Here is a 121,562-nt window from a genome sequence, read left to right as displayed (position 1 = left end):
TAAAGGGCCACTGAGACTAGGTTTGTGGTGCTGGGAAGAAATTAATACACGCAGTTGCTAATGTGGAGCTGCTCTAGGGCACGGGAGAGAAGAGAGAGAGCAACATAATGAGACCAGGAGCAGAGGTGCCCCTTCTGCCCATGTTGTTGAAACTGCCTGGGCTCTGGGCCTCCCCTGGGAAGACCAGGAATGGACAAACCCAGTCTGACCTTTGAAACAGACACTCCAGGTTGTTCTCCAGCAGTGGGGCAACCCATGGAGAACAGAGCTTTGTAACATGCAATGCCAGTCCTGAATTTGGGTAAGCGGTAGCAGAAAGCAAACCAGCTACTCAGCAACCACAGCCAACACTTCACCTAAATGTTCTCTCAGCACTTCTCTTTAATGTTTACTCTGCTTTCTAGACTGGCACTTGAAGCAGCACAGATCTCCTGATATACTGCACGTTGATTAGGCTGGAAAGACATATCAAGAAAATATTGTCAGCATGCTTCTCACACCACAGAGACTGATCAGCTCTTATCTGTGCTCCTGAAGAACTGCACTGAACAACAAGTTTTCCTGTTGAACTCTGCCAAGTTCCTTAGCTTTGTGAGTACAGCTGAGGTCCTGTCTTGTCCCAGCAATCCCTCTGGGGCATAATCTTCCACATAATGAATCTTCTGTAAGTATTCCGTACGGATTCCTTATATACTTTCAGTATATTGAATTTTGTCTTGGACTGTGTGTGTCTGTAGGAAGTTGAGTCTGGAAGATGGTGCTGCACATTGTATTAGTGTGTCCAGACACTGCTGCTGTGTTTGTCTTTGTTTCTGTAATGTTTTGGATGAAAGGACTCAGCCCTAATTGCTTACAGGATTTTATTTAATCTTTGGGTCTGGAAACAGCTTCAGGCTCCCCTTTAAGGTCTCAGCTGTTAGGAAAGACCAATGATGCTCAGCTAATATAGAGGATGGGACAGAGTATTAGCAATTCTTGGGCCAAATCCACAGGGACTTAGTACAGAAAGGCCAACAGCTCTTTCAGGAGGTAGGCAGCCACCTTCTCAAGTTTGTTAAAGTCCCTCTGACTTAAATGTCTAGCATTTGGCCCTGTCCACCCTCCCTAACTTAGTATCATCCACAAATCTGCCAAGGGTGTGTTCTGTCTTCTCATCCAGCCTGTTACTGAAAAAAAATGAATATCAATCCTAGTACTAAGCCCTGGGGCACTCTTCTCTTTACTGAGTGCCATCCAGATGTTAATTTGCTAATTGCAGCCCTTTGAGCCCTATGATGCAGCCAATTTTCAAATCACCCAGCAGCCTGCTGATCCTGCCCATACTTTCCCAGCTCCCAAATGAGAATGCTGTGGGAGATAGTTTCAAGAACCTAAAAATGCAGGTGCATTGCACCCAGCACTCTCCTCTTGTCCACATAGAGTCTCTCTGATCTGTAGTTCTGTGATAACTACCAGCACCTAGACATGAGATATTTTTTGTTGATCCCTCATCCATCATCAAGAAAGAGTCAGCTGTATCTGTTTTATTCCTGAGAGTTGCTCAATCTGACTGAGCCTTGGACACCCCAAAATCTTCCCAAGTGACATATCACTCTACTGTATATTATAAAACTTTTCCTAATGTCTAACTTGCTGTAGTGAAGGGCATTACTTCTTATCTTTACCACTATGGATACTGAGGAGAAATTACTCCCTTCCCCTTTGTTTCTTAAATATTTGAGAAACGACCTATTTTTTTCAACCTTCTCTTTAAGTCAGACAACTCCAACTGTGTGTGCTTTTCCATTATTTATTATTGATTCCACAAATACTGTTGCTCTCCTTTGTGTATTATTATTTTATAGATCTTACTACTTGAAGTTCAGTACTAAAAACTAGGCATAAAACTCCAAGTGAGACTATAACAGTCCTGATTAGAGCATAAGATCTCCATCTGTATTGCAGGTTGGACTGTTACCAGTGTCCCCTCCTTCATATCCAGTAACATAATATTGATTCATTGTCAACCTAGAACTATAACTGGAAGATCCAGATCTACTGAAGTGCCACATAGTCAACTATTACTGTCCTGTATTTCTAAAACTCATATAGTTCTTTTTTAGTGAAGTACCTTCCACTTTTTGAAAGACAATATCTCCAATTTATAAGGAATTTATAATGTATTTTTCAATTCATAACTTGTCCTACATCATTTTGGTATTTCTTAGCTTGTTGTCACCCATAACACTTATAGATGCAGCCTGTGTTATGTAATTCAGATCACTAATAAAATTATGCCAGACCTGCGACTGACCCGTGCAGAACTCTGTGTGACACACCAGTATAATCTGATAGTTGACAAACACAGACATTCAAATATAACTTTATACCCTGTATGTGTGTGTGTTGTGCTAGACCAAGTTGCCTGGATTAGTAGTTTCATTTCTAATATTTTTCTATACTTGTGAGAATTTCTAAAATGAAATGAAATGGAGGGAAAATCTGCAGCACATCATCCAGCTACAGTAAAACATACTATCCATTAATGAGAATCTTTCTAGTTTTAATGTTGGAATAAGCCAGTTAAGCATGATTTAAATTTCTTCACCTATGTCTTAAAAAATTTGTTTGTTTTGAGTACTGTAAATACATGTTTTTGTTCATACCTGATTTTAATTCAACTGGGTTGGTAATTAGAACAGTTCGATATCAATAAAGCATTCTTCTTTCAGCATGCACTGAGTCCATAAACGAAAGCAATGCATAAATCTGTACCACCGAACATCTTATCTTGTGTTTAGCTCTCACTCAACTCATGATCTTTAGATATCTTAGGAGTAACAGTGGCTACATACGTTGGATGCAGAGCTGGGTCTACTGAGTATTATCTTTTTTCACATGAGTTTTCAGCATCCTGCTTCCTGTCACTCCATGTGAAGGGCTGGAACTCCCTTTGGTTGCTTAGGAAATAGCATCTAAGGACATGTGCATCCTGAGTGCCACGGAAGGGATAGGACTTGCAGTTCCTATATGGATGGCCTAGCTTCAATTTCAATCTCTGACTGAATTAGTATTTGCAGTCTGATTCATAAAAAAGACAAAGCATTTGACTGTTCGTTAATACATCTGGGAAAACAGACAGCAGTCAGACATAGGTTCATATACCATATTACAATTTTTTCCAGATATTTAGCAAGAGTTAAAGATAAGATTAAATTTCCCCTCTTGCTTGTTGGTACCTGGTATTTCTTTGTCTTTCTGTATTTACCATCTGCCTCTTTTTCTTCAACTGAAAACAAAAAAAAGTTTATATTCTACATAACCCAGCAGAACAAAATCCTACTCGTAATTAGGATTCCTACATGGTGTAGTAGCAGCAGCAGTAGTAGCAGCAGCAGCAATAGTTCAGTCCTAGGGGTGGATGGAGAAACATAAAAACACTTGTACAAAAGTCCATTTTCCAAATGGGTTCAGAGGCCAGAAGGGATAATTCGATGCTTTGGGCTGTCATGTTCCAGACAGACATGGAAAATTTGAGGCTCTGTCCTGAAATGATACAGCCCTGCATTCTTGATGGTTAGCAAATGATATTGCCCTCCTGGTTAACAAAAGATTGTTGTACACAAGGGAGTCACCTCTCCATAGACTGGGGTGTGGCTGTTTTTTCTTTAACCTAATCATAGGCAAGAATGCATCAGACCTTGATTAGACACCCTGGTCACCTTTTTGTTCTCAGTTATTTGCTTCCATGTACCAATCTTTTGATCATTTCCAGTACAAACTTTTTTTTTTTTCCGAGTAGCACTTTTGCTAATGCTCCTAAAAGCCTTACCAAGTCCTACAGCCATTATTGACATGATCATCAGGCCAGTTCAGAGTAGCTCAAACTGGTCTTAACAAGCCTTGAAACTAAGGACTGTGTGAGAGGTAACAGTCTTTTTTGAAACTGCCCTTATTTAACCATTAAGTAAAAAAAAAAAAAAAAAGAAGAAGAAGAAGTGGCAGGAGTACCATTCAGTGTTAGTCTGTGCACGAGTTTCACAGATTAATGTGGCAAAGTGCTGGTTGCAAAATAATATTGAGATCCCCTCTGCTCAATCCTGGTGAGACCACATCTGGAGTGCTGCGTCCAGTCATGGGCTCCCCAGTACAAGAGAGACATGGACATACTGGAAGGAGTCCACCAGAGAGCCATGAAGATGGGTAAGGGACTGGAGCATCTGACATACAAGGAGAGGCAGAGAAAGCTGGGACTGTTTAGCTTGGAGCAGAGGAGACTTGGGGGGGTCTTATCAATGTGTATAATAAATGATTAATGGAGGGGGTGAGGGGGGGTAAAGAAGATAGAGCTAGATCTTTCCCTATAGGGCCCAGTGACAGGACAAGAAGCAATGGGCACAAACTGAAACGTGAAATTAAACTTAAATATAAGAAAAAACTTTTTTACTGTAAGGTTGGTCAAACACCAGAACAGATTGCCCACAGAGTTTGTTGCCTCTCCATCCTTGGAGACATTCAAAGCCCAACTGGTCACAGGCCTGAGAAACCTGCTATAGCCAGTCCTGCTTTGAGCAGAGGGTTAGACTCGATGATCTCCAGATGGGCCTTCAGTTCACAGAGATTCTGTGATTCTTAATCACTGAAATTTAAAAAAATCACTGCTCTTCTCATCACTGTGTTCTTGATGTCACTGGCAGCAATCCTGGTTGGCTGAACCTGGGAAAATATGAAAAATTTCAGCTCTCAACTTTGACTGGCAAGATTGGCAAGAATGAGAAGCCTTTTTTGTCCTGTTTTGAACGTAGCAGTTACCAGAATTGTTCCTAAGCTCAGGATTGAAATACAATGCTGTGGCAGTGTACATGTGTTGAAGAAAGGCATCAGTGGCTACCCACCCACTTCATACCTGCAAAAGTACATTCTTATATCTGCTTTTCCACAGATGGACCACATGGTGTAACTGCCTTGGTGTTTGGGTTGCACCATTAGAGCATTCCAACATTTTTCTTGCATATCTTCAAAACTGTATTTCTTGGCTTTGAGCAAACTGAAACTGCTTTTTCTCAAGCTTCTAAACTTTCATGTCTCTTTAGGCACTAGGCTGGATGGCAAGATATCTCTTCTAAACAAAGGCAGGCCGCGATGCCCTCACGCTGAACCATGAAACTTGCTGGTACATTTCTGTCATATCAGTTGAAGCATATAGTCTAAAAGGTTACCGATCTCTTTGTCATTTATAACCCCATGACATCTTGTCTCTTCCTTAGAATATAATGTATTCCTTAGAATATATATAATAGAATATAATTCTTTGCAGTTGCTAAATCAACTTTGTCAATACAGTTGCAGCATGCCAGACTGCCAATGTCTTTGGATCCCATTGTGCTTTTTTTTTCTCCCATTGATATTATTTTTACTATTATTACTAAGAGTGGTCACCTGAATGTCAGTAAAATCATCCTTTGTCATAAAGAAAGGCTGCTTCAGTGTAGAATCCATAATTTCTCTGAGCCTTCACCATGCTAGCAACAGTAAATGTCATTAAATGAGTGTAGGTTTTCAATTCAATTTGGTTAATCAGCTTTTTTGGATTGTTCTCATCCTGCAGTCTGTCTCACTGGCTTCTAGCTGTTTCTCCTCAATGTGAAGCCTCTGTCCTGATAAGAAGAAAAACAAATATTTTTCTTTATTATACATTTTTTAAAATTACTTCTTATGTTACAGGTCAAGAATTTTATTTTGAAGACCCTTGCATAGGAACTGAGTCTGCACTGGCATCTTGTAGGACTATGTATAACCTTCATTAGCACCCATATTGCCGGGCAAAGAAGTGATTCAGGACATCTTGTGTGATTCCACATGGAGCATTTTGGGGAAGTAAGGCCATACACTTTGAGGAGACATAAGAGAATGATTTGAGGTGCTAAGAAAGAGATAAGTAAATGGAGTTTGCAGTGGGACAGGACACTTAGAAGGCAAAACCAGGAGAATTTTCAATCTTTGCTGTTTGATTGAAAATTAGCATAGAATGAGTCACATTTAAATACCTGTCTCTTCACAGGGAGACTGCAAACCAAACTGACTATCAGCTTACTCTTAAAAAATGTGTTTCAGGCAACACTGTTGGGTGATTAGAATGTTTCTCTATCAGGCTGCAAACATGTTTGCTATTATTTATTCTGTTCTTGACTTGCTAAGTTAAGTTGTGGGATGATTTCTTTGCCTTGTCTTTTTCTCTTACTGGTAAAACAACCAGGGCAATATCATTGTTGTTTGTAAAGTACATTGTGATTGATCTCTCTGAAAAATGAGCATTAGTATTTTGGTCCAGTGTTACATTTAGCAGCTATTTCCAGAAATTTAAACTTGAAAACTGTTAAGAGGTGCTGACAAGCTTTGTTTTATCTGATTAATGAGAGCATGTCAATTCTGGGTCTGAGGGAGGAATATACCCATAACATAGCCATACTTTCTCATCTCATCTGATATTTCTAAAGGCCCTCTCATTAATAATAATAATAATAATAATAATAATAATAATAATAATTGTCTGTTGCTAATCTTTCTTGTATCTGAAACAGTGGTAAGACTAGGGAAATTCTCATCACATAGAAGTCGGACAGTAATAATTGGCTCTGGGCAGATTAGGGCAGGTTTAATAGTTAGAAAATAGGGATGATAAAATATCCTGATTCTTAATGTTGGAAGCGAACTGCCAAATCTTTAAGTGTGCTTCATAAGGGCAACCAAAAATAGCCAGCATGTGGAGCAGAGAACTATTTAAAGACACGAAGATGAAGGATAGAACTAAAAGTCCTAACTTCTGCTCTTCAAACATCTTCTGGAAAGATACCTGAGGTCCTTGAGATCACTGCTTTCCTTTCAAAACATTGAGACGATCTTTCTCCTTCAAAAATTGTCACAGAGTAGGGATAGCACTTCCTATGTGCTGTGTAGTTCAAGTGACAGCAACTCCTTCAGCTCCTCCCAGGTAGGACATGATCTACCACCTCTTTCTGTATCCTGTGTCATCCTCCAAACTACAGCCTAATTATGGGGGAAAGGAAGTAAATCTCTTCTCTTGGTGCGCTGAGAACAGATTTATAAAGAGAAGGCTTGAAGAGAATTTTGTTCAAAAGTGTAGACATGGCAGATGAAGCTGTTGCTCGAGAAGAGGGCCTGTCGCTGGGTTTGCAGCAGTAGTCTTGCATCATAAGTTACCATCCCCCCCCAGCTGCTTCCAGTTTCCTGACCAGTTGTAATAAACCAAATTTGCAAAGATCTAACACTGAGTTGTCAAAGCTATGGATTAAGGCATGTAAAGTGTCCTTCAGTCCTTATTCCTGGAAGAATGTATGTTACATTAAACAGACCCGGATACGTGACAACTCTTCCCAGATCTGTCTCTTATATCATATATGGTCTGGTTCTGCTTTATAACCATTTCAGTACAGTAAATCTGGAATATAAGCATAATACCCTCATCTTGCTACCAGCACCATTTTTTTTAACTGCTCAGATATATAGTCTTACCTTTCATTTGGGTTTTCAAATTCAGCACTCAAACTCGTTTGCTACTTTGGATTTGCTTTTTTTCTTTTCTTTTTCTTTTTTTTAAATGTGGGAACTACATCAAGTTCACACAAGAAGCACAGAAGATTCCATGGACCTTCAGCATGCTTTTCAGTCTGACTTTCACTGTGATGTACTAAAGAGTCTAAATTTTCCCTTTCTCTGGTTTTCCCTTCCTCTCTCCCCTTCAATTTATTTATTAGCTTGCATGCATGAAAACACGATAGAATAAAAACATAACTACATATGAATCTCAGAAGGTGAGAGCTGATTGGTTTTATCCTTGTTGTTTTAATATATCTTATTTCAATCAAGACTGTTTATTATTAAAAATAACTTCATTGTGTCTTCAATATTTAATAAATTAAGCTCAATGCAAGGGCCTTTTGTAAAATGTTACTTCACGTCTAGTATCTCAAATTCATATATGCGAGATGAGACACTTTTCTGCTGAAACAGCCCATGGAGTTTTTGCATTACAAGTGTTCACAAAGTACAGGGACAGTGGCAGAATACAAAATTTGGGCTTAATTTGCTTTTTCAATCAAGGAACAAATTTCTGGCTGCTTTCTAGAAGCTAGTGGAGGCCTTTGTGTTCTGATTAAATCCAAAATCATCATAAACAATTTGTAACTGTTCTTAAAAAAAAGAATTCATTTTCTGTTGTCACTTTATGAGACTTCATAATTAAGTAGGATTATGGTAATTAAAGATGATTCTGAAATATGAATGTTGTCTAAAAATGATTTCAATATTCTGAGGTTTTGGATGTACACCTAAACTGAGGGGTGCTTTTCTTTCCTTTAAAGAAGAGAATGGCATGTTTTATGAAGCGTATATATAAAATAGACTGTGTCTAAATATAGGTAAATAACATTTAGTCTGGAGCATTTCTATTCAGAAAAGACAGATTTCTTTATTACTGAATTTATCTGGGTAGAAGTAAGATACCAGCTGACTCCATTAATGTTTAAAAAGTATATGATATACAGTTGTGTATCTATATCTGTGTGACTTTTTTTTCTCTGCAAATCTGCTTCTGACTTGCTACCAGTCCTAAATATATATATATATATGCACTATTTTAACCGATCAAGCATTAAAATAGCAGTTTATCTGGCATTGATATGTATTATCTAGGCATTGACAGCTACTTCTTATAAACATAAACTATTCCAAAAAAAATCAAAATATTGCTTTTCACTTACAGAACAGCACCAAAAATGCAGAGTCGTGACAACTCCCAGATACATTTCAACAGTATATATATTCCTCTGAAGGTCTCTTACTTTCCCAAAACATGAAATTCAGTGGAAATACTGTATCCTTAATAGTTAAAGATATGGTTAAGGGAGCCGATTCTTTATCCATATTCAAAGCTCAGCCATGAAATTGTGTTACTTACTTCTCTTTGAAATCAATTTACGGCAAAAATAATGAAGCTGCCTCCTAAGTTTCTATTCTTATCTAGAGAAAACCCCTTAAAGAATGACATTTCGTTACGGGGGACATTTTTTAACCAAGGGCTGGATTTTAATTTAGAAGGAAAAACAAAAGTTAGCCGTTCCCGGGCTCTCTCTAGCTTCAGGACGCGTGGTTAAACACATCTTTTTTCACTCATCTTAGATCCCTGCACGGGGAAACTCCCCCAGATGAAACTCCACGGTCCTGTCTTCACTGCCCTAAGAAACTGGGGTGATTTCGTGGCAAATATTTTACAAAAAGTAGGAATTTATAACTCCGAAGAAACACAAACTGAGAGGACGAAAAGCTCTTCCTGGCTAACAGTTAGGCGGGCTCTGCAAAGCACCAATCACAGATCAGCGCTTCGCTATAAATTCAGGCATCGGGGTTACTGTAGCCCAATTACTTTCTTTTGATTAGGAAGAAGTCTCTGCCGCGATGTCGGAGACCGCTCCCGTCGCCGCGCCCGCTGTCGCGGCTCCCGGGGCCAAAGCCGCCGCCAAGAAGCCGAAGAAGGCGGCGGGCGGCTCCAAAGCCCGCAAGCCCTCGGGCCCCAGCGTCACCGAGCTGATCACCAAGGCCGTGTCCGCCTCCAAGGAGCGCAAGGGGCTCTCCCTGGCCGCGCTCAAGAAGGCGCTGGCGGCCGGCGGCTACGACGTGGAGAAGAACAACAGCCGCATCAAGCTGGGGCTCAAGAGCCTCGTCAACAAGGGCACCCTGGTGCAGACCAAGGGCACCGGCGCCTCCGGCTCTTTTCGGCTGAACAAGAAGCCCGGAGAAACGAAGGAAAAAGCGCCGAAGAAGCGGGCAGCGGCGGCCAAGCCCAAGAAGCCGGCGGCCAAGAAGCCCGCGAGCGCCGCCAAGAAGCCCAAGAAGGCGGCGGCGGTGAAGAAGAGCCCCAAGAAGGCAAAGAAGCCGGCGGCCGCCGCGGCCAAGAAAGCGGCCAAGAGCCCCAAGAAGGCTGCCAAGGCTGCGAAGCCCAAAAAAGCGGCGAAGAGCCCAGCTAAGGCGAAAAAGATTGCGCCCAAGCCTGCCAAGCCCAAGGCGACGAAACCCAAAGCGGCCAAGGCGAAGAAGGCGGCGCCCAAAAAGTAAAGTGTTGAAGTGGAAGTACTTAAACCAAACGGCTCTTTTAAGAGCCACCCACGATTGTCCGAAAAAGGGCTGATGCGCTCGGTCACCGAACTCCGCGCCAGTAGCGGAGCTGACCACACACCACTACCCGTGTGGGACACTGGTCTGTGCAGTGGACGGGACGCTGAACTTCCGGCCGTCGTTACATTCAGACTTGGAAAAATAAAGTTTACATTGCCTGGGAAATTGCTTTCTCTTTCTGAGCACCGCAAGAGGGTGCATTTGTTAAAGGGACTGTCGGGGCGGGGGGGGGCGGGGGGGGGGAAGGGGCGGGCTGTGAAGCGCTGGGGCGCACAGGTTTGTTGTGGTGCTTTAACTAGTGCGGTTCCTAAGATCCTGTGTGCGATTGCCACACCTTTCAGTCCCCGTAGCTGCAAACTCCCAGCACGGCTCCGTCGCGTCCTTGGCGATGACCTTTCCGCTCGGCAGCGTTGTCATGGGACCGCTGGGCAGTTCCTAATTTCTGCGTGACTTCACAGATTCGCTGTTAGAGGAGCGGGGCGGCAGGCGGGTGGAGCTATCAGTAGTGCTCTTCCTCACCTTGCCGTCTTGCTTATACGGAAGTGCCAGCGGCAGGAGGTCTTTCGGTCCGCGTTCAGGACGCGCCGGGGCGGGATGCTGTGCGCCCGCGCTCTCGGCGTCCGCCCGCAGCCGGCGGCGGAGCTGCGCGGGGCGCTCGGGGCCACCGGGGCCGGGCTTTCGGCCGGGTCTGATTGGCTGATGGGGGAGACCGGAGCTGCTTATTGGGTGATTGAGAAATTTCGAAAATCCCGCGCTACCCGCCGGGACACGGGGTGCTGCCAGAGCCGGCTGCGGCGCTCTCGGGACCACGTCCCCGAGCCGGTTCGTCCTCCCAGAGCGTCTGCCCCGCGTTAGCGGTGTTGTCGCTACTTCTAGCGTTCTGCGCCGGGTCACGCAATCTATCAGGCTGACTCCTATCCTCTCGTACGGAAGGAAAAAGACTTTCAAGCCTGGAGCATCCCGAGATCACCAAGCAAAGCATTATCACAGTCCACAGTCCTTTACATTCCTCTCCCTTTTTTTCTTTTTTTTTTTTTCGGGGTGGGGGGAGTGAAGAAGTGCTTTTGAGAGCTAGGGGAATTTCTTCCCACTGATTGATTTAGCAGTAATTACTGCTTAGTTCACTCGGCTATTCCGAATGAAGTTTAAAAGTAGCATTCATGTTTATTGTAAGACATCAAGGAGTATTCGACAGTCAAAAGCCAGAAAATTATTTCATAGACACATTTGAGGTTGCGTTATTTCAGCTTTTTGAGACTCTAATCAGCACAAATTCTGAAGGACTGTGATCACAAACAGCACGTTTAAAAATAACAATGTTATCGGTAAGTGTGTTCACGCTTTGAAATGACCCGTATATACGCGACACGTGTCAAAGCTCTTTTAAGGAGTATGTGGGTGGCTCTTAAAAGAGCCTTTGGGTTAGAACTGGCGGTCCGGGACGCTCTACTTGGAGCTGGTGTACTTGGTGACAGCTTTGGTGCCCTCGGAGACGGCGTGCTTGGCCAGCTCGCCGGGCAGCAGCAGCCGCACGGCGGTCTGGATCTCCCGCGACGTGATGGTGGAGCGCTTGTTGTAGTGCGCCAGGCGCGACGCCTCGCCGGCGATGCGCTCGAAGATGTCGTTGACGAAGGAGTTCATGATGCCCATGGCCTTGGACGAGATGCCCGTGTCGGGGTGCACCTGCTTCAGCACCTTGTACACGTAGATCGAGTAGCTCTCCTTGCGGCTCTTCTTGCGCTTCTTGTCGCCCTTCTTCTGCGTCTTGGTCACCGCCTTCTTGGAGCCCTTCTTGGGCGCGGGCGCTGACTTGGCAGGCTCAGGCATTTTAACACCGCTTTTTCTAACACCGATCAACGAGAACAGCGCCTAAAATGGCCGCGCTGTCCTTTATTTATAGGGCCGTTATGCAGATACCCGGGCTCCAGACTGTACACTGTGGTTGGACATTATTGCGGGGAGGCGTGCCATTGCCTACGATTGGTCCAAATAAGATCCGCCTTCTCATTGGCTTAGCTAACAATGATCGCTTTTAGCCAATCGTTAAGAGCCAATCCCGCCTAGGGAAGGGATAAAAGAGGAAGGTTCTTTGCGTCATTACAATTCTCTCAGTTGGTTTCTTGCAGCGGTGGTCGCGTTTTCGCAGCAGAGCTGGGATGTCGGGCCGCGGGAAACAGGGAGGCAAAGTGAGAGCTAAGGCTAAGTCTCGCTCGTCGCGGGCCGGGCTGCAGTTCCCCGTGGGCCGCGTGCACCGGCTGCTTCGGAAAGGAAACTACGCCGAGCGAGTAGGAGCTGGAGCGCCTGTCTATATGGCGGCCGTGCTGGAGTACCTGACGGCCGAGATCCTGGAGCTGGCGGGCAACGCGGCGCGCGACAACAAGAAGACGCGCATCATCCCGCGCCACCTGCAGCTGGCCATCCGCAACGACGAGGAGCTCAACAAGCTGCTGGGCAAGGTGACCATCGCGCAGGGCGGCGTGCTGCCCAACATCCAGGCGGTGCTGCTGCCTAAGAAGACCGAGAGTCACAAGGCGAAAAGCAAGTAAACTTGGCTTGTTAGACTGCTCAGATTTTTCGAAGCATAACATATAACCCAAAGGCTCTTTTCAGAGCCACCCACACGATCGAAAAAGAGTTGAGTTGCTTTCTTGGCGAAAGTGGTTTGATAGTGATAGTAAGTTTTTGTGCATGTTGTGTTTACTTTTGAGAAGGAGGTAAGTCAGTGTTTGGTAACAATGTTTTCTTGTGAGAACAAAAAGAATGTTTCACTATGAGAACAGTCAGGTATTTCCACCTCATTTTTCTTTTTTTACAGAAAGAACGTTGTAAATGCTTCTACAATAATTTAATGGTTCTTTTGTGCCTCTTGTGTAAGAGGATTGCTGAGCTACTCCTTGTTCTCGTTTCATCTGTTTTCATGATTTTACTTTAAAGGGTATTTCAGGAATTATCATGTTAAACACAGAGGGTTAACTAAAAATTAAATCTGAAAAGCTGTATATGGTATGGAAGGAAATATAAGGAGAATGCCCAATCACACCACGTTACTACATTTAAAAATAAAGAAATCTGTCTTTGTAGGCCTGTGTGTTTTTCTTTAAAAGATATAAAACCCTCCTGTGACTGTGTTTTGTGTTTATTTAGAATTGGAACTATGAATTTTTAAGGGGAAATAGGTTATATTTATCTAGATCTTCAACTAGTCAGACTGGCACTGTAAAGCACCAGTACCTTCCAATTCCAGATAAACTAGTAGCACTGATACATTCTTACTTTAAGTAGGGTTTTCAAATATGCCAGTCTTTTGAGCTGAATGATCCTGCCCAACTATTCTTATATGTTTAGATCAGTTAATAGTGTGCAATATTATTTGAATTAATCTCCTCTGTTGGCACAAGCATCACCCAAATGCACAGTGTTAAAGCCCTTTAGAGTCACTACTGTGGATTGTGACAAAGACTGTCCAGCTGATGCCTTCTGTTAGGTTGTTCTCAGGAGCTTTGTCTAATGGCAGGGGCTGCAGCACACCACAATGGGGCCTGCAGCCCCTATGTGTGCAATACTTCTACTCTGCCTGTGCCCTGGGGAAAATGAGGTGTGCTTTGGGCCTGGACCTTCCCCCTGGCTGCAGCAGAGAGGCTTTTTAGGTAAGTCTCCCTCACACCTGAAGGAGGACATGAGGGATCAAGTGAGAAGAGACATAGCCTGATATGCTGACAGCACCTATGTCCAATGGTTTTCCTTGGAAGTGGATACGCTTAGCACAGTGCTGCTGCCACAGTGCTGCTTCTTTGTTCCTCATCCGCAGCAGCAACTTCTTATCTCCTGGCACTTGTATTTCCTGTTGAACTGTGACAACACAAAAGTTGTATTTTAACATGTACATCAGTTTTACCTCAAGTATTGAGAACAGATCTCCCCACGTATGTGCATGTGAGGAAGCCGGTCTCTGGATCAAAGCACTGGAATCCTGAGGAAGTACAGAGCCTCTGTATCCAGGAGTAGGATTTCGACTTCAACAAGCTCATATATATTGCAAGCAGAGATAGTCAGCACTGCCAGAAAAGTCCCTGTGTTTCTTTGAGTGCAGAGTACATCCAGCACATCACTCAGAATTCTTCCGTCCAGCTTGTAATTCATGATTTTCTCCATGATCTCTTTCCAAGAACTTCTTATTTTATTCACTCTTATCTCTGCTTGCTTCAGTAACTTGAGTTTCACACTCTCTGGTAATTTTGCTATTTATTAGTATTCCTTGTATTCATTCATAGCTATTAGTGATTTTATCACCCTGTGGTGACATGACAGTGATGTTGCCTCTAAACTTAATGTAAATAAGTTCTGTATCAGACAATTGTAAGGCAGGATAGGCTGAGTGGTGATAAAGCTGGCAAATTTTCAGTTATGAAGACTGGTGTCTTTCAGGCTAGGTATACAAGGTGAAGGAATGTAGTAAAGGTGACTTTCAATAGATGAATGTTTCTTTCTTTTGTAAAAAAACAGATAATAGTAAAGAGGAGATCCATATCATATAGTGCCTTAGTTGGCTGTATCACTTGATTCCAATATCCTTTCCCTTTTTCAAGAATGTGCAATATATATAAAAAAATAAAAATCCATGTTTAGGGACAACTCAGTAATGTCAATCTATATATCAAAAGTCTTAGAACAACATAGATAAAATATAAGATTAAAAATGTTTGCATCCCTTTTCGACCTTTACTTTACCTGCAATATTAGGAATAATGCATTATATAAAATAACCTTACATGCCTTCTAATTTGCAAATTTTTAATATTATCCTTGTCATAGGAGATACAGATTTAGATTTAAATTGTCCTGTAAGCTTTCAATAAAATTAGCACAACTTTGCAGAAGTATGTGATATTAATAGGCAGATGTGCTGATATTTTCTTAATAGTGATATATTGTCATGTGTAGTTGTGCTGAAGATGTTGCTTTAAAATGCAAGTAAAATGGAAATAAAAGTGGGCCATAGTCCTGACTGAAGCACACTGAGAAAGCTACAGATTTAAGAAAAGAAGGAAAAAAAAAAAAAAGAAAGAAAAGAGGGAGAACACAGAGATTTGCAAAGGTTTCCTTTCTCATTTTATTCCTAGTAGTACAATGTGTCCAAACTCACCAAAAATGTAATTCCTGTAATCGGGGGGGGGGGGGGGGGTCCTGAACTTGGATCCAGTACTTACTGTCCCCAGGCTGTAGTAAAAGCAACTTCATTAGAAATTATATCGAGCAGCAAAGTTTTCTTTCTGCTTAAAGTGTTTGTGCCTAAAAAACCTGCTGCATGAGAGAACTGACAATGTCAGTAAGAAAAACTGTTGGGACCTGTTTCCCTGGCCACTTGTGGCAGCGTGCATGCAAGACAGCAATCCAGGAAGTATGATGTCCAAGTATTTCAAAGGTGCTCCACACTTTGGGGAAGGGAGTTTGCAATAGTTAATCTGCGAGCTACTGGTCTCAGCCCCTGCATCACTTAGAAGTTCTGCCGAACTGCCTTCAGAAATGATTTTCAGAGTCTTCCAGTGGTTATGTTACTAGAGGAAAGGTTACACGAGAATACTCTTCTTGCATTTAGAGCTATCAATAATTAATGATTCTCATGGATTAAAATGTTTCCTGTAATTGCTTTAAGATTCTTGACAATGCAGAAGGTTGCTTAAAGTCGTCTAACACTCCACTGCTTCAGGAGGCTTGTCTGGACACTGAAATCCAGGTTTGGAGAAGAAAGCATGTTTCTAAGAGTGGAGCCAAATGATAATGTTAGATAGCAGACTGGAAGGTCTCCTTGTACCATACATTGCAGTCGGGGGGGGGGGGGGGGAGGGGGGGACAGAATTAGTTCATTGAGTTCAGTCACAGAGTGAACGTAATCTAAACTAAATGTACTCTTGCCAGCCCAAGTCATAGGTATTTCTCCACTAAGTGGCAATACTTTCACTTAAATTTGTTTAAAATAACAGTTTGAACTAAAATGGAATTCACAGGCCTAATTATAATTACAGTCATGCAAAAGATACTCATTCTGGACAAGTGTAGAATAATACATGAAAACACCAGTTACATTTTCCCCTGAATTTGGGGAATATATGCTACCAAGGAATGTAATGGACATTTGGCTCAACTTTTGTAGATTAAATTCAGGAATTAAGTCACGTAAATACACAAATAAGTGTAATATATGTATGTATGTGTGTATTTTCAATATATTTGTACATATATGTGTCTCTGTGTGTGTATGTATAAAACAAAACTCCAAAACAGAATCTAGCCTTTATTATAGAAAAGTAAGCTGAAATTCTGTTAGGAATTACATTTAAGTAAACCAGCGACTTGTTAAAAGAACTGAAAAATCTCATATATGAAACATATGAAAATAAAAGGCAGAAGAAAGAAAAAAATATAAAAAATGGTGGAAGACTTTTAGTGAGGAAAATATTACAGCAAAGTATATAAAAATAAGAAAATTAAATTTGCAAAATGCAGGTTTTAGAGAATGGGTAGGATAGATTCAGATTTAAAAGTCGAACCGAATATTTTAAAAGTTGGGTATGTTTAAATTGCATAAAATATCAATATTATAAGAAACATGAAGTTTAATAGTTATACCTTTATTTTGAGTGTCAAATAGATGAAAAAATCTTGATGAATTTACAAGAACAATTTGCTAACTCTTTTTATTTACTTATTCATCCATTTTATAAGTACAATCCAGCATACTGTAAAAAGAATGTATTCTGGGTTCATTAGCAAAAACGTGAAAAAAACAGCGAAGTTTTTAGATTGTTCTTTTGAAATAAAATTACATGCGTGCTATTCATTTTTGGGTGACATCCAAACATTTTTTCCTGGTGAAGTCCGTAATGTTTCCTCCTGCCTGCTGGAGTCACTTACACAGTAGTGAGGGCGTTTCTATCTCAGAGGCCGTAATACGGTGACAAGGACGAAGCGGCAGGCGGCTGCCGAAGCCGAGACCGGCGCCCGCGATGCAGCGCTGTCCCGCACCGGGCCCGGCCGGCGACAGGTCTCCGGGCTGCTCTGAGCCTCCCCCGGCGCCCGCTCGCTCCGACCTGCGGGTCGCTCCGCGCGGACGCGATGGCGCTGGGGGCAGAGGACGCCGTCGTCCCGGGGGCGGGGGAAGGTGCGGGGGCGCAGTGTCCGCACGGACGAAGAAAGCGCGGGTCGTCCGCGGCTGCACGGAACAAAGGGCGAGACTGAGGCGGGGGAGGGAACGGTCCCGACGGGGGGGGCGGGACGGGGCGGGGATCGGCGAGGGCGGGCGACGCAGAGCGAGACACCGCATTGGCCGGATTTTGCCGCAGACCCCCGGCTCGGGCGGGGAGGGCCGGGCCGGGGGGCGCCGCAGCCTGAAAGAGGGGCCGGAAGCGCGGCCCTGCGCTCTCGGCCCCGGCACGGAGCGAGAGCTGATACCGGCAACAGCCCCGCGCGGGGGGCAGCGCCGAGATGGGAAAATCGCCAGAGACCCGCAGGCGGGCGGAGGGCTTTGGCGGCGCGCAGGGGGCCCGAGCGCGGGAAACCGCGTGGCAGCGGCGGCGGCACGCCGCAGGAGAGTCCGGCGCCGCTGCCGAGCGGCAGAGGCGGAGGGGGAGCCGGCGCCCGCCGCGGCGGCCTCCTCGCGGGAAGCCCTCACCCAGGCACGCAGGGGCCGCCCCGGGGCGGCGAGCGGAGGGAAGGGGCGGAGACTGAGTCCGAGCGACCGCCTCCCGCCGCCCGACTGCCCTCCTGCCCGCCGCAGTCCCCAACCAGGTCGGCTCCCATCCGCCTTATACCGCCGCCCGCCGCTGCTCTCACCACACTCGTCTCCGGCAGTGCAGGCGGCAGTATGTCTGGCAGAGGCAAGGGCGGGAAGGGGCTCGGCAAGGGGGGCGCCAAGCGGCACCGCAAAGTGCTGCGCGACAACATCCAGGGCATCACCAAGCCGGCCATCCGGCGCCTGGCCCGGCGCGGCGGCGTGAAGCGCATCTCGGGGCTCATCTACGAGGAGACGCGCGGCGTGCTGAAGGTGTTCCTGGAGAACGTGATCCGCGACGCCGTCACCTACACGGAGCACGCCAAGCGCAAGACAGTCACGGCCATGGACGTGGTGTACGCTCTGAAGCGCCAGGGACGCACCCTCTACGGTTTCGGCGGTTAAGCTACTCTCGAGAACGGTCGCGCTGCTGCAACACCAAGGCTCTTTTCAGAGCCACCCACAAACCTCACAATAAGAGCTGTTTGTTACTAATTTACTGTTTATGAATGGGTTTATTTTAGTAATTTCGAAGTGTCGCATGCAGTTTTCCTATTCGGTTTCCCAATTACACAAGTGTTACAGTGTCTTGGTTTAAACTTTGTAAAGACAAGCACACTTTAACATACGACTCCATAGCATATACTGTACCATTAACCCGAATGTTTTAAAGAATTTCATGAATGATGAAAATCAGGTACGTCTTTATTTTGTATTTACATAAACCTCCTCACTAATGTAATCAGCGTCGCCCTCACCGTAGCTACAAAGCAAGATTGAGTAGTTGCAGCGCCGAAGCTGTGACGGTGTAGGACGGAAGTGCCTGCCATTACGTTTGTGTTTTTTACTCCAATAGAAATAGGACATTTACAATCCTCTCATTTGCATAACGTCCTTATAAATAGGGGGGGCAGCGGCCATTTTCGAGGTTGTTGAGGTTCTGTAAAGGTCTTCGAAAGAAAATTTTGAAGATGCCTGAGCCGGCGAAATCTGCACCAGCACCGAAGAAGGGCTCGAAGAAAGCCGTCACCAAGACGCAGAAGAAGGGTGATAAAAAGCGAAAGAGAACGAGGAAAGAAAGCTACTCGATCTACGTGTACAAGGTGCTGAAGCAGGTGCACCCCGACACCGGGATCTCATCTAAGGCCATGAGCATCATGAATTCCTTCGTCAACGACATCTTCGAGCGCATCGCCGGCGAGGCGTCGCGCCTGGCGCACTACAACAAGCGCTCCACCATCACGTCGCGGGAGATCCAGACCGCCGTGCGGCTGCTGCTGCCCGGCGAGCTGGCCAAGCACGCCGTCTCCGAGGGCACCAAGGCCGTCACCAAGTACACCAGCTCCAAGTAAAAAGGTTTTAGTCTGCAACCCAAACGGCTCTTTTAAGAGCCCCCCACCTTTTCTGTAAAAGAGCTGGGATTGCAATTAAAAACATTTCGAGATTTTTTAGTTTATTCCTAAACTAAATAAAAGCATGCTTAAATAACATACTACGACACCAAACAAGAAAATACTTGATTTTTTTGAGCAATAAACAGCTCTCGTTATGAGGTTTGTGTGTGGCTCTAAAAAGAGCCTTAGTATTGAGCTATTTAGGTTTGAAAAGCGAAAGTTCTCAGCCGCCGAAGCCGTAGAGGGTGCGTCCCTGGCGCTTCAGAGCGTACACCACGTCCATGGCCGTGACTGTCTTGCGCTTGGCATGCTCCGTGTAGGTGACGGCGTCGCGGATCACGTTCTCCAGGAACACCTTCAGCACGCCACGCGTCTCCTCGTAGATGAGCCCCGAGATGCGCTTCACGCCGCCGCGCCGAGCCAGGCGCCGGATGGCCGGCTTGGTGATGCCCTGGATGTTGTCGCGCAACACTTTGCGGTGCCGCTTGGCGCCCCCCTTGCCGAGCCCCTTCCCGCCCTTGCCTCTGCCAGACATGCTGCCGCCTGCACTGCCAGAGACGAGTGTGGCGAGAGCAGCGGCGGGCGGCGGTATAAGGCGGATGGGAGCCGACCTGGTTGGGGACTGCGGCGGGCAGGAGGGCAGTCGGGCGGCGGGAGGCGGTCGCTCGGACTCAGTCTCCGCCCCTTCCCTCCGCTCGCCGCCCCGGGGCGGCCCCTGCGTGCCTGGGTGAGGGCTTCCCGCGAGGAGGCCGCCGCGGCGGGCGCCGGCTCCCCCTCCGCCTCTGCCGCTCGGCGGTGGCGCCGGACTCTCCTGCGGCGTGCCGCCGCCGCCCGCCTGCGGGTCTCTGGCGATTTTCCTGTCTCGGCGCTGCCCCCCGCGCGGGGCTGTTGCCGGTATCAGCCAGCTCTCGCTCCGTGCCGGGGCCGCGCTTCCGGCCCCTCGTTCAGGCTGCTGCGCCCCCCGGCCCGGCCCGGCCCGGCCCGGCCCTCCCCGCCCGAGACGGGGGTCTGCGGCAAAATCCGGCCAATGCGGTGTCTCGCTCGGCGTCGCCCGCCCCCGCCGATCCCCGCCCCGGCGCTCCACGGCCCCCCGCCCCCGGTTTATACATCGGGCCTTCCCATCGTTGGTTTTTATTTTTATTATGATTGTTGGCACGTATAGCGGCCTTTCTCGCGTGTATTTAAATAATCTCTGTCGTCTTTGTCTCGTCCGAACTCCATCTTTTTTCCTGTCTATGAGCCCTAAATTTTGCTAGAAAAAAGGCAGAAGGGAAATGCTCATAGCTGATGGAAAATAATTCTTTTTCGTTAAAAATGCACCGTAATTGTTGCTCCATGTTAGCAAGAACGTGATCAGCTTTGTCCCGCGCACATACACTCACAAACACGTACATATAATCTATCTTACATTTACCTATCAAGCATGTTTTTGACCACTGAGAGGAAAGCTAACCATCTAAAATTTTTTTTCCGAGAGAGGATATTATACTGTGAGAAAACACTGGAAACAGAGACGTCACATCCTGGGAATGTTTCCTACTGGGGAAGCAAGACCCATTTGTACCCAATATCTTAAAATGTAATGGAAAGCAAAGAATATTGAAATGTTTTCACACTCATCTTCAGGTTACCTCTTTGCTGAACATGTACCAATTAAAATAGGAGTGCTCTTAATACCTTTACAGGTTAGCAATAGAGGCTATTATTCTAATTATACTAATTCCCTGTCTTCAGGCAGGGAGCTACTCAACCTAGTAAGTTTTTCTTCTCAACAAAAATAATATTCAGATAATTTACACTAACATTAAACACAATTTCACACATGCAGAAAAGTGCTTTGGAGGTGTTTGGCATTTTACTTTTCTTAACATAACAGACATTTGCAGATTTCTACTGAGTATGGCAAATGGAAATCAGAGGCTTGTTTCCATTTAACACAGGGACATTGAACTAAATAGATATCAACTTTTACAACAAGAACTTTGCATTATTTTTTTGGTTCATTTTTCACCTTTCCCAAATTAGGTTTTGTATTTTGAGAACTCATATAATTATAAAGGACCTTCAGCTTCATCCTTTTGTGTAACTACTTGGAATGCAGCAAAAAGTGCTTCTTAGTGGCAAAAACATCATCTTTTCTATATTTTATTCAGAATAGTTCCCACATTTTTAAGGTAATATGTTTATATAGTTCTTTCCTATTCCTCTCCTCCTCTCCCCCCCGCCCCCAAAAAAGGTGAACTAGGGACACATTCCCAAAAGTAATTGCTGTCCCTTTGAAAGGAAAAGTATCTATATATGCTACTTTTCTAAAAACATAGACATAAGGCATGAATTTTTTTAAGTCTCAGTTGTTGTCTTTTGGTTCTTTATCCATTTCTATTCTCACTAAATACCAGCCCTGTTCAAAAAATCTTAACCTTCTTTTTCTGAAATTGGGATGTGTCCTTGGGGTAAAGGTACCAAGCAATCTGTTTTATCATTCAGGTTACTGCCTGACTGATAACTGTGACTGCAGCCTCTAGGAAAGGATCATGGCCCATGTGATTTTATTTTCTTGATGTAAGGCCCTGCTGGCTTTGCTCTTTAGCCATCTTATTAGCAACATCAGCAGTCAGATTTTATTTCATTCCTACATTTGAATTAATGAATCCTTTACCATTAAGTGAGAGAGACATCAGCACCTTGGCATCAGCCTCCAGTCAGAGGTAAAACATTGGTTAAGCCTCTGGTACTTACAAAGCAAAAACAACAACAACAACAACAACAACCCAAAAGCATAACCAGAACGTTTTATGGAGGCATCCATATGCATGATGGATGTATGAAACCAGTATGGGAATGTGTGTGCAGGAGGAAAGGGGATGTGGGAATGCAGGGGCTCCCCCTCTGCAGCAGCCAAGAGCCCAGAGGAGCCTCAGGGCACTCAGAAGCACAAGTGACTTGTGCCTTCAGTGGGGGTGCTGCCTGTGCTGTGTTGCGAAGAAGTGCAGTTTTGCATAGGTATTGGGACATTGTGGTGAATTACAGAGTTTTACCCTGTACTTTCAGCCAAGAAGCCTATAATGAGTAACCCATAAATGTTATTTCTGATGTGTTAAAGAAAAGAAAAAAGAAAAAAAAAACTCTTATGGATACAAAGTGTTGTAATCAGAATTGTTCTAGTGTTTAAAATACAGTGTATCCTGAAATAACTCTAACGTGTTTTTCAGTTCCGATCATTCCAGAGCCATCCAATTTGATAAATTTCATAGGGGTAAGAACTTTCCATTTTGCCTAAGTCTAAACCTCCCAGAAGTTATAGAAAGCTGAAAATTTTATCTATACTATGTACACACACACACACACACACACACACACACACACACACACACACAAAAGTATTTATAAAACAATTGCTGTTCAGTCCTCATAGCAAGTATCCAGTATTGGCTATACCACGTTCAATTTCTGTGCAGACTGTGCTTGCACTGCAGCAGGGTGAACTCGCAGCTTGCACATCACTGCTTGGATGATGAGTGAAGCAGCAAGAACTGGCCTGACAATGCTGCTCACCCTGTTACCACTTTCAGCACTGGCTGTAGAGATGGAGAGACATGTTTTATCTGGGGAAGTTTTTGTACTACATTATCCTAAACTGAGATTATCAAAGTAGCAAGACGGTGACCTCCTACTCATTTTCATGGGAATTTGTGTAGTCACCTCTCTCAGACCTTTGAAAAGATCATTCCCTGGAACTGGAAAAGTACAAATCCATTTAAATAAGAGAGAGTGCGTGTGTGTGTGTATGCACGCGTGTGCACAAAAATGATTCTTAAAAACAAAAATTAATCTGTTTTGTGACTCTGCTCAGGAGACCTGGTGGGAAGGCCAGCTCTGGCAGGACTAAAGGAAACAAGGTCCCATTTTAGCCATGAGCAGCTGCCTTTTTTTGGAAAAATATTTTTTAAAACATCTGACAATTATATAACCAACCTGAACTGTAGCCAGCACGGTTCTTTCTTTGGGAGTCCTTTAATGTCAGTGCAAGAGTGATTTTAATATTCAGTTGGTTGACTTCAGCAAAGTATATGGCAATTCTCAAACAAATGTCCTTTATCAGTGCACTGTACAGAGTAGATCTGACCTGGTTCTCATGGACTGTCACAAGTCCTCTGCTATCCTCCTATGAGCCAGAAAGGCCAGGAATATTCTCTTGCAGTTCACTTGGGTAAAGTTTAGAGTTCAGCTCACTGAAAGGCTAGCATTGTTTCTGAAACACACTGAAAAACTTGCACTTGATTTTTGGCACTTCCTGAAAGCCTGACTTACAAAAGTCATCCTTCCTTATTTTCAGGATGATTTTATATCATGCATTAAATTCTGCATCTACATGTACATCGCAACACGTGCATATCATGCTAACATCTGTGGGGAATATCTTAGATTTTCAGGTTTTGCTTAAATCTGAGCACCTACTGAGAATGATCATTGGAATATCCTTCCGGAATATCCTTCTTAGTGGCCTCACAGATTGAAGTTATTATAGTCCAGCATTTCATGTGGTTTTGGTAGTCCATCCTGATGGATCAGTGTTACGTGCTTGATAATATGGAAAAAAAAGGGGTGCAGAGAGCAGGTGGATCCATTGCACTAACAGCTCATAACTGTACCTTGAATATTCATGATATGGGGAAGGAGTGTAAAGAAGTGTTGGGAAGTTTTCAGAGATATATAGTGATGGAACAGGATAAAGGGTAGAGAGAGCTGTGAAAAAGGATATGCAACAGATTTGAGCAACATACTGAAAATTTTGACTCTATTTAATCTCCACAGGTGCACCAGTGTTTTTGGAACAGGAGACTTAACACAGCATAGGAATGATTTGTAAACATGGAATGGGTCAAGCCTGGTGACACATTGTCTTTACAGCCTTCCCAGCTCTGTGCTAGAAACTTGTCCCAGTTCTTGGGGGTACAACAGCCCACAAGAAAGGGAGCCTGTTCTGAAACTGAAGCTATTTGCCTGGTTTCTGGATGGTCCAGATTGCTCTCTCCATGATTAAGCTAACCGGATGTTAAGGAGAAAAAAAAAAAGAAGAGAGAAGAGAGAGGAGGAGGAGGAGGAGGAGGAAAAAAAACTCACCTGATGTGCTCTGAAGGTTTGCAATGGTACTACAAAAGCTGTTCACTTGCAAATTGTCACCATCAGGGATTTAATTAAAGTGATAGCTGCCTTTCAGAAACTGGAGCTTTTCAAAATGCATTAGCTATTAATGATACATATAGATGTCTTAATTTGGAATCTATAAAATCATAAATTCTGTTCCTTCATTCTGCACAATGTGATGGGTTGCAGGCGGCAGCTCCTGAATAACCACGCAGAAATCATCAGTAGAAAGCAGTTGTAGCAACTGGTGTTGCAACACTGTAGCAAATGATATAGCAAAGCTCTATGCAAAAACATATCAGGAGGGGAAGGCAATTTTGTTTCAAAGCAAAGTGATTGTGCTCTAAAACACACACACACACGAAAAACAAGATACGTCCAAGTGAGCTGGCTAGGACTACTTGCAGCAACATGCAGGACAAGGAATGATAGCTATGAGCCCTGATCAGGTCTCCGGGGGGGAGGGGAGGCGTTATTTTGACTATGATGTGCTGGTCTGTGAATGTGCCTCTTGCAGGGGTTAGAAGCTAAAAGTAATTTCAATCTTTTGTCTCTCCACCTTGGCACACTTCTGTGACCATTAGCATTTACTCCCTTGCTTTTGTCTCCTTAGACAATTGTTTTATTGCTTCAGGACTGCTCTTGATCTTCCCATCATCTTCCCTCAATTGCTTCAGCTTATAGTCTGGCCTTCATTTATGCTGCACTTTGTTTTCCCGAGCTGAATATCCAGAGAAGCTGCATATAATAAGTAGTCAAGATTCAAGCACATCTAGGTACAATCAACACCTGCTATGCTTATAGCCATTCTTCTGCCTTCCTTTCTGGTGCTTGTGCTCACATATTGCCTTCCACACCCTTCCCGATACCTGTCAAAAATCTCTACGTATTTTGCAGAGTTCTGAGAATATGTGATTAGTCACATATGTGGACAAACTGAGAGCTTTCTTCCATCCCAGTAATTCAATTATTGTTTGATGAGTGCTCACTGCATTAGTGAAGGCCACCACTCTTTCCTGCCAGAGTTTAAGGCTTCAGAGGTTCACAGCTACAGAATGGTTGTGTGTTCATTGAAAGGATCCTTTGGAGCAATGCCACACACCGTGGTTCAGTTTTGTCATGTCTGATATTCCGAAAATGAGAGCGGAGAATTTTGGCACAGACTGGAACCTGGATTTCTGCCAATATATGGTCCTATGAGGAATAAATATCCCAGGACAACAGGGATTGGAGAAGCTAAAAATGTTTTATCTCCTGACTCCCATCATTCAAAGAGAGGATTTGAATGAGTACTGCTTGCCAGCATACATAGTAGTTTGTGGTAAATATTGTAATACATTGCCCTAAATATTTAAAAGGCATGGAGCTGCTTGTTGGGCTCAACTTTAGGACTTCTAAGGTAATTCAGTTTCTGCACTCTATGGAGCAAATTAATTTTACAGTGAAAAAAACCCTGTTATCTCAAAGCCAAGGTATCAAACTGAGCTCACAGTTGTCTGCTGCTAGCTGCTGCTATGAAATCACATTGCATTGGTTTATATAGCATGTTCCTTGAGCAAGTTGCCTTCCTATTAGTCATGAGTGATAGCTTTGCTGAGACTACAGCTTTGCATTTCACTACAGGTTCATAGCAACTAGCCACTACCATAAGATGAGACCAGAGCAAGTGTTCATATTGCTGTGATAAGAGTTACATTTCTGAGGAGTTTAAAGCTACAGCTACAGTCCATACAATGCTCATAACCTACCAAAAGAGATAACATGATTTTAAAGTGGGAGAGAACAGGAAAGAAAGCAGCAAGGCCATACTGCCCAGGCTGGCAGGGAAGCTGAGATTGGCCGTTTGTAGGCACCAGCCTCAGACTTCACTGATGTGGTTACTGCCCACTGTAAACAACAGATGAGCAATTCTGTGAGGCAGTTAGGAAAAGGGATTTGCAAATGAAAAGACTGTGATAGGAAGTTTAAGATTTATCTTCATCTACTGGTTGCTTGGAAACTTCCGTAACACCTTACAATAGCTAATTCAGATTAAGAACTCGCTCTTTTTTCATACAGATAAAAGTATTCCAGATAAGTATTAAATGTCTTAAGTAGAGCTGATTTTGACTTCTGTTAGAGAAAAAGGTGCCTTGACCAAACATTATGAGTTACTAAACCTGCAGTGCATTGTATATATCCTCACTTTCATCAGAAGCTTACGAAATTGTGTAAGAATTTCACCAGGATCTCAGTGATCATATGCTATTTTATCTATTGGACTGTCAGGAAGTCCATTCTTACAAGGAGTGATTTGAGGCAGATCTTACCAAGCACTAGATCACGCACAGAAGATGGAAAAATAGCAAGGAACAATCTCACCAAGCAGTTAAAAGTCACCTGCAAAAGCACCTTACATGATTACTGACAGTCAAGTAGGGCAGAGTGCTGGCAGTTTGTGAGGCAGTCCTTGGCTAGTGGGCGTGCTGCTCTTGCATGCAGCCAGCTTTTACCTGTCGGGATTCACCAGGTCAAACTCCCTTCTGCAAAAAAAGCACAGAAATGCTCCTGAACTCTAGCTGGTGCCAGAGGAACTTTTACTTTTCCTCTCCCTTTGAATTAGGAAATCTTTCAGAACATCTGTGTGTCTTAATACTGAAAAACCGTAGAGTCAAACAAACTGTCTTGGCAAATTCAGTTTAACTTTTCACTTGCCTTTAATGCTCTCCTTCTGGAAGGTATAGTATTTTAAGGCTTGCCTGATATTCAGATTTTCTGTGAATTCATATACCATGTGCAAGCAGGTCTAGAAATTCCTACAGCAGTTTCTATATTGTCAGTAACAATGTAATTGAGCAAGGAATTAAATATTCTTGATGTCAGCTTTTATTTGTGCTTTATGAAAGCAGCCTCTGTACTTTTTTTCCTATCTATATGTGATTTGGAATTTTTGTTGTTGCTGTTTCATATTGAAATGATTCCATGCTGTTTACAAACTGAAAGGGTTCCAGCGAGGGTTTAATCACCTTTTGGTGATAGAGCAGCACCCCTTATATAAGCCAGAGTCAGTCTATTCCAACCTGCAGTCCCCCATTCTCACTGCTACAGCTGTCTGCAATTGTTACAGACTTTCTAAACCCACACAAAGTTTTTCCCTAATGGCTAACTTTATTCTCTGGAACACGCTTTCATGGATTACTAGTCATCTTTTACCTTACTGTATATTCCAAAGAACTTCTTCAGGTTCAGGGAATTACTGAGCAGGGTTCATATGAGCATGCTTCCTCCAAAAAGCCTTGCAGGCCTACTCCCTTCTCAAATACAGTTGATAGAGCATTAGTGCTTATTATCATTGAAACATGCAACTTTAGGAGTCAGAGCAATCCTATATTTATTAAGAGAGTCCAAGCTCTTCAAAATAAAACAACAGAACTTAAGAGAAATTAATACTCTCCCTGACACATTCCTCATATATGATTTCTTCCATAGTCATGAAAACAAGCAACATTTCTGTCCAAACCCCTATGGAAAAGTAACCATTCTAATTGTTTGCCAAGATACGACATTAAATATCCACTATATGTAGATACTAAAAACTGACAGTTTAGTTGATTTACACTTATCATTAAATTTATCCTAAACTTGTTACTAGAACAGATAGGTTTAAATAGCAGGTACGAATACATCCCTCTGCATCACACACAGAGTAACAGAAAACACATTTAGTTTACATAATCATTTCTGCAACTACATTGTGTTCACAACCATACCAATAATCATTTCTGTAACCATACTATTGCAAAAAAAACAAAGTGTATTTTGAAAAACACAAACGTTTTATCAAGGAGCAAAAGCAGCAGCAGGGGGAGGGGGAATCTACATTGACTTAATTCCCAAAGGGTTATTCTGCTACCATTTTCCCCTCCCTGTTAACCCTCTGAGGTTAAGTAATAGAAAATGGCTGAAAGTGAGAAAAAAACAAGCGAAAGAAAATGGTGTGTCATGGAAGCTGATTGGTCAGATTTTGCTGCAGAGTCCATATTCCTGAAACAGAAATGAACACTCCAAGATGAAACGTATCAGCGATTAACAGAAAAGGAATAATCTTACAGACACTGAAAGATATTTATTTCCTCTGAGTCATCCTCCGTGGCACCTTATTGATGAGTTTAAATGAAAGCCACATTCAATTCAATCCAACGCTTTCTTAAAGTCACAGCTCTTTATTTCAAGCAATACAAAGCCAAGATTTACGATTTACTGTTGTAATGGAACAAACAGCCGAAATTACATAAAGTTAATCGTGTTAAAAACATCTGAAACATGTTGGAAAGTCAGTGGTCACTTAAAAACTACATTTTTGAGGCACTAACTACAGGCTCGTTGAGCAGGAGGGCAAGGGGTTTTGCGACTGCATAATAGAACCTATAGGCAGGGAGAAGTCCTGCTTTCCAGATATGTTCGCAGCAATCATTGAATATGAAGGGGAGGTGGCAGAGTTTTGAATAAGAATTTTGTCCTCGATATCAGTTTTTAACACCCCCCCACCCCCCAATATTTCTAGGGAAAATATTTTTACTATGCCGAGTTCAGTAAATATGGCCGAGAGGGTACATACAGATGAAGAAAAATGATCCAAACAGACGTCTCTGAACATACAGACAGGATACGCACAGCCATCAAGGATCCCACGACTGTTCCCCACAGAAGCAGAAAGCACACCTCTTTGGAAATGGAGGTCGCAGAGACACCCTTTCCCCCCCCCTCCCACCACCACCCCGGAAAACGTTAGGCTTCTCCCGGGGATAAGCCAAAAGCCCTTGAGAAGGGCCGATGTCCAGGAGACGTCGCTCACGGCAGGGACACTCACACCGCCAGAGACAAAACACTGAGAAGGCTACCGAGTGCCTGCTCAGAGGGGCGGGAACGGACTTTTTGCTGCTTCAGAAATAAAAAGGAAGGAGTTGGACTACAATACCACAATAAAGACTTCAAATAACTGCAGTTCATACTCCCTCTAAAAAAGGAGTTCTAACCAATTATACTAAAGGATTCTGTGAAGTCCGTTTACACATTAAGTGCTTTACTGTAACTGCTTTTAAGAAATACAGCATAACTACGTAAGAGATAAAACCAACCTTTTTAAAGTTTCATTATCTCCAGCACTGAATAAAGGCTTGGAGGACGACTTTTTCCCAAACAGCGCTGAAGACCGTAGCGCATCGAAGGCCTACAAACAGGAACTTTCAATCCAAAAACTCGTGCACTGAGAATCAGTACAAGAACTAAGCAGCAATTACCTTGTTCAGTTTGCTCCATATCCTGCTCAACCTTGTCGAAATGAGGTTTACGCATCTAGCCTCACCTTGATCAAATTTGGTAGCACACAAAAGGAGAAAAAAAAAGGAAGCACAGCCAAACGCCTCCTTCCCCACACAGGGTAAGACTCGCAGCTCTTTCTCATGCCAATGTGGTGGCTCTTAAAAGAGCCTTTGGGTTTTCGATAGTCTGACAAAGATCGGGTTGCTAGGAGCTTAAGCGCGCTCGCCGCGGATGCGCCGGGCGAGCTGGATGTCCTTGGGCATGATGGTGACGCGCTTGGCATGGATGGCGCACAGGTTGGTGTCCTCGAAGAGCCCCACCAGGTAGGCCTCGCTCGCCTCCTGCAGCGCCATGACGGCCGAGCTCTGGAAGCGCAGGTCCGTCTTGAAGTCCTGCGCGATCTCGCGCACCAGGCGCTGGAAGGGCAGCTTGCGGATCAGCAGCTCCGTCGACTTCTGGTAGCGCCGGATCTCGCGCAGCGCCACCGTGCCGGGCCGGTAGCGGTGCGGCTTCTTCACGCCGCCCGTGGCCGGCGCGCTCTTGCGGGCCGCCTTGGTGGCCAGCTGCTTGCGCGGCGCCTTCCCGCCCGTCGACTTCCGCGCCGTCTGCTTCGTACGCGCCATCCTCCCAGCCGCACCTCCCTACCACTGAGCCACAAGTATCTGTAAAGTATAGGGTGGAGGAGCCCGCTATTTATAGACACCAGCGTCCTGTGATTGGCTACTGAGGAGACGAGAATTCTATTGGGCAATTTAAAGGGTTTGAGAAGCCCGCGCTCCGGCGGGAGGCGGGTGGGTGGCAACGGTCATTTCCCGCCCCCCCATTCCCCCACTCCCCCGCCCCCCCGTCACGGTCCGCTTCCCGCTCCGGGCTCCGGTCACCCGTGGGTCTGCCCCAAGGAACGAGGCCGGCGGCGGCAGCAATCTCTGCCACAGTGGTCACCGTCCCACGGGCGGGGAGCTCTTCTCAGCTCCCGGAACTGATAAGCCCTTTGGCAATATCCTTTTTCGGAAGCGGAAGAAAAAAAACCCTTCATTTTGCATCCTCCTCTACTTGAGGTTCAAAATAGCTCTGCCTCTCATTCAAATTTTTACTCCCTAAGCCTTTTCTTTCCCCTTCTGTTCTTTCACTTATTATCTGTCACTTCCCAGACATGATTAACCTTCTTACTCTCCTGCGCATATTCTCCATTAAAAAAAGGACGGCAAAGATACGAACATCACACTCATGTCAAACCCATGAGGCAAGCCAAATGATGAAAAAGGAGATGATTTTGTATTTTCTTTTTAACCCGGCATGGTGTGATATATATCATGAAACATTATATTCTAAAGGTCACAGACAGCATAATCCAGATGGATCTCTCTGAGTAAACAAGCAAAACTGGCTTTCGGCCAGGACGTTCAAAAAGGACAGCTAATATTTAAAGGGGACGAGAACATTGTATCGGAAAAGAAGTGTGAGTCAAATTAAAAGAGGATCATTGACATGTGCAATGAGTACTCACCTAGGGTTTATAAATGACAATCAAAATCCTACCTGGTATTTCTAAAGCTTCCAAACACAAAAATGTTTTTGTACCATTACTCACTACGAACTACTCTTGAAACTAAAATAAGGAGCATAGCTATAACAAACTACACTCGAGAAACGCTGAAGATACCCCTTTGATGTAGTATTAAGGCACCAGCACCACTCACCCAACTCAACCAGTGTGAACGACTCTTTTACTGAAAACGTGGGTGGCTCTTAAAAGAGCCTTTGGGTTAGACGATCTTCCAAACAAGAAATTTACTTGGAGCTGGTGTACTTGGTGACGGCCTTGGTGCCCTCGGAGACGGCGTGCTTGGCCAGCTCGCCGGGCAGCAGCAGCCGCACGGCGGTCTGGATCTCCCGCGACGTGATGGTGGAGCGCTTGTTGTAGTGCGCCAGGCGCGACGCCTCGCCGGCGATGCGCTCGAAGATGTCGTTGACGAAGGAGTTCATGATGCCCATGGCCTTGGACGAGATGCCCGTGTCGGGGTGCACCTGCTTCAGCACCTTGTACACGTAGATCGAGTAGCTTTCCTTCCTCGTCTTTCTACGTTTCTTGTCACCTTTCTTCTGAGTCTTGGTAACAGCTTTCTTAGAGCCTTTCTTCGGGGCAGGAGCTGATTTGGCTGGTTCCGGCATTTTACTGGTCCGCCGCTCCCTCGGTACCGCAGGAACAACGTAAATACAATAGCAGCGTCCCCCATATTTATAGGGGCGGTATGCAAATGAGATGGCTCGCAGTTGTACTCTCCTATTGGTCAGATTCGATTCCTGATGTCACAAACACCCAGACGTCAATTGGTCGTTATAGCATCGGCCATTTCATTGGCTAATATCACAATCGCAGCCTCAGCCAATCATAAGTCCTGCTGGACCCCACAAGGAAGCGATAAAAAGGCAGGGTGGAGGTTTTCGGTGCATTTTGTTCTGTTCGCAGTTTTGTTTTCTTTTGCGTGCGTTCCGCTTTTTCGTTTTTCTTTTTTTGTTTGCTTTTTGAGAAGCGGAGAGCATGTCAGGCCGCGGGAAGCAGGGCGGGAAGGCGCGGGCCAAGGCCAAGTCTCGCTCGTCGCGGGCCGGGCTGCAGTTCCCCGTGGGCCGCGTGCACCGGCTGCTGCGCAAAGGCAACTACGCGGAGCGGGTGGGCGCCGGCGCGCCGGTGTACCTGGCGGCCGTGCTGGAGTACCTGACGGCCGAGATCCTGGAGCTGGCGGGCAACGCGGCGCGCGACAACAAGAAGACGCGCATCATCCCGCGCCACCTGCAGCTGGCCATCCGCAACGACGAGGAGCTCAACAAGCTGCTGGGCAAGGTGACCATCGCGCAGGGCGGCGTGCTGCCCAACATCCAGGCAGTGCTGCTGCCCAAGAAGACCGACAGCCACAAGGCTAAAGCCAAGTGAAACTGATTCAACAAACAACCCAAAGGCTCTTTTCAGAGCCACCCACACCTTTCCAAAAGGAGCAGGAACACTTGAGTCTATGAATGCTAGGATTATTTACTGCTTCCTCGAAAACACAATGTTACCGTGATTCTATGTAACTGGAAACTTTTAGATGTACATATATATATTTAACTTAAACTGTGTTCTCCTGCTGTTTATATATCTTTTTTTTTCCTAAAAAGTTAAGATACCATACATGCCCCAGTGTGACTTAAGCTGAAAACAAATAAAAAAGCTCACTTAAAAGAACAATAAAGTATGGCTGAGAGAGCTGGTATCAATCAGCGCTGCTTTTTCTAAGGGCAGTTGGTGGAAAGGACGTGGTAAGGGCAGCCTGGGGATAGTGCTCCCGAGCTCTGGTTTCCATGGGGGAAAGGAGCGTTTTTCCCGGCCGAGGGGGGCTGTTGCGCGGGGGGAGGGGGGAGGAGGGAGGAGAGGGGAGTCCGGGGGTGCCGTGAGGGCACAGGGGGGCGTGGTCAACGGGGGCCAATCCGCGGGGAGCGCGCTGGTTTCAAATCCAGCGCAGGGATGCGGCGAGATTTCCCCGGTGCCGCAGCCACCGCCCGTGTTTAGGGGTGGAAAAGGGGACAAAACTTTTTGTACAAAGCAGCAGGAAGGATTTCCTGCGCCCCGAAGTGATGTTTTTTCTTTTCCTTTTTTTGCCATCGTCCAGGGCTACAGGCTCTCTTAGGCCTGCGGTGACATAAATCTCTCGTTGTGATGTCATAATGTAACTAAGCGCAGGACTGTAACTCGGACAGCGTCGACTATTCCGAGTAAGTGATGTCAGGGGGAATAAGTGGGAACAGAGAATCACGCGGTCCGGCAAAATAGGTTGAGACATACTTTCACACACAGAAACTACAAAAGTCACACAAAAGTATGGCAGGGAATAATCGTCTATCGGTCTGGGTTTTAACAGATGTTCCAGCTCTTTCTCTTTCATTCTGACAGCATGGGTGGCTCTTAAAAGAGCCGTTGGGTGTATCTGCAAGGGAAGTTTCTTTTCCTTTTTCAGTATCATTTACTTCTTTTTGGGCGCCACCTTCTTCGCCTTGGCTGCTTTGGGTTTTGTCGCCTTGGGCTTGGCGGGCTTGGCAGGCTTGGGCGCAATCTTTTTCGCCTTAGCTGGGCTCTTCGCCGCTTTTTTGGGCTTCGCAGCCTTGGCAGCCTTCTTGGGGCTCTTGGCCGCTTTCTTGGCCGCGGCGGCCGCCGGCTTCTTTGCCTTCTTGGGGCTCCTCTTCACCGCCGCCGCCTTCTTGGGCTTCTTGGCGGCGCTCGCGGGCTTCTTGGCCGCCGGCTTCTTGGGCTTGGCCGCCGCTGCCCGCTTCTTCGGCGCTTTTTCCTTCGTTTCTCCGGGCTTCTTGTTCAGCCGAAAAGAGCCGGAGGCGCCGGTGCCCTTGGTCTGCACCAGGGTGCCCTTGTTGACGAGGCTCTTGAGCCCCAGCTTGATGCGGCTGTTGTTCTTCTCCACGTCGTAGCCGCCGGCCGCCAGCGCCTTCTTGAGCGCGGCCAGGGAGAGCCCCTTGCGCTCCTTGGAGGCGGACACGGCCTTGGTGATCAGCTCGGTGACGCTGGGGCCCGAGGGCTTGCGGGCTTTGGAGCCGCCCGCCGCCTTCTTCGGCTTCTTGGCGGCGGCCTTGGCCGGGGCCGGGGCCGCAGGAGCTGCTGCAGCGGTGGGAGCGGTCTCCGACATGGTCGCAGACGCGTTTCAAAATTGGAGGTGGGGAAGTGTTTGAAAAAAATTATGAACAGAAGTCAGTGAGAGGTCGATATTTATAGGGAGGAGCCTCTTCGCGATTGGTGCCTGTGGGAGCCCGCCCCCTCGGAAGGGAGCGAGGACGGCTCTCCCCTCTATATTTCTGCGTAACTGATTTTTTATAGTTTTTGCACCGTATCACACAACTCATGTCTTCTTTTGTGAGGCAAATCAAGGGGAAGCAGGATGTTTTCATTCATCAGTGTTTTATGTGGAAGAAAGCACAATACTGGATGAAGGGGAGCCAGAAATGCCCCAGTCCGGAATCTGAATGAGCCTCCCGCCGAGAGGTGGGAGGAGCGGGTCTTTTTGTCATTTAAAACTGTATCTGGATAATCGAGCCTAGGAAAATAGCTCTGTCTTGTTCTTTACAGTTTCCTCTCTCAGGAGGAAGAGGAGTGAGTCCTTTTATGGCAATGCGTTAATTAACAATTCACTTCAAAGAGACAGAGGTGACACAAGACTGCCCGACAGAAGGGTCTCTTGCAAACAGGATGAAAATCGCGAGGTTGTTTTCAAAGGGCTCTTCTTACACTATTCGCATTTTTGTTTCGGAAGTGGTAAAGGACTATCTTCTTCCTCTTAACAGCCCACACTTTTTCAAAGAAATAGCTTTAGCTACTGACTACTTACTGTACAAAGTTGGACTTTGAAACCGTGTTCACTGTAAGACTTAATCAGTAGCCGTGCTGAAGCACGTAGTCAAAGCTACGAACAGCTTGAGAACTATTTGCAAAACAATAAGCTTTTTTGTTTGCTTATTGGTTTGTTTTCAGAAAGCTCAGCTTCGTTTATACGGTATATTCAACAGCGCAACCTTGAATTCGTAGATATTTAACGTTGGCGGAGTAAAATGTATTGAGCGGCTCTGAAGCAGATCTTAATTTTTTGAAGCTCCTGATTGGACTGTTGGAAAACCCCGCGCCTGGAAACTGTTGCCTCCGGGTCTCAGTTTTGGCCTCCCGAGTTTCATTTTGCCCCTCAGAATTCGTTGCGGGGGAGATGTATGTGTGCGGGGGGGGGGGGGGGGGGGGAAAGCATGACTCACTTTTCAGAACCGATCCTCACACTGAAGTATCAGAGAAGATCCCTTCTCTTTTCTACCTCTCTTGGAAACAAGGAAAGCCATTTTTCCCTGCTAATGTTCCAAACATCATCCCAGAACAGAAGTATTCCAGCATTTTATTTTCAAATGAAATATGAGTAGATTAACATCTAGTCTAAAGTAGAATTTTCACTGCTGTCGCCTTCACTGGAAACAAATTACACCCACTCACGGTAATTCAGCCACCTGAGAATCGTTTTGTTTTCTGCCTCTCCAGACATGTCTCTCGCTTGAGACAGTGCATATAAAGAGCCTGGTTTCCTTTCATAGCACTGATTAATGTTCCATTTTCTATGCCACCAAGAGCATATTCATGCCTTTTTTTTTCTTTTTGCATTTATTTCAGGAAAAACAAAAACAAAAACTGTGAATGCCAAAACCTCTTATTCTTCAACTGAAACATAACTGGAATATTTTACTACTATTGCTAGAGATCTTTCTCTTACTTGTTTGTCCTGACTAGCTGTCTGCATTTGGTGCAGAAAGATAACATATTCTATTTTATGTTACTATACTTGTTATAAATGAACACACTACCTGTCTGTGAAACATAGTTATATAAAACTCCTATATATTTTAAATCAGGAGAGAGAAATGGATCATAATAGCTATTAATTTATTTGACACTAATAAAGACACTAATAAAATGTCTTCTCTAAAAAACAAGTATTTTTATTTCAGTTCACATGAAGAATTTCTGATTAGCCCAGATCTCACTCTATAATATGTTCCAATAACTCAGTCAACCTAATTTTTCAAATGTATTTCTACATAAAGGGGGAAAGCTTTAGATTTAGGAACAGTCTATCCCAAGTATTGGTAGTCATGAAAAAACATTTAGTGTCATAGATGTCCATGCAAAATGCATGCCTCTGCTTTAAATCACTGGCTGCAGCATACATGCTGCAAACTCGTTTTTAGCCTGGTTAATGGAGGCTGCAGCATTCCAGATGGTATTTCTTAGAATGGTGTTATTCAACTTGTATTTAGTTCATGGACCACTGTTCTTCCATAAGACATTAGAAGATAATATGCAAGATGATATCCAAAAAGAGATCATGCACACTTACACAAGCATTCTCAAGTCTGCAAGCAAACAAGTAAGTTAAGTAATAACTGAACTTTCAGATTTTGGTCAACTTTGTCATATTGACTACACTGTATGAAAAGTCCTCAAAAATTATTTTCCCTCAAAACAACTCACTCTTATTTTTATCTTGAAAAAGACTATGCTTGATTGCTGTTTAACAGAACTTGAACTCAGACAGCACAAAAATGTTTTCCAGACTCTCTAGGCACTAAGCAGTCTTCCAGAGTCCTAGAGGAAAGTCTGTGTTTACTTTTTTTATGGCCTTTTACAAGAAGTTGCCTTAGGCTACAACAGTTATTAAACAGGTAGGCAAGTTACGTTTGCCTAGGCTGACAAAAATGAATGGAATTAATTGCCTGTTGCAGAGAGTATATCCATGAACTTATGGTCTGTTCTACATAAAACTTCTTTGAATACCCATGTGGCAAAGTGCAGATAAAGGTTAAATATATGGTTGGTTTTGTTTTTTCACAGAAAACCCTAAAACACTTAAACTTAATTATTTAGTTCCTCTAACACTTTTCCACAACCATCCACAGCAAACCACAAAGCAATCAAGTAGAAATATGTCTTATAAATCTGGTACAATGTAGGGAAACCTTTTGAATATATCACTCGTACAGTCCTTTTCATACTCCCTTGAAAACAGTCCTGTTTAGATGTCAAAGGAGGAAAAAAAAGTCGTTGCCATTAAGGTTTCTTTTTCTCTTAGATGCATAGTATAGGATCAATTTAGACATCGGTAACATGAAATAAACTCACAAGGTTCCTTCCATTCACAATAATTTCAGAGACACCGGTGCTTACATTCAGGAAACGGAAATTCAGCTTGAAGCCTGAAAGCTAATTATATTATAGCTGCAGAAATGCAGCAGAAACCTACATTTGCAGGTGGCAAAAGATGCTCTGTGTATCTTTAATACTTAACAAAATAACGTACTGCTATAAAACACAGCTATTCCTTGTGCATCGTTCCCTATCCTTCGCTTCTTCTGAGGGTCTCGCTACTATTGCTGTTTTGCGGCTGACTGTCGGGGCAAGTGACCGGGTTTGGGGGCGCCGCCTCGCAAAGCCGTCCCCCCCGGGGCATCGGGTCCCGCAGCCGCCCCCCGCGCCGCGCCGCCGGCTCTGCACCCATCTCTCGCCAATCCCGCCCCGGGAAGGAGCCTTCTCCCCCTCCCTTCTGCTCTCCCTCCATCTCTCTTCCTCCTCCAGTTACTTCCTCCTCCTTCCCCCCCTCCCTCCCGCCGCGAGTCGTTTCTGTGCTGTTTATCTTCAAAAAGGGAGGTCAGTCTGCTGAATGACAACGCAATGAGCACAACGAGCACCCCGGTAGCACAGCAGAAGGCCGTTGTTAAAAACACCCTGTGCTCTAGTGGTTCCTGAATTAACCGTTGGTTTTATGTTTACTTCTGTTTTCTTTTTCTTTCTTTCTTTTTTTTTTTGTTATTTATCCTGTGGCTGCTGTCCAGGATAAACAACCAAAGAGCAGGCAGGGTTATTCGATTGCTTTATTGTAAAAAATGATTTTGATTCTGCAGGCTTGATGGCTGAGGGAGAAGACATTGGACAACCTGCTTGATAAACTGCTTCCACAAGGAGCCCATCGTCATTAAAACATTTTCATCCTGTTCCTTTAGCCCCACAAAACTTGATGCACCCCTGTATTGTGCAGAAACAATCATACCATACTAACTAGGCTGACACAGACAAACCTTTCCTTCTCTAGATGGCAGTTCTATATATCACCTCCTTAGGAATCTGAGTACAAAATCTCTGCACTCTGTGTGCATGAATGATATTGCTCTTCACATATGGGTAGGAGTCTCAAATGGAAACCAAGACCTCCCCTCTTCCTACCAACACTGAAGCTTTGTCCTGCCATACAACTTCATCTGTTGCATCCTCAATTAATTTGGAGCCCACCAGCCTGCCTCTAAAATTACCTTTGGTTTTGTGAGAAAACCATAGGCATACCTGTACAAACCAGGACCTAAAGTAATTTGGAATGCTTGAAAAATTTATTAAACAAATTAATTGTTTTTTTGTTTTGTTTGTTTATTTTCTTACTTGTTTTTGAGCTTAGGACAGAAACAAAGTTGTGATCTTCAGCAAGTGCATGTAATTGAATGATAGTTAATACTGGCAGTGACCAGTTTAGAAAGATTTTTTAAGAGACGAAAGTATTTAGCACTAATGTTATGAAGTGTTCACAATTATGCAAGCAACTGCATTCTCCAGAACTTATTTCTGTAGAGGACAGTGAGGTAGCTGGATCCATGCTCATCTTTTCACTCATCACCTTCATCTCTTCTCTTTTGTTTGGAAAGAATAAAAAATAAAAGGCCTGTAAAGATAAGGACTCCTTTTAGTGAAGGAAATCTCCAATGTTTAGGCAGCTCTTCAGGCCTCAGTAACCCTTGGGCTCATAACTAATACTAGAAATTAGGTTTGACCTCATTAAACTTGAGAGATTTAGCCATTGTCTATTCAAGATAGATATGGAAGGACACCTTCACCTCCTCCCCCCAAGATGGCAGCAGTTAATTACCTCATGCCTCTAACTGTTCTGCTGTCCCCCACTGCATATATTTGACAGGCTCCAAGAGCATCCTGTGTCACACTCCTGGCCATGGCACAGAGATGCCATAGGTGTAGCTGTGTCCTCTTCACAGCTTGGCCTGACCTGTCCCTCACAGTAGCTTGGGATAGAAATGTGCCTCACTCAGCACTCCCATGATGCTGCAGAGAACTGTCCTTGGAAATCTGGCAGGGGGAAGCAGCAAGCCACAGGAGCTACAAAGGCACTTCCACTCCTTCTCCTGGAGGGAGGGTGAATAGGGTGGATAACATCCAAAGGTATAGGGAAGCTAGTCCTTTGTAATCTTTTCCTTACTACCACATTGCAAAAGACATTCACAGCTAATCCCCTTCCCACTATCCCACTCAGTCTATTCATGGATGCTCAGCATGCCCATGACCCTCCTCCCAGACTGCAGTGCTGTTTTGGAAGCCACAACTGTTTCCAGAAAGAGCTGAAGGCCTAATCAAAACTGATCTTTGCTGTTCCAGTCCAGAGGGGCTTTCTGGTGTCCTTATGGAGACCGTAAGGACATTTAGAGAGTTCAGAGGATGTTTTGCAAGGTCTGACTTCTCTCAGTGATGTGAGTAAACTTGCAGTTGACTTCGACCCTGCATGTGGTAAGAGCATAGATAAACCACACACCAGCCTCCTGACCCAGAAGCAAGGGAACATACAACATGTCCTGCTGTGGCACCTAAATACTGCAAATATCTGTGCCCTGCTTGCAAAGAAAAGCCCAGTATCCCCATGGAGTCAGAGACTGAGTGTACAGAAGACACAAGCATCACAAGACTGCCAAGATGTCCAGAAATTCCCCTTGGTCTCCATGACAACAATGTGCTTGATATAGTTATAGACTATATGAAGAATAAGAATGTAAGAATGTGGCCAACAGCTCACCCACAGCTCAGGACACCAGGAGGTGTTACTCTGAAATGGCATGATTAGGAACAGAAATAAGGCTTTCCTGTGTGAAGCCTTGTACGGATGATAACGGTGGAAACCCTGACACATCTACTAATATGTTACCAATATCTGTGTGACACAGACAAAAAGACAATATGGTGCTTCCTAGATGTGCCTGAAGGCAAGGAAGCAGAGGTCTCTGGGATAATCTTCCTTCAGAGAGCTTTGACCCACATCTGCAGTGGGGATATTTGGCCCAAAGGACCAGAATAAATAGAGTCTGAGGTAACTCCCCCTTCAACGCTGTGTGTAACAGAGATGTGAGGAGCCTCGACACCAACTGCTTCAGTTTTCTGTACACTTCTATTGAGCTGACAATTGCAAACATAGATGTAGCCTGGACTATTTCTAAGACTGGGACTAAGGAGGTATATAAGAACATAGTAAACCTATGGCGACACATTCACAGAATATCTCCTAAACTCTCATAGCCTGTGCCTTCATGACTTCCTGAGACAAACAGCAGTGTCTCTTTCATTTAATAATCTTCACCAATTTTTTCTTTTTCTTCTAGTCTAATTACTCTTCAAATCCATTTAACATTTAGTATCTAAAACATTTTGCCTCAAGGAGTACTCTGCACTACCCACACATTATGTAAAGACCTCATCAGTTTGGTACCCACATTCTACAATGCAATTTTATACCTTTAATCATCTTTTCCACTCTCCTCTGAAGTTTCTTATACTACAACTTTTTTGATTTAGAGACCAGGACTAAGCACAGTACTCAAGGTGCAGCTGTTTCACTGATGCTACAGTAGTACAAAGATACAGTGTTCTTTGTTTTGTTCTCCATTCTGCTTATAGTGATTCCTGACATTCAAATTATTTTCATTTAAATGCTACTGAACCTTGAGCAAATGTTTTATTTAGTTTTGTATTTATTATTTTCAGAACTGGGAGGATTTTTTATTAGGACCAACCTGAAGGTTGCAATAAAGGTGGAAGAAGGCAATGAGAAAGGTCCGAAGACAGGATCAGGGACAGGGCTGCAGGACAGTCAATGAAACTGGAAACTGGAAATTGGGGGGGGGAAGGGAGGTGAATAAATCAGGAGGCTGACGTAGATTTTCAACTACCGTCATCCAGAGAACCTAAAGCTTGGAGAGGCCAAGCTGTCTATACCATAGAGGTCATGGCAACGACACTACTACTACAGGGTAGGTAGCCAGAGAGTTCATATGACACCAGAAGGCTCACGGTGGGGTGTCTGCACTGCTGGCTGGTGTGGGCAGAGTGGGAAGGGCCATGGTTTGATTTGCCAGCATCCATCATGATTTTAGGACTCCACGTCCACACGTCCCTATGGTCACTGAAGTTCACATCACTTGCTGGTTCTAGGTGTTTAGTGTGTGTTCATAAACTACTAACCACCAGAGGCTTGTAGCCTCGTGAGAGCATCTCTAAAGCTTGTTAAGGTGGGGAGGATTTCAACAGAAAATTTCTTATCAGATGTGTGCATGTGTTTGTGTGTAGGCATGCGTGTATAACACACTGGAGATGTCAAAGGTCAATATCATACAGAACAACATCAATACAGTATTCATTCTCAAGATAATACCAACAAAATGAGACTATTTAACTACTATACATTGGAAAACAGAAAAAAAAAAAGAGAGAAAAGAAAAAGGTCGTTACCTTGTAAAGGCCTTGTAACTTTCTCAAGTGCCTTTTTTTTCTTTTTTTTTCTGGCTTTCCATCTGAGCTACCCCTTGCCCATGTCTGTGAGTGTGGAGATAGCCAGCAAGGCCTACTGAGGGTTGTTGAATAAACATGTCAATGATTGGAAAGGTAACAGGCATAAGCATGAGTAAAAAGAACAAAATATATAGAGAGAAACTGGTTACCTCTTGGAACAAGTTGTTACATGTTCTGACTTGTTACATGTTCCCTGTGCTGTTGCACACCTACCTCCTGGTTACATGTTTCCTCCACCACAACCTGGTGTTACTGCGGGCAGCTATTAAGGCCAAAGAGCAGAGGAGAATTTTAGGGATGTTTATGGAGCTGTCAGAGCTGGTCCCTGCCACCCCCGAGGCAGGAGCTGTTCCCACCTCAGCTGCGTGGAGGCTCCAGCTGGCACCTGCTGCTGGGTTTCGGTCCTGCCTCCATATGGAGCAAAGCGGCTTTGAACTGATATGGAAGGTTAGGCTCGTCGGCCATCGTAACAGGGTCTGGCCCTAGGTTCCTGATGAGAAGTTCAGAGCCAAATCAGAGTGAAATTAAATAAATAAATCTTAATGATGCATGTGCAGTAATTACAGCTCGAGCTGGGTGGGTCCCTCTGAAGAGGGATCCCAAACAAAGAAATCCCTGGGCAATTATACCCTGACAGTCTAAGTTCCCCCACGTGACGGTTTGGACCAATCGTAATATTTGGGTCTGGGGTCTTACTGTTCTTCATTGGGTCCCGCCGTTGTCTGTAGGCAGGCTGCTTTTTCCTTATCTTTACTGTGGTGGCTTCTGCGGATGGATGTACCTTCCTTGTAATCTTCCTTACCTTTCCAGCTTGAGCTGCCTCTGGGGCCCTTTCTTACTGAACTAGGTGAAAGTTGCTCATGTTATCTGAGCGCAGTCTAAGGCTTCAGCAAATTAAGCTACTCATGCTAAGCAAGTTTTGTAGTGCTGTGGTTAACTCCACAGTTTCAGTTCAATATTCTTTAACAGATGCAACAGTGGCGGCCTCCAGTATGAGACCACAAGCAGAGACCCAAGACAAGTTCAAACCTTGGTGAAACCCTTGGAAACCCTGCGGTGCGTGACACAAACTGACCCGCAGGGGAGCAGCTGGTTCTGGTGCCAGGTCCATCAGGTCAGTCCAGCTGAGCAACAGCAGGGACTGGGGCTGTGCTGACAAACTCAAGAGTCTGGCAACAAATCAGGGACACACTGAGCAGCCAAGTGCAAAAAGCACAATTCTCCTTTATATCGAGGGGAAGCCTCCAGTCGTGCCTATAGGCCCATTTCCAGTCTCCCAGTGGACTGCCTGTGGCCAGGGGAAGGTTGCTGGCCTCAGCAGAGATTGACACCTGGCATTCTCCAGATGAGTGGGAGGCACAGAGCATGGATTTTGCTTGTGTTTTTGCTGTTACCATTATTTTTGTTGGTTTCTTTTCGTTGTTTTTTGTTTTGCATGAAGCATGGAGTTAGACCTCTTTTGTAGTATCATCATCACATTTAGCATCACTCTGGGCATGTCTGTGTTCACCCAGACTTCTACATTTCATATGAGCATGTCCTGGGAGCATTTACATTTTCCTGGAAAGGTGATGCAGTTTCATTCCTTTCCTTCATAAATTTCCCACTGCAGTAATATAACACATTTCTCTCAAGCCACTGCTTTAGGCAGTCAAGCAAACATGTATCTCTAAATTGCAACATTTCTATCACCATCCTTTCATCTGATTTATAAAAGTAAAAGAAAAAAAAGAGAGGAGAGAGACTTTCTAAGTTGATATTAATTGAAAACAGAGCAGTTCTGTCCTAACATCATTTATCAAGTATATCTAAATGTGTGCATGTTGACTCTTACAGCATTTAAAATGTTAACGTAAATGAAAATGTTAATGATTCTTTTTGCTGTACTTCAATCTTCTTATCCTGTATAAATCTTACCTCTCACCTCCTCTAGTGTTTTAGCTGGATTATAAAACCACAATAACAGTATGGACTGTTATGGATCTAAAATAGGGATCCTAGTGGAATTCAGAGGTAAATGTGCCCTTAAATACATCTGTCACAAAATCTTACACATATGAAACCTGAAGAACTCTGCTAGAGTACATGACAGACAAGCACAAAAACACTTCAACTATTAAGGAAGAAATTTCAAGAACAAATACTCCAACGACATTTAATCCCTCTCCTATTCCCATTTTAAAAAACCTATTCCAGCAGCTCCTGGAGAGTATATTTCTGCTTTCATCTTCTAGCTATCACTTGGTACAGACACTCCTGAAAAAGTTCTTAAAAGTCTGAATTTGCTTTTCAATCTATCTGAGATCATTCCCATTTAATGCCATACTTGACACTTTGTAAGAAGCTATCTCTTCTGTAATAGATGGAGTATATTTCTTGACTTAATTAAAAAAAAAAAATCAACACATTTGGAGTAAGTTTCTCTGTAGGGATGCTTGTACAAGATAAAATAAATTGGGTACTTTTGATTAATAAATTACTTTTTTAATCCAGTGTGATATCAACTGTAGTCATGGTAACTGTACATAATCAGTCTGAAATTGCTGCTTTTCTGACTTTGTTTTTATAAATTATAGTCCCTAGGAGTACATAATCCTTCTAAATGTGTGCAGTGGATCCACATGCACATCCTGCTGAACAGATCAGGGCAGTTGTTTGCTTGTTCATTTTTAAGTAGAAGCAAATGGCTCCCTTATAGGAATGAAATTTTGCTCATGGATCTGAAAGGGCAAACCCAGTCCACAGCTCAGACAGCTATCAACAGCCTCTGACTGAAGGGATGGGATGAGGCAGGTTGTGAGCACGCCATGGGCATGCAGCACATGCTCCACAGAGTGCTGCAGACTTTGGACAACCTAACCCCTAGGGGCCTTTGCCAAAAAGTGCAGGTGAGACCAGGTGAGAGTAGCTGTTGTGCAGACTGGAGCATTGCACAATGCCTAGAGATATGGGATGTTCTCATCTTTGTATGAGCATCCTATTCACTAGAAAGCAAAAAAAAAAAAAAAAAAATCAGGTGAATTAACCCCTTCATAAATTTGCCATATTTTGTGTTCCTGTCAGAAGTGTCAAAATCCTTTCTAAACATATGGGATCTTTATTCCCCTGCTTCTTTCAGCATCCAGCTGGTCAAACTATTTCCTTGTAGCTCTGTTCCTACTTTCCAGGCACTCCAGCATCACATCCTAGTGAGAAGCAGAGCTGGTAATGGATCAGTTGAGGATAAAATATGGATCAAAGGCATGGTTTAATGTCGGGGTGCTTGGGACAGCAGACCTTGAGGCATTTGAGGGCACATTGCTTGTGTGAGAAGAATAAAAATGAGAGGGGTTTGAACAGTAGGTAGAGTTCAGATCAATCAGAGACATGAGAGGACACCAAAAGGTTATTGCAACACTGGGGTCTGATGCAAAGTGAGGCATGGACCCTTCCCCAGTCTTTCTTCTCTGTGGCTGTGTGCTGGCACACCTACTAAGAGATCAACAGCTCCTTTAGATAACAACTAAACAAGTTCCCTCAAAATCCCCCCAAACTCCCCCAGATCTCTGAAGGAAAAACAAGTTTTGAAATGTACAGTTGAAGAGCATGATATTTCAACAGCCTTCTCCTCTAAGGCATGCCTTTGGGGAAGGTCAGGGGTATGAACAAGAAAAATGAGAAGAGAGGTCAGAGATTCAAAGCTGATGCAGAAGAGCAAAAGAGCGCTACAACTTGCTATGACATACCTGGAGTGGGAAGACGAGTAGAGCTGCACGCTCTCTCTCTCTCTCTCTCTCTCTCCTGCCCTCTCCCAACCTCTTCATTCTCTCTAGGGTCCCCTGGTTGCTACCCACATCAAGGGAGACATCTCAAGGCTCTACCATCTAATGCTGTGTGATCAGAGAAAAACAAAACTCTTCACCCTCCCCATACTGTCTTGAGTTATGGGAAAAGCTGCACTGTAAAAATGATTAATAGGTAGTTCATGGATATGCCCTTGTTGGTTCTGGGAGTAAAGTAATCAATGTGAATGGGCCACCAGGAGTGAAGAGTGAACAGTGGGCCACAAAACATGAGCAAATCAAGATGTCGCTTCAGAAAAGAAAGCTTCACTCCAGAATTCAGTAAATGAGAATTGCTCTACATGCTCTTCTGCTTTACCAGAAAGTGGAAGTGTCTGAACCTGCAAATACATGCCAGGATGTATGTTTCTCCTTTTGGTTTCATTTTATCTTCCTTGAGGAGTTCTGTAAAAGCTCAATAACATACAGATAATTTCACACCTACAGCTGCTCACAAAGCATTTAGAAAGATACCATGCACATGCAATATACTGAAATAAAAAACAGCAAAATTAACCTTTCTCTAGTTTGGTACAAAAAAGGTAAACATGGATAAATGTAACTTGACATTAACAATCAAGAAATGTAGGACCATTTTCCTCAAATCATCCAAGCACAACAACATAATATAGCAATCTGTTCCACGTACTAGTATATTGCTGTCATGTCTACAAAGATTCTGTGTAAAAACACTCATAGTAAGAATTTAGGCTTTCTAACACGTCTTTTATCCTTTTTGAAGTTAAGATACTGCTTAGGGCAGGGACAATTTATGCTGTTAGCTGTTTTGGCTCCTCAGCTGGGTTGTCACACTTCTAAAAAGTCACAGACACAAGACAAGGAAAAAAAGTTTATGCTTTTTTTTTTTAATTCAGGAAAGATTAATATTCAGAGGATCAAGAAAATATCATGCAAAACTACACAAAGTTGACGCTTCATGAAAAAAAGTGTTTAAGCACCTAGTGTATGCCACAAAAAGGAGAGTCAGCAAACTAACAAGAAGTGAAAAAAAGGTGCTAAAATAGAAATCTTTTAGCAAAGTGCTAATCCACATTTAAACACACTAGGCAGGGGAGATGAACATGGCAGCTTGCAAGGTGGAAATTCCTACTGACCACCTATGTGAAATACCTACAAGAATATAACACCTGAACCATTTGAAGTCCTTGGGAGAAAAGAAAGCAAAACTATAGAAAAGATCTACAAAAATGTTACATGATTAAAAAAGGTACCAGATGACAAGGAAGGAGTATTTCTTTTAGCAGTCTTGAACAGAAGTCGTCATTTGAATCTAGCCAAATATAAGGGAAATAGGTACTTACCAGTGTCAGCAAAAATTTCCATGATATTTAATACTGGGGGATCAGCTCTTGATCTAGAGAAATAACGGGCAAGGAACAATACATTTTAAAAGTATGCAGAAGTCTTATAGAGATTTCTATTATAATATATTCATGTTTTAACCAATAAATAGAGGAGGAAAAAATACAGAATATGAATCCTTTCTTTTTTTCCTTCTGTTTTCAAAGCTTTTTACTCCATTAATCATTTCAAAGTAATTATGGATTAGAGTAAATATAATAACCTGTATAACTTCAAGGACATCATAGAACTCATGAACAAAAAAATTAGGGGATGTTTGAATAACTGATTCAAACTTGGTGTAACAAAAGGGACATAATTATTGTTGCTCCCCACAATACTCTTACGCTAGAACGTAAGAGTGTCAGAAGAACTGAGAAGCCAAGTGTTGGTTAATCTATGCTTCAGATAATTAGTTTATGTAGAGAACATTACAGTTACCTTTATTCATAAGAACATTTTACCATATCTTGCATATTTGATTTATTCAGCTTCTATTTAGTGCCAATAAAAGAGGGTATTTGGTTCTTACGAGAAGAATAACTGGTCTGTTAACTACTACTCTGCAAAGCCACCACAATCCTTATGCAAACATAGGAGCTTCATCTGTGCCCACAGCTCCTTGAAGGCTGATATGAAAAGGTAAATGTGTCTTAGCTATTGCTGTGGCCCTAAACCCAGTGTTATTAATAAGGACTGACACGAACACTACAAAGTAAGAAAGCTACATACCAAACAAGTTTTGTGAAGCCAGTGAACTAATACATGCTGAATTAAATAATGTAGGTATTTGAAGGATAAAGATGGGGGGTGGGAAAAATATTTCAGTGAAAAAGCACATAAAAAGGAGCAAGAACTTAACAAAAATATGATAATTCAAAGGGAGAGGGTAGTGAAATTAGTATGTAAAACTCCTTAGGGTTAGAAGCACTAGTATGGACCCGTTAGGAAAAGGGGAAAAAAATGGGAGACTGAAAGGGGGGAGGGGGATTAAAACAAAACGACAAATACAAGTATAAGCAAACATGAAAAACAAAAGCTGTATGTTGCATGCAAACATAACGAACCAGCCTTGACAGAAAAAAAAGGCTTGGAAAGAAGGAGATGGTGAATTGCATCCGTTTGGACTGGCATATACGTCGAGCAAACGAATCCTGTAAGAACAAAGGGGGAAAAAACTCATAAACATTAATGATAAACTAAAACGCGTAAGATGCATGGGGGAACGGGGGCAGGGAGGGAAAGCAACGTGCTTGTGCACGCAGGGGACGTTGGCGCTTGGCAATGGCAGCGCCCCGGGAGACGCTTTGCGGCCCCGTGGGTGACAGCCCCACCACGCCGTGGGGCCAGCGGGCAGCTCCGGCAGGAAGCCAACGACCGGGGCTGAAACGGCCTAGGTAGGATCCCGGTACGCCCGCGGGCGGCTCCTACAAAATCATGAGTAGGAGCGCAACACCCCGAGAAGATAACGTGGAAGAACTGAGGCACCACCGCCGCGCCCCGCCCCCCGCCTTTGTTGGAGCGACGCGAAATGGCGGCGGCGGCGGGGCGGCTCCGAGGGGGGCGGGGCAGCGGCGCTCCCGGCCTCGCGCCCCATTGGGCGGAAAAAAAAATTTGAAAAAGTTGAAATTGGAAGAAAGAATGTGGACATTTTTGAGATGTAATGAATATTGGAAGAATTTAAGTAGAAAGCAAGATATTCCTGTTAATAAAAATAAAATATGTATTTAAGATTGAATTGAGAATTTATCAGGAATCAGATACTCAATCTGTTTTCTTGTTAATTGCAGAAACAGAAATGTAATTGTTTAAAAGACTATAATGATTTAACAATATTAAGAATTCTGACATATTAAGGTTTTTTTCTGATATGATAGAAGAATAAATGCTCTTTGGTGGAGTGTTACTCTGTATGTTTAGACAAAGGTGTCTTTATGAGTACTTTTTTAATTAAAATGTCTTGTGGCTCATTACACAGTTACAATTATACATTCATTCATTAGTAAAGGAGAGCATGATGTTATGACTGGATAACTTGGCATCACATAACTAAAGCTAAAATGTTGCTTATATTCTTTTGCAGTCCTTAAGGGACATTCAGAGTTTATAGACTCACTTGGTTTCAGAGGAGACAGATTTCATGGGCAGAAGAATCCTATCTGGTGTATGTAATTGTAGTTTAAAATGAGTAAGACTGCTAAAATCACAACAAAACCGAGTGCTCAAGGAGATAATATGAATAAGGATAGTATGAGAGATCCTGGTGCAAAGAATAAAAAATATCGCTTATCTCATCAGACTGTTCTTGCTTTTGTGGGGGTTTTTTTGTTTTTCTTTTTTTCTTAGCTGAACACATAGGCACAGTGCTATAAAAACAAGGACTTCCAGCCTACTGTCCAAAATACTGCTGTCTGAAGGAAGGCTGAGGACAGGGTGGGACCTTTCATCTTCCCTGTAAGGCTTGTTGGTGCATGTCCCTGCTGCACACAGCACCTAAGCTGGGGAGACACAGAAGCAGCTATCAGTGTTGGGGACAGCAGCTTCTTGCTGCTTCCCCGATGCTCAGGCTCTCCGCTTTAATGCCCCCCCTTCCTCCTCCCGCCAGTGTCAGGGAACAGGGTGGGTGTTCACCTATCTCAGTCTGCCCTGCCTCCTCTGCGGCTGCCACTGACCTCTGGACCAGCTAGGACAGAGCCAGAGAAGGCAGGCAGGAGCTGCATCTGCCTTTTGAAGAGGCCTAGGGGCATAGTTCTCCCTTCCTCAGCAAGGCAAGAGGAGAAGCTAGGGTGCTCCATCTTCTAAGCATTAAACAGTCCTTGCATTTGTTGTGATCCTTACAGCTTCCTTTTGGCATAAACTTTACCTGGAAAAGTGGTCCATGGAGAAACCCCTCCTTGGCAATGGCAGTTCTTCTCACAAACCTCTATGAAAGTCTGGGACTTGACATGCCACTCTGGACAGTGTGGCCTGGGCTCCTAGATTTTGCCTCAATAGCAGAAAGAGGCCGTTGCTCATGTTATACAACTCTGAAAGAGAAAAGGTAGAATGACATGGGACAATCTCAGCAATGTTAAAATCCACAGGTCCTGGTCTAGGAGTAAATTTGGGGACAGAAAACAGAGGCAGATCTTTTGGTTTTATTTTTGTGTGTTTTTTTTTTTTTAAGCAAACCAGCTTCTTCAGACGAACACTATCTATTAATCCCTTAGAGTCTGTTGGTTAGTTCCAGACAAAAGTGACAGGCGATGTAGTTCTGAGACACTCACTTCCAACAGGTTTTGTGAAGATCAGATAAGGAGTAAGAACAAATCTGGGTTAGACCCTTTCCTGAGTAAAAGGGACTGATACGACCTGAACAGCTACTGCTTGGTTTTAGCCTGTCAACTGAAGAATCAGCACATAACTGTAGGCCAGTTAATTCTGATGTACTTCTTAAAGAAACAGTTAGGGAAGAACTGGAGAGGGCTGAAAGCAAAATAATGGGGGCAGGAGGGAGTTGGGAGAAGATCAGTAGATGTCTATAAAGGAAACTGAAGTTCTTGAAAAGAAGGGAAGGTGAAACTTTAGAAGCAATGGTGGAGAAGCTGAGATTATTGCATTGTTGGCATGGTCAGGCTATAGGGACATAGAAATCAGGTTTTTATTAAGTCTCTTGATAATCTAAAAAAAATGTTCATGAAAGGAAGTGGATGGGAACTTCTTAAGGTCATCCATCCCACTTTAAAAACAATGGAGATGCCAGTAACGGACCAAGGCCTTGGAGTGTCCAATAGACATAAACCCTTCTAGTTAGGAAACCTGAGCCTGAAGGCAGAGAACAGAGAAAAGGCTTCAATAGCAGCTCCAGTGCAACTCAGGACTCTCAGAACTTGACTCCATCACCAGCCCACATCGCACTGCTAAACGTATCGAACTGTGGGGCACTGTCTTTTCCCTGATGGTGTTTCCTGCAGGAGAATACCTTGTCTTACAGGCTAGCAGCTTCCATCCTTTCAGTTAATTTCTTCAGCTGGAAGTGTCTAGAAAGCAATGAAAAGACACTTTTCCATGATAAATGTGAATCTGATGTTAGTGTTTTGACACTATGGCTCCTGGGTGGGATCTGCACAGATTTTTCAGGAATATACCCTTTCTAATGCTGAAATCCAAAGTCAGAAATATAATTCTTCTCTGTCAGTGCTTGTTGCCCAGACTGGCTTCAGGAAAAATGGAATTCACAAACCGTATCTTACCTCTTATCCCACACTCTGCGGCCTCTTCAGCCAGGACTTACGACTTATCTTATGAGGAAAAGCAAACAATCTGTGTATCAGCTTTGGCTTGCTGAGTACACTGCTGATTCCAAAGGCTCTAGGGAGAAAAAAAAGTCATCCAAAGCAAACAAACAGAGGAGGAAAAAAGACTTTTAAAACCAGTAGAATGGATGTGAGGTGATTTATCTTGGTTTCTGAACTTCATTTCATTTTAGTCGAGTGTACTGCACTATATGGAAAACAGGGAAAAGAACGAAGGAGAAGTCCCAGGGGAAAGTCCTACAACAACTAAACCATCAACAGGACATGTTTAGCAGAGGGTGTTAGCATTATTCCAAATATACTAATGCTGAATCACAGCTGTCTACATGGATGTGATTATTTTGGCAAATTATTTTCTAAGTGTGTGATGTAGCTTAGAATCAAGTCTGAGGAATCTCCTTTGAGGGCTATTGGTAGCTGTTGGGAGATCTTTTAGATGCTGAGAACGAAACATTAAACCTAACTGTGTTATATGCTATATACATAGCCATCAGAAGTAAAAGTATTCTATCTTTATATTTTAAATTCTTGAGTGTCACTATCATCTGAAGACTTTCTAATAACTTAAGTATTCTATAAATACATGGGCCAGATCATTTCAGCAATATGAAATCATTGCACTGGAAAAGCTATGAATTGGAAAAAAAAGGATAAAGGGAGTGGGGGGAGTTTTCTGAAATGGATGACTTTTGATGACTTGAGATTTCTAAAGACAGTGAAGAAAAGACAAATCATTACACTGATGTGCTCTTTCCTGTGACAGTGGCTGTATAAATGCAGCTAATAGAAACAAAAAAATGTGTTCCGAAAGCATAACCATAAGCAGAAATAATAGGAAGACTATGAGCTTTTATGTATCAACAAAATGTATGTCAGGTACAAGCATATACCTGAAAACGAACATGTACATGCCACATTGCTAAAGCATTTAAAGCAATCTGGAAAAATATTTTGCATGCATTCATTGTATTGACAGGCAAAGCAATTTCTTCACAGGAACCTCACTCCAATCAACAAAGAAAGGTTATTTCATGTTTCAGGTTCACAGCAACGTGGCTGAAGCGAAGAAGTTAAAACAGAAAGAAACCACACGAACGAAAAAAAACCACGAAAGAAAGAATCAACTAATCACGCTAAAAGCTTCTTTTACAAAAACGTGAATGAGCCAAAGCGCCGCCGGCCCCCGCCCCGAGCCTTTGTTGGAGCGACGCGAAATGGCGGCGGCGGGGCAGGGCGGCTCCGAGGGGGGCGGGGCAGCGGCGCTCCCGGCCTCGCGCCTCCATTGGGCGGATTTTGCTGCAGACTCGCGGACGGCGCCCGCCGGGGCCCGGCTCCCCCCGCCGAGAGGGAGCCGCCGCCCGCGCATTTCCTGCAGCGGCGCCCGCGCCGGGCCCGGCATCCTGCCGCGCCGCGCCGCCCCCCCACTTCCCTCTTGGCGGCGCCCGCGCGCGAACGTCCCCGTCCCCAGGGAGCGGGCGGAGAGGGAGGGGAAGCGGGCGGGGAGAAGAACCCGCCCTTGGCCTGCCCCGCAGTCCCCAATCAGGTCGGACCGGCGGCAATATAGGACGGGCGCGGAGACCGCTTCCCGCCACACGCAGCTTGGGTCGGGAGCGGCGCGAGGATGTCTGGTAGAGGCAAGGGCGGGAAGGGGCTCGGCAAGGGGGGCGCCAAGCGGCACCGCAAGGTGCTGCGCGACAACATCCAGGGCATTACCAAGCCTGCCATCCGGCGCCTGGCTCGGCGCGGCGGCGTGAAGCGCATCTCGGGGCTCATCTACGAGGAGACGCGCGGCGTGCTGAAGGTGTTCCTGGAGAACGTGATCCGCGACGCCGTCACCTACACGGAGCACGCCAAGCGCAAGACGGTCACGGCCATGGACGTGGTGTACGCCCTCAAGCGCCAGGGACGCACCCTCTACGGCTTCGGCGGTTAAGCTACTCTCGAGAACGGTCGCGCTGCTGCAACACAAAGGCTCTTTTCAGAGCCACCCAAGCACTCGAGAGAAAGGGCCTAATCACTGTTTATGTTAACGATGTTTAATATTATTGCCAGTTGCACTTTCTCGGAAAACGGGGGCGGGGAGGACGGGCAGTTGCTTGGCGCTTAACCTCGTTTACGTCTCCCCCGTGCACCTTTAAGGCAAAAGTTGCTAGGACAGGAGAAATGCACCGACAGCCCTCCGAAAAGAGGGAGACGGGGGCAGCGTTTCAGTCATACAGCTCCTCAAAGGGGGCTCGGCAGGAAAGCGTCTCTGCAGCGAAACCTGGCAGGCGGGGGGGGGGGGAAGGGCCCTGCCCGCTGCCCCCTCCCCGCGGGTCGTCTTTTAAACGGGAGCGAAAGGGACAGGCAGGCGCAAAAAGAGGCACTCGCGCATAAGCGACAGGCAAAGCGGGGTAGTGCGAGAGCCACGTCCCAGCGCCCCGCCAGCCACTGGCTCGGGAGCAGCGGGCTCACGCGGGCAGCCCCTAAAATGGCGGGACCTTTTCCTCCCGCGCGCTGCTCCGTGAGCGGGGACAGGGAGGGAGGGAGAAGAGAAACGGCTCGAGACACTTGTAGCACCCCAGGTACTGCGGGGGGGGGGGGGGGGGGGGAGAGAACAAGCTGCCAGCCCCGGGCCAGCACGCCCTCTCCCCTCCTCCTGCTGCAAGGGGCCTTGCGGGCCAGACCCCGCCCTCGACTCCGCTCCCCGCCACTTCGAGCCCTAACCCGAGCGGCCCGGGCTCGCCGGGGCTGAAGGCGGGCAGGAAGCGGGGGGAGGACGCAGGGAAGCCAGCGCTAGCTGCCGCTGCTGCGCCTCGCCTGCCGCGCCGCCAGCTCACATTCCCGGCAGCGCCGAAGCCCGCGCCCGGCACGAACCACCAGCCTGCCCCAAGAGCGGCGAGAACAGCTCTCCTCCGTGCCAATGTGGTGGCTCTTAAAAGAGCCTTTGGGTTTGGCGGTCGCGAAGAAGCGCCGGCTCCGGCAGGAGCCTCAGGCGCGCTCGCCGCGGATGCGCCGGGCGAGCTGGATGTCCTTGGGCATGATGGTGACGCGCTTGGCATGGATGGCGCACAGGTTGGTGTCCTCGAAGAGCCCCACCAGGTAGGCCTCGCTCGCCTCCTGCAGCGCCATGACGGCCGAGCTCTGGAAGCGCAGGTCCGTCTTGAAGTCCTGCGCGATCTCGCGCACCAGGCGCTGGAAGGGCAGCTTGCGGATCAGCAGCTCCGTCGACTTCTGGTAGCGCCGGATCTCGCGCAGCGCCACCGTGCCGGGCCGGTAGCGGTGCGGCTTCTTCACGCCGCCCGTGGCCGGCGCGCTCTTGCGGGCCGCCTTGGTGGCCAGCTGCTTGCGCGGCGCCTTCCCGCCTGTCGACTTCCGCGCCGTCTGTTTCGTACGCGCCATTCTTCTCCCTACACTTCTCTGAGCAAGCGAAAAAAAATCCTGGGCTACTGCGGCCCCTATTTATAGTACGCGGCTCCCTCCCCCCCATTGGCCGATGGGGAAGGACGAATCTCATTGGCGGATTCGAAACAATCTCCGCCCCCCGCATTAGCCCCAGACACCCCGCTGCCCCCTCCGCCCCAGCAGGACGTTGCAGCCTTTCCTCTCCGCTCTTATTTTAAGGGGGGCGGGGGGAGAGGAGAATGGAACGCTTATCTTTTCAGTATTTCGTTCTCCTTTTTTTCGTGAGTGAATTGAACTATTGATATATGGTTAGATCATCCACATCACTGAATATTTGTACGCAATGGTTTCAGCTGTTCTTTACTGTCTGAAATAGGAAGTAGCGTAGAGTGTTGGGCAGATATAAAAAAAGAAGTGTTCAGTTCTTTAAAAAATAACTTTTTGTTTCTTTACCAACAGGAAAGAAAGAGGCACTGCATTAGTAAGCACTTCAGTTCTTGTACGTTAACACTTCAAACACGTTTATTTTTCTCCTTGCTCACCTGGATACGAGCTACAATAGCTTTATTTTAATTTCAGTTTTATAGAATACTTTAGAAAAAAGTTTTGCTTTCCTCAAAACATACTTCCTACTATTTTGGAGGAGAGCCGTTGTGCGAAAAATAAACAATTACACCGAGAGCACAGTCTAACTACATGAGGAATAATTATATTATCATTTAATTATGTAAAGGCGTGCTCTAAGAAAAAAATCGATGAAATGACCCCCCCCCCCCAAAAAAAAAAAGAAACTAAAGAAACCGAGTCAGAGCGCTTTGGGTTAACGCGGGCGTTTCAAATTGGTCCAATGAGATCGGCGCTTTCGATGAACCAATCGAGAAGGAGAGCACGGATATAAATGGGAGTCAGCAGCAAGCACTCGTTTCATTTTTTATTGTTCGGCTTTTGGTTGTGAGAGAACAGGAAACTTGAGGATGGCGCGTACGAAGCAGACAGCGCGGAAGTCGACAGGCGGGAAGGCGCCGCGCAAGCAGCTGGCTACCAAGGCGGCCCGCAAGAGCGCGCCGGCCACGGGCGGCGTGAAGAAGCCGCACCGCTACCGGCCCGGCACGGTGGCGCTGCGCGAGATCCGGCGCTACCAGAAGTCGACGGAGCTGCTGATCCGCAAGCTGCCCTTCCAGCGCCTGGTGCGCGAGATCGCGCAGGACTTCAAGACGGACCTGCGCTTCCAGAGCTCGGCCGTCATGGCGCTGCAGGAGGCGAGCGAGGCCTACCTGGTGGGGCTCTTCGAGGACACCAACCTGTGCGCCATCCATGCCAAGCGCGTCACCATCATGCCCAAGGACATCCAGCTCGCCCGGCGCATCCGCGGCGAGCGCGCCTGAGGCTCCTGCCGGAGCCGGCGCTTCTTCGCGACCGCCAAACCCAAAGGCTCTTTTAAGAGCCACCACATTGGCACGGAGGAGAGCTGTTCTCGCCGCTCTTGGGGCAGGCTGGTGGTTCGTGCCGGGCGCGGGCTTCGGCGCTGCCGGGAATGTGAGCTGGCGGCGCGGCAGGCGAGGCGCAGCAGCGGCAGCTAGCGCTGGCTTCCCTGCGTCCTCCCCCCGCTTCCTGCCCGCCTTCAGCCCCGGCGAGCCCGGGCCGCTCGGGTTAGGGCTCGAAGTGGCGGGGAGCGGAGTCGAGGGCGGGGTCTGGCCCGCAAGGCCCCTTGCAGCAGGAGGAGGGGAGAGGGCGTGCTGGCCCGGGGCTGGCAGCTTGTTCTCTCCCCCCCCCCCCCCCCCCCGCAGTACCTGGGGTGCTACAAGTGTCTCGAGCCGTTTCTCTTCTCCCTCCCTCCCTGTCCCCGCTCACGGAGCAGCGCGCGGGAGGAAAAGGTCCCGCCATTTTAGGGGCTGCCCGCGTGAGCCCGCTGCTCCCGAGCCAGTGGCTGGCGGGGCGCTGGGACGTGGCTCTCGCACTACCCCGCTTTGCCTGTCGCTTATGCGCGAGTGCCTCTTTTTGCGCCTGCCTGTCCCTTTCGCTCCCGTTTAAAAGACGACCCGCGGGGAGGGGGCAGCGGGCAGGGCCCTTCCCCCCCCCCCCGCCTGCCAGGTTTCGCTGCAGAGACGCTTTCCTGCCGAGCCCCCTTTGAGGAGCTGTATGACTGAAACGCTGCCCCCGTCTCCCTCTTTTCGGAGGGCTGTCGGTGCATTTCTCCTGTCCTAGCAACTTTTGCCTTAAAGGTGCACGGGGGAGACGTAAACGAGGTTAAGCGCCAAGCAACTGCCCGTCCTCCCCGCCCCCGTTTTCCGAGAAAGTGCAACTGGCAATAATATTAAACATCGTTAACATAAACAGTGATTAGGCCCTTTCTCTCGAGTGCTTGGGTGGCTCTGAAAAGAGCCTTTGTGTTGCAGCAGCGCGACCGTTCTCGAGAGTAGCTTAACCGCCGAAGCCGTAGAGGGTGCGTCCCTGGCGCTTGAGGGCGTACACCACGTCCATGGCCGTGACCGTCTTGCGCTTGGCGTGCTCCGTGTAGGTGACGGCGTCGCGGATCACGTTCTCCAGGAACACCTTCAGCACGCCGCGCGTCTCCTCGTAGATGAGCCCCGAGATGCGCTTCACGCCGCCGCGCCGAGCCAGGCGCCGGATGGCAGGCTTGGTAATGCCCTGGATGTTGTCGCGCAGCACCTTGCGGTGCCGCTTGGCGCCCCCCTTGCCGAGCCCCTTCCCGCCCTTGCCTCTACCAGACATCCTCGCGCCGCTCCCGACCCAAGCTGCGTGTGGCGGGAAGCGGTCTCCGCGCCCGTCCTATATTGCCGCCGGTCCGACCTGATTGGGGACTGCGGGGCAGGCCAAGGGCGGGTTCTTCTCCCCGCCCGCTTCCCCTCCCTCTCCGCCCGCTCCCTGGGGACGGGGACGTTCGCGCGCGGGCGCCGCCAAGAGGGAAGTGGGGGGGCGGCGCGGCGCGGCAGGATGCCGGGCCCGGCGCGGGCGCCGCTGCAGGAAATGCGCGGGCGGCGGCTCCCTCTCGGCGGGGGGAGCCGGGCCCCGGCGGGCGCCGTCCGCGAGTCTGCAGCAAAATCCGCCCAATGGAGGCGCGAGGCCGGGAGCGCCGCTGCCCCGCCCCCCTCGGAGCCGCCCTGCCCCGCCGCCGCCATTTCGCGTCGCTCCAACAAAGGCTCGGGGCGGGGGCCGGCGGCGCTTTGGCTCATTCACGTTTTTGTAAAAGAAGCTTTTAGCGTGATTAGTTGATTCTTTCTTTCGTGGTTTTTTTTCGTTCGTGTGGTTTCTTTCTGTTTTAACTTCTTCGCTTCAGCCACGTTGCTGTGAACCTGAAACATGAAATAACCTTTCTTTGTTGATTGGAGTGAGGTTCCTGTGAAGAAATTGCTTTGCCTGTCAATACAATGAATGCATGCAAAATATTTTTCCAGATTGCTTTAAATGCTTTAGCAATGTGGCATGTACATGTTCGTTTTCAGGTATATGCTTGTACCTGACATACATTTTGTTGATACATAAAAGCTCATAGTCTTCCTATTATTTCTGCTTATGGTTATGCTTTCGGAACACATTTTTTTGTTTCTATTAGCTGCATTTATACAGCCACTGTCACAGGAAAGAGCACATCAGTGTAATGATTTGTCTTTTCTTCACTGTCTTTAGAAATCTCAAGTCATCAAAAGTCATCCATTTCAGAAAACTCCCCCCACTCCCTTTATCCTTTTTTTTCCAATTCATAGCTTTTCCAGTGCAATGATTTCATATTGCTGAAATGATCTGGCCCATGTATTTATAGAATACTTAAGTTATTAGAAAGTCTTCAGATGATAGTGACACTCAAGAATTTAAAATATAAAGATAGAATACTTTTACTTCTGATGGCTATGTATATAGCATATAACACAGTTAGGTTTAATGTTTCGTTCTCAGCATCTAAAAGATCTCCCAACAGCTACCAATAGCCCTCAAAGGAGATTCCTCAGACTTGATTCTAAGCTACATCACACACTTAGAAAATAATTTGCCAAAATAATCACATCCATGTAGACAGCTGTGATTCAGCATTAGTATATTTGGAATAATGCTAACACCCTCTGCTAAACATGTCCTGTTGATGGTTTAGTTGTTGTAGGACTTTCCCCTGGGACTTCTCCTTCGTTCTTTTCCCTGTTTTCCATATAGTGCAGTACACTCGACTAAAATGAAATGAAGTTCAGAAACCAAGATAAATCACCTCACATCCATTCTACTGGTTTTAAAAGTCTTTTTTCCTCCTCTGTTTGTTTGCTTTGGATGACTTTTTTTTCTCCCTAGAGCCTTTGGAATCAGCAGTGTACTCAGCAAGCCAAAGCTGATACACAGATTGTTTGCTTTTCCTCATAAGATAAGTCGTAAGTCCTGGCTGAAGAGGCCGCAGAGTGTGGGATAAGAGGTAAGATACGGTTTGTGAATTCCATTTTTCCTGAAGCCAGTCTGGGCAACAAGCACTGACAGAGAAGAATTATATTTCTGACTTTGGATTTCAGCATTAGAAAGGGTATATTCCTGAAAAATCTGTGCAGATCCCACCCAGGAGCCATAGTGTCAAAACACTAACATCAGATTCACATTTATCATGGAAAAGTGTCTTTTCATTGCTTTCTAGACACTTCCAGCTGAAGAAATTAACTGAAAGGATGGAAGCTGCTAGCCTGTAAGACAAGGTATTCTCCTGCAGGAAACACCATCAGGGAAAAGACAGTGCCCCACAGTTCGATACGTTTAGCAGTGCGATGTGGGCTGGTGATGGAGTCAAGTTCTGAGAGTCCTGAGTTGCACTGGAGCTGCTATTGAAGCCTTTTCTCTGTTCTCTGCCTTCAGGCTCAGGTTTCCTAACTAGAAGGGTTTATGTCTATTGGACACTCCAAGGCCTTGGTCCGTTACTGGCATCTCCATTGTTTTTAAAGTGGGATGGATGACCTTAAGAAGTTCCCATCCACTTCCTTTCATGAACATTTTTTTTAGATTATCAAGAGACTTAATAAAAACCTGATTTCTATGTCCCTATAGCCTGACCATGCCAACAATGCAATAATCTCAGCTTCTCCACCATTGCTTCTAAAGTTTCACCTTCCCTTCTTTTCAAGAACTTCAGTTTCCTTTATAGACATCTACTGATCTTCTCCCAACTCCCTCCTGCCCCCATTATTTTGCTTTCAGCCCTCTCCAGTTCTTCCCTAACTGTTTCTTTAAGAAGTACATCAGAATTAACTGGCCTACAGTTATGTGCTGATTCTTCAGTTGACAGGCTAAAACCAAGCAGTAGCTGTTCAGGTCGTATCAGTCCCTTTTACTCAGGAAAGGGTCTAACCCAGATTTGTTCTTACTCCTTATCTGATCTTCACAAAACCTGTTGGAAGTGAGTGTCTCAGAACTACATCGCCTGTCACTTTTGTCTGGAACTAACCAACAGACTCTAAGGGATTAATAGATAGTGTTCGTCTGAAGAAGCTGGTTTGCTTAAAAAAAAAAAACACACAAAAATAAAACCAAAAGATCTGCCTCTGTTTTCTGTCCCCAAATTTACTCCTAGACCAGGACCTGTGGATTTTAACATTGCTGAGATTGTCCCATGTCATTCTACCTTTTCTCTTTCAGAGTTGTATAACATGAGCAACGGCCTCTTTCTGCTATTGAGGCAAAATCTAGGAGCCCAGGCCACACTGTCCAGAGTGGCATGTCAAGTCCCAGACTTTCATAGAGGTTTGTGAGAAGAACTGCCATTGCCAAGGAGGGGTTTCTCCATGGACCACTTTTCCAGGTAAAGTTTATGCCAAAAGGAAGCTGTAAGGATCACAACAAATGCAAGGACTGTTTAATGCTTAGAAGATGGAGCACCCTAGCTTCTCCTCTTGCCTTGCTGAGGAAGGGAGAACTATGCCCCTAGGCCTCTTCAAAAGGCAGATGCAGCTCCTGCCTGCCTTCTCTGGCTCTGTCCTAGCTGGTCCAGAGGTCAGTGGCAGCCGCAGAGGAGGCAGGGCAGACTGAGATAGGTGAACACCCACCCTGTTCCCTGACACTGGCGGGAGGAGGAAGGGGGGGCATTAAAGCGGAGAGCCTGAGCATCGGGGAAGCAGCAAGAAGCTGCTGTCCCCAACACTGATAGCTGCTTCTGTGTCTCCCCAGCTTAGGTGCTGTGTGCAGCAGGGACATGCACCAACAAGCCTTACAGGGAAGATGAAAGGTCCCACCCTGTCCTCAGCCTTCCTTCAGACAGCAGTATTTTGGACAGTAGGCTGGAAGTCCTTGTTTTTATAGCACTGTGCCTATGTGTTCAGCTAAGAAAAAAAGAAAAACAAAAAAACCCCCACAAAAGCAAGAACAGTCTGATGAGATAAGCGATATTTTTTATTCTTTGCACCAGGATCTCTCATACTATCCTTATTCATATTATCTCCTTGAGCACTCGGTTTTGTTGTGATTTTAGCAGTCTTACTCATTTTAAACTACAATTACATACACCAGATAGGATTCTTCTGCCCATGAAATCTGTCTCCTCTGAAACCAAGTGAGTCTATAAACTCTGAATGTCCCTTAAGGACTGCAAAAGAATATAAGCAACATTTTAGCTTTAGTTATGTGATGCCAAGTTATCCAGTCATAACATCATGCTCTCCTTTACTAATGAATGAATGTATAATTGTAACTGTGTAATGAGCCACAAGACATTTTAATTAAAAAAGTACTCATAAAGACACCTTTGTCTAAACATACAGAGTAACACTCCACCAAAGAGCATTTATTCTTCTATCATATCAGAAAAAAACCTTAATATGTCAGAATTCTTAATATTGTTAAATCATTATAGTCTTTTAAACAATTACATTTCTGTTTCTGCAATTAACAAGAAAACAGATTGAGTATCTGATTCCTGATAAATTCTCAATTCAATCTTAAATACATATTTTATTTTTATTAACAGGAATATCTTGCTTTCTACTTAAATTCTTCCAATATTCATTACATCTCAAAAATGTCCACATTCTTTCTTCCAATTTCAACTTTTTCAAATTTTTTTTTCTTTCAATTCAACTTTCATCTCATTTAACATTCTGAAAGACAAACCATGTACATGTGGGCCAGAAAAATTTATTTCAAACACTATTAACAATGATTAGTATCCCTAATTCTGAGTACTAACTAACTAACTTTTCGGGTTATATTTTTTTCTCTTCTACATTTAAATCATGACTGCTATAAATGTAGACTATTATATAAAGTATACAAATATATATATATATATATTTAATAGAAGAAGAAAAAAAACTTGCAATTTTCTCCAGCTGTGTTTGGAGAAAATGACGATAATCACGCTGTATATGTACACATTTATCTCTACAGCTAGCTAGACGGCCTCACGCCCAGACGGGCAGACTTGCCGGCCAGGCACCCTCAGACCAGTTACAGAACCCCCCCCCCCCCCCCCCCCCCCGACAATCTCCGCCACCGAACCTTAAGCGATTGAAAGAGTTCGTTTTGATTGGCTGGCACGATTGTAATAGCTAGCCAATAGTACATTGGAATTGGCAATGGACCAATCGCAAAGAGCGTCGTACAAGCAGTGACGTCACCGGCGTCCTTATCCAGTAGGAACGCAGATAGCGGAGGCTGCAGATTTGCATAAGGCCCCTATAAATAGGGGAGTAATCGCATTAGCAGGCACTCCGGTGTTCCAGTGGAATCAACGGTTTCTCGACATGCCTGAGCCAGCCAAGTCGGCGCCCGCGCCCAAGAAGGGCTCCAAGAAGGCGGTGACCAAGACGCAGAAGAAGGGCGACAAGAAGCGCAAGAAGAGCCGCAAGGAGAGCTACTCGATCTACGTGTACAAGGTGCTGAAGCAGGTGCACCCCGACACGGGCATCTCGTCCAAGGCCATGGGCATCATGAACTCCTTCGTCAACGACATCTTCGAGCGCATCGCCGGCGAGGCGTCGCGCCTGGCGCACTACAACAAGCGCTCCACCATCACGTCGCGGGAGATCCAGACCGCCGTGCGGCTGCTGCTGCCCGGCGAGCTGGCCAAGCACGCCGTCTCCGAGGGCACCAAAGCTGTCACCAAGTACACCAGCTCCAAGTAGAGCGTCCCGGACCGCCAGTTTTAACCCAAAGGCTCTTTTAAGAGCCACCTATTTTGTCAAGTGGAAGGGCTGTGTTACTTTGTTGTTCGTGAAAGGTATGTAAATAATCTTTCTGTTTGCAAACAACTAGAATGTAAGTACTCAGTTATTTCAGTACTTAAAATGTAGCTGTGTAAAAGTTTGGAGAGCTTTGAATTCTGAACTGGATAAAAAGTAGCAATTTATGCTAGGCATTGTGAGCTACATTTAGCTATTATGTTATCGATTCTGGGCTTGAATACGGCTAAGAAAATAAAAGTAACGTTTTTATTCTCGTGTTTGCCAGTTCTGTTTCGAAATTTGCAAGTCTCTCGGGGAAAGGTAGGCAGTCATTTTTTATCTAGAAATTGATGACCAATTTACTTCCTATGGTTTTCTGTGCACTACAAATATTCTCCTAGGAAAAAAAAATCGTAGTTTTTGTCCTAAATAAATATTTAGAAAGCAGCATCTTTATATCAACTGCTTTCCGACTTGAAACGCCAGCGCATGAAGTCTGTAGGTGCTGGTTCTCTTTTCTTAGTATGTACCCGGCGTGAACCTAGGGGCCATCTGTACGTGGGGAGGGGGATATGAGAGTTTCCTGGCTTCAGTATGAAAAGAGAAATTCTGTCTGAGGAAGCTGTGCTGCCGGACAACGTTTTTCCTCTGGCTAAAGGCAAGGGTGGGTGACTGCACTCCGCTCCCCCCGCACACCCCGCTAGAGCGGAAGGCGCTTGCTCCGCGCGCAGAGGAAGGGAACAGGCACGGCCGGGGTGGGGGGGCAGGGGGCGGGGTTGCCGTCATGCGTGGGCGGGGCTGGGCGGCCGGAGCAGACCAATGCGGGCTCAGCGCGGGATTTTTAAACTCCCCGGGTGTCTCGGAGACGGGGAGCTTGCTGCGCTGTGGGGCTCAGGCCGGTCCTCTCCGCCGCGCCGCCCCTCCCTGGCAGATGCCGTGACACGCCGCACACGGAAGGGACTGCCGAGAAATAAAAGCGGGGAAGGGGCGGAGGAAACGCCGCTGTCACAGGCTCCCGATTTACATGCAGTAAACAAACACTTTCTGGAAATCCTCATCTTGCAAGCAACCTGTACCAAAAGCGCCTGAACTCCTAGAGTATTTTCCTTTTTCGCGTACCCCCTCTATAGTATTGTATTTTATTTTGCACCTAGAGTGTTTCAGCTCTTTTTGAGAGTAAGTGGGTGGCTCTTAAAAGAGCCTTTGGGTTTATTTAAATGAGTAGACTCTATAATTTCTTCTAAGCCGCTTTACTTCTTTTTGGGCGCCGCCTTCTTCGCCTTGGCCGTTTTGGGTTTGGCTGCCTTAGGCTTGGCTGCCTTGGGCTTCACTGCCTTCGCCTTGGCCGGGCTCTTCGCTGCTTTTTTGGGGCGACCAGCCTTGGCAGCCTTCTTGGGGCTCTTGGCCGCTTTCTTGGCCGCGGCGGCCGCCGGCTTCTTTGCCTTCTTGGGGCTCTTCTTCACCGCCGCCGCCTTCTTGGGCTTCTTGGCGGCGCTCGCGGGCTTCTTGGCCGCCGGCTTCTTGGGCTTGGCTGCCGGCTTCTTCTTGGTTGCCTTCTCTTTGGTCTCACCCGGCTTCTTGTTCAATTTAAAAGAGCCGGAGGCGCCGGTGCCCTTGGTCTGCACCAGGGTGCCCTTGTTGACGAGGCTCTTGAGCCCCAGCTTGATGCGGCTGTTGTTCTTCTCCACGTCGTAGCCGCCGGCCGCCAGCGCCTTCTTGAGCGCGGCCAGGGAGAGCCCCTTGCGCTCCTTGGAGGCGGACACGGCCTTGGTGATCAGCTCGGTGACGCTGGGGCCCGAGGGCTTGCGGGCTTTGGAGCCGCCCGCCGCCTTCTTCGGCTTCTTGGCGGTGGCTTTGGCCCCGGGAGCCGCGACAGCGGGCGCGGCAACAGGCGCGGTCTCCGACATAGCGGCGGGCGTCGTCCACGAATCAGGGGAAATCACTGGGCCTGGAGCAAGTCAGTGGCCTCGTATTTATAGAGACGAGCCGCGCGGTGATTGGTGCGTTGCAGAGCCCGCCCCGCTGCACGGCAGAAAGGTCTCTTCTCCCCGCTCATTTTGTGTTTCTTAGGAGTCAAAAAAGCGTGTTTTTTCCGGAATTCCTGCCACCGATTCACCCCAATCGGCAGCGGCGTGAAAAGGGAAGACTGTTTTTCCGCTCGGCAAAGTTTCCCTTCGAAGAGGCAAACGGTGAGTTAAAAAAGAGTCGATAAACCCTGAGTCCTGGACCTGGATAGACCTCGGGAGACAGAAACTTTTGTTTTTCCTTCTAAATAAAATCTGCGACGTGCACAACTAAATTTCCAAACTAATTAATTATTATTCTTTAAAGGGTCTTCTCTAAATCTGAACTGAAAACCAGGAATTTGAATCGATATTTTAATCGCAAAGTGATTTCAAAGAGAAGGAAGTAACACAGGCTCATCTTGAGCACTGAATATGGATTAGAAATTAGCTTCTTTGTCCAAAATCCTTTACCCTTTTAAAAATAATTAAAGTAAACTAAATTAGTGTATCATGTAACAGGGCAGGAAGCATATTAAAGACCTGTGAGGGACTGTTTTCCTCCCAGAAGGAGATGACTTTTTAAAGTGGACCAGTTAGCACTATGTGGCTCTGTGTACACAATACAGACGTGTTTACCTATTGCTGTTACAGAAGCATTAATTATCTTAATATATTAGGTCACATCGGAATTTCACACAGTTTTCACTACAGATTATAATCAGTACCCTAACACTTGGTATTCAGCAGTGTTTTTATTTTGATCCAGTTCAATTAGTGAAAATCTGAGTCATCCTTATCTAAGGAGACACTGCTGCAAATGATTTTCCATGCATCTACACCATAAAACATTACCAACTCATCATTTACATTTCTCATTTTAAAGCAGAATGCTAAATATTACATTCATGCTGTACAGTGATTGATTCCTGCATTGGCAGTAAGATTGAAATTAGCACATTTAACTCTGAAGTATCTATTATTCTAAAATGACTGGCTGCTAGGAAGAGAGGGAAAGCCTTCCCATACACTCTGTGAAGACCACATTTAAACAATTTAAAAATGAATGCAGCTGATTTCTCATAGCATAGACAACTAAAAAAGTCATTCTCTGATATTTTATTATTGTCTATGACTCTTCTTTTTTACAAAGGCCGACTGAAAGTTGCTCTTTTCCTCTCGCTATTGTGTTAGTAGTGCTACAATTTCACGTTCATTCTCAAGAGCTATTAAAATGTGCTTATTGTCCTATAACCACTGATCTTCATGCCTATTTTAGCATCTTTACTATGTTCAGTGCCATACAGAGCATTGAATCAAAACTGGCAACAGTCCTTTTTACCTTAAACTGCCTGTCAAGTCGTTACAAATTATTCTCAAATTTATGCAAACTCCAGAGAGAGAATGGGTATGATAGCTCAAAGCAATGAGTAAACTGTATTAATAGTTCTGAATGCCTATTGTTAACAGAAAATGACAAAGTCCATAACTTGGAATTTGTTTAGAGGTGGGCAGGGTTGTTTTGAATGTCATTAATGATTCAAATTGCCATAGGACTAAGTTGAAGGAGGAAAGGATTGCTGGATGCATGTTTTTTTTTTCCTTGCACCAATATTCAACGTTGTGTCTTTCTCATTCCTACCAGAACAAAGCAACTCCTTTGACACAGAATTTGTTTTGTTTTGTTAGTGCATATTCTCCAAAGGTTAACATGTATAATTTCCAGTCTGTTTGAAATTCGATTCTTTTAATGTTTCACTTTTATTGTGTTGCCTACAAGCCAAACACTTAAAACACCTAACTTCTGACAGCATAAACTTGGGGAAAAAAAAACAGAACACACACAAAACAACTTTTTCATTAAGTTCTACAGCCCCTTTTATGACAGAGTGGGTGGCTCTAAAAAGAGCCTTTGAGTTACTCGAGGTGGAAACGCTCCTCTGGTTTGTTTTATTTACTCTTAGCTTTGTGGCTCTCGGTCTTCTTGGGCAGCAGCACTGCCTGGATGTTGGGCAGCACGCCGCCCTGCGCGATGGTCACCTTGCCCAGCAGCTTGTTGAGCTCCTCGTCGTTGCGGATGGCCAGCTGCAGGTGGCGCGGGATGATGCGCGTCTTCTTGTTGTCGCGCGCCGCGTTGCCCGCCAGCTCCAGGATCTCGGCCGTCAGGTACTCCAGCACGGCCGCCAGGTACACCGGCGCGCCGGCGCCCACCCGCTCCGCGTAGTTGCCTTTGCGCAGCAGCCGGTGCACGCGGCCCACGGGGAACTGCAGCCCGGCCCGCGACGAGCGAGACTTGGCCTTGGCCCGCGCCTTCCCGCCCTGCTTCCCGCGGCCTGACATAGTGCCCGACGCTCTCCTACAGCCACCACTGCTTCAGCCAACGTGAAATCAGCGTCACACCGCCCCCTACCCGGCCCCTTTTATAGCTTCCCTGCGCAGCCCGGCGTGCTCTCCGATTGGCTGTTCCGCGCCTTGGCTCGGCGCGTCCAATGGCGCTGCGGATCCAAATCCATCCAATGGGGGAGCAGGCGGCTGCCCCGCCTCTCGTGCTGCCCCCGCCCTCCGGCCGCGCGCGCAGGGGGGCGGGCGGCAATGCTCACGCCCTCCGCCGGGGTTGGGGGGACGGGACGGGTGCGGTGCAACCCCTCCCCCCCGCCCCGTTCGGCTCCGCTCGTGACAGCGCCCCGCCCTCCCCGGCTGAGAAACCCAGCAGACGCCACGGCGCGGCGCCATCTTGGTGAAGGGAGGGTCACGGCCGGCAGGAAGCGAATGGGAGCGCGCGGCCGCCCCGAAGTGACAGAGGGGTCTTCTGCCCAAGCCAGCTCCCTCGTTCTGGAAATTGTCCTGCCGTCCACCTGTATCTAGCGCTTCAAAAATTCTAGGGGAATATGAGGAAGATATTCTACTAGATGTGTACGATACCAGACATGAACATGTCACAGACTTAGCTTATCTTGTTCCAGAAACACACCACTGAAACAGTGCTCTAGTCAAGCTATTACGTTATTTTTGAGGCTATTCGGCAAAGCATGAGAAGTACAGGCTGCGATGCTTTTGCTTCACCAAGATCGAGGATGTCTGTCTGTTACAGGCTGTTACTGTTCCATGGACACAGATTCTTGTTCATTCTTCCTTCCCCTTTGTTCTAAGTTGCGTGGGTTCTGTGTTCCCTGACATCTCTCTTTCTTTAATCTATTTCCAGCAAGGACAGATGTTATCCTTTTCTAAGCCAATGAAGGAATCCATGCTCTGGAATTAGCCACAGCCTTCTGCTGCCTTTTGTGCTGCCTTTTCCTCCTGCTTTCCCCACGGCTTGGGCTTCGGCTCTCACAGTTAACTGCACAGGGCAGCACACCTCGCACGTCCGAGTGCGCTTGCGGCCTGCAGGGTTGCTTTTTGTGTTCCCATCCTCGTTCCTTGATGCTGTTGCAGTCTAACTTGCGGTTCCTGTAATGTTTCTCAGCTCCTGTGATATGGGTATCATAAAATCATTTCGAAGTGAGCAATGTGGGTGCCAGAATCTGCTGCTTACCAAGGATACCAGCATTGCCATATAACAGAGAAAGGCAAAAACACCTGTTCCCACCAGGCCAATTCATAGTAGGTGTGTTCCCCCCCACCTCCCCAAAAAGACTTTTCAACTAAATTCTTCTTTCCAAGAGGTTACAATAATAGGAATTTTGATCTAAACTGTTCAGAATATTTCAGCAAGAGGATCATGAACAAAGCAAAAGAAAAAGACCTTTGCAGCACACACACTAATTACTGACACAAGTCGTTTATTTCTGGGCAAACAAGATCAGCTCGCTGTTCTGAAAAATCTAATAACCTTTAGGAAGCACCTTTCATCAACAGCAGCATTCAATGGATTATACCAAATTAACCTCAGGAGTCCTCTTTATTTCCATCTTTGTCCAGTCATTAATACCTCAGGCAAGCCCCATTGCTTCTCCGTGCCTCAGCCCCCCCCAGCCTGCTTCCCACCACAGTCATTACCTCTACTGTAAATAGCACCCAGAGCCACAGATGAAAGATGCTACCACAAAATCCAGGTAGTATTAGAGAAAAGAATCCCAAAGCACTGTATGAGCACACCACAAAAACGAGATACAATCAACTAATAAAGTGGCACAGCTGTAACCATAAGATATATATTCCTTCATGCAGCTGACAAAGTGCATGTGTGAAACCAAGCAAGCTTTTCCTAAGTAAACCATGCTAGGTTTATGTTGCTAGTTGTCCAGGGCTAAGAGAAGATGGTGTAACAGGAATATGTCCATGACCAGCGCAATCATGATATAAATATATAATTTCCAAAGGCTGTGTTGAAATACAGACAAAAGCTGTTTTTAAATACCACATGCTTTCTATTTTTTTTTATATTTCTACTTAAATACCAGAAATTTATTCCATTCTTCCTCAATAAATAAACAGTAAGAAATATATATGTATTTCACACACTTTCTTATTAAATCCTTTTCTGCCTGGTCTCAGAATTCTGAGTCACAGAGCAGTACAAATACAAAGGAGCATTTCCTGTATTCTCTTGACAGAAATACAAGCACAAAACCTTACATAATTCAGCAAACGTTGAGCCGAAGCAAAGCTCGTTCACCTGTTCTTGGTGAAGGGCTCCAGTCACCCAGAGTCATTACCAGAGCCCCAAAATCTACATGTGGATAAATGGAAACATTCATCTAGATGATCCAAGTAACGTCAGTTTAGATATCAAATTGTTTTACAAACATTTCTGACTGCTTTGACTGATGCTGGAGAAGAAAAGGTTGTCAGCAATCCAGAAAGATCACCTGGATTTGACATTCCTGCCGTGGCCCATCATTTATGGGGCTGGTGAAGAAATAGTTTATTACATGAGTGAATGGACTGAAGCAAGGGCAACCATAGATCTACTGCTCTGATAAAAACAGGAGTTTCCTGCTTTGTGCTCTTCACACTTAGAAATGTATTAAAAACAAGGAAGGGAAAAAAATCCCCCATTTATTTTAGCTAAAGAAAAAAAACAGACCAAGTCAGTAGGATGAAACCTCAGTCTCACATGCAGCCAGTTTTTACACATGTGCTCTCAGCTAGTCATACAACTCCCAAACTCACATTTTTTCCCTGAAAACAAGAACACAACTGCTCCTGGGACAGGAGAGCGAGAAGCCTCCTGTATGAGGCTGGTCCCTACAAGACACAGGAGGCATCCTAGCCCTCGAGTCTTCCCCTGTCTCAAAGAGGATAGGAACAGGCAACCACTTACTCCTGTCCCAGACAGGAGAAGAGATGCCTTACCTAGAGGAGGATATGGCAAATGGCACATAAAAGATTAAAAAAAAAAAAAAAAATCAGACCAAAGCAGAAGAATGAATGGAATGAATCCAGTGATTCCTGCAGATTATTAATATAATCACATGGTGGCTAGTGAGCTTTTATTGACTTTGGATGACGGAGAAAGAGGTCCTTTTCTTGCAGTACAATTCCTATTCTCCTCAACCTATTTCCTGGAAGGGAGGGTCAATAATCCTATTAAGCCCAAGGTCAAAGGTATCATGAAATAAAATTATGCCCTCCCTCCCCCAAATCATCATTTTCACATTTCACTTATTAACGAAGAAAAAAATATAAGTATCTTTACAATAAACAAAGAAGAGAATATCCCCCTAAATATCACTTCAAAAAAACCTACACAACTGCAATTGGATTCTAAATCAGGAGGAGAACCATTGTACAAACTTATGTTTGTATCCAGAATTCTGTAAAACAGAATCAAAAGTTTTGAAGTGTAACTAAGTCTGGGTAACTAATAATTTTGGTTGTCACCTTAAAAGGGACTTAACCTTAAAACACCGAACATTTAGCTAAGTCTGATGCTTGTATCTCAAATGATGCCTATAGTTGGCTATCTAGTAGTCTGGCAGCCTAAGACTAGCAGAAACTCTCTTAATCAAAACAAAACAAAAAAGCCACTACACAGTCTGGATATATTCATCTAGAAATTGATACATGCTTAGAGGACTCACTTTCAAGCCATTAAGCCACTCACTACAAGCACTTTAATGAAGACAACTAAATTTTCTCAATCTCAACACTTAGATTAAACCATAGTTTTAATGCAAGACATATTTAACCTACAAAACCCTGCAGGATAAAGACTCCTATATAAATATGCAATTTAGTATTAATTTGGTGCTTAAATACAGTGTTTCAGACGAAACTTAAGTGTTTTGAAAATACAATTCGCTCTGAAGAAACAATTTGGGGAAGACTTATTGCCAACACAATTAATCCCACAGGTCTTGAAGCTGATTTGTCTACATTATCCCAAGAGGTTTTATTCTTATTTGAAACAGACCAAAAAGATTTGTTTCTTGCATGTGGTAAGGGTTATTGGAATGTATTTGACTGAAGCATAATGAATGAAGTTAAAAGGCGTATTTCAGCCAAGAGAGAGAATGCTTTTTTAAGCTAGAAAACAAAGAAGACCCTAGAAAAAGAAAAAACCCTGCAGTTTAAGAGCACTAACTTCACAGAATTTGCATCTACTGATTTTTATAACAAAAAACTTGTAACATTTGTGAAATCATTTGTCAAGATCTTAGAATTAAAGTTGTTTACCAATTTTTATGTAAGACAAGTTTAGTCTGTCCGAGATGCATCTAGTGGATATCTAAGGTTTGATATAAAGTAAACCTTTCAATAAGAGTATACTAAAAAAATTAAAAAAAAATGTTTTGTAATTAGGAGGGGTATTTCAGGACTTAAAATTTCTACCATCCACCAGCAAAGACTGAAAGGGACATACAGGAACTGTTGAAACAAGGATATAAAAGACTTTAATAAAAGGATAATAGAGATATATATTCTTAATAATTTACAACATAGCTATTGCTCTTCCTTTGTGAGGGTCAGAATGCCTGCATCTTCCTCAAGGTCTATGAAGAGTTTCCTCCCTTTCCATCCATATGCTAGATTTATACAGATCACAAGGAAACTGGTATTTTGATACACTGAACATTTATTGTCTTTCACAAGACAAAATGAAATTTCCCCTGTCGGTTAAAAGCCATCAAGATGACTGTAGAGGGGACAGGGTGCAAAATTCCAGTGTACAGTATACGCAACAAATTACCTCCCTGACTACCCTGGAAGAAAAAATGATTGATCAATCTCACTGCAACTAAAAAAGCGACAGGATTATAAAATATTTACAGAAAAAAACAGTACAGAAAATAAAAACTTGACAACCATGTGTGTGTATGAAATCCTGCTAACATTTTTCTAGCTCCTTAAAAGTTTGCTCCACTACCCTCACCAGAGCATTCATGAAGTGAAAGGTTTCCAGGCAGAGCATTATCATACCCCCTCAGAGTACCATTACCTCCCACCAAGGAAGGCAGAGGGCTTGAGGAAAGCAGCATCACCTTCTTGACTGCAATTTCCTTCCACTAAGTGGACATTCTAGCTCTGAAATGAGGTCCTGTCACCCCTCATCTGCCGTGGTCTCTATTCAGAGCATACTGGCAAGATAACCTGTGGGTAGGGAACTAGTCCCTGTCATGCAAGCCCTCTCACTGCTTGCAGGAGGGCCTTTTGTTCTCCTCCCTCTGCGGGAGCCTGATCTGTGTTCAAAGAGCAGGAAAGCTGACTAGGACTATGACAGGTCACAGGAGACCTTCCATTTCCTTCATGAAGGCTTCATACACATCATCCTTTGTCTGTACAGAGATAGGGGCAGATGATCCAGCCTTAGGGGCTGCTTTGGTTAATGGGAGAGTAGGCTCATCATCTGGTTTTCTCTGGGAGGCAGCCGAAGCCCCTTTATTCTCCCGGCGCACTCGCAAGGCAGTGGGCACAAAGCGAGTGATCTCTGCCTTGGGGTTAGTGATCTGCGGCTTGGCACTAATAGTGGCTGTAGCTTTCTTCTCAATGGTGGCTGCACTGGTGTCATCCGCCTTGGGACGCTGAATCAAGCTGGGTGGGGCACTCAGCACCCCAGGATTTGGAATGGGAGCTGGTGGGAAAAGCCCAGGTGGGGCAGGTCCTAATGGAGGCACCAAAGGTGGCCGTAACATGCCTGGGCGAGGAGGAGGGATACCTGCAAGAGGAAAAGAAAGTATGAGCTGGCTCCACACTGTGAGCCTGACAACCTTTGACAGAAAAGTGCACAGGCTCAAAAGGTAAAGAAACATCAACAAGATGCAACTGCGCCAGCGTCAGAGACTATTTTCAATCCTGCACCAACCACTGGCTCCCAAAAGGAAGAAAGAAGAAAAAGCTGAGGAAAGAAAAGTGCTCCTCAGACTTTGAAAGAGGTAGAACAATATGCAGGAACCTGTAGATTTCAAATTACCCTGTTCTAAGCTGAAAATAAAGTTTCTCAGTCAGCCACTTGGCTGAAATATCAGAACCATCAGACATGTATGACCAGGCAGCATAAACTCCCCCATCATCATTGCACTCTGGTATTATTCAGAAATACAGTCCAGAAAAATTGTAAACTCTGAATCCCTCCCCCATTTTTTTTTTAATGACAGATTTCTTGCTAGCAAACTACACAGAGCAATATTGAATTACTTATTATTATTACTACCCAGGAACAGACAGCTACAAGGGACCAGGCAGGAAGAACTTCCTAAGGGGGTACTTTTAGCCTCACAAACAAACTGGTAACAGGGCACTATTTAAGGCCAAAAGGAATATCCATTTTTCCCCCAAAAAAGACTTACTGGCTTGATCATCACAGTAAAGGTTTTAAGTGTACTAGGAAAATAAGGCAGGGAGACACGCTGCTCCAAAGAAAACAGAAAGCTTTACCTGGTGGGGCAGGAGGTGGCAGACGAGGAGGGGGCCCACGTGGAGGAGGACCTGGGGGCAGACCTGGTGGGGGACCAGGGGGAGGGCCAGGTGGTCGCCCTGGCGGAGGGCCTGGTGGTAGAAGTCGTGGTAAAGGTCCACGCAGTCCTGGTAACCCAGGAGGTCTCAGGAACGGAGGAGCTCCTGAAAGCATACATACAGAAAAGAGAAACTTCTTTAATGGATAAAAGAACCATCACATCAGGTAATATTGAAGACCATTGACATGAACTCAAAAGCTGTCTATTACTAGCCAGCTGCCAGATTAAATACAACTTCTGAAAGTCTCGAGAAATGGAAGACCTAAGTCAGAGAAAAGTTTCTTGGTCCTTTCTTGGTTTCTTAGAATAATCGGGTATATTCCACTGCCTGTGGAAGAGCTTAACAGGCCTGGTGCTAGGCCCTTTTCAGCTCCTGATGCTGTCCCAACCACACTAAAAACCAAGGTGACCATTTTGATAAGCAGGCATGTGAGTGAATCACTTTGTCACACTAGTTGTTGTACCAATGCCAAAAGTTTTCCATTAGATGAACATTTCAGTGATACTGTGTTAAACCTCAAAATCCTGTCACAGTTGGTTTGTCAGGTGGCCGTAACAACTTGCCTTCTTTAAGGGTGCAAGTGTGGCTCTGACATCACAGCCACATACTTCAGAGAAATATATAACATCCTGATGTACTGAAACCCAGACAAATATAATGAAACAAGTCCTCTTCCTTATCCCAAACAGCCATTTCATTGGGTGCAATTTTTTTTGATAAATCGAATCACTTTCTCATACAGCTGAATTGAGCTCAGACAGAGTCATTCTGCTCTTAACACCTGTTTGGTATGGTTCTATTTCAAAGGGTTCATCATTTCTCCTCTGTATCTTTCTGAACAAATCTGAATTCTGGAGCATGCAGATATCTTATTCCCAATAAGCCATACACACAACAACAGGCTTCCTTTCATCTTGATGCTGCTTTGAAAAGGGTTCTTCCCCATGTACTGGAAAAACAGCCGAAAACTGCTATTGAGCTGAAGTTGTCTGAATTTAAACAGCTAAAAGTAAAAGAACTTTCACTCTGGAATCTAATTGCCCTTCTGGCCTGAAGGGAAGCAAAAAAAAATCTTGCTCTAATGAAATAACTGTTTTAAAGTTTCCCCTCCTCAGAGATACCAAGAAGAAAACTGAAGGTGGTGCGAGAAGAGAGGAAATATCAGAAAGAACTTTGCTTCCTCCCCCTCACCACCTTGTTAAATCTTGCTGTTAATGTGCCATATAGAATAAAATACATTAAAATAATTATAGATACTCCCCCTCACTACGCTCCAACTAAAATATTGGTCTTTGTGATGTAAGTATAAAAGCTCAAGGAATAGATTTAAGTACGTTTTTATTACTAAGCAAACCGTTATCCAGTTCGGGTAAATGGTAACCCCACTAACTTACAGAAAGTAAACTCCTGTCTTTCTCTAGACCCAAGAAAATTAGGTGCTTGCCCTCCAAAAACAAGTCATATGCCATAAAAAAATGATATTGATCACATGCTGGTAGTCTCTAGGCCTCCCAATATTGATGCAAGTTCAAGTTTAATGCTTATTTCATCTGAGGATGGTTTTCTTCCCTAACAAGACCAAAATACCTTCAGAGAGTGGAATAACAGAAGCCTTCATACTGTAGCTTGTTTAAAACTAAAATTGGATAGTAGCTCCCAAGCTTCTTTAACCTTTCCTCATTTGGGGGCCAAGGTATCAGTAGAAAGGCACATAGCATTCTGTGGGCTTCTTCATAGTTCAACACTGGCTCTGCTGCTACCCATTAGTGTTAGTGCTACAAATGAACTAATATCATCAGGCTGACTACAGCCACACTGGTCCGATGCCTCAACAGCACAGTGCAGCAATAACAGATGCAAGAGACCATGTACGTCTCAGCAATTGCCAGGCTGAGGTCTTGTTCCTCACCCACGACATCCCCATTCTGCAGCTTCGTAACCCCCAAATAAACAACTGTCTGCGGTACTGAGAGCCTGCAACCTTCAAACCAGAGAAAAATCAAGTGTTCACCTGGTGGAGGGCCAGGAGGAAGGCCAGTGGGTGGGCCTGGGGGCCTCAGCGGAGGGGCTGGAGGTGGTCCTAGAGGAGGTGGCCCAGGCATAGGAGGTGCCTGTATCTGAGTTGGAGGAACAGGTTGTGGAGGAGGTTGCTGCTGTTGTGCCTGGGAGGTTGCAGTAGATGACCCAGTCTCTGCAAGAGCTTCCTCACTGTGTTGTTGCTGATGCTGTTGTTGTTGTGCTGTCTCTTCAGACTCTGAGTCCTCTTCCTCCTCCTCTTCTTCTTCTGAATATTCCTCCACTTCTCTCCCTTCCTCTGGAATTTCCTGACCTGAAAACAGTCATATTTATAAAATCAGCTCTTGGCTACTCTCTTTTTTGAATACTACAGAAAAACTTAAGTACATAGAATAAGAAAAAAAAAAAAAAAAGAAAAGAAAAATATCACTTTGAAAAAAAATAAAATAAAACCGACCCCATTTTACTTCACGGAAAAAGCAAAAGTAGTGCTGCCACTTAGAGCTATACTTTCCTGCGGGGGTTAAAACTTCTACTACCAAACCTGAACTTGAGCTATGTGATACAGAGGCATAAAAGAGAACATGAAGTAACTTCCTATGACCACCTGAAATATGGGTTCACTTAGATATATCTGTATTACTCACCTGCCATTCGCAACATCATGGCCTGGAGCGGAGTCAGTTCTTTCATATTCTTTTTCTTTTTTCGTGATTTCCCAGGCATGTCTGCAAACCGTACACTATGACCTGGGGAAAGCAAAGCATGAAGAAAGAGGAAAAAAAATTAGACATATGAAAGTTTTCTATCTGGTGTGGATAATACTTCATTTTAAAATAATGATGCTCCTATGTAAGAGTTAATAGGGGTATTACTGACTTTTTAAAATTTTACTAGCCTCTATCACTGGTAGAATTCTCTACCGGTTGAATTCCCCCAAACAAATCAAGAAAAAAAAATGTCTAAAAGCATTAGTAATATGAAATTTAGTCACTTTAAAAGTGTTGTTCAAGTCACTAAATAGCAACGATATTTTACACTGAGGCTTATTTTCTGTAGGGTCCTGTGCTAATTCAACATTTTAGGCTAAACATGGTTTGTGACCTTAACAGTCTAACTCACTGTTAAGAAGATAGCTCAACCTGGAAAGTATGAGGCATACTCAGATATTTCACATCTAGATAATTTCATACAGGTCTATTTATTAAAAACAAACAAACAAACAAAACAAAAAACCTTCAAATTCTCCAAGTGAGGTTTAGGAGAGCTAGAACAGAGTTAATTTGCTAAGTGTGTGCATGTGTGTGTGTGTATACACACACACACACACACACACACACACACACTAAATAATATTTTTCTTTTGACAAATCAAAATCCAGTCTATAACTTCCCATCTGACCTGATTTCTTCTCTTCGCCACCTTCCCGCTCTTTGTCATTATCACGATGCAGGAAATCCTCAGCTTCACTGTCTGCATCTGACCTATCACTGTCACTGTCATCACTGCTCTCATCGTGCTTGTCTTGATCCATATCCTCAGGATAGCCTTCATCTTCGCTGGTACTGGAGATATCATCATCATGCCCTCGCTGTCCTGCAGGAAGCAAAGTATTAGGAAATGCATACATTCCAAACACACAAGTGTGAAAGAGTATTTTAGAAGTCTGCAGTTAGAAAACCTCCATATCGATAGAGTGAACTTTTTGTCATTCCTTTATTCTTTAATACATATTAAGAAGGAATATTTGGGGGACTCTGTTCATAAGGTTCCTCATTGCTCTAAATCTGCTGGCTAATTTCCATGAAGACAACTCCCACCCAAACCTCACTGCTTCATTTCTATTCAGCAATTTCTCCCTCTTTGAAATACTTCAGTCTTTTCCGGTACACAGGAAAGCTAATCACTTCATTGGCAAAAGTTTCTAGACATGATACAGTAACTGCATGAAAAGAAGGACTCTCCTAGCAAGTGCATGCCCAGGTTTGTTTTAATTCTCTTGAAAAAGGAAAAGGCTTCTCTGAGAAAGTTAAAAAAAATGTGTTTTTACACACACGCACACAAACACACAGGATATCCGGCCTATGCAACATAATGAAGAAAACAAGTATCTGAAAGTTTTAATTAGTAGTTTCAGCATCTAAAAATATAGATGCTAACAAAACTGCAGGTATTAAATTATGAAATATACCAGAATCACCTCACTGGCACAATCACTTACAATGAAACCCTCCTCAGGTAGTATAAACACCCATATTTCCCAAAGAACACCTCAGCTAAGACACACTATGTTTACAGTAGAACTATCCATAACAGAACAGAGAAGTCTAGGAAAAATTTAGAGAGAGATGAGGAAGTCTTTTTACCTGCTTCAGAACTGTAAGAAATATCTTCTTCGCGCCTTCGAGGAGCCATCTCCAAGGTGAAGCCCACCTTACGCCCATACATTTGTAGGACTTGAGGTGGGGGTGGCCCTGGAGGAGGTCCAGGGGGCTTCCTGCCTGGAGGTAAACGTGGAACACCAAGCCCGGGAGGTGGAAGTACAGAAATGGACCGAACCGGTGGTCTGGAAAGAAAAAAAGGAAATGAAGCCAGAAGAACACAGACATACACAAACATGAGATTAATAGAATTCTTTACTCCTTCTCTCATCGTTTCCTACAGAAACATTCTATAAACAGATATAATTAAAAAAAAAAAAAAAAAGACTTTGCCTGAAGGAGTTTACAGCCTCATACAAAGACACAATTCATGAAGATGAGACAAAAGAAAGCTTCTCAGAAGACGATTTAAGAGAAGACTGAAATAAACCAAACACTGAATCCCATCATGGAAGCAGAATGAAGACCTCAAAGTTAGTGAAAACAGAAGACTATTCAGAAAGAAATAGCCTAGAGTAAGAAACCACACTAACAAGTAAAGTAGAATACTAGCAAAACAAAAGAAAACATACAGAGCAACTTAAGGAAGCATTTAGGTTCAAACAATGTGGCAGGGCTTTAGACTGAATTGATATGCAGAAAGACAAGTGCCAGAAGATAGTGTACTACTCGTAAACCAGCTTAAAGAAAAAAAAATACTAGGCAAAGAACGGATTTGACAAAAAGTAAAGTACAATTCACTCTCTCACAGTTTCCAATTTCCACTACTCAATATTACCTCTACCAGTAACATCTAGCTCCTCCCCAGTAATACAAGTGCTACTTTTCACTTCCCCTCCAAGTTTCTTTTTCCTCTTACCCATAGGCTGATGTCTTCTTAAGTATAGAAGGTGGTTGGGCCCCAGGAAGGGGAATGTCCTGTATAAGGATGTTGGAGGGTGCATGAGGCATATCTGGTAAGGGGATACTTTCCACTTCAACATGCTGAGCATTCTAGGCAGACAGAGCGGAAGGAAGAGAGAGAGAGAAAATGGGTTAATCCCACAGAAGCTACCAAACAGCTTCTTTACACCACAGGATACAGAACACATGGGACCTGCCATCACTTGCCAAAGGTGCCTGTTCTGATAGCATGTTATCTTGCAGCAGTCCAAGACAAAGACATCTGGAGAAAATCAATATTAAAAGCCTCCAGTGCAAGACACACCACATGCAGCATACCTGTGGAAAACTCTAGTATTTTAACCAAAACCCAGTCAGGTTTCCATTCCCCTTTAGACCCAAAGCAAAGATGCTGAAGACAACTATGCCTATATCTTTTGGTTATCTAGAAGGCATGAATCACAGGCTGCTGCATGTTCCAAAGGAAAATCTTATAGATATTCACACTTGGGCAACGTTATGTTCTCCAATATGGTAGGGAGGAATTTCAAAAGAAGCTCTTTAAATGAGCACGAGAGGATTCTCATTATTTCCTTCAACAGAATTAGCTGAAACTCACAGAACAATCTACTGCACTTTCACAGACAAATCTCCCTTCATTTGTAACTGTCACATCTGAAGAGGGGACAAAGCTGCCACAGCCACAGCCACTATAATTATAAGCAGCATTACCTTGACAGCATCAAAATACTGGCTGAGTTGTGATCTCTTCTGCTCATACTCCACTTCCAACTTGCGCAGCTCTTTATAGATGTCAGGATTCTCCTTCTCATAGAGCCGCAAGATACGCTCAAAAGTCTCACGCAGTTTTTTGCGTTTATCCTTTAGTACTTTTTCATTAAGTTGTGGCTGCTGTACGGGGTTAAACTCTAATCCAAGACAACAAAAATAAAACAAAAATTCAGAAGTTACTCTACTCTACAACTGTGATGAATGAAAACTTTAAAACAAACAACTTCCAATACCTATTTTCAGGAAGTCTTCAGCCTTAAGACAACCCCTTCCTTCAACTCTACTCTGCCACACAACCTACTCAGTCTTTATTGCAGCCATCCTCTCCAAAAATGTTGCCTTCAGAGACAACAAATCACTTCAAATCATGAACTCCTTAATTATTCACAGAATCTCCCTGTCACAGAGTTTCTAATAGGAAAGAAACAAAGTTATTCTGCCTCTTTTAGTCTCTCAACTGTCCCTAAAAACTATTCTTTGGTGTCTACAAAAAACCACTGCCTAAGTCCAACAGCTAGTACTACTCACTCACCCATCTCATCCAATTTTTCCATGTCCCGGATAATCTGCTTTGGATCTTTCATCTTTAGTACAGCTGCTCGTACCATCATCCGTTGCTTTTTGTTCTGAGAATATCAGAGATCAAGGAGATGAGAAAAATGTCACAGAAGAGACAGAACCTTTGTATCAAAGACTTGTCTCTCAATACTCTCAGGCTGAAAAAAGGCATTTCAAAATGCATTGCAAATATTAATCACAGTACAATCAAAAGTAAAGGTAATTAAAACTACTGGGAGTTTTAATTCCACTCTCTACTTATAAATGCTTCCATAATGTATTCACTCCAATTAAGACACATATAACCAGCAAATTAAACCAACTAACCAAAGGGGTACAATAAAACATGCCAAAAAATATGTAAGCTTTTTTTTTATTTCTAAGAACTTACAATAATGCTTTGAAAAGTCTTAATCACCTCAAGTTAAAATATAGCAGATTAAAGAGATACTGCTAATCAAAACCAAATTTCTATTTCCTTAAAGTATTTGTTTTGATAGTATTTTCCAAAGTGAATCTTGCAAAACCAACTGAAACATCTGCAGTCTACCCATCAGTCATGGCCCATTACAATTACAAATATGATGTATAATACAGGGGATGCCAAGTAAGTGCTCCTGATCTCTTTATTTACCTTCTTTAGCTCCCTTTTCCGAGCTTCCTTACCTAGAGAGGGGAAAAAAGGAAAAGAAAATAACTTGAGAGAGACAATCATGTCCATGAAGAACCTCTCCCTCATCAAGACTACTGCTTCGTTTCTCAACAATTGACTTGTTTTACACAAAAACATAACTTTTTATCTCATCTTCTCACTGAGAGAGAAATATGGCTAGAAATAAAATTCTATTTCATTTGTGTTGTGCAGAAAGAAAAAGATTGGAAATCTCCACGCCTTGTCTGTTTCCATACAGACAAGAAATGTTGATAACAGGCCAGACATGTTACCAAAAGGAAAAAAACCAAAACAAAACAGGATTAGATGATTTCCTTGTCCAACCAGAGTATTTACAAAATTCAACACATTCCTCAGATTCTAGCTTTGGAAAGATTAACTATGCCACAAGAAGTCTGCGGTTTAGCTGACAGCTAAGTAAAGAGACCTTAGAACACCTATAGCTAAAGTAAAAGCTAAGAGAGAAATACTTGCACAGCATCAACAGCATGCAAGCAAGTATCTCTCTTGGGAAGTTTTTAATATCAGCAAAGATAAATTTATACCAACAAAGATAATATTTCTGAAATTTGGGGAAATCCGTTCATATTCATATATGAGGACTTTTGAGGACTTTTCTTCTGAGATAAAGTTTTGTTTTGTTTTTTTTTAAATCTGTCACTCCAGGACCCCATGTTCATACCCATTTAGCTTTTATGGATACTTACGGGCCTGATCCGTGGGATTCATGAACTTCCCACTCTTGGTGGATGATGTAGATCTCCGCCCCATCTTGGCGTTTTTTCTTGTGTCTCAAAAAATTTAAAAAAAAAAAAAAAAAAAAAAAAAAAAGGAGAGACACCTGGAAAATATAACAAAGTCTCATATCCTGTGCACCAATAGTTTGAGAATGATTATTTCCCCTCTCTAAATCAGTAGGTTGCTCCCTCAAATACTTGTCAGCTCTTCAAATCCTCATGCAACCTCAGGCATTTATAACAGAATCATCCTATTTTAATCAACAACTAATTAGTTATTCACTCCAAGAGTCAACTCAAGAAGCTTCCAGCTTATGTCAGTTGGGGTGTGGGGGGAAAATCACACATATTATGCTTTTCTAAGAGCACATCAGAGACTTTCTCATTTTTCATTTACTCTCACAAGAGCTCTCTAGTTTTTACCTTTACATTCCACTTCATTTCATATGCTTCCTGCAAATTTCCTCCCTTCCTCACTTCTAAGCTGTCCATGACTCCTCTTCCCAGTACCCATTGTATCCATCGGCAAGTATTCTGCACACATTCACGTCTCTTTATCCTCACCACAGACCACTGCCATGTTCACCCGTATATTTTCTACCTCCATACTTCCACTGGTATCATTTTAGGCTATATCAAGACAGGCAGAGAAAGGAAAGATTATTCTGGAAAGAATTACTTCCTGTTTTCAAACAGTTTTAAACTTACAGATGACTACAGGGATGTCATAACTACAGTTGTGCATGCACCCTTTTTCACAATTCTAATCTGCATTTTCTCCCCTCATATCCAAAACACCACCCAAAAAAAATACACAACAGGTTCCATCCAAAAACTAAAACATCCTGCAAATTGGGAATTGATGGGATGCAACTTTCAAGTCACCATACTGCATCCAAACAAGCAGTGACAAGTTCAGTCCAAAGTTCTCGACACCCTTGCTGCAGCTTGCCCCACACATCCTTCTCCCGTCACTGTAAAAGCTGCCACTTTCAAACTACTACTGATTCATGTACCTCATCTCACCTACTATGAAGAAATTCAAGCATAGGTCTCATTTAAGGTTTCAGCACCTCACAAAACAGATTCCTAACACACTCCAAGCAGTAACTGCACTCGGTGCACTGATCAGCAAAAGTCCACAGAACTCACGGTTCATGCTACCAGAGTACACAAACAGCAGGCCAACTGTGAGCAACAGCATCCCACGATTTGTGATCACTGATAACCTACATGTCCTACTTACAAAAATAAATTACACTGATACATTTTTTTTGGAAGACACTACCATTTCTTTAGCTAGGAATGCTTAGAGGACAGGCCTACGAGTTGCACATGCACGCTGCACTTCCCAGATTTCTAATACTGACAGTAGAGAACCGGGGCAGAAAGTGTCCCACAAGGGACACCACAGCCTCCGCTCCCCTCCCCCAACCGGGGGGGGGATGGAAAGGGGAGGAAGGGAAGGCAGTACTATATGCCGCCTTCCTCTGCCCGCTTCCCCTCCCTTCCCAGCGCTGCTCCTCTCACCCTGCGCCTGGCCAGGCCGCGCGGCTCCCTCCCGCCGCCGCGGCCTCTATAACGGCCGCGCTCCTCGTTGCCGCGGCCGCGCCGCCATCTTGAACCGGGACCGAGTGGCGCGCCGCCGTAAGGCGCGCCTGCCGTGCCGCGCCGCCCAGAACCGCGCTCCGGAAGTAGTGGCTTAGCGCGCCATTTCCAACTCTATGATTCCGCTCCTCCTCTCTCCCTTGTACGGGGACTCCTCTATGGTTCGGCTGGCGGGAGGCCGGGGTGGGGTCAGGCGGCGGAGGGGACGGGCCGGCACCGCCCCGCAAGGTGGGGGAGGGGTGGGGCTCGGCGCGCCGCGCCCGGGCCGAGTGCCACGTGACCTGGGTGACCGTTAGGCGCGGCCGTTGCCTCAGGGGCCTCAGGCGGGGGAGGTGTACTAGCTGTCGTCGGGGTGAGGCGGGTCGCTCCCTGTCCCTGTGTCCCTGGGGGCCAGGAAGGGCAGTGAGAGCAGGCTGTGGGGCTGGGGCGGACGGAAAGCTCAGAGAGGAGGTCGTGTCTTGACAGCGAACTATCTGGAAGAAAAAATCGTGGAGGCAAGAGGGATGGAGAGCACTCGGGGGTGGAGGAGGATTACAAAAATTGAGAGGTTAAAAGAAGAGAGGGACAGGGGAAAGTGTGTAGAGGAAGCCTGGGCTGTGTGGTGTTTGGTCTGTTGCGCCAGGGGTTACAGTTTAAATCGAACTGATGATGGCTTGACTGCTTTGGAAGGAAAAGCCAATAAACACCTGAGCCTTTATGAGATTTTTTCACTGTTTAATAGATGCTAGTCGGAGCTTATTTTCCTTTTGAGCAACAAATAGACATATTTAAATCTGTTTCATTTTTTTCTTTGTATACTATGCTAGAAGGAAATAGCTATGAATGATATTTAGTAACATCTTTAAGAGTTCAATGAATATTTCCCAGTCTTAGGAAGGAGAAGAGTGCCAATTCTGTAAGACAGAATCAGAATATAAACCTCTGGGGGAACTCTGGTACAACCAGCTCCTTGCAAGCTCTCCACCAGTATTGCCAGTGCTGGAAATAATCTGGGGCATTACGGACATGGTCAGTGTGGTCTTCCAATGCTGAACAGGGCACTCCCCCCAGTGCTTGCTTGGGGAGATCCTACAAAATGCTGCCCTGTCCTGGAACAAGGTAGGATTGTAGGTCAAGTGAGAAGTCTGTGTGTGAGGGGAATAGAAGCAAAGCCCTGAAGAATTCCCGGTAACACCGGATGTTCTCAGGAGGCAGGGTTAGTGATTAGGGTATCTATTAGGATGTTACATAGGTTTGGTTTTGGATTTGGCATGAAGTCAACATTGCTCCACTGTGAACATTCATGCATGGTCACTCCTCTGTTAGATTCATGTGTCAACTCCTGCTTCAGGGGATGCTGGATCAAAAAAAGTGGCTGAATGATATTCACCAGGTAACTTGGGCCATACAAAGTGAATAGGAGAGCTAGTTTCTCACCAGCAGAGAGTACAGAAGCTACTCTCCTTGCTTGCCTTTTCCTGCAGCCCCCCCATGGAAGCCCCTTCAGCAAACTGGTGACCAGCTTTGTGGAAGCTGGTGGACACTTAATGGTAACTGTTCTCATTGCACAAAGTGTCTCTCTCAAAAAGTCCCCAGACATACGAGCATGCATGAAGAAACAGGATAAAAAAATATATGGAACACCTCCTTTGTTAACAGTTGTATCAGTGTGAATAAGGAGGGGGGAAGCAGCATAATGTGGGTGCAGGCTGAAAGAATTAACACCCCAGGGGAAGGAGAGTAGGAAGGACATTTTTTTACACACAGATGCACCTAGAAGCTAGTAGCAGAAGCTTGCAGAGACAGTCTGATCTCTGAGAGTCAGTTATAGATCCTCGGGTTGGGATGGACAGGCAATATTACACCAAATTGCTAGGGCTTTTCAAATAATGGAGATTTAGTTAACAAACTTGGAACATTACTAAGAATCACTGCAGGGTGACTAAAAGCAAGACTATGAACTGAGCATCACATTAACACCAATGTTAGTCACAAACTATACAAAATCTAAGTTAAGGAGATGACCAATCCAGCAGCACCTACAGAGCCAGGGTTCTGAGAGCTCCCAGTGCCCTGGAAGTCCGGCTCACCATGTATGTAGCACCTTTCAGGCATGTTGTTCTGTGGTGGTCTTGTTACTCTGTAGAATTTGCTGCAGGGCAGATTTTGGTTGCAACATTTCCACACAGGTGTGAAAGCAGCTTTGACTGCTTTTGGCTGGTTTATGGTTCCTTTTCTTCTTTGAGCTTGTTCTTTTTTAAAACATCTATGATATACGATTTTAATTTTTAATCTTTTGTTCACAACGAATGAGCAAGCAGAGGGAGGGTGCTTGAGAGGGCTGTGATGGGAATATTAAGGCCATGCACGTCAAATCTTTGTCGGTCAATGAAAGGAGTATCATACCATTGGAGAGGGAGGAACTGATGCTCTGCAGACTGCCCATTGCTCAGGGGCTGCGCCTATTGTCATGACAGTACCGGGCTCAGTGGGGAACATGTCAGTGCAGCAGCCCTAACTTAGGCCTCTCCCAGCAATCTCTGCTGACTTGGAGCTCAGCCCGAGCTAGATTACAAAGGACGTCAAGCACAGGCATCTCCAAGCACCTCAACTGATGAGGTGTATCCAGGGTAGCTCTCTCTCAAAAGCCACAAAAGTTGCATGTGTGCAGGGCTGTGCCTCACTCACAAGTGCTCTGTTTATTGTTGGAGAGAAGTTTCTGGGCCTGAACAAACACATATTTGGCCAGTTAGATATCTGTCCTGTAAGAAATGCTGCCAAACAGCTACTAGACAAGGAGAAACATTGTCCGGCCTGTACAGTTCCCATGCAACCTGGGTCCATATTACAATAGTCCTGTCGCATTTTGCTTGGCATGAATGTACTTCTGTCACTCGGAGAGGTAGCACTGGAGGGTCTAGAGCAGAAGCATCAGCAGTTTGGCCCCAAACTGGGTATGGCATCTTCAGAGAAACAAGTGTGAGATTTATCAGAAGTCAAGAGAAAGCAGATAATCATTTCCTGTTTTGAGGGGAAGTATTTCAATTACCTATCAGACACAGAGTGAGCTAGGCTGTCTCTGCTCTGCTGGATGCCCTGCCTTGCATTTAGCCAGTTGAATGCACGCTGCAATGAGTTTGAGAACCAATAACTAATGACAAGGAATACATAGCTGGCAGTAATACAGGAAAATCCCAGAGATTTTCTTATTCCTGGGGTTGGGGGAAAGAGTTTGGGGGGGGAGGGGGGGGAGTGTCCCAAGCTAATTTGCAGGTTTCTTACCTCAAAACAGCCTTATCTGGCTGTAGTGTCTGTGAGGTCATGGGCCGCATCGCAGCTCATAGCATTGCTGGCCAGGCCTCTGTGAGGTCACGGTCTCCTGCTCTATAAGCAACTGCCCGCAGGCTGCCAGCATCCTCAGCACCTTTAACATCTTGTGGACAGGAGGACACCTTCCACACCTGCTTTCTCAAGGAACCCATCTTTCCTTTGAGCCCACCAGCAACAAGGATCTATCAAGAGGTGAATGGCGACTGTGTATCTTTACATTCTTCATTGCACATGCCCCTTCCCTGAGACGGCTTAGAATTTGCTTTAAAGAAAATGTGGACGAACTGCCTGAAAAATATGATAGATTTCTCTTTGTTTACTCCAATATTCTCCTACAACGGTGACTGGCAACTTCACAAAGGTAGGTACCGAGCTGGTGTTTCTTCTTCCTAAATTAGAATATACAGATGCCCATAGAAAATGAGCACAAACTGGGACTTCCTCTTTTTCCAAAACTCAAAACATTACTGTTCTGCTGATTGTCAGTGTCTTGCCTCTGAGCAAGTGATAATCCCCTGTTTCTACTGAGCGCCACACTTATTAGGAGCTAGGAAAAGCTGCATCTTAGAGAAGCAAGATGCTTCAAGTCACCATGCCACCACAATACCTTGTGCCTAGGTAGGGCAGTGCTTTTTGCCTCCTCTGAACTGCCTCTCCAGACCGACATCGCTCAGGCTGCAGCTTGCATTGGCCCCGCTTGTCCGGCCAGCAGTGCCATCCCTGGTGCTCACCCAAGCTCCAGAGCCAGGGGCTTCTTCCCTGATGGCTGTCAGAGCTGCTTATGAGCCATCAGCTGCATTGCCATCTAGTGGCTTCTGTGCAAATGAGAAAAAAGGCAGAGAGAGGCCTGAAAAAAATGGTTAAAAGTGGGAAAGATGAGAAAGAAAAAAAATGAATAGGAAAGAGTTAAGAAGAGAATGAACAGCTTTTCTGTTATATCTCACCTATCTGTTTACTTTCATAGGCACAATCTAGTTATTATAATCATTTAATATTGTTAATACTGAATATTATTAAACACGTATGAATTTAAATATGCTTTTAGTGTGGGGGAGGCTGATACTAAAAATGTACCTATGCACAGTCCTAATATAATAATCTCTCCTGGATAGGAATAGTAATTTATAAATTGCGTCTTTAATGAAGATTTTAATCTTTTTTCGCAGTAAGTGCACCATATGATTTGGCTTCAGATTGATTTTTGAGACAGAACAAAAAAAGCAGAACAAGTACAGGAAAGAGAGCTCTTACAATATTTAGATGCTTTTTTTATTAATTTTTAAATTACATTTTTTCTTCAAAGAACAAAGCAAGCAAACCACAGTAAATTAGAGAAAGAGACCGCAAATCATGTTCTTGCTTCTTGCTTCTAGCTTTTTGTTTTTAAAATCTGCTGCATAAGGACATTCGGTAGCATGTTGTGAAGCGCAGAATTTGAGTATGCTCTTGGCAGTCGCACATTGGTGACTTGTGAAGCACTTGAAAATAAATCCAACAGCATGTCTGTGATCTAGGGCTATGATCCTACAAATACTTGCACATGTGTATAATCCCATTTCAACCAACAGCAAGCAATGTGCAGCAAATGTGCCCAGAACTAAGTGCCTATGGGTTGGCAGGAGCAGGGCATTACTGAGCATGAGAGATTATTCACAGACACCTAGAACACTGCAGCTCATTCCTCTCAATTGTGGGGCAGGGTTGTGTGTGTTTGTAGACACATGATTTTCTTAACTGCTAATCTACTGGGATTAGAATTTATTTAAGGAATATCTCTGGCAGGCTCCTTAGGACAAGAATAGGACAGGCAATAGCAGTTAAATATGCTTCAGCAAGTCCTTATGAGCACTTCTATGAAAAGGGAATTCAGCATATCAGATCTAGTGCTAATCCACACTAAGAAAATTTAGTCAGTGCAGCTGTCCCAATGAACCCTCCGGATGATGATGTGGGTTTGTTTATTGAAATCGTTTTCTCTCATCATGATCTCACCTTTGCTATAGAAACACAGTAAGAAAAAAAATTGTGCTTTCTAACCACTACTGCTCCACCAGTGAAATTATTGTCATTAGTACTAGTATGTTTCAGGGTTGTTATCTACAACACATTCCAGAAAACTGCTGAACAAAAGGTGCCAAGTATTTGAACTGTTGCCTTGCAGAAGCACCCTGAAGCCAATTCCTTATTGATGTACTTCTGTTCTAGTTCCCTCGTCTGGCACATCTCTTGTTCTGTTACCACTAGAAAGAAACAAATACATGTACAGTGGGGAAAAAATCATTTTACTGTAATGAATCAAAAACATTTAGCAGACACAGCTGCTGTGGTTGCTGTCATGGCAGGAGGGAGAATACCAACTTCGTTCATTGAGCCTGATGTCTCACCAGGGAAGTCACCTCGTAGATGGCGCGCTGGTATTTTTCTGAGGCTGCTTTAAACTGGGCCAGGTGCTCCTCATAGCTTCTCACAGCTGCCAGAAGCTGATTCCTCTCCACGGCTCCCAGAATGGCGTGGAGGATCATTTCAATGCCAAGCCCGAGAATGACAATGCTGATTCCCCCAAGAACAGATGCCCCAATCTGTGCAAGGAGACTGACAAGTTTGCCAACAGTAAGAGTTATAAGATCAGAGCCAATTAGTTTGATAGCTACCATCCCAGCCGTCGAAGTCGCTTCTCCAAGAACAACAGAAAAGACTTTATGGGCTATCGCAATTTTCTCCAGCTCAGGCTCTTTGATATCATACAACTTCTGGTACAGCACAGGCTCTAGCTTTTCCTTCATGTCACTATCAATCTTCTGTACTTGACACTGAATCTTACTCATTGCTTGAATGATAATGTCACAGTTTTCCTTGACAGTACTGCTCTCTCTCATCTTAATATGGGGAATCGTACACCCCAGGTATTCATTCAGCACTCCAGCCAACTCATTTGTTGCATGGAAATTTGTGGACATGTAGTCAAGCAATTCCCGATGCAGGTGGATCAATTCTTGACGTCTCTTGGGGTTATCTGGGTAAAGGAGGTCGCTCAGCGCCATTCTTCAGAAATAAGCTACTTTAAGAGAAAAAAAGAAAATATTATTCTGTTTAACACCCAGAACCCTAGCCCTTAAAGAGAAGTAAAATGTACTCCTTTGTCTCTGTCTCACTGATTCTTTTTATACTTGGCAAATCAAATCCTAAGGTATAGCTTATAAGTCCAGAAATCGTAGTTGTTGTTTGGAGTCTTTGCAATGCATGTATTGTATCACTTCAGACCTGAAAGTCGCACCTACTGAATGTTGCAGTGTCAAAATACCTTTGAACTTGACTTACTGAAGCCAAATGATTGGAAAGTGACATTCTGGAACATGGGCATATTCAGATCAACAAAAACAATTAACAAATAGGTAATTAGCAGGTTGGTAAAATGAATGTGTCATTCTTCACCTAGAAAGCTGAAGATGGTAGAAACTGAACTGGTTCATTAAGAAACAGACTTATCTGCAAAATCTAAAATAATCTGAGGACATGAAATGCCTGTTCTAAACACACTTTTGTATCAGCCAATTTTCTTCAATTAATGGCATCTGGTTTTTATATTACTGCAATGGCTTGTGGAGTGAACACAGCCTGTACCTGCATAAGGGTGTTTTATGCAGTGTACTGTATCTCTTCTCACGTTCAACAGAAAGTTTTATCATATAAGCACTTTTATACTAAAAAACTCATACTTGGGAATTCATACAGAATAGTGAAAGCTTCTTAGACAAATCCATCCATGTCTCCCACTGTGTTTTCTTCCCCAATATTTAGCTCCTATCCTTTATTATAGTTGATTTTTTCAATGTTCCTATTCACTGCTGTTTATAATTCTGTAAGTAGTTCCTCATTGAATTTTTACTCGCAGCTGTCAAACAACTATAGACAGTTCCTTGGATGTTGAATGTGCCACGTAATCACTGTGAGGTGCACCTATTCCAATAGGACATGTGTGATAACAGACTGCCTTAGAGCAGCACACACCAGCTTGCAGGGAGCGTCCCACCTGTGCAGCCTGGCTTCTCCTGTACCCAAGTTGTCCTGTTTAGATCTAACATCAGCAGGTGCTCACCAAGCTCCTAGGACATGGCTGGGCAGAATCTGGCCCTCTCCCATTGCTGTACAGACCCAAGCACAAAATTTAAATTCTTTTTTTTCTCTAAACTCTTGTACCCAATCCTTATGGTCACTGTTCTTGTCTGAGCTGTCTCTGGTTTGACAATAAGAAGGCATGTTTAATATATTTTTCAGCCTCAGCTGCATGTCAACATACAGGGTCCAAAGTGACAATTACCAAGGATTATGGAGTTATTCCTCGTTACTAAGCTTCTGTAATCAACTCTGTGCCACTTCCTTTTAACCCATCACCAACTGCAAAGAAAAAATGCTTTAGTGTGATTTTCAGTTAAATGAACTCTGCAACTGGGGCGAACTGTGAATGAGTAGAACGTCTGATTTCTTTGTTGGTACTTTTGCATTCTCAGCCCTCCTATTGCAAATCTTGGACACTTTTATGCATTAGTTTGCGTTTTTCCAAGATAAATCTCTTCTTGTTATTGGTGCCTACATACCACAGTTATAACTGCAAATTGTTATGAGTAGGAGATTAGTTAGATTTTTCTTCTGTAACAACCCCTTTCTGTTATTTTGGTCTTTTTAGTTCTTACACAATCTATTAATTCCAAATCACCTGACAGTGATCCGGCCATATTTCACTAAATGCACCCCTCCCCGACAAAAACACTGTAAATTTCAACAGTCCCCTAGCCAGCTTTTAGTCCCAGTGTTGAAATACAAGCCAATCTGAAGGGATTTTTTTCCCGTAATATTTTGCGTAGTACTGTACATTGAATTAGGTATGCATTTCTTCCAGTCACTTACCTTGTAGCTCTGTCAAGAAAATAAACCTTTAACTCATCTTTCTTCAGGCTGGAGGGAAACAATGTCCTCAGGGATATTGTTGGCCTGCTTCCTGACTCAGAGTGGTATTAGATATTCTCCACTCCAGTGATGTTTTGTTACAAGATGATTTGCTTATTCTTACTTACAGAAACTGTGAGAAAACAAATTGTTCTAAGAACAACAATACTTCAATGAACATCCTACATACTAGAAAGATATGGAGGAGTTTTCTAGCGTCTATTCTTTATCCATTACAAGAATTGTTTCAGGTTCCCATTACCACTCTTGGCTATATGTCCCTTAAAACTAAAATTACCTCTCACTCCTCACATTAGCACTTTTGGTAGTTGTTACATTCACTTTCTAGAGTTAGGCTGACTACATATATTTCTGTATTTCTGCCTATTTCTTTAGTTCCAAGGAGATATTCTCCAGGCGGGTTTCCAGAGGCTTTTCCAGTTAAACATTTAGACTGCCTACCTGATTTTGACTGAGCGCTTCTGCAATCAGCTGGATGTGTGCAGGACAATGATTTCATCCTCTTTCCCCGGATACCTCTGGTGGTTTCCAGCAGCATGTGATGAGTTATGATCCAGAGCCTCAGGCGTCATCTGGGTCCTGTTGCCTGCCTTCTCTCAGTTATTCCTGTTGGATGATGTTTTCCTTCTTTCTCCTTCCGTCCTATTATAACACATTTCAGTTTATTTCAGGGTAGTTCACAACTGCTAGGTCCTCCAGGCCTGTGTCCAAAGGCCTTCTTTTCATGGAGAGGACAATTACAGCGTGAATCCATCTGCCTATGATAAAGGTGCCCTTGTGAGCACCTATAGCCATGTCTGAAAGGGGATGGTATTACCTGCTGTTGTCAGAAAATTTAACATGTAGGACAGCACTTTTCATTCCTCCAGGTACAGGATTAGATTTCATACTGGGATTTATAAATTTCTGTTGTTTATAAATATACATAATAAATGGTAATGTTTTCAGCTGTTGCTTGAAATGATGAATTGCTTCCATGACTGTTTTTGTACACCTGTGATTTATGGAAGAAAAGTAGAACATTCCAACATAAATAGAAAAATAAATACCAGAAACCATGAAGTCAGTGGTACAGGCTTTGTCCGTCCCAGCAGGAGAGCCTGTACTTCTGCTTTCATCCAAGTTAGACACCTTCTATGCACTGAGCTTTAGAAAGGCAGACCCACTGTCCACCAGGACTTAGTCACCAGTGCTGCCTCCCCACGTCAGAATGGTTTAGTTCTTACATCAGGGTACAAGACCAGTTCTTCTATCAAGGATAAAATGAGTCATCTGTAATTGCCAGCTTGTTTTCCCCTGAAAGGTGACCTATTTTGTTCAGTCCAGAGCTGGAGTATGAAACTCTCCTTGATTTCAGAGCTGTAGGCATGAGAGCATGAGCTAAGAAAGAACACTAATGATTTACCTATTACTTTTCTGCAATTAGCTGTTCCCAGCCCTTTCCCAGCTGTGACTCCTTTTACTAACTGAGAATGTCATGCAGTCCTGAATTACTTCCTCAAATGTCGAACTGGATTGAATTCATCAGCCTAACATCTGCCTCTGTCACACACTATGGTCCTGGAAGCTGATTTCAGGTCCTCAAGGTTTGTCATGGAGGGGAACCATTCTCTTCTGCAGTCCCTACTCTATTATATGGAACATGATTCAAAATGATTTGCACAGTAAACCAGCAGTTTTGTTCCAGTTTTGCTCCAGTTCTTTAAGCAAGATAATAGCTATTGTTTCAGACCTTTTACATTTGGCGGAAGGACTTCATCTGATGTGTCTGTCACTCTTCTTTGCTGCAATTTCCCAGGCCCTCTCCTCTGATGCAGTGAGAGGGGAGGAAGTGCCATGAAGCCCCAAAGCCAGCTCTGGCTTACCAACAGTGGAGGCTAAAATCAATTTTACCACTTCATGCAATTTCAGACTACTTCTGCCAGGGTAAAGGAAAGGAGGGAGAGGTATGGGGAGGGCTGAGCACTAAGAGAAAAGCCTTGAAGTATATGAAGCAGGATGGGGAATTGTGACTGCTTGGATACCTCTAATGGCACATCTAATTGCAGCAATAGCTGATGAAACACGGCTGCTGGTTGCAACACCTGCAGCCAGTCTGGCTTTCCAGGACAGGCCTCTGGCACAGGCAAAGGCAACACCAGGGGCAGTGCTATTTTGCTCCCTTCAACAGCGTGCTGCCCTAGAACTGTCCCTGAAGTCGGCCTTGGGAGAACGCCTAGTAGTCAAAAGAGCAGCAAGCTGGGAGCCCAGGCAAGGAGACTGAACCTACTTCCACCTACCAAGGGATGCTGAGCTGCTGTCTCTAGGTAGCAGGAGTGCAACATCTAGCCACTCTACGATTTGACAGATGTGGGTCACTTCAAAGGAAGTGGTATCCTGGCAGCACATTGTATTATTCAGCCTTTTTTTTTTGTCTCTTTTTCTCTGTTTTGTCTCTTGACAGCAGATGACTCATTTGGCAAATTGACTTTCCTCTGTCCATTCCCACCTGCCCAGAACACAAGTTTACTTTTGAGCAGACCCACTGGTATAATCAAACCAAAGGATGATAGTTCTAAGGATGATGTAAAGTAGACTATTTGCGAGGACTCCCGTAGATCTACCAGTAAACACCAAAAAGCAAGAACTACTCTCACACACCTTCTGTTGCTTTTCAGCTGAGGGTCAGATTCTTAATTCCAGCAGCCACTGAAACAATAACATCTAGCTGCTTATCCCATGTTTTGCTGGCCTGCCTGGTAAGACCTGCAAAGGCTGGCAGAAGCCCTTTTTCCATATTCTCTTCTAACTCTAATGACTCTTGTTTGAGGGTGCAGATGGGTTGATAATTTGTAATTTTAGTTTCAGAAATGTAACATTCTAGCTGAAAACGTTTTCAGTTTTTCTACCCTGTGTCTTCTGGATTTCTTCTGTTTGCTTTTCAGATCTCCTCTGTAGAAATGTTATCCCGCCTTGGGTTTGAGAGTGATAAAGAAAGGCTGCTCAGAGCCAGCCAAGATCTGTATGACTTAGTGTACATATATATCTCTTCTACCAACACAATATTCCGGATCCTCAATGAGCACCTTGGCACCAACTTCCCAATCATTTCAGTAAAAGAAAACTTCAGCATTAAAGAGAACCTGCAGCTCCTAGTCGATGCTTTGAAAGAGATGCAAGTCACTGTGGAAACTAAAGACAAAGATGTGCAGGAAAAAATCAGCCACAGTTTGTATGCTAAGATTGCTGGTCCCATCACCTCTCTACAAGATAAGATCGCTATAGTAAAGGATCTTTATGAGAATTATAAGGGGGTTTTAGGAAGCATCATGGGCACACTCATTGCAGTGATGTTGAAACATGGCAAGCTCCCTGACGCAGTAGAGTCTGCTATTCATCAATTACTGAATTCTCCTGCCTTATGCCTCCAAGTATCAGAACTTCTCATGGACTATGCTGATATTGCTAAGATACTGCCACAAAATGAAACACCGAGTACCACAAAAGGCAGCTCTTCTTCAAAGGGTACACCTGAAAAGCTCAAGTCTCAGTCTCAATCCTCCTCCTCTTCACTTCTCACTTTCATACAGCTTGTTCTTCGAGGACACAAATCTGTAAAGAAAAGCCTGAAAATAGCAGCTGACTACTTAGAAGAGGCTGTCAGGGTGCTAAGGCCACCTTGTGAAGCATTCCATTCCTTTGTTAAAATGGTTGAGGCCTTCGTCCCACTGATAACAGAGAAGTTGCAGGAGACATAAATGTGTTGACATATCAGAAATCCATTTCGATTCCTTTTATTCTCACACAAGAGTTTGACCATGTTCAAACACACATACAGAAGGTATCTGCAGCACCTGCTTCTAATCTTTTCAGTCTTTTTTTGGTATATTTGAGCATTTAGGGGTCAAAATCAAGTTCCGTTGGTTTATTATTTGAAATCACTGGTAAACCAAGATCAGCAAGAATGTAGCATGAACTACAGATGGAAAGCAAGCATGTAATAAAATAGCGCTATATTAAATCTGTTTTAACTTTCTGGGCAAGCATGTCTGAGGATTTCAGGAACAGTAGTTTAGGTTGACAGAAAATGTTACTAGATTTTAGATGATTAGGTGGTGGCACCTGCCATTGCTGACACCTAAATCTGATACCTGAAATGCTGAGCCTCAGACTGCCCCTTTCAAGCTGCTGAAAGCTGAAAGCACCAAAATTCTCTAAGTGTCTGCCTTTCTGATGCTAATGTTTCTCAGATGCCTGAACTTCTGCATTACTAGCCACAGATTTCCAAGGTAATGACAACACTGAGCTTATATGGAGCTGCACAGAGAGTTCAAGCAGTTAACACAGAAACTTTTGGCTGTGCTTACTTTTGACTAACCATCTGATCAGAAATTTGTGCAGCCCTCATGTTCAGATCTCATTTGGATCACTAAATTGTTGCTTACTGCTTTGGACAGGTGATGGTGAATACAGAGCTCCAGTTCATGCCAGGTTCAGTCATGACCCACTCAAGGGCTGTTCATGAGATGTGTCAGTGAGTAATGTCAGTGAGAAATGCACAATGAGTTCAATGGTTTGATGATTCCCTGAAAAGTTAAATTGCCATGACTAGTCTCCTTGGATCAGTGAGATAACCACTCTGACCATAATCCCAGGGGCTAGGATCAGAGAGGGTGAGGGGCTAGAAGTGAAGAAGAAAGCCAGGCATTTTGGGAAGGGGAAGCACAGGCAGAAATTTTTCCTTATTTGCACATTGTTGTCTTTTGGAGGTGGGAGAACTTCATAGTTGTTCTGCCTTGGGTGTCTTAAGGCTCTAGGAGTGCTAAATGAATATGTAAAAGTGAGAATAATATATAGCTAAATCGGAAGTTCAGATTTCAGTTTGTGATGTTAATTCAATCACCAGCATTAGACATTGCAAACCAGTGAATTAGAAAGACAGGCTCAGTCACATCCAACAATCGCTAAGACAGCAGTGGGCTCCACAGGCTTTCCTTTATTTCAGTGTGAAATGGCCAGCATGTATTCATCAGCCACCAGAGGACTGTCGTGAACACAGCATCTGCCTGAGTTTTGCAAAAGAAATGCTACAGCCAAACATGAAAGCTGAAGGCAGGCCTGACAAGTCTCTGCTACTAGATCTGTGTCTCAGGGCAACTTTATGCTTCTGTCCACCATGTGCCAGATGCAGGCAGTCAGCTTGAGATGGGAGATATCAGCTGGCTTTGGTGCAGGGGGTCATGATAGTGGGAAGGCTACTGTACTGCAGCCACAGACTTAGCTGTCTCCTGGGAGCCTGCATGCAAAGGAGATAGGCAACGCTGCACATTTACCAACTAGAGTCTACCACTGTAAGGCCTTTTCCGTCATGCAGCCAGACACTCTCTTGTGCTAAAAACAAAGTTACTAAGAGATCTGTGAAGAGTTCAAAGTCCATGTGTGTCTTTCCTGAATGCCTGAGGGACAAGCTACAGTGAAGGCAGACACTGCCCTACTCTTCATGCAGGCCACCAGTTGTCCTCCTGCCTGAATGTATCCAGGGAATGCCCATTTTGATGAACTGGGCTGAATGTTCCAGTCTCAGCTAGAGAGTTGCAGCTGAAGGCAAAGGAAGCATTGAACCTTCTGTAACAGCAGTAACTCTGGTGGCTGATACACTGTGAACTTTTCTTGCTTGCTATTCAAGTGTATATATGTGGATGTAGCCAGAGCATCAGTCACTGCCTGGCCAAGCACAAGAAAACTCCAATGATGCTAGGAAGAATGGCAGAGGCAGGGGCAGTGAAACCACTGTTCTTGCTTCTTGAAGCTGAAAGAGAGTCAAGAAAGCAGCCATTTAGACCTTTTTTGGCTGTCTAATACCTCCTGTACTTGCTAGCACAGTCTACCTACTATTTTGTAGATCTAGGCTAAAGCTCTCATTCCTGAATGACTGTTTTGTGCTCAAAGGTTGCTATTGTCCAAAGAGACAAAAGCAAGAGTCCTGTATTAGTGGTGAACTGAATGAAGGACAGGGTGCTGGGAAAGACCCAGTGAGCTCTTCCAGCACAGAGGAGTTACTTCTGTCACCTGGAAACTCACTGTGTGCGCTTTGCCAAAGGATACTTCTCAAGACTTCCTTCTGCCACAGGAGAGAGAACAAGGCTAAAGCAGCAGTGGGTTTGTCTAGCCTGTACCTGAGCTTGCCAGGGTATCAGTGGACCAAAGCTCAGCATAGTCCTGAGGCCTGAAATGTGGCAGTCTTGCAAAACACCAGAATAATATCTGAATTCAAGCTGCCTGTAAATCTCATCTGCCCTTGCAATAGGGATGCTAGGGACCCCGAGGCATGGGACCTATGAGATCCTTGCAGTGGTAGATGGGATAGGTGGAGGCTGCAAAGACCGTGAGACCTATTGTGTATCAGGTGGATTCATATTTAGTGAGCTGTGGGGTGTTCCCAAGTTCCACAACAAACCGGTGAAAATTGGTGCATATGGGTCCTAGGGTGCTCTGGTAGGAAACACTGAGCAAGCTATCAGTCTAGACTTGAGTGACGTCCCGTGTAGGTGCAGCTGGTGAGGGCTGCTTAGGGTACTTGAGGCCATATAGTCCTTCATTCCCCCTGCACATAGGCCTATATACAATACCTTCCAAGAGCTGGCAGTGGTACTTGCTGTAGTTCCCCACAGAATGCAGATGCAGCCGGTTACCCTGCTGTGTCTGAGAGAAGTTTTTGACAAGGAATATCTCGTAAGGGGGAATGAGGACTTCCTTCTCAGACATGTAGTGAGAAAAGCCTTGCACAGGTGCTCCCAGGCAAGTTATCACAGTGAACAAAGTTTCATTCCCAAACTTCTGTGCTTCTTTCCAGAGGCGAGAGGTGGAGGTGAAACGGCCAAATCTCACTTTGCTGCCTACCATGGCCTTGATATATAAGTCTTTTACACCCCTGTGTACCCGGTAGCACTTATGTTTCCCCATCCTCTCCTTGCTGCTCTGCCATTGCTTCATTATCTGGATGGCAGTCGTTAGGTAGAAGTGAAAATATTTGAAACTGAAGTTGTACCTGTAGTGTTCTGGAGAGCTTCCAGCAATAGATGTGGCCCAGTTCAGCTGGGAGTGCAGGGAGGAGTTCATGGTGTAAGCCATGAGGACTATGGCATGGCTCTCATGCATGTCCCTCAGAAGACCTACTGGGCTCTTTAACAAAGCCTCCTGAGCCTTCTTCCAGAGGCTCAAATAGTTCTTGTTAGCAGCTATTTCCTTTTGGAAATAGTCTCCTCGCTCCAGTTCTTCCATCATCTGCTCTCTGCACCCCAGATACTGGTCATCGTAGGAATGCAGAGCCATATCCATCATGTGTTGGGACATAGCCTACAACATGAAAGCAAACCACGATTAACATCAGAAGTGTGAACTTTTTGTGAGTCTCTGTGGATGAAAGCCAGGTTTTTCCCTACCCTCTTTCTGCTCTTTGTCACTATTGGCAGAGCAAGCACAGCAGGTAGGCATCTCTGACAAGCCCTTCTTGACCATTCTCAGGCTGTTGTCCAAACCTCATGGCAGGCAAGTAGCAGTCAGGATGCCAGAGTCCTCATTTTATGAGAATCAGTGGCATTAAAAGCTTCAGCAGAGTTTGCGGCAGTATAGATATACCAGCTGGCAAGGTCTAGGAAACAATGCAGAGTTCCCCCAGGTTCTGGACACACAGAAAACGGTAGGGTAAGTCAAGCTCAGATCTGTAGAGAGTACCTCCACTGCATTCCATGGCATCGGATACAGAGAGGACAAAATTTATGAGGAACATTGCATTCTGTTAAACCAAATGCTCAGATATACTGCTGGAAATCTACAGGCAATGTTTCATCTTGGTTCTGATGGGATCAGACTCTGTGCTATGCCCTTAGTAGTCAAGTTTAGCTATGCTTTCAATATCTCCCCTCTTTCCTGGAGTAAAATGGGCAAGAGGATAGGGGCTTTAGGACAGACCTATGGTGCATTTATTTCTGTACTCCACTCATGATTAGTAAGTGGTTTTGAAGAGGGAAAGAATAAGCAAATCAATATGCTAGGGGGCAGTGCAGCCTGAACATATCTCGGGGGTGAATTTCTTCTTTCTGCCTTGTTATACCTCTTGGACATATTGTGTCTCCAGAGTGTGTTCAGTAAGACGGTATAGTAGCACTATGTTAAAACTTTTCTTCATCTGGCTTGTCTCAGTGAGGCCGGTGTATTTGTCATGTCAATAAACATTAAGCACATGAGTAAGGATTTATGCAACCGAGTGGTGTAACAGGAAAATAACTTCTAATATATTCCGTCTGCAAAATGACACAACTAGTTATATTTCTAGCATTTCTATTTAATAAAAATCTTCTCTAATAAGACCTAAGAAATAGTGCATGTGATGACATCATTAGATTGTTCTTTTTGCTTTTTGATGTCTTAGTAGACTATAGTCAAATATTATAATCAATTAGTTGATATTTAGCTGGATACGATGAGTAGATGTTCACTTCATCTCAGATATTCACCCTGGTCACATAACCCAAATCAATATCTTTCTTGGCCTCTGAAATTAGTAAACTGGCCCATAAACTATGCACGGATTCAGTTTGCTGTCCACGATACCTTAATTACTCTGAGGGACAATTCTAAAGCAGTCGCAAGGAATAGAGCAATATGGTCACTATCTCATCCAACAACAGACTGCTGTTGTCAGAGCCTCAGCTGAAACAGTCTGGAAAAGGAGAGGAACACTTCCATGAGATCTAATCACAAACATACCCTGGCAAACCATCTGGCTCCAAACAAGAGAAATTTACAATCGTGTAGTTGAAAGAAATTAGGGCAGGTAAGAAATAGAATAGAGCAATTGAAAGCAGAACACTTCTCCCTTTAAGCCTAACCCATAGCTCCTTAAAGACCATGTTTTATAGAGAAAAACATGGGATTTATTTCAGTAGGCTTTGAATCAGTAACTTCCTGAGCAATTTTGCCATTTTAGATAAAGTACAATGTTTCCCGCTCTCACCAGCCTTTGCAAGGAGAAGATCAGCAACAGGAGGCCGGCCAGCAGATGTGCTGACATCCTTGAGTCCACCCAAGACACTGTAAAGAACATTGAGCTGTCTCAGCATAAGTAGATATCATTTATCTCCGTTTCTTTCTCTTTGTTCTTGAACTGGAAAATTCTGCAGTTTGGAATTTGCACTCAGGTTTGAGTGAGGAATCTTCAAGCAAAGATCATTCGCCAGATTCTTAGAGCAAACCAGAAATCATAAACCAAATGGACAAGGTACTGGTGGAAGTGTTCCCACAATTCGTAAGAAAGGTATGGGTGCACTGAAATGTCCTGAGTTGTTCGTTCACTCCAGTTCTAGCTGGTGCATATGCCCTTCACCTTGATAATTCTCTTAATTCCAAGGTATTTCATCTTCTTGTTTTTCTTTTTGCCTATCTATCCAAATCAAACAAATAGAAGAAAGGAAGAAACCCATGTCTTGGAAAAGTCTCTTCCCCAAGGCAGTTCTCTCCTGAGGAGTTATATGACAAGATGAGGTAGAGAACAGTCTCTGGTCAAGAGTTTAAAAAGCCCTGCTAAAGAAGTGTGGAGGTCTGATAAAGCCCACACAGAGACACACAGTGGGTTGGGATCCCATCTGGAAGCAGAGATAACATAACTGTCCCTCTCCTCCTTAGGTCCTGCTGGTTTCTAATAATTTGATGCCAATCCTGTTCTTATGCCACTGCAGACTGTCACCTTTTAGAATTGCTTACATGGGTACATTCAATATGAGTGTCTTTCTACTAGCTGCTTTGCAGTCACCCAATTAAAGGGCAGTGAGTTACTCACCTATTAAAGCCCCTGGCCTCTGACCACTCTTCTGCCTGGAAAAAGAGCCAAGAGGAGGTGTCAAGGCCTAATTCTGACTGTACAGGGAAGGCAAGTCCACTTCTCACTGCAGTCTGGTGATAGGTTGGTCAGAGAGATTGAGGAGGCAATCAAGGGTGGTGCTTTGGCTAGCAGAGTAGGGATACCTGTGGTCATGGCTTGATTCTCTGGGATAAGTAGGCATCTGTGCCACTGATTGGATTCTGTGTACAGAGGGCATTTGCTGAATATCACTGAAATATGGTGAAGGAGGGGATAAAGGTGTCGTATTGGATCACTCTCAACACATTGTGTGACACTGAACCAGCAGATGCTGAATGAGTGACAATATCTGCAGCCACTGGTGATATGAGATGGTGACATGAAGGACAGAAAGTGATAAATGCAGCCTATCTACTTCTTCTTGGAATTGCCCCATCATCTCAGGCTATATTTCAGAAAGCATTTTTTTGACAAGTAAAATTGAGTCTGGAGAAGGGGTTATGAACTTATGAGAGGCACCTCCCCCCATTCCTATAAAGATAAAAAAGACCTAAACTGTGATGGGGTCTGGTGGGCATTTGAACAGTCAGGGTGAGCAACTCCTCTAGAGTTGCAGATTTCTTATCAGTCCATTTACATATTATTCAGCTGCAGCTTATATCCTTGCCTCTTTTTGCCTTGTAGTGTCTTAGCATATGTTTTAGTATGAAGTGAATGAGGACAAAAGGCTACTGGATTTGCATTTTCAAACACTTAAAATTCAACGTGGTTTATTGTGTCATGGAGATAACCTCAATGGCCATAAGATGGCAGCAGAGTATTTGTAGTGGTGCCTAAATCTACACTGACCAGGTGAAAATTGAGCTTCTCCATCCGAGAAGTAAATTTGCAATCTGTTTTACGGACTCAGATCCCCAAAGGCTGTAATGACTTCAGCGACTTCAGCACATACAAAGATCTGATGGCACATAGCAGAGTACATGATCAAGGCCTGAGCATGCATCTTCTCTCCAAAAACTATTTACCAAAAGGGAGAGAAAAATGTAAAACTAACAGGAGAATGCAAATATAGACAGGAAGTTTGAGTTTCTATTTTACCAAACAAAACCATACCAAAAAAAACCCCAATAACTTGTTAGTACAGAAAATACTAAGGTCTCGCTAATCTCTCTAGTACTTTTCCCAACAAAATTTTCACTGCTTTCAATGAGCACTTTGTCCATTTTTACTAGAAGGCATTCAGAGGAGGGTTTTGCTGTGGTCGGTGAAGCCCCATCAGTTTATGCCAATGGAAGAACCAGTCCTAGGTATTTGACCAAGACAAACAGAGGTACTTATTATCTGTTTTCTCCTTGCTGTAATGTCAGTATACCCAGTTTAAGTCACAGCAGCTTGCCAAATGTGGGCTGTTCATGCTTATGCCTGCAGCCATCTGTGTGGACTTACCCTATGCCCTTACTTCAGGGGAGGATCTTTCAGACAAATGCTGAACTCAGTAGATGGTGAATCAGGGAAAGTCTGTCCTACCTCTCCCTCACTGTTTACTAGGATCATGCCTTGAGTTACAGTGTAGTCAGTTCTGATTCACACCCGGGCACAGGAAGGGAGAATCAAGGTTCACGCAGCTGGATCCTGCTCTTCAGGGCTCACAAGAGCAGGCTTTCTATTTGAGACCTCTCTATAACCGCAGATAAAAGTTGTATAGAGGAACAGAGACAAGCAGCACACTGACCTGCTTTACATAAGCAGTATTTATTACAATCAACAGCTGAGAATGGCTGTACCAGCTGACATGCAGCCAGAGAGTCACTCTTCCTCAGTCTCTTGAGGCTCAGCAGTCCCTGCCCTTTGAGATGGCACCCTCCATCTACCTCTCAGAGCATGAAAGCTAATACAGGATGTTAAAGGACACTTTTCAGAAAGTTACTAATGCATAATATTCATACAGAGAGACAGAATGAAGTAGTACACAGAGAAAAGGAGATATATATAGAGACCAGAGATAGAGCAAATGCTGACCCAGCTTCGACCCATCCTTGAACTGAATATTTTTTTTTTTGTTTATTTCACAAAGTCTATTGTTTTTTTTCTTTGCTTTTTTGGAGCTGTTGTGGCACTTTTAATAGTAAAAAGTGTCACCAAAGGACAGATTTTTTTGTTTTGTTTAGGCAGATCAGTTTCACCAAAAATAAATTCTAGCAAAAACAAGAGATTTTCAATTCACTTTTTACAGTCACTGAATGTAGCATACAAATGGAAGGGCTCGGCTAAATAGACTCCTCAAACACATCTTTCAGCGTTGATCTGTTGTTGCTATACAGGCAAATTTTGTAATAGAATAATCAGAAGAGTATACCAGAATCTGATTTCTGGCTGTGTAATCCTTACAAAATCCTTACTTCCATCCTTACAAAATGATCATACACTGGCACATATTTAGGGTAATCATTCCATCTGAAGGTACTGAGCTTTCCTTGTCATTCATACCAGGAGATAGCAGTCCCCCCATCTTCCAAGTGAGTACCTCAGAATCAGATCCATCACATTTATACATGTTGTGGCATTCTTCTACAATCCCCCTGCATTTTTGGAAGAGGACAAAAAGCCTTGCTATGTTTCTAAGGCATACATTGAGTTTCTTGAGAGGAATCACTATTTTTTTCACATAAAGCATCCCGGGGATTCAAAAGAAAGGAGGTAAGACAGAATCAGCCATCTCTAGTGAAGCTCAAAATACCACAAAAGACTACTGAAGAGAAACATTCTTGCTAGGCAAGTGGGATAATGTTTGCCTTGGTGTTCCTGTTGGCTAAGGGACAGAATTGAAGAAGGCCGCAGTCTATACCTCTTCCTTCCCACCCACAAATGTCTTTCTTCTGGGTGGTTCAGAGTGGTCCCAAGCCAGATGAGGGAAGTGACTGTCCCATCCTTAGTATCTCCCAAAGTAATAGCAGTAGGCCATGGAAAATCCCATTTGGCAAGAGAGCGAGCAATAGGGAGGATAGTTTTTACAACGCTCACACATCGGCTCCGTTGGGCTTTTGTAATTCTCAGCAAACCTGAAGTAGACAAAGAGAGAGATGTTGTTCCACAGATTCAGTTGATGCAGTTGGATAGGTTTCACACCCTTGGCTACCACCAGAAGAGTGATTCCTCAGCATGCCCCAGCATGCCCACAGCAGAGGACTTCTCATAGTGAGTTCAACACCTCAAACATGGGAATAGATCTCCTTGGCTAATGCTGGGGAAAGTTGGAACTGAACCCAACTTAAAGCAATTTCTCTTGAGACTTTAACAAAACAGTTAAATTTTTCCCCCTTCTTCTTAAACTATAGACTGTTTCCAACCCCATTTTCCAGCTGTCTAGGACCCTTTTTCTTATTTCCTGCTTACCTTTATTCGTGCCCAGTTTCTGCTCATTTTCCCATTAGCCACTATTTCCTCTAGCTAAAACAGTTTCCTCTCATCGTCTGCACTTCTGTCGCCTCACAGTTTTATTTTGCTAGACTAGACAAACTCAACTCTTTCAGTCTCAGCTGCTCACTCTGGATGCCCTTCTCAACTTCTGTTCCAGGCTGAGTTAATCTTTCTTGAAGACTGTACGCATTACTGCAGGAGAAGTCCACCCAGTATCTCATGCATTGCTACTTTATTTCTGTAGTGGAAATACCTTGGATCACCCTCAAATTCCATTTGTTCCATCTACATTGCTGGACTAACCCTACCTCATGTTCAAATAATGCACCAAGGTCTCTCTCTACCTCAGTCCTTCCTAATTGATGCTTATAGCAGAAGCTACTTTTGTGATGCCCCCCTGAAGAGCAGTACATTCAGTACTACTGAGTTTCAGCTTGCTTTTATCATTCTAGGTTTCAACATCACTTAGTTCCTCTGCTACAATACTCTGATCCTCTTCCTTATGAATGAGGCCTCTCAATTTCATATCATTGAAAAATGACATCATCCCTCTAGTCCAAAGATGGATTGAATAGAAATTTCTGAAATTTCGCCAAATCTGTATACCTAATATTTCTCCAAATCTTTATATCTAGGATTTCTGCATGGATGGACCTATTCCTGGTAGGATATGTAGCTTCAGAAAGAATAGCCATTCAGATCTGACCTCATTCCTGCAATAAAGCTCTGCTTCCCTTGTAGGGAGCTATAGGCAATGACCAAGGCTCTGTGATACTCTGCTGGAGTTTGGCTTTGATGTCCATGCAGGTTAGAGCAGCTTCTAACTTGTATCCTGCTGTTCCAATAGCTTGCTCAAGCAGTTAGTACCGTCTTCCTACCTGGGAGGAATAACAGACTGCAGCTATGAGCTCGCCAAGGGATATTTATGGAGAAAGAACCATTTATCTAACAAGAAGTATTTCCTAAGCCTTTTTGCTTCTGTGCTTGAAGATAATAACATAAGTATAAAACAAACGAATGCCTTGTCATGTCCTATCACCTTCCCACCTCCTCTTTACAACAAATCCAGGGTCCAGCCCTCGGCCTGACTCATGAGTTGTTACCATGCAGGCACGGCGGATCTCTTCTGCCTTCTCACAAAGGCATTGGCAACTTCCCTTTTAATCTTGATGCCTACCAAGAGAGAACACAGCAGGTTAGTGATGCAGGGCATTGGTCTATACAAATTGGACCAATCTGGTCTCTGAAGATGACCGTTTGCTCTCTTTGCAAGCAGATGGCCATCCTAATTCCCTGTGCACCTCTCCCTACCACTCTGTCTACTTGAAGCCCAACAGTTGGGCTCCCTCCTCACCCCAGCCTGAATGGCTACATGGAGCAAGTTCTCTTTCCACCATAAACTCCATTCCCTTGTTGCTTAGCATGACCTGAGTCCATAGCAAATGTGCAGAGTCATGACAGCATGAAAGACAAATAAGGAGAAAATGAAACCTTGCGCAAATCTGAAGAGAATGGCATTCTCTCTCCCTGACTTCAGGGTCTTGGCTTCCTTTCTGTATTCTGACTCAGACTGATCGTGACGTGGGATACTAATGACCAGGCCTTCCGAATGCCTCCAATGAACCATAAGCAACAGGCTGCACATGGAAATAAAATATTGGTATCTGTATGTGTAGAGTTCCATGAAAGATGGAGAGTATAAAATAAAGAGAGTAAATATCACCTGGGGAGAAATATGCCTGTGAGGTGCAAAAATCCTGGTGTTCAGGCATTGGAGAGTGCTTGAAAGTGAGAGGTCTTTCGGCCACGGCAGCATTCTCGCCTGGGCTCCACTAATGCACTGTGTGAGCAGAAGTTGCTTATTCCCCCCTTGGATCTGTGCTTGCACACACAGAGGAGTGCCGCGGAGCCCTCCCCACAAAATGGCATGAAGAATGACTTCACCCCACCCTAGCCAGGTTTCAGCACAGCACAACCTCTCTCCATGAGATAGACCCACACCAGCAGAAGTGTGCACGCACACCAGAATAATGGCAACACAGGCAGCTGCATACCAATATGTTTTGACTGAGACACTGGCCAACTACCACTGTCATTGGGGGAATTCAGTTTCTAAGACCCACGCCTGTGGATGTCCCTGTGGGAGAAGGTGAGTTTTGTGTCTTTCACTCATCATCCTGGGCTGTCTGACCATGTTTCTGCTTGGCAGATGGGAGGTGCCCCATGTGAGGACACGCCTCACTAGCAAGCTCGCTTTTGGTCAGGATCAAAGTGCTGGCCGAACAGAAACTGCCAGTTAATGACCTGTCAGAAATCACCTCCTTTCCCATAAAAACCCTTTTTGTTTTTCTTTCCTCTATCCCAATCTATGCTTGGATTGGCTCACTAGAGAAATACTGGCTTTCATACTCCCCAGCAGCAATGTTATCCCTTAAGGTGTGAGGAAGGAGAGTGACAGGGGAATGAACAAGGGGGATTTTCCATGCAGATTTCTGCCAGGATCAGCTTGCTGTGGACACCCCAAGGCATGCAAGTCCTCATGTCCCAGGCAACCTGACAGAGGAGGGACTGCAACCCTAGGGAGTAGCCAAGGGATATGCTTATTTGGCAGGGATGTCACAGCCTGCTGCAGTGTGGCACCAAACCTTTCTGCTCTGTGATCCTGCACACCAGGCTGGCTGCTAAGTGGGTCCAAAAGGCCAGTGCCTGGAGGCCCTGGGGCAGGTGCTGCTCTATAAACAGGCATAATTTAGACCCAGCGGCCGGGAAATCTGAGGTGGGATCTCCTTATGTGAGACATGACATGGCTGGGGAATGAGAAGAGCCTCACCATGTTCTTGACAGAAGGAATTTCCTAGCCAAAGACTTGCCTTTCTTGGGAGCATAATGCTTCTCTGTGAGACAAATCACTGCCTGAAGTTTCCTCTTAGCATTGCACTCCCCTGAAACACTAATGCATCCCACAGCAATCTCTCCAGCACCAGCATCCTTGCGAGGCTAAACATGTCTTCTTGCCCTGGGGACACGACCACTTTGCATCGGTTTCTGAGGCTTGCTCAGAGAAGACAAGAGATGGGCCGTGTTGTTTTATTCACATCTCCCTGTTTCATGGAGGTTAGATGTGTCCAGCTGCCAACAATCCACAGGGCTCGTGTCTCTCCTTGGGGCTGCTTAAGTGTTGTGGAGGTGCTGGCTGCAGCACTGGCACATCTGGTGCAATGCTGCATTGCCCATGCCGGAAGCCTGACCTCCCTTGTGTCTCCTACTCCAACAGCTTGTGAAAGCCAGCCCCTCTGCTACAGGCGCTCCAGCCAACTGCAGTATTGACGAAGAAAAGGGTGAGCAGATGGAGGGACTCAGCATGGCTCTTGTTTGTCCCTTAAACCTAGTAAAGGGAAAAAGGGAGGTAGATGCAGTAGCGTTCAGCTGAGGGACAATCACAACAATATACTCACTGGCAGCACTGGGAGATCCTGAGGGGTCTTTAGAATCTGGAAGACAGACAAACAGACAGATGGAGAGGAGTTAGGTTGTGAGTCCTGCTCCCCTGCTCCACCCCATGACAGGATCCCTCTGCTTACTGGATGGGTCCAGCTCCCTGCCTTTCCCAGAAGACCTGTACCTCCCAAACAGGATTTTAATAACACCCAGAATCTAATCACCCAGAATCAGAAAAATTCACCCATTATGCCTCGATTTGTTTAGTTTCAACTTCCTCTGTGCAGGGTTAAGTGACACAATGACCATGTAAGCACTGTGGAAGCTGGATAAAGAAAATGAAGCTCCTTCTCCCTCCCTACCCTTGCTAGTTAGAACTATGGGACAAATTAGGCAAAACCCCAAATTTGGACAGAACCTGGTGATGGCTGAGCATCTCCTCTATCTTTGGAAAAGGAGTTTCCTTCTCTCTAGGGAAAAATCACAAGCTATTGATAGGGAAGAGAAATAGGGCCTAAAATTAGGAACAGTGCTACCTTCACAGCTTCGTGGCCCAAGGTTGAGGTACATGGCTTACCAGCCCTCCCAAGAGGAATCTGTACACTTTATTTCTGTATTCGGTCGTAACTGTAACCCTTAACGCTCACTGCAAACACGCAAGGAAAGTGTCCTCTAAGAGAAATGGTAGGTCTCCTCCTCATCTTGGCTTTCCCACCCTCTGCTATTTCACCTATGACTTTTTCTTGAACAGAGTCAGCTCCACACAAGTCTTCAGGTATTTAGTGTGAAGGTATTTTGGGGGGAAAGAGGATTTCAGGGACCAAAAAAAAACCAAACTGTGCTTAAACAAAAACTTTATGTGAGAAAAGTTGTGTCTAGTTCTGTTTTTAAGCAACTTATACATTCCTTGGATTTAAAAAAAAAAATTAAAAATTACTCCAAGACTATTAAGCAATCCAGAACATAACAATAGCTAAAAAAAGCTGAGTAGTCAAGACTGAGAGAATGAGTGGAAGACTCTGACAGAAGGAAAACACAGATCAAGCAAAATATATTTGCCAGTATTGAATCATGAAATATCTGATGCCAGTGAGCAAATTAAATTTAACTCTAGAAAGAACAAACCCAATATAGGCAAACACAAAGCACTTTCTTGCTCAGCTTTTCCTGCTGCAAAAGGAAAACACTTACTGTTTCTGGTCTTTCCCCCTTTCCCACTCTCTACATTAGCTATAGAGCTGCCACTACATTGCTATTTCTTGATCATAAAGTCACTATGGTTAAATCACCTTCATATGTGATGTGTTCTTATTTCAATGGGATGACCTCCAATTTTTTAAACGATCCAATAGGATTTTTTTCCCCTCCAGAAATTCTCTACATCCTGCATTTTTCAGCAGGTGAAGGCCTGACTGAGTGCCTATCTCTGTGATCCTACAGCATTCCAATGCTGTCAGGTAAAAAATACCTCTCTGTGGTCAACACAGCTCTACCCTGCAGCTCAGCCCTCATACTCAAAATCAAGCATCCAACATACCTTTGCCAGTTTACCTAAATGCTAAACTAGTTTAATGTTTAAATATGTCAAGATGTCAGAAATCTCTGCTGCAGTTCAGTGGTGCAATTTGTTTAGTTAGGGGTTTGGGGGGGGTTTTGACTGGTAGAAGAATGTGCTCAGTAAGAGATAAGGCTGGATATCCCCAAGCCCCATCTTATTTATGCTTGTGTAATGTAACCAGTCAAGCAAAAGATCTCAAGCTGTGCAACGACCCGCTGCGCGCTGCCTACCCCCAAGCTGTGGGTCTCTGCGGATCAGAGGGAGGCTCCCTACAAGCCACAGGGCTCAGTGACACTTCTGGAGAGCATCCTAGGTCCTTTACCTTTTTCACAACAGCAGAGCGCTGCCAGGACCAGAGCCAAGATCAGTGGTGCCAGCAGACTCATCATCTTTGGCTCAGCTGCTCTCTCCAGCCTCGGAGCTTTCCTGGAGGCTAACAGGGTTCTCTGGAGCTTGCTTGCAGGCAGCAGTTTACATCCTGTGATCATCTGGAGAGATCAGGGCTCTGGCTTGCGTTCCTGCATCTGGGCTATAAAACAAAGCCTGTCATTTGGGCCAGGAGATGTCTGGCCCTGGCAGCCATTTTGACATCCATCTCAAGGCTCATGACATTTCCAGGAGATTTTATGTGAATTTTTGAATGGGACTGTTGAAGAAAAACAACTAGGATGAAAAAAAACAGCTTTATTATAAACATGAAAGTCATTAAGCTTCTTGCAGAAAGGCCATGGGAGAGACTAACACAACCTGAGGTGGAGCAGTTCCTTTGGCGTTGTGGGACTCTCTTGTATAGAAAATCAAATGAGACTGAACCTGATGTTGATGCTCTTTCCGCACCCAACTTCACGCATCCCTCTAAAGAAAAAACAAGCCCTTGAAATGGTTTGTATAGGATAAACACACAGTGGATTTTCACTTCAGACAGTTTCAACAAACTGCTTTGGAGAGCTGAGATTTTTACATTCTTGTGAGCTTTGGTAGTTATGGGGGTGTTTTTGTTTTTTTATTTTATTTTTTTTAGGGGAGGAGGGATGTTCTTTTTTTTTTCTTCCTGGAAAGCTTTCTAGTTTGGAGGTTATTAGTTTGGCCTCTCGTGTCTCAAAACCAAATAAACTCTGAGACTGTAGAGATGTTTTATTCTTCTGGTCTTGGGTGGCTGTAGTTATTCCAGTAGGTTAAGAGGTCCATGTGGGGCACTGCGAGGAGGAGTGAAATCGGGAACAGACAACAGGGAGGAATCTGAGGGTTGCAGTGTTAGAGCTCAAAGGGTTTCCAAGGACAGTCAGAACCATTGGGTATTCTGCCAATCCTTAGAAACACTGTCTTTTAACTTAGAGAAATTTCAGGATAAAAAAAAAAAATCTGTAAAACTTTTCTGCAGTCTGGGAGAGACTGAATATATACACTGGCAACTTCCAGCAAAAGTGTCTTAAAGAATAACGATTTAAAAATAAATAAATAAAAATAATAGGAATTCTAGGAAAATCACACTTCCACAAGAAAGCTTAAAAGAATGTAAATGTGCAATTCCAGTGATCCAGACAGCCTTGCTTCTCTTCATAGTCTTTCCCAAGCTTTCTGATCAACATGTAATCTCTTAGATATATTTGGTTATTGCTTACATTAATGAAATCCCACTGAAATCTCCGGTATTATTCATTATTAATACTGATAAACCAGAGATTAGATTTGCCAGATATTCCTGGACACAAACGCAGACAGCACAAACCCTACATCTTCAGTTTTGGTAGTGTTACTGTGTCAGACCCAGTCACTGCAGACCTGTTGACTTCAGGGTATGAAAGTTTTGCTCTGATTGGTAATCCCACAATTCGCCTACTCAGGAACATGCAGAAAAACTGAGGGTGGGAATATACCTAATCCATATTGCTTCTCCTCCCCTTAAACTCACTTCTCACTCACTTTTTCTTTTGGACAGATTTTAGAAACTGTTAGTCTGGAGTTTCATATCAGAAGAGTTTTCAACAAATAAATCACATTTCTTTCCAAAAGCTCATCTCCAAAGCTGGTAAAGCCTTGCAGCACATTTCTGAAGAAAATGTGTCTTTCTAATGTGGGAGGTAGGTTTAGCTCTAGGCTTAATTTCACAGAATAGTCAACAATTTGATATTTTGTCTCATAGCCTTTGATAGTGTGCCATGAATCTTTCCCACTTCTATACTCTGTAGGTCCCTGAGGAACCTGGAGATGTGAATATTGAAACATGCTGTGGTGAGCCGATACAGAAGATTTCATGTCTTCCACACACCCCACTCCAAGGGGTATCCAAACAGCTGTGGTTGCTGATCAGCTGGGAGCGGTATTTAATTCTCCTACACATGAGCACTGGTGCCTGTTGCCTCGGGACAGACTCTGTGAGGTGCTCTGGGGCTGATGCTGGTGACAACCCAACAGTAGCCACACTCTCTCCTCAAGGGGCCCATGCTTGGCGACCTGTGAGGAGGATCAAGCCATATCTTGATTTTGTATGAGGTATGAACAGTGAAATAAAATTGTTCCAGGTGACTTAACTTTGGCTTGTCAAACACTGTGGGTTTCTTTTATTTATTTACAACCTGGAGCCCCGTGACCTCCTTTCAACCCCTCACCACCACCAGTGGCCCTTCCTCCTGCAGGGCTGCCGCAGCCACACTACCTCCTAGCAGAGCAAGAGTGTATTTGCCCTCTCAGAGTCCTTGTTTTGTCCCTTTCCTTGCTGAGGCTTCAGTTCTCAGGTCTTCTTCTCCCTCATGGGCTTGGGATGATACAAAAGGAGACAGCTAGAGTATAAGAAGGGATATTTTGGCCTCAAGCTGACTTTCCAACTTCAGCAAGAGCAAGGCACTGAACCAAGGAGAATATACACCTGCAATCTTGATTTTAGCTGAAGAATAAAAAAAAAAAAATCCAAATAGTATTTCAAAGTAAAGGGTTAACACTAAGTTGCCTGGAATTATTCCAAGTGGAAACAAGGGTGTAAAAGGGGATTCCAAAGGAAGTAGGAATAAAATCCAGACCAGGAGCTCCTTTACACAGGATCACCCTACATCAGGACCAACAGGTACCTGGATGGGCAAGATGCAATTTAGAGGCTTTTTCTGCCACTAACTTTGGCTCTAATTTTGTTTTTAAGATTAAACAGGCACCTTCTGAATTTTTTGCAAAACTGAGGAAAGATGTTACAAGTTTCATTTTCAAAAAGTGCATCTCACCCCATCTTCTGAACACTGCCAGTTTAAGATGGCTTAAGTTTGGGAAATGAAATTTGGCAGAGACATCTAAAAGAAGTCAGTTTTGGACCCTGGAGCATAAAGTTCATAGATCCTTTCAAGCTCTTGTGATTCCCAGGTAGTCACTTTTTTTTCCCATAATTCACACCAGATTCTATGCTACAGAAACTCAGCTTCTTCATGGAAAATCCCCCCCCCCCCCCCGAAAATACAGTGACTCATGAGAAGATAGTATCAAACCAGCAATTTATTGTGCAGCAAACACCCACATCCTGAACTCGCTCTGATCTCTGCTACGTCAGCTCAGCACTAATCAATAGAGAATGCAAGAATCCATGGCTACATGTAAGTGAAGCAGCAGGCAGGTTAACATACAGGGAAACAAGCAACTGAATATATCTCAGAGCCATTGCTTTTTCTGGGAGGATACCTAGGGCTCCAGGCCCCAGGGTGGAGACAAGTCTTCCTTTACTTAGTCCTCCTCCTCCCAAAATACTGCCTGTAAGCAGAAGCATAGCCATAGTTAGCGCGTGGGTCACAGCCTGGATAGTTCTCACAGATCTCCCTCTGACGTTCCCAGGGGGTCTTGGTACGTTCCCTGATCCTGCAAACAGGGGGGAGAAGAGGGATAAGTGCTGTCATCTTCAATATGTGCCCCACAACCCCCCACCAAGATCTGTCTCCAGTTTCATGTGTCATCCAGCTACCGAGGTTAGGGTGCACCAGCTTCTGTATTCCCCACACCACAGGGAGTGATGTGACTAAACCAGGAGCTTTTTGTCCCCTCGGGTAACCTTTTACATCAGGGCTCAATAGGATGGTGGTGGGAGTGTTGTGGTCCATGCCTTGGAGGCAATTGCCAGCTGCCATCAGTGCCTTCAGTGCTCTCAGCAGGAAGCTGCTGGTGTGGAAGGGCTGGTTCTGCCTCTCCAGCTGTCTCCAGCCTGTCTCCTTCCCAAAGTCACATGTGTAGCAAAGAACTGAAATGTCTTATGGAGGGGCCATTTGGAACTGCCGAGAGGGGATGCTCAAGACCTCTCTAGGAGACAATTTGTGCACCTCAGCTTTTATTTTCACAAGCCCCGCATGAGGTAGGAAACTACCTGTACCTGCATTTTATAGATGGGGCAAGGAGGCTTACAGATGGCCCTGTGATTTAGAAAAGGTCGTGCAAATTCTGCATGTGATCTGAAGGCTGGAACCAGATCTCAAACTGATCTTCCTTTCTGGCAATCTCACACTGATTCCCTCTCATTCTGTTGGTGCTTCATTCAGATGAATCAAGCAGAGTCCCCTCAGCACAGAACACATCCTCAAATTCAAGGACTCACTCTCCGCTAATCACATTCTGTGTTCTCCTAGGTTTGGGGAGAACTAGCACCTCAAACTGAGAGAGGAGCAGAGGCTTCAAGGAAGTTGCCATGGCTTCCTCCATGGGTACCAGCCTGTGCTTGAATAGGAGAGATCTCTCCCACCTCTCATCCTTAGTACCTTGAGACAATAACGTACCTCTCCTGAGAGATGGCTTGTAGTCTCATACCAGGTTGCATGAAGTCGTTGGCCCTTTGCCTGTTGAGGAAGGGATCTGAGAAGGCAAGGGATTGTTCAGAGTACATTGATACTTGGGCTAGGCCAAATTTTCACAAAGATCAGCTCCCACCTTTCTGACAGCCTCCTTGTCCACCTTCCCATGCACAGTGAAACCTAGGACATTTTAATATTCCCTCTTGTCCGTCCCAGCTAGTTGATGCACAGGCTTCCTCCTCTGGCTCGTGCAGCCTGTGTGGAAGTGTATACACTACTTTTGCTCTACTGTTACTCAAGCTACCCAGGGAAAAGCTACTGTGAGTTTACTGCCACAGCCCCTCTGACTGAGCGGAGTTTGGACAAGAAGTATGTGCCAAGCTAGTTAGATCACAGGAGATCTGGGCACACTGAGGAGAATTCGCATCAATGTGAACTTGCAAGTAAAAAGAGGAAGGGACTGAATGAGTTTCTCTTCCTCCAATGTTAGGCGGTCACTGAGCAAAGGTCTGTGCAACAATTTTGGACTGCAGTGCCTGCAGGTCACTTTTATTTTTTTGAGAGACAACATGGTCTTGTTACAGAGTTCAGGGGTCTGTGGATGTCTTTGGCGTTGACTTCCACCTGAGCATTTGTGCTTCTGACTAGCTGCTTTGTGAAGTTCTTTTCCAGGATGACAAATTTCTTTTTAATTTTGATTGACCTATTCTCTCACCTCTGTAGGTCTTTGCTCATTCCAAAGTGAGACTCTCCACTCTGTCATGCCTCCCCTGTATCACTAACTCTCTCTTCAAGAACAAGGAACCTTCCTGCCCACCCATCCCATGTGCTTCCTCCAGGGCACTGGGCAGTAAAATTCTCTAGGTCCTTGGTGAAGTACAAATCATGTCACTCGCCTCTGTGGTACCTCTTTCCACACTCAGCCCAGAGCTTTTTGGATAATGTGTTTCTCTGGTGTCCCTTCACCTGTTTTAGGTGCATGAAGCTGGGATCTAAGCTCATCGCTGTTTGTTTTCCCATTCTCATTATCCTGCTTTGCAAGACACAGTGGTATACGCTTGTGCCCAACTGTGTAAAGTCTTTTTTGTGCTCTTTTTCTGTTCATCCTCAAACTCTATCATCCAAAATAATCAATTTCCCTGGGCTGGGTGGTTCTCCCTATTTAATCCCCACAGTAAAGTATAAGGAAATGAGCTAGGAGATGTCCGTAGCACACTTTGAATTAAAGAAAATAGGAAAGCGGTCTCTTACAGAGATACTCGTGGGATTCCACACTCTCATGGGACTCTGGGGAAAGAAAGAGTAAAACATGCAGTAAGACAATGTATTCATGGGATACACAGTCTTTCACACACCAAAGATCCATAGAACACCCACACAACAGGTTTTAAGGTACCTGTTTAAAAGGAAGAGAAAGGGATAATCAGGGTGACCTAGTGTATATGTCAGGCATGGAGGGTATTCAGGAGTGTAAAACAGAGCTACCTAATATCTTATCCAGGCCTTCAAGGCTCATACTTGGTCTTCTAGTGTGTGATTCTCAAGCACATTGCTTTATCCTCATGTTCCCATCGCTACAATGGATATGATACCTGCTTATCTTCAAAGCCTGGGTATGTGCTTATGCACAGTGAAATGTCTTTGACTCTTGCATGAAACAGCAATCCAATTCCATCTGTATGGAACTATGTGCATGACAAAAAAGAGGGGCAAATATTCTAAAAGGAGAAGAGGAATTCTCCCCATTTACAAGGAAAAAGCCACAATTTGGAGTGCAGTAGGCTAGTAATTGAAAGAGCCTTAGAAAATAGCCTTTGGTAGAGTCACACCCAGAACACCTCCTGTGCACCCCTCCATGACTCCCCCTTTTATATTGTCCTGGTGATCAGCTGTGTTCTCCAACCTCCTACCTACTGCAAGGTAGTCACACATTATAATGACCACAACAGAAATGATTTAGTCTCTTCTACCTCCTCTTACATGGTCCAGACAACAGAGGGGCAGAAAGAGATGGAGTCTGCAGAGTGAGCTGGAACAGCGAATAAGGGGCTGAAGCATCCCAGCCTGCCAGCTGCGATGACTGGAGCTGACTGAGCTCTGGAGCAGAACTAGGAGGGTTTGAAACAAGGGCAGGAAAGCAGGCAAGAGATCAAGATAAGGGGAAAGAAAAAACGAAGGCAAAGGAAAAATATCTGAACAGACCCAAAGGTGTCTGCAACTTTGGATTTATCACCCCACACAGTAAGAGAGGTCACCTACCATAGCAAGTAGCAGCCATCACCAGGAAAGCCAGGAGTGTAAGGACAATGAGAGTGCGCATTGTGCGAGTGCAGAGAGGAACCTCTCACGCTGTGTCTCTCACTTTCTTCCCACTGAGGCAGCCGGAGATCCTGGGCCGCCTGCAAAATTAGCACTGGAATGTTTATTATGAAAACAGAGCCAGGGAGGGGTCAACCCATGAAAGAGCCTGGGGAAGGTGATGGCTGGCTGGTACACACTCTTTATGGAGCTGTTACAAAACACCCTCTATTAGCAGACTGAATCAGATTTCAAGAAGGAGGGGGCATGCCCCCTTCCTCTCTCAGTTCAGGGCTGGGGACCATAACTCAAAGACAAGTATGTCACTAACACTACACGTTCAGAAAAGCTGGCCTCCACAAGTGGAAGGAATTCAAGTGGCTGCCGAGGGCCCGCAGGGAGGGGCCTGTGCTTATCCTAAATGTACATGTTTGCCTTTCTAATTTTTCCTCTGATCTGCCCTCTTTGCCCTTGCCATCCTGTGTCTGGATACACAAAGCCCAGTCTGTTCTGTCAGCTTTGCCGATGGAGCCATGGAGAATAAGCCCTGGAATGTTTCTTCCTGACTCAGTTCCCCTCCCTCCAGTTGGCCCCCACTGCACTCCAAGCCTGCCAGAGTCGGAGGAGGACTTCAGACCTGCTGTCCCTTCCCACCTCCTGCTTTACCATTCCAGTACTGATAAGCAGCAACCTATAAAGATCCCTTCTGCTGAAGGGATTTTTGCATTCAGACCACAGCAGCACCCAGAATGCTGTCTCTGCAAGTCCTCACTGTGGTACTGCCCCTACACTGCTTTTCCAACCTAAGGGACAACACTTTGTTGGAAGCAGAGGAAACCACATTTCTCAGACCTGCTGACTTCTTAGTCCAGCAGTAACAGTCCTTGCGCCACTAGGTACTCAAGTCAGATATAAATGCAAAGCTTCTCATATGCCAGCAGGCTCTGGGAGCACTACCTCATCTGCTAGCACCCAAAAAGCTAGCTTGTCTGGGACCAATATTATGGTCGGCAGTGATAGACAAAAGGTGGGAGTTCCCTTTTCCCAGCTCTGTGGCATAGTAGGGAGGAATGAAAGAGGAAAGAAGGAGCTGCAGGGATGGGCCTCCCTGCTGAGACTTAGCTGGAGTATGGACATCACTAGGCAAGTGAGGGAGGGAAGGGCACATACCCAGTGCCTCACCACGGTGGCAGTGGGTCTGAGACTTTGCAAACTGCATACATATGAGCGCAGGGCACAGTAGTCATTGCTATGTATGAGTCAGGCTGTGGTGACTACGTGTTTTGTCCATGTGCACATGGACTGCTCACCCACCAGTCTGCAAGTCCCTATCCACATACAGGTGGCAGGATTTTTCACTGACTGGATGGGTGCAGACTCCTCCAGGCCATTCCCCCCAAGACAGCACTGTGTTGTCACTCACTTCTGAAGCGGGCACCTGCAGAGGCCAGTCTGGGAGTTGCACTGCGTATGACACAGCAAAGAGCTACAGGTCCAGCCAGCCAGAGCCTAACACTTCCCCAGCAGAGAGTGAAAGTCTTGAGTAGGACAAGACTACCCTGGGCTTTACAGCCTTCCTTTTCAATGCCAAACTCAGTCTTTGCCTATGGCCTGTGATCACTGGGAGCGGAGATGAGCAGGTCCTTCAACTTCAGGCCAATGAGAAAGGGTTGCTTTTCTTCCCCATTATCTCCATGTGGAGAGAGGCTCAGTCCCACACCACCAGTGCCCCCTGTACCATCCATATCCTGGCCATTCGGTGCATAGCCTAAGATGAGGAGGAACACAAGGTTGTCCTGCAGCAAAAAACAGAGGCCTGCTGTAGTCACAGGATCATAGGAAAATTGAGACTCTTCTGCTGTCCTTCTGTGCCCTGCCACTCCGGTCTCTTTAAGGGAATTCTCTGCTCTGGGATTGTTTGGATTCCTTGGAGTCCAAGGTTTTGGGATTATTGTGTTGAATGTGGATTTTATGGGTTTCCTGAATATCTTGTTCACTCTCACAGCTCATAGAAGCTGCCAAGAAAGGGAGGTTTAAGGTGGAGGCAGGAGGGGAAATCTGGGAGGAAAAGCTGTGGGGCACAGGGAGGAAGATGCTGGTAGTACTTTGGAGTGAAGGTGGGGCTGCACAGTGGGAAATTCAGTCTTTCTGGCCAAACCCTCTTTACTTACCTATCTTCACTCAGTACAGAGCCCTCTGCTCCCTGGAAGACCCTGCTCCCATGTCAGATGACTCACTAATCCCAGAATGCCTGGAGCACCCCCTGCCATCACCACACCAGAACTGCCACAAACACTGCTTTAACTCAAATGTTTCATTTTTCACTGCAGAGGCAATGTATTTTCCAAAGGACATACGAACATGCAGGCTGCACAGCCCTTTACCAACAACTCTCCTTTCCCTTGTGAAGTTTTGCCACCTTTCGACTCCCCCTGCCCTCCATGCTTTTCCAGCCCATGCCCTCTCTGCGGGGTCCACGTGCTACCCCAGAAGTAACACACCACACAGCACTGCGAGCCAAATCCCCCTGCTTTCTAACAGCATCCACTGGTTAGACTGCAGAAAAAGGAGCTAAGATGAATTGCCTGCAAATGCCAAGGAGATTTCCACAGTCCCACAGGTAATGGGGAGATCAGAAAAGCAGCCCTCTGACCTGTCTCCTACTGGAGTGGAGAATCACAATGTTACACACACCATAGCAACAACACTTAACATTTTGCAGCTGTAAAGCACCAGCAAGGCATTAATAACTAGCAGTCATCCAGGAAAAGCAGGGCGGTCCCTGCATACTCACTGAGCAGTCGCTTCCCTGTCAGCCGGCAGCTCTTGTCTGAGGGGGCAGTTCTCCCAGCGTCCTGTACCCTGGACTGAAGAAGAGGGGCCTTTTATTTATTAGCATTGATTGGTGACTCCTCCCCTCTCCTGTCTCCCACTCTCGATCCACCCCTAGGCTACCACCTTCTCTATTGAAAACACCTTCTGCCCTTGGCCAGGAAACCAAAAACCTCAAGAAACTGAGCCAAGAGAGAGAAGAGAGCACAAGAGCAGACACCAGGGAACGAAGGGGTCACAGCTACATCCAGGCTGCTTTTCTGTGCCCAGGCCAGGACACGGTGAGTGGGCAGAGGCTTCAAGAATGAGCTCAGTCTCTCCCGTTGGAGCCAGTCTCGCATCTCCTCAGCCCCGTCCTCCCACAGCCACGCTCTGACTCAGAATTGTGCTGCTGACCGGGGCACCTGCTTTTTTCCACGGTGAGTAACGGAGGTCAGGAGTCCTTCTCCCGTCTCCCTTCATGCTCCTTTTGTGACTGGCTGGTCACCCCTTCTAATAGCAGGCTCATATCAGACTGAAAACTCACGAGGACAATGGTCTCTGCTTTTGGAGGCAGTGGTGAAGTCTCTGAGAGTGACAAATCCTACAAGGTCAAGAGCTGGCTTACACACACCCAAGCTCCCGAGATGCACACTGACTGCTCACACTGTTGGCTGTTAGACCCACAGCAGTGCTGGACAGCCCAGCTGAACAACCAAGGGCACATGCTGCAATAGATTGTTTGGGACTGAGGTGGGATCTGCTGCACATTTATAGGACTCCATGTCACCTCATATGTAATATATATGTGTCTGTGATTTATGCACATTTGCCTTCTCCCCAAAGAAGAATCCAAGGATGAGATCTCTAGCTCCTGCAATGATTGATGATTTTAACTGCAGGAATTTCAGACCTAACTGCAGCAACAAGGTAGTTTCCATTACATGTGTACTTGTACGAACAGCCATGGGCCTCAAAGCCTAAGAACAGTAACCTGTTGTGAATATTTCTGGAGTATGTCATTATTGCTGGAGACAGCTTATGGAGCTTGAGCAATGGTCCAGATGGAGTCCTTGTAACCCCTGAGGCTGGTTATTATGTATTATTATATATTCACTCCAGCGCATGAGCCAGTACATGGAGGAAAGCTCTCTCTGCTCTCTGACATGGCAGAATGTGGGCCAGAGGCCTGTCTTCTCAATTCATGCTTCCCAAGTTTGAGGAGCAGGAATAAAATGTTCCCCAGGTGTCCTTGAGATGCAGAGGACATTGTTATGAGCCACCTTTGAAAAGCAGTGCAAAGAAGAGGACATTCCTTGTCCCCTCTTCTACCACAATACAGAGACAACTGAATATTCAGCTCCGTGTCATGCAGAACCCTGGAAGAGATCAGGAAGCAGAAAAACCTGGTTGCCTTTGTCTGCTTAGATATTGCAAAGACTTTGGTCACAGTGTCATCTGGGAAGTGGGCATTAAAGCTAAAATTGTGAGGTGGTAAAGGAACCAGACAAAGAGGACAGAAGCTCAAGCAGTGGAAAGAATGAACGTTGAGAATTTACTAGTTGAGTTCCTCTTGGGGTTAGCTTTATTGAATACTTCCATTAATGACTGGCTCGAAAAGGGAATACTTGTTGAGGAAATTTGTTGATGACACCAAGCAAGA

General features: G+C 44.8%; 20 protein-coding genes across 32 annotated transcripts; 8 read left to right on the top strand and 12 right to left on the bottom strand.

The window, feature by feature from the left end:
- Positions 1-9,388: 9,388 nt before the first annotated feature.
- On the top strand, positions 9,389-10,335 carry LOC135328249 (histone H1.01-like). Its single transcript, XM_064511057.1, has one exon. The coding sequence runs from the start codon at positions 9,454-9,456 to the stop codon at positions 10,108-10,110; it is 657 nt and encodes a 218-aa protein (XP_064367127.1). The 5' UTR covers positions 9,389-9,453; the 3' UTR covers positions 10,111-10,335.
- A 979-nt stretch (positions 10,336-11,314) lies between these two features.
- LOC112983609 (histone H2B 1/2/3/4/6) lies at positions 11,315-12,060 on the bottom strand. The gene has a single exon (XM_026100839.2). The coding sequence runs from the start codon at positions 11,995-11,997 to the stop codon at positions 11,617-11,619; it is 381 nt and encodes a 126-aa protein (XP_025956624.1). The 5' UTR covers positions 11,998-12,060; the 3' UTR covers positions 11,315-11,616.
- A 162-nt stretch (positions 12,061-12,222) lies between these two features.
- LOC112983580 (histone H2A.J) lies at positions 12,223-13,250 on the top strand. The gene has a single exon (XM_026100794.2). The coding sequence runs from the start codon at positions 12,327-12,329 to the stop codon at positions 12,714-12,716; it is 390 nt and encodes a 129-aa protein (XP_025956579.1). The 5' UTR covers positions 12,223-12,326; the 3' UTR covers positions 12,717-13,250.
- Positions 13,251-17,916: 4,666 nt separating this feature from the next.
- Positions 17,917-18,671, top strand: LOC135328274 (histone H4). Its single transcript, XM_064511221.1, has one exon. It carries the CDS (start codon positions 18,032-18,034, stop codon positions 18,341-18,343), a length of 312 nt encoding a protein of 103 aa, XP_064367291.1. The 5' UTR covers positions 17,917-18,031; the 3' UTR covers positions 18,344-18,671.
- Positions 18,672-18,839: 168 nt separating this feature from the next.
- LOC112983617 (histone H2B 7) lies at positions 18,840-19,428 on the top strand. Its single transcript, XM_026100866.2, has one exon. It carries the CDS (start codon positions 18,910-18,912, stop codon positions 19,288-19,290), a length of 381 nt encoding a protein of 126 aa, XP_025956651.2. The 5' UTR covers positions 18,840-18,909; the 3' UTR covers positions 19,291-19,428.
- LOC112983642 (histone H4) lies at positions 19,371-19,922 on the bottom strand. Its single transcript, XM_026100898.2, has one exon. The coding sequence runs from the start codon at positions 19,865-19,867 to the stop codon at positions 19,556-19,558; it is 312 nt and encodes a 103-aa protein (XP_025956683.2). The 5' UTR covers positions 19,868-19,922; the 3' UTR covers positions 19,371-19,555.
- Positions 19,923-27,833: 7,911 nt separating this feature from the next.
- LOC135329542 (uncharacterized) lies at positions 27,834-54,891 on the bottom strand. The gene is made up of 3 exons (XM_064520687.1): positions 54,414-54,891; positions 32,498-32,671; positions 27,834-30,422 (listed from the first exon to the last, which is right to left on the bottom strand). The coding sequence occupies exons 1-3, from the start codon at positions 54,816-54,818 to the stop codon at positions 29,994-29,996; spliced, it is 1,008 nt and encodes a 335-aa protein (XP_064376757.1). The 5' UTR covers positions 54,819-54,891; the 3' UTR covers positions 27,834-29,993.
- LOC112983603 (histone H2B 8) lies at positions 31,492-31,994 on the bottom strand. The gene has a single exon (XM_026100829.2). The coding sequence runs from the start codon at positions 31,951-31,953 to the stop codon at positions 31,573-31,575; it is 381 nt and encodes a 126-aa protein (XP_025956614.1). The 5' UTR covers positions 31,954-31,994; the 3' UTR covers positions 31,492-31,572.
- Positions 32,180-33,025, top strand: LOC112983588 (histone H2A-IV). Its single transcript, XM_026100807.2, has one exon. It carries the CDS (start codon positions 32,324-32,326, stop codon positions 32,711-32,713), a length of 390 nt encoding a protein of 129 aa, XP_025956592.1. The 5' UTR covers positions 32,180-32,323; the 3' UTR covers positions 32,714-33,025.
- LOC112983561 (histone H1.01-like) lies at positions 33,765-34,502 on the bottom strand. Its single transcript, XM_026100755.2, has one exon. The coding sequence runs from the start codon at positions 34,449-34,451 to the stop codon at positions 33,780-33,782; it is 672 nt and encodes a 223-aa protein (XP_025956540.1). The 5' UTR covers positions 34,452-34,502; the 3' UTR covers positions 33,765-33,779.
- On the top strand, positions 52,970-53,471 carry LOC135328273 (histone H4). Its single transcript, XM_064511208.1, has one exon. It carries the CDS (start codon positions 53,059-53,061, stop codon positions 53,368-53,370), a length of 312 nt encoding a protein of 103 aa, XP_064367278.1. The 5' UTR covers positions 52,970-53,058; the 3' UTR covers positions 53,371-53,471.
- An 855-nt stretch (positions 54,892-55,746) lies between the features above and the next one.
- Positions 55,747-56,265, top strand: LOC135328259 (histone H3). The gene has a single exon (XM_064511128.1). The coding sequence runs from the start codon at positions 55,796-55,798 to the stop codon at positions 56,204-56,206; it is 411 nt and encodes a 136-aa protein (XP_064367198.1). The 5' UTR covers positions 55,747-55,795; the 3' UTR covers positions 56,207-56,265.
- An 876-nt stretch (positions 56,266-57,141) lies between these two features.
- On the bottom strand, positions 57,142-57,640 carry LOC112983633 (histone H4). The gene has a single exon (XM_026100889.2). The coding sequence runs from the start codon at positions 57,552-57,554 to the stop codon at positions 57,243-57,245; it is 312 nt and encodes a 103-aa protein (XP_025956674.1). The 5' UTR covers positions 57,555-57,640; the 3' UTR covers positions 57,142-57,242.
- A 4,837-nt stretch (positions 57,641-62,477) lies between these two features.
- Positions 62,478-63,232, top strand: LOC112993420 (histone H2B 1/2/3/4/6). Its single transcript, XM_026117063.2, has one exon. The coding sequence runs from the start codon at positions 62,543-62,545 to the stop codon at positions 62,921-62,923; it is 381 nt and encodes a 126-aa protein (XP_025972848.2). The 5' UTR covers positions 62,478-62,542; the 3' UTR covers positions 62,924-63,232.
- Positions 63,233-64,143: 911 nt separating this feature from the next.
- Positions 64,144-64,936, bottom strand: LOC112993424 (histone H1). Its single transcript, XM_026117073.2, has one exon. The coding sequence runs from the start codon at positions 64,867-64,869 to the stop codon at positions 64,213-64,215; it is 657 nt and encodes a 218-aa protein (XP_025972858.1). The 5' UTR covers positions 64,870-64,936; the 3' UTR covers positions 64,144-64,212.
- Positions 64,937-66,684: 1,748 nt separating this feature from the next.
- Positions 66,685-67,386, bottom strand: LOC112993415 (histone H2A type 2-C). Its single transcript, XM_026117056.2, has one exon. The coding sequence runs from the start codon at positions 67,303-67,305 to the stop codon at positions 66,916-66,918; it is 390 nt and encodes a 129-aa protein (XP_025972841.2). The 5' UTR covers positions 67,306-67,386; the 3' UTR covers positions 66,685-66,915.
- Positions 67,387-68,727: 1,341 nt separating this feature from the next.
- WBP11 (WW domain binding protein 11) lies at positions 68,728-83,615 on the bottom strand. Its single transcript, XM_026117072.2, has 12 exons — positions 83,434-83,615; positions 81,874-82,007; positions 81,128-81,159; positions 80,468-80,561; positions 79,876-80,072; positions 79,121-79,254; positions 78,247-78,446; positions 77,282-77,476; positions 76,527-76,628; positions 75,875-76,192; positions 73,783-73,965; positions 68,728-73,063 (listed from the first exon to the last, which is right to left on the bottom strand). The coding sequence occupies exons 2-12, from the start codon at positions 81,935-81,937 to the stop codon at positions 72,630-72,632; spliced, it is 1,953 nt and encodes a 650-aa protein (XP_025972857.2). The 5' UTR covers positions 81,938-82,007; positions 83,434-83,615; the 3' UTR covers positions 68,728-72,629.
- A 4,359-nt stretch (positions 83,616-87,974) lies between these two features.
- Positions 87,975-96,621, bottom strand: SMCO3 (single-pass membrane protein with coiled-coil domains 3). Of its 11 annotated transcripts, none has more exons than XM_064510958.1 (4): positions 92,227-96,621; positions 91,139-91,897; positions 89,179-89,878; positions 87,975-89,060 (listed from the first exon to the last, which is right to left on the bottom strand). In XM_064510958.1, exon 3 carries the CDS (start codon positions 89,859-89,861, stop codon positions 89,184-89,186), a length of 678 nt encoding a protein of 225 aa, XP_064367028.1. In that variant the 5' UTR covers positions 89,862-89,878; positions 91,139-91,897; positions 92,227-96,621; the 3' UTR covers positions 87,975-89,060; positions 89,179-89,183. The 11 variants fall into 11 exon arrangements, with proteins under 11 accessions (XP_064367028.1, XP_064367006.1, XP_025972871.1 ...); XM_064510936.1 differs by having other exon boundaries at positions 87,975-89,878; positions 91,139-91,215; positions 91,726-91,897; XM_026117086.2 differs by having other exon boundaries at positions 87,975-89,875; positions 91,139-91,215; positions 91,726-91,897.
- A 121-nt stretch (positions 96,622-96,742) lies between these two features.
- On the bottom strand, positions 96,743-101,324 carry ART4 (ADP-ribosyltransferase 4 (inactive) (Dombrock blood group)). Of its 3 annotated transcripts, none has more exons than XM_026117079.2 (3): positions 100,781-101,324; positions 98,394-99,120; positions 96,743-97,573 (listed from the first exon to the last, which is right to left on the bottom strand). In XM_026117079.2, exons 1-3 carry the CDS (start codon positions 100,868-100,870, stop codon positions 97,482-97,484), a joined length of 909 nt encoding a protein of 302 aa, XP_025972864.1. In that variant the 5' UTR covers positions 100,871-101,324; the 3' UTR covers positions 96,743-97,481. The 3 variants fall into 3 exon arrangements, with proteins under 3 accessions (XP_025972864.1, XP_025972866.1, XP_025972865.1); XM_026117081.2 differs by having other exon boundaries at positions 98,813-99,120; XM_026117080.2 differs by lacking the exon at positions 100,781-101,324 and adding an exon at positions 99,207-99,417.
- A 12,171-nt stretch (positions 101,325-113,495) lies between these two features.
- MGP (matrix Gla protein) lies at positions 113,496-120,030 on the bottom strand. Its single transcript, XM_026117055.2, has 5 exons — positions 119,883-120,030; positions 117,050-117,189; positions 116,042-116,077; positions 114,776-114,851; positions 113,496-113,870 (listed from the first exon to the last, which is right to left on the bottom strand). Exons 2-5 carry the CDS (start codon positions 117,108-117,110, stop codon positions 113,735-113,737), a joined length of 309 nt encoding a protein of 102 aa, XP_025972840.1. The 5' UTR covers positions 117,111-117,189; positions 119,883-120,030; the 3' UTR covers positions 113,496-113,734.
- Between the last annotated feature and the right edge of the window lie 1,532 nt (positions 120,031-121,562).

This window comes from Dromaius novaehollandiae, chromosome 1, assembly GCF_036370855.1.
Source record: "Dromaius novaehollandiae isolate bDroNov1 chromosome 1, bDroNov1.hap1, whole genome shotgun sequence".
Lineage (NCBI taxonomy): Eukaryota > Metazoa > Chordata > Aves > Casuariiformes > Dromaiidae > Dromaius > Dromaius novaehollandiae.
Note: the sequence above shows the minus strand (reverse complement) of the source record. Positions and strands in the feature narration are given on the sequence as shown.

Excerpts from the sequence above, each read along its gene's own strand:
- LOC112983561 (XM_026100755.2), bottom strand. The coding sequence starts at position 34,451 with ATGTCGGAGACCGCTCCCACCGCTGCAGCAGCTCCTGCGGCCCCGGCC.
- LOC135329542 (XM_064520687.1), bottom strand. The coding sequence starts at position 54,818 with ATGGCGCGTACGAAACAGACGGCGCGGAAGTCGACAGGCGGGAAGGCG. Across the intron at positions 32,672-54,413 it reads GGCGCATCCGCGGCGAGCGC|CAGCACTGCCTGGATGTTGG; the intron begins GCCTGAGGCTCC and ends CTTCTTGGGCAG. Across the intron at positions 30,423-32,497 it reads TCCAGGATCTCGGCCGTCAG|GGAGGTGCGGCTGGGAGGAT; the intron begins GTACTCCAGCAC and ends GCTCAGTGGTAG.
- ART4 (XM_026117079.2), bottom strand. The coding sequence starts at position 100,870 with ATGTTCTTTACAGTGTCTTGGGTGGACTCAAGGATGTCAGCACATCTG. Across the intron at positions 99,121-100,780 it reads TCTTCTCCTTGCAAAGGCTG|GCTATGTCCCAACACATGAT; the intron begins GTGAGAGCGGGA and ends TTCATGTTGTAG. Across the intron at positions 97,574-98,393 it reads CCACTGCCAGCTCTTGGAAG|CTTCAAGAAGCAAGAACAGT; the intron begins GTATTGTATATA and ends ACTCTCTTTCAG.
- LOC135328249 (XM_064511057.1), top strand. The coding sequence starts at position 9,454 with ATGTCGGAGACCGCTCCCGTCGCCGCGCCCGCTGTCGCGGCTCCCGGG.
- LOC112993420 (XM_026117063.2), top strand. The coding sequence starts at position 62,543 with ATGCCTGAGCCAGCCAAGTCGGCGCCCGCGCCCAAGAAGGGCTCCAAG.
- LOC135328259 (XM_064511128.1), top strand. The coding sequence starts at position 55,796 with ATGGCGCGTACGAAGCAGACAGCGCGGAAGTCGACAGGCGGGAAGGCG.
- LOC112983603 (XM_026100829.2), bottom strand. The coding sequence starts at position 31,953 with ATGCCGGAACCAGCCAAATCAGCTCCTGCCCCGAAGAAAGGCTCTAAG.
- LOC112993424 (XM_026117073.2), bottom strand. The coding sequence starts at position 64,869 with ATGTCGGAGACCGCGCCTGTTGCCGCGCCCGCTGTCGCGGCTCCCGGG.
- LOC112983633 (XM_026100889.2), bottom strand. The coding sequence starts at position 57,554 with ATGTCTGGTAGAGGCAAGGGCGGGAAGGGGCTCGGCAAGGGGGGCGCC.
- WBP11 (XM_026117072.2), bottom strand. The coding sequence starts at position 81,937 with ATGGGGCGGAGATCTACATCATCCACCAAGAGTGGGAAGTTCATGAAT. Across the intron at positions 78,447-79,120 it reads AAGAAGACATCAGCCTATGG|ACCACCGGTTCGGTCCATTT; the intron begins GTAAGAGGAAAA and ends TTTTCTTTCCAG. Across the intron at positions 73,064-73,782 it reads GCCACCTCCTGCCCCACCAG|GTATCCCTCCTCCTCGCCCA; the intron begins GTAAAGCTTTCT and ends TTCCTCTTGCAG.
- LOC135328273 (XM_064511208.1), top strand. The coding sequence starts at position 53,059 with ATGTCTGGTAGAGGCAAGGGCGGGAAGGGGCTCGGCAAGGGGGGCGCC.
- LOC112983642 (XM_026100898.2), bottom strand. The coding sequence starts at position 19,867 with ATGTCTGGCAGAGGCAAGGGCGGGAAGGGGCTCGGCAAGGGGGGCGCC.
- LOC112983609 (XM_026100839.2), bottom strand. The coding sequence starts at position 11,997 with ATGCCTGAGCCTGCCAAGTCAGCGCCCGCGCCCAAGAAGGGCTCCAAG.
- LOC112993415 (XM_026117056.2), bottom strand. The coding sequence starts at position 67,305 with ATGTCAGGCCGCGGGAAGCAGGGCGGGAAGGCGCGGGCCAAGGCCAAG.
- LOC112983588 (XM_026100807.2), top strand. The coding sequence starts at position 32,324 with ATGTCAGGCCGCGGGAAGCAGGGCGGGAAGGCGCGGGCCAAGGCCAAG.
- LOC112983617 (XM_026100866.2), top strand. The coding sequence starts at position 18,910 with ATGCCTGAGCCGGCGAAATCTGCACCAGCACCGAAGAAGGGCTCGAAG.
- SMCO3 (XM_064510929.1), bottom strand. The coding sequence starts at position 89,861 with ATGGCGCTGAGCGACCTCCTTTACCCAGATAACCCCAAGAGACGTCAA.
- MGP (XM_026117055.2), bottom strand. The coding sequence starts at position 117,110 with ATGCGCACTCTCATTGTCCTTACACTCCTGGCTTTCCTGGTGATGGCT. Across the intron at positions 116,078-117,049 it reads GATGGCTGCTACTTGCTATG|AGTCCCATGAGAGTGTGGAA; the intron begins GTAGGTGACCTC and ends TTCTTTCCCCAG. Across the intron at positions 114,852-116,041 it reads GGAATCCCACGAGTATCTCT|ATCCCTTCCTCAACAGGCAA; the intron begins GTAAGAGACCGC and ends TTGCCTTCTCAG.
- LOC135328274 (XM_064511221.1), top strand. The coding sequence starts at position 18,032 with ATGTCTGGCAGAGGCAAGGGCGGGAAGGGGCTCGGCAAGGGGGGCGCC.
- LOC112983580 (XM_026100794.2), top strand. The coding sequence starts at position 12,327 with ATGTCGGGCCGCGGGAAACAGGGAGGCAAAGTGAGAGCTAAGGCTAAG.